Source organism: Malaclemys terrapin, chromosome 4 (assembly GCF_027887155.1).
Source record: "Malaclemys terrapin pileata isolate rMalTer1 chromosome 4, rMalTer1.hap1, whole genome shotgun sequence".
In the NCBI taxonomy this organism is placed as follows: Eukaryota; Metazoa; Chordata; order Testudines; family Emydidae; genus Malaclemys; species Malaclemys terrapin.
Genome location: NC_071508.1, coordinates 14608532 through 14730427, shown reverse-complemented (window position 1 = coordinate 14730427; position 121896 = coordinate 14608532). Strand labels below are relative to the sequence as shown.

At 48.1% G+C, this 121896-nt stretch overlaps 3 protein-coding genes across 6 annotated transcripts in view; all 3 read right to left on the bottom strand.

The window, feature by feature from the left end:
• Positions 1-3309: 3309 nt before the first annotated feature.
• Positions 3310-21306, bottom strand: PM20D1 (peptidase M20 domain containing 1). Its single transcript, XM_054025730.1, has 13 exons — positions 21085-21306; positions 17846-17932; positions 16939-17171; positions 16008-16094; positions 15050-15183; positions 13004-13123; positions 12043-12118; positions 11683-11744; positions 11295-11373; positions 8363-8434; positions 6733-6901; positions 5893-5992; positions 3310-5024 (listed from the first exon to the last, which is right to left on the bottom strand). The coding sequence occupies exons 1-13, from the start codon at positions 21290-21292 to the stop codon at positions 4895-4897; spliced, it is 1557 nt and encodes a 518-aa protein (XP_053881705.1). The 5' UTR covers positions 21293-21306; the 3' UTR covers positions 3310-4894.
• Positions 21307-24007: 2701 nt separating this feature from the next.
• On the bottom strand, positions 24008-71085 carry SLC26A9 (solute carrier family 26 member 9). 2 transcript variants are annotated; one of them, XM_054024707.1, is made up of 20 exons: positions 70991-71085; positions 55124-55263; positions 54402-54512; positions 53906-54081; positions 51851-52015; positions 50169-50321; positions 48757-48839; positions 46576-46723; positions 42898-43011; positions 41594-41671; positions 40242-40337; positions 37486-37592; positions 36766-36835; positions 35851-35943; positions 34539-34658; positions 33246-33563; positions 32798-32852; positions 31404-31549; positions 28619-28696; positions 24008-27596 (listed from the first exon to the last, which is right to left on the bottom strand). In XM_054024707.1, exons 3-20 carry the CDS (start codon positions 54508-54510, stop codon positions 27549-27551), a joined length of 2157 nt encoding a protein of 718 aa, XP_053880682.1. In that variant the 5' UTR covers positions 54511-54512; positions 55124-55263; positions 70991-71085; the 3' UTR covers positions 24008-27548. The 2 variants fall into 2 exon arrangements, with proteins under 2 accessions (XP_053880682.1, XP_053880681.1); XM_054024706.1 differs by lacking the exon at positions 70991-71085 and adding an exon at positions 57742-57867.
• Positions 71086-102751: 31666 nt separating this feature from the next.
• The window catches only part of RAB7B (RAB7B, member RAS oncogene family), a 21170-nt gene continuing 2025 nt past the window's right edge, over positions 102752-121896 (bottom strand). Inside the window, exons 1-9 of one of the 3 annotated variants that reach the window (XM_054026863.1) lie at positions 121394-121896; positions 118940-119087; positions 118366-118491; positions 113713-113818; positions 110997-111058; positions 110287-110413; positions 109137-109352; positions 107921-108046; positions 102752-106082 (exon numbers count right to left, since the gene is read on the bottom strand). The exon at positions 121394-121896 is cut by the window's right edge and continues 2025 nt beyond it. In XM_054026863.1, coding sequence (XP_053882838.1) covers positions 106002-106082; positions 107921-108046; positions 109137-109352; positions 110287-110413; positions 110997-111058; positions 113713-113730 — 630 coding nt within the window. In that variant the 5' untranslated portion in view covers positions 113731-113818; positions 118366-118491; positions 118940-119087; positions 121394-121896 and the 3' untranslated portion in view covers positions 102752-106001. Of the gene's footprint in view, positions 106083-107920; positions 108047-109136; positions 109353-110286; positions 110414-110996; positions 111059-113707; positions 113819-118365; positions 118631-118939; positions 119088-121393 lie in introns of those variants that run through there. The other 2 variants (XM_054026865.1, XM_054026864.1) reach the window with 2 other exon arrangements.

The following is a 121896-nucleotide window of genomic DNA, read 5'->3' as shown; positions in this document are numbered from 1 at the left end:
TTGTTGTTATAATGGGTGCAGGATTAACGACATTATAGTATGTGGACTGAAATTACATGGAGGACAGACGACTGGAGCGAGTTCCTGCCCAACCTTATATATTGCAGTATGTCATGCCACAGACGCAACTAACCTGGGGCACTTAAAAATGAGTTAATGTGACTAAATACAACAAATACTTTAATGTAATCGATACACCTCATTATGCCAGCTTTACTTAATTGTATCATCTTATAGTACAGGGCATTTACTTCTGCTGTGTGCTAGTGGGAAAGGAGAATTGGAACCAGTGTTTTCACATTGTTAGAGTACAGGACTGCTCCGCTTTCATTTCACCGTGTAACCTTAGGTGAGTCATTTAGGCCCTGATCCTGCAAAGCACTTGAGCACCTGCTCAAAGTATAGGAGAAATTGTACTGGCATCAGCAGGGATAGGGTTAGTCCACTGCCTAAGTGCTTTGTTGAACTGGAGTCTTAGTCTCTGTATCTAAATTGTCCCATCTGTACCCTGGGAAATAATTCCCCTTACCTAACTTTGAAAGAGGCGTTATGAGACTAAACTAGCTCTTTGTGACTCATCCGGAGATACTTAGTGGAAAGTATGGCCCCCGGGCTAGGCAATATATTATTTTTATCTCCATATACATGTGTAAAGCCCTTAGCATCAGTAACTAATGTTTATTATATTCATATTTATATTCTAAAGAATCATCTGTAAACTCTAGTACAGGGGTAGGAAACCTCTGGCACGCGTGCCGAAGGCAGCACGCAAGCTGATTTTCAGTGGCACTCACACTGCCCAGGTCCTGCCCACCACTCCAGGGGGCTCTGCACTTTAATTTAATTTTAAATGAAGCTTCTTAAATATTTTGAAACCTTATTTACTTTACAACAATAGTTTAATTATATATTATAGGCTTTTATAAAGAGACCTTCTAAAAAGGTTAAAATGTATTACTGGCACGCGAAAACTTAAATCAGAGTGAATAAATGAAGACTCAGCACACTACTTCTGAAAGGTTGCTGACCCATGCTCTAGTACTTATACTCCTACATTTAATGGTTGCACAGCTCCCAAACCATCATTAAAGAGAGACAGAAGGATCAAGGGGTAGAGCAGGACATTGTCAAGTTGCACTCCAAATACATGATCAGCTTGAAGGATTTTTTGTCAATCCATAACCCACCTAATTCTTAAGGTAAGAGTTACCCTAGGCAGGCCTCTGCACATCTCTCCCTTGCTGTTTCCCTGTCAAATGGGATGACACTTACCCTATCTCACTGCAGATGGGTACTTGTGAGAATCAGAGGACTTGATCCAAAGGCCATTGACGTCAGTGCATCTCCATTGACTTCAGCAGACATTGGATTGAGCAAACTAGCTACTATTTGTTGAAGGGATATGAGCGGGACAAGATTGCATTTGTCAAGGCTGCAGAGAATGAGGGGGGGCGGGAGATCAGGCTGGAGCAGGGAAGAGGAACTGGCAGGAACTAACGAAAGCCCTGATCCCACCACAGAACTAAGCCCAGAGGCTGAGGTCTGCTCACCCACAGCTCACTGCAGGATTGCAGCCTATGTAGTGTTAACAAAATGAAGATAAAACATGCTCTATTAAGTGCTAAGTCTTATTAGAAGTCTGGCTGGGAGCTGCTCTTTAATTTACATTAGCCTGATTAAGGTAATTATGTGCTATGTGGAATGTTACTTTGTTTCATGCCCACTGCAAACAAGGCCGAATCCCGGGAGAGTTGAAGGTACTCTACCACTTCAGAAACCGTGAGGGGTCCACACAAAGCTGTGCAGGCAGGGGAGAAACAAAAGGCTACTTAGCAAACTCCCCCACCACTAAAGACTATGGTCTGGTCTATACTACCCGCCTGAATCGGCGGGTAGAAATCGACCTCTCGGGGATCGATTTATCGCGTCCCGTCAGGACGCGACAATCGATCCCCAAATCGGCGCTCTAACTCCACCAGCAGAGGTGGTAGTAAGCGCCGCCGACAAAAAGCGGCAGAAGTCGATTTTGCCACCGTCCTCACAACGGGGTAAGTCGGCTGCAATACGTCGAATTCAGCTACGCTATTCACGTAGCTGAATTTGCGTATCTTAAATCGACTCCCCGCTGTAGTGTAGATGTACCCTTAGAGAAAATGTTGAGGTTTCATTATTCCTTTCTAAACAAATCAGTGGGAACATTCTGTTGGTCTTGGCTTAAGGCGGAATGCTGTGAAAGTGGTGATTATGGTTTCTACACTTCTTAATCTTCTCCTTTGAAACATGACAGCTCCTGTACAGTTAAATGGTACTGCAACTTGGTGTGTCTGAATCACTAAGGGAGGTGGTCTGCCTCCATCTCCAAGGCCTTGCCTACCTGCGATTGCAGACATTGTTGCAACTGCATTGGTGCAAACCCCTAGTGTAAATAAGCAAAATGTCAATCAGCCACAGTGCATTGGTGCAGCTCACTCTCTGCTTGAAACCACATCAACCTGCATTGGTGCAAATGGCAGCTTTGCCCAGAACTTAGTGTGTTAACCACTAGGTTCCCCCACACAAAGGTGCTTCCAACACCACCTAAACTATGAGATCACCATTTGGATTAGACGTCCATGTGGGTCTTCAATGTGCTGATCTCTGCTGCTGAAGGATGAGGGCGGATAGGAATCACTGGTGTAACAGATACAACAGTCCTACTGTTGAGGGCTCCTGGCTGGTTCAATTACCAATGGTTCGTCTCTATTTTAGATTCAGCCTGATACTTCAAGAGACAAGGGTTTCAGGGGAAAAGCTATGTCATTGCAGCTTTCTAAAGCCACACAGGTAGCTTGTGAAAGTTGACTTTGGGGTGGTAGTCTCCCTACTCGAGAGCTGCCTTTCCAAGCACAACAGGTTTCTTCTCAAAGCCAGCCACGTGGTAGCACAAAGGAGAGATGCACTTCATTAAAGGCTTCTTGCTACCTAGCTCAGTGGGGGTGGGGAGTGTCAGGTTCAAGGGGAACCTCCTGTCACGGAAGTGGCAAATCCTGCTGGATATTTAGGCAGACCCCTAAACAGTTTATGGAAGGAAATAGACAAAGTTAATTGACACAGGCTTCGTACAGAAAGGAGGGCACCAGGGAGGGGAGATGAGGGCTGGTTGGAAAAATGTGGGTTTTTTCCTGTTTTGGCAAAAATTTGTTTTGATGGAAATTTTTTGACTAGCTCTAGTGAGGACCCAGGTGTGGAAATGACTGATGGCAGGGAAGAGATGAACCTCTTCCCAGCATTTATACATTCATGTTAGAATATTAAATAAAGACCGGGAAAAAATCTGCAATCCCATTTTTATTAGTTTCAAAACAAGAGCAGGTTTTATTTTTTATCAGTAATTTAATTTTAGTACATCTGTTGCAAAAAAACAACAACAATGTGCACATAAACAGTTTGGTAAGAAGGAAAGTACAAGAATCAGTTTAATTATTTAGTTTTTTCCAAGATGACATTTCATTGTACCGTTCCTTATTCCTATACATTCTTCACCAAGAATAGAGAGAGCACCTTCCATTCCAATGTATAACTTGATAGACATCTATGGAACAGTGCAGCTGAAAGAGGTTTTAGCTTGTTTCCAGCATTGCATTGCCTGTGTTAGTAGTACATGAAGTGGCTTTCGCCCTATTTGCACTTGGGGATAGCATCTGGATCAGATGCCCCTTCTTGGCAACTGTTTGTTTAATAACGGCAACTTTAGTGAAAGGGAACATTTTTGCAATAGCCTAAAAGAAGGATACTTAATCCTGGTCTACATTAGCACTTTCTGGGAAATCTCCCTCTGGTGCAAACCCCTGGGTGGTAACAATGATGAGTGCACTAGTGCAAAGCATGTGGGGTTAGATGACATGGTGGTAAAAATGCCAATGGCCTGTCTACACTTAGGCTGCCATCATTATTAGGGCAACGGGTGGGTGATTTCCTGAAAAGTGCTAGTGTAGACACAGCTTTAGCGTGCTAGGGACCTTTCCAGTAAAGTGCAGAGTGTTCTCGGCTCCACCTGACTGGAAGGGAACTGGAGTCATTCTGCTCCATACACAAACAAGCTAGGAACGGAAAACTAAAGATGAAAAGAGAAGAATCACACCTTTTCTTAAGATTTACTTTTTCTTAAAGCTGCAATTCATCATTCTGGTGCCACGATCACATAGTGCCTCATGGAGCTTACCAAAGAGAGCTTCCATTGACCTCAGCTCAGCACCTTGCAGATCGGTGCTTGAGTGTTTTGGGAATACATATAACGATCCATTTGGATGAAATTCGCCCATGTAGAGGGCTGGGACAAGGTGTAGGCACCACTTAAATCCTAATTAAATTCCTACTTTAGTGGGACTTAAGCCCTCCAGATAGGACTTGGGTGGTGCCTAAGCCTTGCACTGACTCTTTCCACTGGGGTGAATTTCGTGGTACAGTAAAGGAGTGGGGTTATGAAAGGAGATGGATTTTTCCAGAAAATAAATCTTTATTTTCTGGCCATTTCCACAGTTTTTCCATGTTGTGCTTGTTCTGTGTCTCCTTAACATTCCCTCCCCCAAGCTCCATCCCATAGCATTTCCCTTTAATATTAGCATGTATCTAATGGCTGCAGGTGAAGGTAGGGAGATGAGGTGGTGTGAAGATCAGAGGCTTTTTCCATTGCTCCAATTCTCTTCTGCCATTTCAAGTTTCCCTTTACTTTTTGGCAGGCTTTGTATCTGCTGACAGCAGCCTCATTGCTTTTCATCTCTATGCAAATTACCATCCACAATAACCTAGTTCCAGAACACAGTGCAATGTCAATAAGTAGCTGCTTTGTATACCCCAAGTCACTGCCATCCCATGAGTCACCTCAATAGCTGCTCCTCTCCCCATTTCTTTTGTCTCACAGCTCATGGGAGTTTGCATGAGGCTCTGGGAGCTTGTTGATATCAGAGTTCTGAATCAGCTGGTAGAGAAACTCCACTTGTTTCTCATAGCCCTCAATTGAGATCCTCTCATTCAAGCCATGGACTCTGTTAAAGTGAGAAGAATATTTTTCATTACAATATGCATGAGCCACCTACATGGGAACAGCAAACCCAGTCCAGACTGCTGATTCCCCAGTTCTCTTTATAAAGGCTCGGGAATGTCAGGACTTAAGTAGGAAACAGTGTGAGACAAATAAAAAATCTACAGAACAATGCACTCCAAGCAAGATCTTTTCCTGAGGGCAGCACAAGTGGCTTACTGATTCTAAGGCCAGAGCACAGTGGGTAAGACCATGGAGTGGGTAGACAGGGCAGGAAAGTGGAAGTATAGCAGGCACTGTCGGTCCCTGCATTAGCATACCACAGGCCCTTTAGGTCAGAGTGCAGAACAGGTACCTGAACACTCTGCTCCTATTTCAGTTCCACTCGCATGGAAGATAAAATTGATGCGCTAGCAAGTGAACCAACTCCTAGCATGGTTAATACTTTTGTATTCACATAACTCCCAGCTTTAAAGGGTTAATCAACTGGCAGTATCATGTTTGTGCCGGCATGTGGACATGCATATTAAATAAGGGCTTCACACTAGAACCAAACCTTTCAGAACCCAGAATTGTATTTGTGATCCAGCCAACCCTGCAAGTTCAGCTGTCCCACTGGAAGGAATGTTTGAACCAGGTCCTGTCTACATTGTAAACAGAGAAGAACCAGGGCTAACTCTCTCCCATAGCAGTTCTCACCCATTATGTATGCAGCGGGACTCCGCAGGAAATGGGTGGCTTTTGTGATTCTGAGGCACCCATACTGCCACACCACGGTATACAAAGTTGGGTTTCATTCTCTAGGCCAGCACATGCTAATTTGCTTTGACAATAGTCCCTAGAGCATTCCCCACACAAGCAGAATATAATACCTGGCTAAATCGTCCGGTTTAAATACTAGTGGGTTAAATCGATAAATGGCATCTGTGAGATTAGTGAAGTGCCGGCTGTCTGTGTTTCCAATACAAATACCTGGAAAACAAACCCACAGGTCAGGTTGTCTCAGCACAAGTGAAACCAATTAGCCTTCAAGGAAAAAGGCTCGGCTGATGTTGCATTTCTACACTTTGAAAACAAACTCCTTTTGAAAACAAATTATTGTTCCCACATCAGCACAGGAAATAAAGAATGCGGGAACTCTTTCAGCAACGAGAGGAGCTGAGCACCACACCTCGTTGGTTTCAATGGGAGCATCTGTCAGGATCAGGCTCTTATTTTTCTATGTGTCAATATCAAGCTTAAGTCCCTATCCCATAAACTGTGTAGCGTGGAACAGCTGGCATGATAAGGGCTTTAGATAGTCAGGTACAGCACAGATGAAGAAAGAGGGTTTTGTCAGTCATGGAAGTGCAAACTGAAGAGCTAAAACGAGAAGACCTCCCCTGCCACTCCTTACATCCCTGAAGAGATTCCCTGGTATGTTTTGCAGGGAGACTCAATTCGAAGTTCATTGTTTCTGCCAGTTTCCTGTTTGCTTTTTTCTATTTCCACCATAACCACCCACCCACCCACTCGCTCGCTCTCGCGCTCTCTTTTACTTTAAAGCAGAGAGATGGAACCTAACAGAAGAGGGAACAACAGCAGTTTCCAGTCGTTAACAGCTGGGGTGGAGGGATACACAGAAATGGAAACAAAGCAACTGGGGGGCAGGGGGAGGGACAGGAATGTGGAAGTATAAGAGGAAACAATCATCATCATGTGTTTGCTCTTACCTGGAGCTACGTTGCTGACATCGGGGAAAACATCCCGTAGGGTTCTTTGGATAATCTGTACTCCAAAGACATGATTATCCCAGGGGCTGACAGGGAGTGGGTCAAAGGCTTCCTGTAGATGTATCTTTACTCTGTCATCAGCAATAGTGTTTTTGACTATCTCTAGCACCTATGAACACAGCCAGAGGAACAAATAAGCAAAGGGAATGAGAGTTTTCCTTGTGGATGTCTGTGCAGGTGCCAGTTTCAAGGCTTGCCTTGTAAATCAATTGCCAGGTATGGCTCCAAATGAAGACATACAATCAGGACAGGGGCCATGTAGTGGCCTCATGGTGGAAGTCTGTTTTCCTCTTACACAATGCGCTCCTGGCATTAAAGGTCGAAGTACTTCCAAGGCAATCATTTATGGGTCAGTGCCTCAAAAGGCCTTCCTTAACCCCTTCAGTACAAAAGGACACCACTGTGTAGCTGGATCAGTCAAGTGAATGGAATACAAAAAACGCTTTCAGCATGATTGTCCAGAGAGAGGGGTTTGATAATGGGCTATGTCAGACCTACTCAAGTGTGAGAGATCAGGTCACCGTCTAGTGGCTGCAACTGACAGAAGATAAGCCTTAATACTATTACATAAGCATGTATGGTCCATGGCAAGATTCCCAAACCATGGATCACCACTGGTAGCATGTGAGCTCGATGTTTCATCAATTCACTTCACAATTTTTTTAAGGCGGGGGTATGTGAACCAATGAAGTGTGGGAGCCACTTGTCTATGGGTTATTCTGAAGAAGAATGACCCCCAAAGGCTGCTTAACATAGCTGCAAGTCTATATTTCATAGAGGGTGTCCCTCAAAATCCGTGCTGTCTCCTGTTCTCCTCCATATTTAGAAGGTAGTGTTTAGTATCCAAAGTGAGTCTTCAAAAAGAGTCCTGTAAAACAAGCCACTGAGGGTCTCTCTCATTTATACTGCATTCATCACTGTGATATCTGGCACATATAACAAACATTAAAGCAACCAACAGGCCCAAAGGGACAATCTCCCCTGGTTACAGGCCCAAATAAAGAAAAAGACACAGTGGACACGTGCATCTTATGCTATCTGCTCAAAAGGAAAAAAACCTTGGATAAATTTGGCTCTGGCAGACTGCAAGTTGCAGAACACTCCCTTCCCCTAGGCTCTAAACTTGGGGACAGCCAATGAGAGCTTTCTGATGGAAAAGACCTGCTGCAACGGGGGATAAGGTATTCTCAGCTGGCCAGATGCCATTACACTCAGAGATTTTCAGAAGACAACCAATAGCTTGACTTGCACCTGGAAGCATAAAGGAAGCCAGCACAGAGCACAGATATTACATGCTCACATCTGTCATCTGCAAAATGCAGGCAAGCAATTTTGCACTATATGAAGCTGCTGAGGGGTCATCTATGGGAACCCTAGGTAGAGTGTATTACAACTGCGCAGTCTGGAGATGGCAGAGGCAAGATCCACAATACAGAGGAAAGCTTGCAATTTCCAGACCAGTCAACAACTGTCTATTTCAAAGGTACAGGAAAGTTAAGTAAATGACATGTCAGGGACAAATGTCATGATGAAAAAAAATAGGTGACCAAATGTAACATGCAGACATTACCTCTTCAACCTTTTGTGATGGGTGGATCCGAAAATTCACAGTGGCTTTTGCGGAAGGTGGGATGACATTGGACTAGGGGAAAAAAGAGTCTCAAACAATACAGAGAAAGCCATAAGCAGAGTCAAAGGCCAATCACAGAACTGCCACTGTAATATTACATCATCCTGATATGCACTGCTATCAAAAAGTTTTAACTACTGCTCATGCAATTCCAGGGCTCAGGATATAAGGCCCCAACCAGCTCCCATTGAAATAAATGCCCAAACCTTCCACCATTTGATCTCTGTAAACATTAGTCATTTACAACACAGGTAGTTACATAAGGATTAGGCACTTTTCATTTAGAATTTTTTCTCTATGTGAGGAAGGGTTTGGCACGTTTTTTTTTTTTTTAAATAATAACTTCATTTTATCTGATGTCACTCTTCCAAAAAATCCTCCTTTATAGCTGAGTCCATTTCCCCAAAGGACACCAGGCACGACCCATGTACGTCACTTAACAGCATAAGTACAGATATGGAATTCCTGTTTTCTACAAAATATATTTTATACTTTGTTAAGTATGCAAGTTACACAGTCTTTGAACAAGTTTCAGAGTAACAGCCGTGTTAGTCTGTATCCGCAAAAAGAAGAACAGGAGTACTTGTGGCACCTTAGAGACTAACAAATTTATTAGAGCATAAGCTTTCGTGGACTACAGCCCATATGCATCCGAAGAAGTGGGCTGTAGTCCACGAAAGCTTATGCTCTAATAAATTTGTTAGTCTCTAAGGTGCCACAAGTCTTTGAACACACAGTAAAAAAGCAAGCAACATGTTATTTCTCTTCTCACCACTCAGTGTCACTGTTTACCTATTACATCTTGTTTTCTAGACAAGTGATCCTTTTCAGTAAAGATTTCCTTTGAGGAATGCAGGAAGTAGGCCCAAACTATTAATTGCTCTCATAGACATAGACTTAAGGTCAGAAGGGACCATTATGGTCATCTAGTCTGACCTCCTGCATAACGCAGGCCACAGAATCTCACCCACCCACTCCTGTAACAAACCCCTAACCTATGTCTGAATTATTGAATTCCTCTAATCGTGGTTTAAAGACCTTAAGGTGCAGAGAATCCTTCAGCAAGTGACCCGTGCCCCACTCTGCAGAGGAAGGCGAAAAACCTCCAGGGCCTCTGCCAATCTTCCCTGGAGGAAAATTCCTTCCCAACCCCAAATATGGCAATCAGCTAAACCCTGAGCATGTGGGCAAGACTCACCAGCCAGCACCCAGGAAAGAATTCTCTGTAGCAACTCAGATCCCACCCCATCTAACATCCCATCACAGACCATTGGGCATATTTACCGCTAATAATCAAAGATCAATTAATTGCCAGAATTAGGCTATCCCATCATACCATCCCCTCCATAAACTTATCAAGCTTAGTCTTGAAGCCAGATATATCTTTTGCCCCCACTACTCCACTTGGAATGCTGTTCCAGAACTTCACTCCTCTAATAGTTAGAAACCTTCATCTAATTTCAAGTCTAAACTTCCTAGTGTCCAGTTTATATCCATTTGTTCTTGTGTCCACATTGGTACTAAGCTTAAATAATTCCTCTCCCTCCCTGATATTTATCCCTCTGATATATTTATAGAGAGCAATCATATCTCCCCTCAGCCTTCTTTTGGTAGACTGAACAAGCCAAGCTCTTTCAGTCTCCTTTCATAAGACAGGTTTTCCATTCCTCGGATCATTCTAGTAGCCCTTCTCTGTACCTGTTCCAGTTTGAAATCATCCTTCTTAAACATGGGAGACCAGAACTGCACACAGTATTCCAGATGAGGTCTCACCAGTGCCTTGTATAATGGTACTAACATCTCCTTATCTTTACTGGAAATACCTCGCCTAAAACCTTATTAGCTTTTTTAACAGCCATATCACATTGGCAGCTCATAGTCATCCTGTGATCAACCAATACTCCAAGGTCCTTCTCCTCCTCTGTTACTTCCAACTGATATGTCCCCAATTTATAACCAAAATTCTTGTTATTAATCCCCAAATGCATGACCTTGCACTTTTCACTATTAAATTTCATCCTATTACTATTACTCCAGTTTACAAGGTCATCCAGATCTTCCTGTATGATATCCTGGTCCTTCTCTGTATTGGCAATACCTCCCAGCTTTGTGTCATCTGCAAACTTTATTAGCACATTCCCACTTTTTGTGCCAAGGTCAGTAATAAAAAGATTAAATAAGATTGGTCCCAAAACCGATCCCTGAGGAACTCCACTAGTAACCTCCTTCCAGCCTGACAGTTCACCTTTCAGTATGACCCGTTGTAGTCTCCCCTTTAACCAGTTCCTTATCCACCTTTCAATTTTCTCATTGGTGTTCCAGAGCTGCAATTCTCAACCGTGCAGTTTATCAGGTTAAGACCTTGACTGTACCAGTCAAAACCTGCTGCCTCTCACTCTGCTGTGCTTGCTCTAACCCATTGTGGATTTAGGGATATCAGTCTTGTGACCATGGGACAAAGGTCCCAGCTATAGTAGGAAGTTGTCCTGTTGCTGACAATGGGTGGTCCAAAGTCTCAATCACACTCTGTGTAACAGGGTTGAAAATGTTTTTTATCCTGTCTACATTAGCACTTAAACCATTTTCAGCACCAATTTAGAAAGAACTGGATAACAAATATTGTCATCAGTGAAACAATTTTCTATTGTAAACCCTAAGGTGTGAACTGGGCTATACTTTCAGATGGAGTGAGGTTGGCAAAGCATGAAGGCCCAGTATAGAGGCTGAGTTTAAACTTAAGTGTAGGAGGAGACTAGAAAACCAACCATTCATAGTGGTACATCTAGTAGTATGTGGGAACCACCATTCTAAATAATACAAGCGTTCTCCTCATGCTACGTAGAGGAAAAATCAAATGCACACATGAAGCTACCTTGATTCCTGCATTAAACATGGTGATTGCTGTGGTGGTCCGAATCAAGGCATTAGTGGAGGGCTTCTGCTCGAAAATTCTGCATGAAAATAAGTTTTTAAAAGGAGTTTTGTATTTATAAAAGATATAAATGACAAAAGTGAGAATTAAATTGATTAGACCAACCTATGCATTAGCAGAGCAGCTACAGTATGTTTCAATTATTAATTAAAGCAAGGTAAATGCTTTATAGTCTGATAAACTGAGAAATAGGATGGCTGATTTCCAGGGAAGATCAGGCTTATTGGCAAGAAAGCTAGAGAGGACTAAAGTTTCTAAATGGACATTGGTTCCCATATTTCATGGGGGCAGAGGCTGGGAGTGTGAAGAGGGGATGTGTTCCCTTTACCTGCTGACGATGGGCGAGAACAGCCACAGGTTGGTCATGACGAGATTGAGAGGAAAACGGAACTAAGTGGTAAGAGAAAACAAAGATACACCAATTATCAAAATTCCAGCTTTGGAGACTGAAGTGATGTCATGACTCAGTGCAGAACACAGGGCTAAGGGATCCATCTATGTACAGTATGAGAGGGATGCTGCAGAGGGAGAACTATTGCACTTAAGCTTTGAATTCTCCTTTCTGAGTTAATTTTGATTTTAACAGAGATTAGGAAACCCCCCTAGGTAATTTACATCTGGGGCTACTTTTAATTTATTAATATCAATGATGTGAAACTTGAGAATGAAGCTACAGTTGAATACTTACCTCTGAAGCCAAGTGCTCAAGAATCATGATTTCTGGTCCATGGCCAAACAGATTGGGCATGGGATTCTGCTCCAACCTACAACAAGCAAATGAGCATTTGAAAAAAAACTCCTCATTCTACATTATTGCAGAAAACAGGTTGCATTTTGATTCATAGATTTGACCAAGAGCTTGAAATGTAGCCATCTCTCTCTCAGTTCACAAATCAAGGAGAACAACTTCACCACGGATTTCAGAGCATTCCTGTCTCATCCAAAGATGATATTTTGGGGAGGATGAAGGGATAGCCAAGGCTGGCTCCCAATGGGAAGGAAGGGACAGTAAGGGAGATGTGGAAATCTATAAAAATGGTAGGCCAAAACGATAGCAAGTCTCTCTTTATTTCAGGCACTTCTATAAAACAACACCCTTGCCCCCATCAATCTATTCTTTATCCATTGGGATAGGGAGACTGAGAAGCAGGAGCACTACCTTGTACCACAGCCTACAGGATATAACATTTTGATACCACATCATGTTTATTTGCTTGCATAGGTTCACCTGTAGGCAGCAAATACAGTCACAAAAGATTCTTGGAGAGAAATTCTGGCAACAGACAAAAGGACGGAACAAAAAATAGATTCCTGTCACCTTTGCGGATATCCAAATTCTAGGGCTGCTGAGTGACATTTAGGCCCCTGGCGTAAGTCTGAATAGCCCTGATGATGATCTAATTTATGCCTGGCTTTTTAGGGTTCCTAGGGACCATTCCAGGAAGTGTGAATAGCTGGAGTACAGAGGTGCTCCAGCCATGCCCTCTTCCCCTGACCACAACCCCTCTGCCAGGGGTTGCATATCTGCACACTTATATGAGCCATAAGCTTCAGTTTTAAACATACACAGAGAGGTACAATATATAGTCTGTTTAAGGAGATTTTGCATGACAAGCTTAGGTCTGTTACACAGCCAGGTAAACTCTCACCTGGACAATGCCGCTGCAAGAATACCGATACTCGTCTCCTTAGGAGGGACAGAGGAATGACCTTGCTCTTTTTCCACACTGAAGTTCGCTGTAATTGAACCCTTCTCTGTGATAGCTATTCTGATGAACAAGAAATAACTTCATCAAGCCAATTCCAAATATTACATAACCGGAGTTCTTCAGCCTCTACAGACTGTAGACAGAGGGAGCGGATATGCTTATTTTTTAAAACCAAATAAAAATACTCTAACAGCAGCAGCAGCAACAAAAAGCATTTAAAGCCACACCTGAGTGGTAGGAGCACTGAGGTCTTAGCTCTTTCTCCAGATTTCACATCACACAACTAACACACTTGCTCTGGTACAGCTGCAGTACCCTGCTTGTGACAGCACTGCTCAGAGATTGAAAGTAAGTGCAGTCGGAAGGCTCTTTGCTTACATTTTGCACCACGGCTGCAGTATTGTTGACAGACCAAGTGTCTTAAAAACAAATGTAATTTAAGTATAACAAGAGCGTTTCATGGTAATTAAAATGAATGAATGATTACAAACACCTCTGTGGAGGTTGACAATAGGAAATACTTATCCTATGCAGTGTTTTTAAAAGCTTAAATGAGAGCATTTTAATTCTTGTTTGATGTCAAGAGCCAATTGCTGTCTTATTAAAGCTAAACTGCATTCATATTTCAATATATAGGTGTTATATTTTCCACAGGGAGACTGGCCCATGCACTTGTCCATTTTATATGCTCCCACAGCCAACACGAAGATTATGGGGGTCTCTTTTTCTCTACAGTTCTGCATGAAAACCAGAATGCTCCCCACAAAGACTAAATTGCAGCTTTGAAGAAGGAAATAGATTGTAAAACTGAAACACCTATACGCAGTCAGATCTGACCCTTCTACCAACAGTGTCTGATAGTGCCCATACTTATCACATTTGTTTTGTCACCAAGTTCTTTATATCACAATTCCAAATCCCATTAACGCCTGGTTGTCTTTTCCCTGCTTTTTAGAACAACAGATAAATGAGACTGACTCATCACAGGGCTTCCTAAATTAACCACCAGGTCTTCAGAGGATTGTCTACCACAGAGGGAAAGGGACAGAATTCATAACTCAACAGATAGCCCATTTCCTCATTCTTTCCTACTCAAGATAAAGGGTCACCTTTGCATTCCCTCAGAAAAGGTATGAATCAAGCTTACAAGCTGCATGCCAAAGACAAACTTTTGTTACATAAACACTTCACAGGTAAATCAGGGTTGCTATCTAAGCTTTCCAAAGAGAAATAGCATTGATTGCATGCCCCATCCTGCCGTGTACACAACCAGCAAATAGCAGTCAGGAGGCTGACACACTGATTGCCACAATGGTGAACCAGCCTCAGGTTCTGTTGTCAAACCCTCAACTACACATCAAAGTTACTAAATTTTTATCTAAAGAAAAAAAAACATAAAATCCCTGGGGAGCTATAAATGACAGCCTAGGAGACAGCTACGTATAAATATGGGCATCTCCGTCCTTAGCACTGTGACTCAGCTGTAACCTAGCCAAACTCACCTACTCAAGTTAACAAAGAGGTATAACAAGAGGGTGATACAGTGACTGGTGGGATGAAAACCTAAGGGTGGGTTTCCCAGCCAAGTGCTCTATGCATTAGCTAAGGATGCCTAATCTTTGCAACACTGAGGGCTGCAATGAAAATCTGACAGGAGCTTAAGAGCCACACACAAATGTAAGTATGTAAATGTACTTAATTATTAAATATGCACACAACCCAAACATTCGCTTGTATTTATATTTTCACTGAGATGAACAGAAACTGCAATCAAGTCACCAGCAATAAAACCTTGTAGTTCATCGGCTGTGTCTCCACCAAGGAAGAAAAGAGCAGCTGCAGGCCACATTTTAAGACGCCATAGAGGGCCTTTATGTTGTATTATGGACACCGCTGCATTAGTCCAAATTAGCAGAGTCTCTTATACTTACCCATAAAGCCAGGGATCAAGCCCATTGTGTTAAATTCTCTTCTTTCCTTACTTACACTGCTACTGGATTCTTTATTCCCACCAAGAACCCATCTAAGATAACGCTTCCCTCATCTAGCAGGAACGAAAGCTTCACTCCTCTAGTTTTCAGCAGAGCTGCAATCTTCATTGCTCCCTTATGACCAGATACCTACGAGAGTCCAAATCAGAGGAATTGCCATATTGAATCGCACAAGCATCCATCTAGTACAGTATCCTGACTCTGACAGTGACCAGTGCTACATGAGAAAGGTGCAAGAAACCACAGAGTGAGCAATTATGAAATAACCTGTCCATGGGATGAAGCTTCTTTCTAACCCCTGTCAATTAGTGGTTGCTTATGTTCTGAAGCAAGAGAGTTTACATCCAGTCTAATATAATTGAAGATGTTCTCATTATTCATGAGAAGCCTCAATGCTACCCCACAGCAATGAGCTCTACAGCTTAATTAGGCATTGTTTAAAAAGGTATTTAATTTGATCATTTCTTATCTTTCAATTTCACTGAATGCCCTTCTTGTCTTTATGAGAATGGGCAATTCTGCTACCCTATCATTCTCTACTTCTAGCTCTATGTCATTAATGAAGACTCTGTTAGATAACTGTTCACCTGGAACAATCAAATACATCTTAACCTGGATTTTCACATTTCACTCATGCACTGTACTTTTTACGTCTGACAGCCATAGAAAAGCCATACCAAAGAATAGTACAGATTTACCCTTTTCCTCTCTCTCCACTGAGTAAAACCCTGATGCCCAGGTCACTGAGAGCTGAACTGTCAATATATATCTATGACTGCAATGCTCTAAAGAGTGATTTGTCAATGCAACAGTGATCATCAGGGGGTTTCACGGTAAATAATCCTTAGAAAGTTGATTTAGTCAAGTATAAGGACAATGCAGGCAACTGGCTATCCAAGAATCAAGCTGCTCTTATAGGAGGAAACGAGAGAGAGACAGACTGAGAGAAATACCTCTTCATCATGTCCAATGCCAATATAGAAAGATCTGCGAGGTCTGTAGTCTCTTCTCAGCAGGAATTCTAGAGCTTGCAGAATACCCTGTGGAATAGAGGCAGCATGTTAGTCACTGTGTCCTTTTGCTCGCTGAGGTTGCAAAGAAGAGCTACTTCATATGGCAAAGAACATGAAGATGTAAAGGAAATCCAGTACTTTCACAGTCCTCAAGCAGGCTTCATTCTTTTAACTATTTCAGGGTTTCTTTTCACTCCACCTAGTTGATGATAATCATATTCTTTTGCAAACACAATCCAAGAGACTTAAGAATCCTCAAGATTCAGTGTGTCACATAATATCAGAATAAATATATAAAATAGTATAGGCTTGATCCTACTCCTACTGGAGGCCAAGGCAAACTCCAACTGACTTCAAAGGGAGCATGATCGGGGTCTCTATGCCTGAAAAACCCCCACTTAATTGAGCCTTTTTATTGCATCTAGACTGCCTATGGTATGGCTCTCGCTAGTTGTAGCAAACCCATTACTTTAATGAGGATTAACTTTTTATACAAAAACATTACTAAGGAAGAACAAAGAAAAATAAGAACAGTGGGGATGAATTTTGTAATCTGTTAACACTGGTGTTTTTCCAGTTTCATCTATTTTTTTTTTCTTCCTAAACTGTGGTCATTGTCTGATCAGCAGTGGTTAGTTTGTATTTCTGCTGTCTTGCCGCATCCATTTTGCCTCATACATTGCAATGGTTAATTTTGATTTAGTTGTTTATGGGATTATTACCGCCATTCTCAATAGCTAACTAGTTCCAAAACAGAAGTTCTCAAATCACAAAACTATGGGACTGTTAATTATTTACCCATCAGACTCTGAACAAAAACATTCCTTAGAGTTTTTCATCGCTCTGAAATGAGGTGACGGAGAAGACATACTATAGCAGAATTTTTGTTGTCCACTGTTCCTCGTCCATAGATGAAACCATCAAGTTCCTTAGCCAAGAAAGGAGGGACATGCCACCCCTCTTGGGAAGCTGGGACTACATCCATGTGAGCAAGCAGCATGTAGGGCATGAGCTGGGGGTCAGAACCCTGGACAGTGAAGAGATGGCTGTATCCCCCGATGATCTCATGTTGAATGAACTTGGTAGAAAATACAGCAGGAAAAACTGTTTAAAAATAAATTCAAAAGAAGAGAGAAATATACAAAGGAGAAAAATCAGCAAGATCTTTTCTATTCCACCACCAAAATTATTGGGAATATGACACGAACCTGTTAGCGGAATTTTGCCACGGACTTTAAGGGAAGCAGAGTCTATAGTGAATTTTAACACGCGTGGCAATAAGACTACAAAGCTTGATACGTTGCAGGCAGCAAATGTGCAAGCTTCTCTCAAACAGCTTTACCAAACTGTCCCAATCTGCAATGGAAACTATCACTAGAGCCTTGTCTTCCTTGGCAAAAACAGGATCTGTAATTCACCACCACTGCAGCTGTATTGGACGATGGAACCTACAGACAGGGCTCAGACAGGTTTAGGCTTTTTTATCACAAGGTTGTCTAACTGTCTTCAGAGCAGGGTTATGACATGGAAGTAAAAAAAAACACCTATGCCCTGTCTATGCTCAGTTTCTACCATCAGTGGAAATACACCACAGTTGAACTGCAGGTCCCATTTTGGCCCTTATGGTAATCCAGTCCCCTTTTGAGAAAAATCAAGATAAAAAGTGCTACACCAAATACAGTACTATTCCATTATATTCAGAATCTAAACCTTCTTCTCAACTTGTTGCCAACCTCCTGCCCTTTTATTAAAAATATGTAGGAATGTAAATTCTGTACCTTTTTTAATATAATTCCCAAATTCTGCCAAGGCTGTTGTATTTTGGTCCTCTGGAGAGAAGGAAACTGTTTGGATTTTGATGGCACCTTAAATGAAAATATGAAGTAGAGGATTTTTGGCAATGATGACAATCGGTCTGACAGTCCTTTTAACTGTAATTTGAATAGGTAGGAAAACTAAGATCCTGAGTATTTTGTAGATTTTACAGATCCCAAGACAGAAGGGTAGAGGTAGTATTATCCTCAAAGAACTGACCACATTTTAACCTCATTAAGTACATTCTGGCTACCCTATTAATGCCTGTGCAGTTTCATATAGAATGTTGTTTATTACTTGTTCTAAATTGTTGTGTCTTGTTGCTGTGCATTGTTAAAAATGCTACTGCTTTCCACTCTGGAAGCAGCTGCATTTCACTGGATTTGATTCCTTGTCAACATAACATTTTAGGATTAAATGCAACTATATTACTAGATGGGAATTGAAATATAATTGCACCATCTTTTTCAATAAGCTTCCTAATGAAAAACATTACTTTGGGCTCAAGCCTGAGTACACTCAACTCTCACTAAATGCTTAGCACCTCACAGGATCTTGCTGAGTGGAAAATGTGAGTTGCCTCATCAGACTTATATGGGAAAAGTGGTGTTAACTGAATCATCCTTTACCTCAGACGCTGCTGCTCCATGATGGCTCATTATGCCCCACTATGGACCTGCTCCTGCTCCCATCTACTTCATCAAAGGTCTCTCTAAAGAGGATTTTTTTGGTTTCTAATTAAAAAAAACATTTCCACCTGCTAGGTAATAATTCCATCAACTAAATACAGAAGAGCTTTTCCTCTATTTTAATCGTTGTAACTATTGTTTGATGCCTCTGTCTGGTTTTCTACTAGCTGCCACTCCTAATGTAATCCATATACCCCACTAGCTGTATGACAGGATGTCTGCAAGGCAGAGGTACAAGATTTGAGCGAGAAAGGAAGAGGGGGCACTAATTTATTTAGTGTGGCAAAGGGACATCTGAAGATGTACAATTGCAGAATGCAGACAAACTGTGTTTTGTATGTAAGAGGGATGAGGTATTGGAGAAGACTGTCAGTGGGAGGAAACAAAGGCTGCAGGTGTGTGAAATTCTGGTTCCAGTTAAGACAAGAATATCTGCTGTGGGAAAGCATAATAATTCATTTATTGCCTGGTTTCACCTTTGCAGTACAATCATTTGGCAGATTCTAAAACATTTATACAGCTTTCTGGACAAGTTTTTCCCTGCCATCCACTGCAAATATGGTGCAGCCTCATGGATTCACCTACTTTTTATCATCCCTCTTCTATAGACTTAATATTATGTTTATGAACAAGGGATGAGGAATGGGCCAACCAACAACAACACTAGCACCTTGCATTTACAGATCATCTTTCATCGAAAGTGCTTTATAAACTAAAACAGCTATACCACTCTGAGACATCCAGGCCCCTGGTTGTGAAATCCCTCAATATCCTCTCTTCCTTTTTCATTAATATCTACATTGGACCACTCAGCAAGATTGTCAGAGTCAGGTGTTACCAATACACAGATGAGACTCAGGTGTATGTGTCCTCCACTATCTCCAAGACACATCTCCAGGTTTTGCTTAGGATATCTAGTGGGGTCAAAGTATATGGCTGCAAATGTAAATATACCAGGTATTTTGAGACAGCCATTGCATCATGCAGTGCTAAACAATCTTAACTGATAACAAGCAATGACTTATACAGAGGAGCTATTAAAACAATATTATTCCCTTCTTTCATTTGTCAGCAGAAGAAATAAATCCTCTTTTTTTTTTTAAAGACATGATTTTCAATCTTTTTCTTCTGCAGTTTTTCTTTCTTCCCTATCACCCATAGCATGTACTTTCTGCAGTGTCATGGGAGCAGGATAGGGAAGGATGTAATACACAAGTGAAGTGCCTTATGGGGATAAAGGGAGGTTGTCAGTTTCAGGGTGGTGTCAGCTGCCTCAGTTGCTGGAGGGCAGTCAGTGGAGGGGTGTCAGAGCTTGAGGATGGGTTAGCTGTTTCCTTGGGCATGTGCCAGTGTCTGAGAAGTGGTGCTGGGAGGGGAGCAGGCCAATGTGTAAGCAAGCAATAAGGGGCTGAATAGATGCTTAAAAGTAAAGTGACACAATGGGAAGAAGACACTGGGGGGGGGGGGGGGAGATAGTGTCAGTTGAGGGAGCGCTAATGCTCAAGCAGTTTCTGTCTGTGCCTGAGGGTGCATGGTACACATGGGAGAGAAGTGCCCACTGAGGAAATTCTGCCAGGGACACCAGACTAGAGAGGTCAGTGCCCTGGGGGTTTCGGTAAATGGATGGCATTAGTAGCTGATGAGGAGACATCAGTACTTAAGGGATTTCTGGGGGCTCAGTGTCTTCAGGGCAGGCTCAGGCCCTGGAGAATTCAGGTGGAGGATGAGTCCTGAGTGGAGGGGGGTTTCAGAGCACTCAATCTCAAGAGGGCCCTAGGATGTTGTCTTAGCCCCAGAGGAAATGGGGGGAGGCAGCCTAGTAGAAGTTGCTTGGGGGAAGAGTCATGATGGAGTTTTGGTGGCCAAAGGTGGGGCAGTTAAGGAATGTAACTTTAGGGATCCAAGGGGGTGCACTCCTCAGCAGAGATGGCATGCTGGTCCGGGCGGGAGACTTAGCCACGAAGGGGCAGGCGCTGAAAAAGGTCCGTCATCAGGGCGGATCAATCAGGGATGGGGGGAGGGGGGTATTTGGGATGGGATTACAGGGTCCAGGATTTGTCGAGGGGTGGAGTTGGTTCTGCCGGTGGGAGCCTGCCGGGAATGGGGGTTTGGCCCCAGGGGGTTAGCCTGGTTGGGGTGTGTGTGTGTGGGGGGGGGGGGGGGGGGTCTGTGGAAAGATTTAGTCTGGCAGCAGGAGTTCTCGGGAGCAGTGTTGGTTTGGGGAATCCCTGGTGGGGGTGGTGGGGGGCTAATCGGGGGGTGAGGGGTTGTTTGGTGGGAGAATTACTCTGGGGGTGGGGATCCCCGGGGGGTTTAGTCGGGGGCAGTTCCCCTGGAGATCAGAAGGGCAGTCTGAGGGGACTGGGGAGTCCCGGGGGGTTGGCTGGGGGTCCCCCCGGGGTGGAAGTTAGCCGGGGGCCGGGAGTCCCAGGGGCGGGGGGTGGCCTGGAGGGTGCCTGGGGGCCGGGGGGCTCCCCCGGGGATGGGGCTCTGAGGGGTCCCGGCCCCTTCACCTCTCAGCGCCTCCTTCAGCTCCTGTCTGTCGCGGGCGCTGAGCTCGAAGCCCAGCGCGGCTCGCCGCCCCCAGAGCCGCGGGCCGGGCGGGGGGCGGAGGACGTAGGCCCGCACCAGCAGCACGGCCAGCAGGGCCAGCGCCGCCCCGCAGAGCCCCAGGCAGGCGGCCCCGGCCTCCCCACGCAGCCGACACCACCGCTTCGCCATGCCGCTCCGCGGGCCTCGCGCGCCGCCCGCCAATCACCAGCCGCCAACTCACAGACACTGGCCAATAGGCGGCTTCGTTCGGCCTTCGCGGCAAAGCCTGCTGGGAGTTGGAGTTCCCTGGCCCTGACAGCTGTCTCCGGAAGCTGGACAGCTCACGTGCCGTGCCCAGAGCAGGGGGCTGGAGCCAGGGCTCTTGGGGCCTGTTCCCAGCCCCGGGCAGAGTGTGGGTCCCACCTAGGGTTACCATACGTGCGGATTTTCCCGGACATGTCCGGCTTTTGGGGGCTCAAATCCCCGTCCGGGGGGAAATCCCCAAAACCCGGGCATGTCCGGGAAAATCGGGAGGGAGGGCTGGGCCGGGGTCGCGGGGCGGGCCGGGGTCCAGGTGCGCAGTGCCGGGCCGGGAGCCGGGCCGGGGCCGCGGGGTCGGGCCGCCGAGGGGGTGCGCTGGGCCGCGGGGCCGGGAGCCGGGGGGTCGGGCCGGGAGCCGGGCCGCCGGGGGGGTGCGCGGGGCCAGGGGGGTGCGCGGGGCCGGGCCGAGGCCGCGGGGCCGGGCCGCCGGGGGGGTGCGCTGGGCCGCGGGGCCGGGAGCCGGGGGGTCGGGCCGGGAGCCGGGCCGCCGGGGGGGTGCGCGGGGCCGGGGGGGTGCGCGGGGCCAGGGGGGTGCGCTGGGCCGCGGGGCCGGGCCGAGGCCGCGGGGCCGGGCCGCCGGGTGGGTTGCGCTGGGCCGGGCCGCCGGGGGGGTGCGCGGGGCCAGGGGGGTGCGCTGGGCCCCGGGGCCGGGCCGCCGGGGGGGTGCGCGGGGCCGGGGGGGTGCGCGGGGCCAGGGGGGTGCGCGGGGCCGGGCCGAGGCCGCGGGGCCGGGCCGCCGGGGGGGTGCGCTGGGCCGGGAGCCGGGGGGTCGGGCCGGGAGCCGGGCCGCCGGGGGGGTGCGCGGGGCCGGGGGGGTGCGCTGGGCCGCGGGGCCGGGCCGCCGGGTGGGTTGCGCTGGGCCGCGGGGCCGGGGGGGTGCGCTGGGCCGCGGGGCCGGGGGGGTGCGCGGGGCCAGGGGGGTGCGCTGGGCCGCGGGGCCGGGCCGCCGGGGGGGTGCGCTGGGCCGCGGGGCCGGGAGCCGGGGGGTCGGGCCGGGAGCCGGGCCGCCGGGGGGGTGCGCGAGGCCAGGGGGGTGCGCGGGGCCGGGCCGCCGGGGGGGGTGCGCTGGGCCGCAGGGCCAGGAGCCGGGGGGTCGGGCCGGGAGCCGGGCCGCCGGGGGGGTGCGCGGGGCCGGGGGGGTGCGCGGGGCCAGGGGGGTGCGCTGGGCCGCGGGGCCGGGCCGAGGCCGCGGGGCCGGGCCGCCGGGGGGGTGCGCGGGGCCGGGAGGTCGGGCTGGGAGCCGGGCCGCCGGGGGGGGGTGCGTTGGGCCGCGGGGCCGGGAGCCGGGGGGTCGGGCCGGGAGCCGGGCCGCCGGGGGGGTGCGCGGGGCCGGGGGCTCGGGCCGCCGGGGGGGTGCGCTGGGCCGCCGGGGCCGGGATCCGGGGGGTGCGCTGGGCCGCCGGGGGCCGGCCGGCAGTGCTGGGCGGGCCGGGGGTGGTCGGCCGGCACCCCAGGGCCCGAGCCGACCCAGGCTGGAGCCTTTTGGAGCCTTATGGTAACCCTAGTCCCACCTAGGGTGACCAGACAGCAAACGTGAAAAATCGGGACGGGGGTGTGGGGTAATAGGAGCCTATATAAGAAAAAGACCCAAAAAGGCGCTGGTGAGACCTCATTTGGAGTACTGTGTGCAGTTCTGGTCTCCAATGTTTAAAATCTACCCTGGAATTTTCCTCCAGGGTAGATTGGCTGAGCCTCTGGAGGTTTTTCGCCTTCCTCCGCAGCATGGGGCAGGGATCGCTAGCAGGAGGGTATCAGCCGATTGAAGTCACTAAAACACAGGATTGGGGACTTCAACAGCAGAGTCCAGGGAAGGGTCTTGCGGCCTGCAGCATGCAGGGGGTCAGACCAGATGATCATAATGGTCCCTTCTGACCGTAAAGTCTATGAGTCTATGAGTCTATAAATCAGGACTGTCCCTATAAAATCGGGACATCTGGTCACCCTAGTCCCACCCTAGGGGCTGGGGTCTGCTGCTGCTGACTCCCTTTGTGACCTTAGGCAAATCACTTCACCTGAGTATCCCCATGTGTAAAATGGTAATCGTACCTACTGGCTAGGGATGTTTTGAAGCTTAATTAATCACACAGTTTAACACACAACGGAATCTGCAAGTGAACACCACCATAGAAGCGTATAATTCTGTATGCCTAAGTCATGTTACATGTGTTGTGTTTGTTGCTGCCGTTAGCAGCAGGAGGGCAAGATCTGTTCTCTAACATAACTCAGTTCACGCTCATCTAAGTGCAATTTCAGTGTACCTCTTGTTGGGGCCAGCAGACTAGGAAATCCAGCTATGGCATTAACAATATTTCTAAAATGAGAGAACTCTTGAGAAAAAGGAGCACCCTTTACTGATAAATAACCATGTGATTTATATAGGAGAGTTGTGTAGCATGGATTCTATAAAAGTAATTAATTCTGCAAAGGCGTAGAAGCATACAGAAACTCTATAGCACAGGTAAAATAAATTAACTGTAGGCATACTACCACCATACTACCAAGTAGAATTGGCATACGGGTTCTGGGAAAGTGTACTCCCAAATCAGTAGATAAAGCATATGATCAGTCACATATTGTTTATTATCAAAAAAAGAAGAACCAAACCAATATTAAATTAAATAAATTACACAAACATTTTGAGCTGGTTATGCATCATGCAAGTATCAAATAAGGCTTCAAAGTAATTACATATTAATATCACTAGACTTTCAGAGACATAAAAGGTCATTGGAAGTTTAGAATTTTCCACCCCAATGGACTCTCTTTCTGAGTTTCTCTAGTTCCCTGGTCAAGATACCCTGGAAATGAAGCTTTCTGAGCTGGCCACATAGAACCTTTGAAAGAGAAATGCAAGTCATGCTAACTTGTCATTCTGTTTTGTTCAGATTGGTGAATGTTGCCTTTGAAACTAATGTTCGGGGACCCATAGGCTTGTCAGGGTTCTACATCTAAAACATTTGTGCTACTCAGTAGCAAAATGGTGACAGGAGTTATGCTTTCAAAAATACCATCAGTCAGCTGCCGAGGGCTGCATTTGTCACCAGAATTGGCACTGGGCTACAGAAACCAAGTATCCCTCTACTCGAGACTTCAAGGTGGCAGAGTATGTAATTATTGCCACTACTTTCATGGCATCATTCGTGACATCCCATCCATCATGCTGCTGGGAACTGCAAAGGAAACAATACATCCTTTGCACAGGGATCTGTCGCTCTGAGGTTTCCTGTATTTGAACTGATACTTTGGCTACCGGGACTGTGAACTGAATCTTTAGCAGACACACTCTGATTCCTGAATTACAATTAGGAATATCACTAATTCAAAGTGAGGTCACCACAGAGCTTTTCTCATAATGAAAAAGTCCCTTATTCCATTGCACCAAGCTGTTGGTTTATTCAAAACAGCAAGAAGGAGGAATGTTCATGCAGCAGAGAAGTAGACCAAGAGTAATTAATTATGGTGCATTAGCCTCAAGGATAATTTGAAAGAATTAATGTTCTGATCTTAGCTTGTAGGACATGACAGTCCCAGCAAAATTATGATTGTCTCACTAAGGTCAGAATGAGCAGTAACCTTTTTTTAGTGTGTTGTTCTTCTCCCATCGAAAGAAAACTGTACTTCTGTTTGTTTAATAATTTTCTCCTGCACCATGTAATCAGAGACTGAGGTAAAGCAGTGGTGACTTAATTAATGAGGTGCCACACAAAACCCAGGCAGCTCTGATGTTATAACATGGAATGTTTGCATAGCCTGGATGAGTCATGCAGCTCTATTTTCATTGCAAGTGGGGCATCATTTATCTGGGAGCCACAGTACAGCTGCATTTTCTTTCCCTGATAATGTTATCTCAAAGACCCTTTTATCAGGGTGGTTTAAGACTGTTTTATGAATTAAACAGATTTAAAACCATATAGTAAAACACAAAAGTGTTATTAACATCTTAGGTTATTAGAACAGAAATAACTTTTTAAAAGCAAATTTTCTTTATATTTATTAAGGCCATTATTTATTTTTGCATTCCCAAAAAACAGACTAGTCAGTTTCACATTTGCTTCTAAGCAGTTTCATTTTCTGGCCCTTATGCTTTATCCCAAGGCTGGAAACACCACGTTTAAAATCCCGACAAAAAACTGTTTTCATCAGAACTTTAAAAATATCATAGACAAAATTCTGCTAATCTTAATTTTTGGAGAATTGTTTTTCACAAAACCTGAATTTGAGGCCTAAATGTATTAATAAGTGTCCCTTTAATCCTCAACATACTGTATTTTTCAGCATTTACATATACTTTAAATGCATTTCCTCTAGTCATAAGCTTCAGAGAATCAATATGGGGATGAAAGGAAGGAACTATAACAGAAAACTAAAATAGCAATAGTTATTAGCATCACTCACACTTTTATATATAAAAGTATTAGGATTTAAAAAAAATTTAAAAAGATCTCATCTGTCTATGGGTTATCGAGTCAGGCTTGTTTGCCCGAGAGGTAGATTGTCCTGGTAGCATCAGTTTGTGGTGATTTTTATTCAAATTCATATAGCGCATGAGGGACCAGACACCATAGCAGACCCAGCAGATGAGCTTTCTCTTGTCACTTAGGTGATTACCTAAAATCTCTTCACCTTGAAGCTCCAAGTTTGGAGAGGTTAGTGCTGGGTATCACAAGAGCTGCTGACTCCTGGCATACCCAAAATATGCTCAAACTTTAATTATACTTCTCCTGAGTTATAGCATCATCAAAAAGCATTGGATGTATGCACTGAGCTGTCCCTGAATTTGCTAGGGATGGGCAAACTGGTTAGGATAACCCACTCACCCTGAAACACTTACCTATTTCTAGAGCTGAATCTAAACTGAACTTTTTAGTAATGTCCAGATACTGAGAATAGGAAAAGGAAGCATCAAAATACCACAGGAATAGCTGCTCTCGTGATATTCCCAGACTAAAGGCCTGACCCAAATCCTGTTAAAGTAAAAGGCAAGATTCTCCTTGACTTCAATGGGCTTTGAATCAGGCCCTAATTCTGCCGGTATTTTGAATAAGCTTTATTTTAACTCAGGGCCGCCCCGGGGGTGTGTGTGTGTGTGTGTGGAAGTGGGCCAATTTGCCCCGGGCCCCGCAGGGGCCCCCACGAGAATATAGTATTCTATAGTATTGCAACTTTTTTTTTATGGAAGGGGCCCCCAAAATTGCTTTGCCCCAGACCCCCTGAATCCTCTGGGCGGCCCTGTTTTAACTACCCAAACTATTGGGAAGGCCAGTGTGTGCATATAACACCCACTAGAGCTGGTAGGAGCTCTTGGTCATGTGAACTAAGGGTGCCTGATACCCAAAAATAGTCTGAGCATGTAATACAGAATGCAGCATTACTCCCATGCAGTGGTACCAAGGATTTTAGGGTAACAAAAATAGAGCACTGGCTCAGTAAATCGTACCTGTAATAGACAGGACAGCGCAGGGGGGCCTTTAGGGTAATAGAGAATACAGAGGTGGTTTTGGGCGGCAACCCCAAGAAATTCACAGTGTGCAGATTCCCAAAAAGTCAGTGCACATTTTAAAATATTATCACCATGCAAACCTGCGTCACTGCATCTTGAGAGGGTTATTTGTGGTTGTGAATTAAAGCCAGGAAAGGCTTGTAAATTTCCTTATATTTCACCTCATTGGAAAAAGGAAGGAAAATAAAGGTGATGCCTAGGTTATGCAATCCATATGACTGGGTATGTGAGTGGGTTCTGGAGGAGGAGAGACAGAGATAGGGTTGACAACGATGACGAATATTAATAATCCTTCTGCCTGGAGGCACTTGCCATTAAATGAAGTTGCTGCTCTTCTACACCTAGATGAAAGTTATTTCCTGAGTTCCTGCTTCTGTTGTGTTCTGCTACCTGCTCCAAGAGTCTGTTGCTCTGAATTCCACACACAGAGGGAAGGAGAAGAGAGGATGTCAGGAGGAGAGGTGTGACTGCCCCTTGCCTCGCAAACTCACTGCTACCCCAGGTTGGAAGCACAGAAAGGCTGCTCTGCGCACCACTCAGACAGGGGAAGCATCTTCATAAAGGAATATGTGAGAATAGTCAGTTCCGGAGGCTTTGCCGGCACTTTAACATTCCCCCAGACACTCACAGCGCTGTCTGGGCCTCCGAACGGAACATGGTTCCAAACATCTCCTAAAGGGACAAGAAGATGGGTTTGGTTAGAACGGTACCAGCGATTTACACATGTTGGTGTCCAACCACACAGCTACTACACTTGATCTCCACATCTCTACCCAGCATTACACCTTCTTCATTTCCTTTTGAGGGGTAAAGCTCAGGAAGGTTATTGGCATTGTGACTGCCTGGTTTCTAGGGTTTTCTTTGCATTGTTCCTTAATAGGCTGAAAGGGTCAATTTTCCAATGACTGTCTTTCTTGAGCTAGACTCTCAGCGGATAGAAACAGTGTAGCCCCCATAAAAGTCAATGGAGCTACACTGATCTATACCAGCTGAGTGCTTGGACCAAGATCTAGTGATAGGCCTCATGCTCCACACTCTCCAATCTTTGGAGGCCTTCAGGACCTAAACTTTGTGGCACAGGCCCATCTCTAATATGAACCCAGGAGTTCCTCTACTGGAATCGACCAACAGCCCATCTAACCCGGTATCCTGTGACACTGGCCAGTGGCCGATGTTTCAGAGGAAGACATAAACCATCCACCACAGTGTGTAATACCATACCACGGAGGGTGAGGGTTTCTTCCGGTCCTCACCCCACCCACCAAGCTTCTGCATTTAAGCACGAGGACTGATAGCCCACCAGCCTCCAGGCACATGACAGATAAAAGGCAGCAGACACAGCAGCAAAAGATGAATGAGTCTCTCATGAGAGGAAGGACGGTCTTATAGTTAAGGCACTAGACTGGGAGTCAGGAGATGCGGGCTCAGTTCCTGCTGCTGCCACAGACTGACCTCTCTGTGTGACCTCGGGCCACTCACTTCCTCACTCTGTGCCTCAGCCTCCCATCTGCAAACTGCATAACACCTCCCCCTCTCACCCACCCTTGGTCCATCTCATCTATTGTGGTTCTAAGCTCTACAGGGCAGGGGCTTATTATGTATACGTACAGCTCCCAGCATAATGAGGCATCAGTCTTAGTTGGGGCGGCTGGGTGCTACCACAATACAAAGTGATTCCTGGTCCTATTACTCACCTCCTCCAAGTTCTTGAATTCTGAACTGCTTTCATCCACAGATTCATCATAGATGGAGAGCTCCGTCTGACTTGGTCTCTGCATGGGAAGAAGTCAAAATCAATTATTAGCAGGCACAGGACCAAAAGGGATAAAACTGTAGCTAACCCATGAACAGCCTATGAAGTTGCCCTATATAGTTTGGAAGCACAAATTATTCTTCGACATAGGCCTGGACCAAAACATCAGACCCAAAACCAGTAAAGTGGATACAGAAAATGAGTGGGCAAGTGCATTGGTGCTGATTTGCATTTACACTAGGGCTGAACTACACCACTCTGGCATTACATTTACCTTCACAGCCACTTTGTGGCCCCTTTTGGCTGTGAAAGTGATATAAAGTGGCAACGCAAATGAGAATCAGACCTATTGCCTTTTGGATCTTCTTTGTAAAAAAAAAAGAAAAACCAATATATTTGTTTCAGTGTGAAACTACCTCTTTAAAGTACAGTAACTGGAATCTGGGGCCCAACTGAGTTAACAGTGACCCTGAAAGACACTCACCGCCCGCCCAAACATTTAGATTCAACAAACAAAACTAAAAAAGAGTCAGTTGTTTCCTTGTCCTAAATCTCAGTGGTAGCCAGGCGGTTTCACCTTCAGCAAATCTCTTAAAAAGCAAATAATTGCTGTGCGGCAGTGATAAGGTCTTTCCTAGTATCAGCCCAAGGTTGGGGCTGTAGAAGTTTTATCAGGTGTAGCAATGCAAATAAGTGGGCTGGGAGCAGCCCATGGCTGTGAGCAGCTAGTTACAGTGTAGGCAAGGGAGAGGTCAGACCACAGTTCACTTGTTCAGGGAATAGTGAACTGCAAGACTGGTGTTCAGAAGCGGTCACTTAAAGCTGTGCGCGTCACGCTGTCTGTGTTGGTTCACATACAAGCGTTCATCACTATGGTGTCTGATTGCCTCTCCTTCACCAGGAGAAGAACAAAACAAATGATTGCACAGCTCTGTGTCTATCTGTGATGCCCTCATCCGCACTGCAGATGTTATACTTAAAATTCCAGCTGCCCCGTGGTTCCCTGGGATATTTCCCCAAGCTGCTTGCCCCAAGCCCTCCCTGACCCTCGCACGAGGCTGTCGCTGCATAAGTCTGTCATTGCTTGCTCAAGCCCTGCCTCCCAATCTGCGCAAGGCTGGCATCGCCCCTTGCCCCCCCCCCCCCCCCGCACATTCCTTCACACCCCACTTTTTTGACAAAAGTGGGCCTTTGTCCTGTTTGCTCTTGCCAACTGATCAAGTCAGCAAGAGCAAATGGGACAAATTCCTCCTTTTGGAAAAAAAAAGTCAGGACGACTGGGACAGGGCTTAAAAAAGGAACTGTCCCGGCCAAAACTGGACGTATGGTCACCCTATAAGACTGTCCAACCCCCACTCTCTTGAACGTACCCCATCCTATTGGTTGCTTTTCCTGCTACTCCCCTTGGGGTGAAAGGTGCACATATTGTGTGCACCCACTGAATGCCTCATTAGTGCACGGGCCAGGAGTCAGTTGCGTACGTTGTTTTAGGAAGGTTTTGCCCTTGTGCTGGGAGCTAAAAAAGCACACCATTTTTGTGTTTTTCGGGAGACAGCATAAACTAGTGGATAGTGCACTAGACTGGGATTCAGGAGGCCTGAGTTCTCTTTCTGCCATGTTGCCGTGCCCATATCACTTCATCTCTCTCTGTGCCTTTGTTTCCCCTCCAACCCTGTGTCTGCCTGTCTATTTAGGTTGCTAGCTCTTTGGGGCAGAGACTGTCTCTTCGTATGTGTGTATACGGCACCTAGGTCTCTAACAGCTACTGCAATGTAAATAATAGGTGGGTGATCAGAAAGGGAGTATGTGGTGATTGACAGTGAGAGGACAGTGAGAGGGTAATCATAATAATTCTTCTTCCTTCCAGGCTGCCATGGAGTCCTACAGTGCCACTGCTGCTCTTTAGAAATGCTGTCTCACCCACTCCCCCCGCAACCCTCCAGTGGCAGTAGCCTGTTTCCCCTGGCTGAGCTGCTGTTTGCGCACACGCATAGTGGCAAGTCTGGATGTTTTAACACGTTATCATGAGATAAACTCGGCAGCCCGGCCATTGTTTCCATTCGAGTTACTATGCAATAACCAGCTGGTATCTTACTGAATAACCTATGTCACCCCTGTATTTACAGCACGTGCCACATTGCTGCATGTCACTTTCCTTGCCCCTCCCACTGGTAGTCTCATCCAGTAGAGAGGGATGTGTCCTGCCTCTAGTTTCTATGGACTGATCTCTGCCCTTGTTTGCATCTATGGCTCCCCCTTGGTAATCAAATTATGAGCAAAATCCTGCTCCCAGTTACACCTGTGCAATGCTTTTGACTTCAACAGGGTTGGACAGTGACCCCCATCTGGATGTCTGGTCTATACACTTGGGCCTCTGCCACTTGAGCTAATGCAGGGGTTCTCAAACTAGGGGTCAGGACCCCTCAGGGGGATGCGAAGTTATTACACGGGGGGTCGCGAGCTGTCAGCATCCACCCCAAACCCCATTTTGCCTCCAGCATTTATAATGGTGTTAAATATATTTAAGAGTGTTTTTAATTTATAAGGTGGGTCGCACTCAGAAGCTTGCAATGTGAAAGGGGTCACCAGTACAAAAGTTTGAGAACCACTGAGCTAATGGAATAACAGTAGTAGGTTCTTATCTTCTCATGGGTAGTACATGTGTGTAGCTGAGGGCAGAATGCAGCCCTGCGGTTCTGCAACCTGGTGGAAAGCCCGAGGCGTACCTCTTCTAAACCAGGAGGACGGAAGACTCCTTTGGCATTTGCCATTGCAAACAGAACAGCATCATGGATGGTCAAGAAGATGTGACTTGGGTCTAGGCCCCCTTCTTCGAAGACTCCGCCTGTGCTAATATCATGGTACACCTGGGCTGCAGAAGGGGAAAAGACGTTATGAGCAAAGAGAAAGCGACTGAAGGAGGAGCTGTTTGAAAGTAAATGGGGCTGATGGAGAGTTCCTGAACCTGTAGCAATCCCGGTGGGCAGACGCTTACCAGATCAGAAAGGAAATGGTTGGGAATTCTCCCGTACGCAGAGCAGAGTGCCTGTGCATTACTGGCGTCTCATTTAAAGCCGGAGGGCCCACTGCTGTTGATGCGCTTGCAGGTGTGTAAATGAGGGCAGAATTTTGTCCTACGTTCTGTGCTATGGTTGGTTTCTGAGGCTGTGACTGAAATAAGATGGTTTGTTGGGCTGAGCAGGAGGAGGTGATTGTACTGGCATCCCAGGGAGGGTTTTCAGTGGTTCATGGGGGCAGCAGTGGAGAAGGATCTGACTTGGACAGGCAGTTTTCCATGATTTGGGGATGGGGAGGATTCTGGCAGAATTTTGGTCCTGGGGTGAGGCAGGTCAATAGTGCAGGCAGGGTGGTTGGAAGAGAGAAAGGAAGGGTGAGGAGAGACAGATTTACTGCATATATATGTATTCTTATAGGTGCAAACTATGGTACTACAGCTATATCCAATCCCAGAGAGGATGCTTACATTTATACACACCAAGCGCAGACTTTTTCCAGTCTACATTCCCCCTCCTTTCTTCCGTCCCATCTGTTCTGATTTGCTCTGACATGTCAATTACACATTATTATGGAGAACAATGAAGCCCAGGAAAGTCTAAGTATAATCCTGTCCTATGGTGGGCCGATAAACTTGCATGTTTATAACCATTAGCCACAGCCGTTAAGCTCCAAAGAGAACACAACGGGGCCTGGAATAAATGTTTTCAAGCGGAAAACATATCCATTATCACAAAGAAAACCATCCCCCTTTTCATTTTGCCTTTGTGTAATGAAATAGCTCTGTAAACCCTTTCTTCTTGCTACAAGCTTGCTTTATTCTCAATGGCCCTGAGCTATGAAATCCCGCTTCCTAAAATAATCAGCATGGAATGGCATGTGACGGAAACTTAGGAGATTTCATAGTAGCACTGGGGAATATACTGTAGGTAACAATCCTGCATTAGTCACAGAAGAGGACTAGATACCTGAAAACTTCTCAGGTTCTCTGCAGTTTCCTCCCACCCTTTCCATTGATTCAATATAAGAAATATATCACCACTATGCCTGTGTCTGAGAAATGAGGGAAAGAGCACAAAGAAATATGCTATGCTTGGATGCTTACCATGCACGTTTGCCAGGAAGACTTTAATCCCAATCTTCTGGTAGCTGGAACACAGCTGGACGGGAAGATGGAGAAAGAGGATAATAAGAAACGATAATAATATTTAGAGATGCTTTGGACTTATATAAGGCCTTAAATCCAAGGATCTGAACCCACTTTGCAGATGCTAATTCATACACCCTCACAAGCTGCAAGTGAGGAAGAGAAGAGGAAGTTACTGACCTGTAACTGGAGATTCTTCAGGATGTGTGGTCCCTATCTGTATTCCACTGTATTCCTTCTCACTGGCTCCGGGCGCATGGTGCACCCGTGTAAACCCACAGTGGAATACAGTAGGGACCATCACTTGAAGAAGTATCTTTATCCCCATTGCATGGAAGGGAAACAGAGTTGCAAAAAAGTGATTTGTCCAAGGATTCACATGCTGAATTAGTGGCAGAGAACTGACCTTCCCCAGAGCTTTTGTGCCCATCAGATCCACGAAGCACACTCCACTCATGTCCAGGATAATGGTGTGGAAGCTGACATAGGGCGGTGCTGTGATCATCAGGTCAACGTTGGCAGCTGGGATAACACTGCAAGTGCTGCCCCGATGGCTCGAGATGCTGCCCTGTTCACTTGAGGTATTGACCTGCCCGGCATTGTTTGCGGGGGGGTGGAACGTGATGTAGGAGATGCTGGTGCCGTTGGCAGGCGTTTGATTATTGTTGGTGTCCGTCGGAGAGGTGCTTTCAAAATCTTTCTGGAGCTCTTGCACTGACAAGGTCTGCAGTCAAACAAAGGCAACCAGGTCAGGATGCGATTATCAGTGCTCTTGACCTACCTCATGAGGCCAGCATCCAGCCCAAATTTTGCAGGTGAGCTACCGCATGTATTTTAGAAAGACATTCATCAGGCCAGTTTCATCGCTGGCATTACTCTGTACAGTTCAGTGGCGTTACAGCAGGCACGAGCTGCTTTTTGCCTGCGCCCAAAGGATCAGCCAGTTTGTCAAACATCGTCAACGTCTCAAACTGCAAGCTGCATTCTGGCCACCAAGCACCCCCCCCCATCGGCCCATTCGTTACCCTTGGCTGGGCATTTAAGGTACCCAGCGGGCAACAGGACATTCGACAGCCTCCCTGACCATGAAAAGAGCAGCCAAGGGGCGAGATGGAGAAAGCCCTCAGCATCCAGTCAGGAGGAGAACAATGTGGAGGCACAGCCAGGGCTGACACAGCCTCTGCTTCCTGGATCCTCTAAGTTGTCTTCCCAGGTACCAATTACCTTGGCCAGCTGTGTTCAAACACGGGAGGCCACTTCGACAACTTGCCAAAAAATTCCTCGGGGCTAGACCTACTTTGCATATATATTCACATACATTTTAATAATCAAGACTGGATACATTGTGCCCATATTCGCCCCCTTCCATCACAGATGTCATTTTGGATTCACTAGCCACAACATGAAGAGGAGACCAGATCACTAATGGGTGATCTTTCCTTGCAGCTACAAGCTATGGGCTCCCAGGCTGGTCATTCCTGAACTAGGCACTCTGGGCAAATTGAGCTGAATCCTGCTCCTACCGAACTCAATGGGATTTTTGCCCCTGAGTTTGGAGTGAGCGTGGTTTGGCCCTTTGTGTAGGTCACTGTAGCATGCGCTATAGGTAAGCGAGGGAAGGGGGAAGCACCCCGGGGAGGTTGAACACCTGGACGTATGTGGGGCTATACAGCAATCAAAGGAACCCAGAGTGAGTTACCTTCTTGTTCCCGAAGAACAATTTTTGCAGCTTCGTTGTTTTTTGTGATGCCGCCTTCTTCTCCTGGTGTTTCACGTATTTTTTCCTGGCTAAGTACACTTTGCTGGGGTCTACCCCAGTCTGCGGAGAAGGAGAGATAGTGAGTTGGGTTTGCTTATGTAGCTCATCTGTCAGTGACGTGAGCTCAAGAGCCTTGTACCCATATATGAGAAACAGAAACGGACCACTGCCCATGCTGGCCCATGGTCCAACAACACTTTCCTTCTCAGGAGCACAGAATATGAAGGCAGCAGGACTAGAGGGGCTGGAAGGGAAGCAATTGTGCTCCCAGCTTACATACTCCCCATTTCAGGGTGAATCTCTGCCTCAACTGCTATGTTCACACTGCTATTTTTAGCGTGCTAGCTTGAGTCCTGCGAGTGTGAGTCTGTCCAGCTGGGCTGGAAGGCTTGCTCCCAGCTGCAGTGTAGACATACCCTGAGCGGAGCTCTTGTAGCAAACTGCACAAAACTTGGATGGAGGAGCACAGGTTGCAGGAGGAGTGAAGAGTTTGGAGGAGGCACCGGGAAGTCAGTCTGTGTGCACATGGCTGGTATGCTATCAGCCATTGCAGCACCTCTGGCAATAGTTGTTTTAATAAAGAGCCGGTTTAGTTTAACATGTAATCATCTCATGTTATTACCCAGCATGTGGTACATGAGATGCGATAGTAACAGTGGGATTACATTGCAGCTGGCACACTGTGTCTGAGTCAGGTGACTAAAAGTCACATGACAGCAGCCAGGAGGGTGCATCAGAGGAGGACAGTAGAGAGACCCACTGACCAGGGAGGAAAAGGACTACGCCCTGGAAGGGTAGAAGGGATTATTTATGAAACCCTGCTGATTGGGAAAGGAACTGCTGGTACCTGAGAAGGCAAATGAATTGCTTATGTTATGGAATCCCAAGGACTTAATAAAGCAGGCCCATGCAGGGGAAACATTAATTAAAACTCCTGGGTGTTTGTGACATGATTGGACAGCTAAGCTGGAAAATGGAGGCCATGTTGCTATGCTGGGAGGTGGTCTGCTGTCGACCGCACTTTGCAATGCTCCTTATCAGCAGAGGCCTCAGCAGAGCTCCCTTCCTAGCTAAGGTGAGTGACATGAGAAATGATCTCTGCCCTCAGAAACTGAACACACAGTCTCCCACGATGCTCCCAGGCCGTGCTGGCTTTGGGCAGTCAGATCGGAGGCTGAGAGCCACATACTTTTGAAACCAATTAGTGCTTTCCATCATCTCTGCAAACAGAAGCTGGCTAAGGTTTTCTTACCTTCGCTATAACCTTCTCCCTGAATATCTCTGAGTTGGCAAAGTACAATGGGGAGCAGTAGGTCACAATTTTAATCCCATCAAGTTCCTGGACCTGCAACAGACATCAGAGTTCAGACTATGCACAACAGCTCAAGCCTTTGCATGGGCTTGTGGGGTTTGGGGTTTTTGCAACAAGAGAAAATACAGGTGGGGTGAATAGATCTGGCAAAGAAATCTCAGGTAACCTTCAATAAGTGCTTATCTGTGGGGAACACAACTAGAGCTGGGCGAAAATTTTTGCCTGAAACTTTTTTTGGTGATAAATCCAGATTCGGCGACACCAAAACGTTTCACAAATTCATGTCCGTTTTGCCAAATTGTTTTGGCTGGAAAAAAAAAATCAGAAAAAAATAAAAACATTCCATGTTGACATTTTTGAAACAAAATGTTTTAATTTTTTTGACTCCAAATGACTTTTTGTTTCAAAATTTCTTTAAGTTTTTATTACAAATCAAAAACGGACAAAATAGAAAGGAAACGTTTTGCTCGACCCAAAGCAATTATTTCTGGGAATTGCCAGTGAACTGAAACATCAGTTATTTGCACAACTCTAGACACACTGTCAGCTCCCTCCGCTTTACCATGGAGTAATAATGTAACCAATGAACCAGCCCTGCAGGTGGGGCAGACGGGTGGAAAATCTGGGGGCCTTCTTCTTAAAATGAGACTGACAGGTAGTAAATGATCACAAAGGCCTCCACCAGAAGGAGCAGGTCTACTGTTATGGCTTCTGAAAATAACAAGTTGAGCTGAATCAGGAGAGACAGTAACACAGCCTACAGCCCCTTTGAATCACTTATTGGTCAGGTCATGAAGGAATGAGAAACAGGGGGGCTTGCATTTTTGGTTGGGAGATTTTAGCTTCCACACTTACCTTATTGTAGGTTTTGGGGTTCTTGTAAATGTCGGTGGAAGTTACCTGACCCAGGGCAGAGCCGTTACGACTAGGGGGAAAAAATACAACAGATAGATTCAATTTAAGACGGGGAAGAAAAATGCTGCTTCTCTTGCTGCCATGCAAGTGTGCAGCATACGAGGATTATTGTTTATTTATATTATGGTAACACCTAGAGGCACACGCAAGACTGGGTGCCTCAATGTGTTTGGTGCTGGTGAGAGCAAGATTAATTCACAAGACTGCTCTGTTCTTTGGCTGAAATTCACCCCTGTGCAGAGGGCCAGCTGGACGCCTATGCGCCAGTTAAGGCCTATGCTGAGGGGAGTAAGTAGCACGTAGGCTTTGTGCCAGGCTCTGCACAGGGTGGATTTCATCCTTTATGAGCAGTGGATTCCTTAGGGAAGGACACATGGAGCTGGTGTTTTTCTGGGCAGGGTAAATAGCAGCGGGTAAATACACCTGAGTTACTGTGCACAGGAATAGAAACCAGGTAGTAATTAACAACTGACATTCCTGTTTGCACATTGAGATGGGAGGGTTTAGAGCCTCCATTTTCCCAGGGCCTCCTGTCAGATCCTCCTTTGAAAATCTAGCTCGAAGGCCATTGATACAAAGAACCCCCAGGTTGTTTTGTAACTGGAAAATGTTCTGCAGTTGCGTGCCCATATTGCAGCTTGGCACCGAGATGCTACTTACAACTGAGTGTGGAAAACCACCACCAACACAGAAAATCCCACTCCGACAGCGAGTCCGAACGGCAGGCCCAAGAAGAAAGCCGACAGGAAACTCACCACCCAGACCAACTGTGGAAAGACGAGAATGGCAGGTCACTTCTCTGTGCCATAGGCAGTGGGCACTCTGATGAAGCGTTGGCAAGGACAGATGGACCAGAACCAAAATACCTATGGCTTGGGGATTAAAAAAACCTAAATCTAAATTTTGCAGCTTAGACCTTTTTCTACTTGTAAATTGCTGTTTGGTGCACAAGAAAAGTTTTCATGCGCAGTGTCTGTTCTTGGGACACTGAGGCACAAGTGCCATAAACTCAAGTTCCTCAGCTTTAGCAAGGTGTCAGTACAGTTGTACAATACTTCAGATACCCCTCAATACCCAGACTAGCTCACTCAGTTTCACTAGTCAAGACAGGATTTTTGCTGCTAAGTCACGCTTTTCTGAAAGCCCCTGCTGCGGCTAAGTCTTTTAGTAGAGATGTGCATCTACTTGAAAACATTTTTTAACAGCTGGTATAAAAGACCTAGATATGTATCTGATGCAGAAGCAATGCCCTTTGAGAAGCGTTTTAGAATCCTCATCCCACCCACAACAGGAGTAATTGGCCTGATTCTGGTTTCATTCACACCAGGGGGTAACGCCACTGAATTCAAATCCCAGATTTACTCTGTTATAAGAGAGAAGCAGAACCAAACCCTTTCATTTGATCAGTGACTTCCCCCTCCTCATAAGCCCTTTATAAACTATGTGATACCTGAAGAGTGATCCATGCAGCCAGCTCTGAGGTGAAGCATTACAGCCATCTGATATCACATAGCAATGTCATGACAACAGTTTAGGACAGGAAGTGGAGCAGGTCACTGTATCCAATTGAAATTCCAGGGAAAATTTAGGTCAGCAGAATGCAATTAACCTAACTGAAATTTGGCCAGGATACTGGGATCAACATCCTTTGTGTTACAAAAAAGGGTAGTGCCATTTTTCTTGACCACAGGTGACCAGAGAGCCCTGCTTTATTATCTGATCCAAAAGACGGCACAGCTTGGACTTATGTCAGTAAGATGGATCTGAATTCAAAAATTGGATCCAAGCCTCTTGAACTTTATGGAAGAACACAGATGGATCCAAACTTTGGGTCTGTCTGGACAGGTGTTTTAAAAATTGGGTTAGGGAATAGGACTCAAGTTTGTCTTGACTAGGAAAAGTGGTCTGGTGTAGATTGAGTTCAGTGAACAAGTTGTCTAAGCCCAACCTAAACTCAAATACTTTTAGTAGTCAAGACAAATCTTTAGGCTCTCCTCTAGGCTACAACAAAACCAGCTGGCACCATTTTAAAAGAGTTAAACTGTGTCTAAACTAGCTACTAAAGTGGTGTTTCAAGTCAGGTGAGTTCACTTAGTTTAGAAACGTACCTTTTTGACTAGTCAAGACAGAGAGTTTGGGTTTGTCTATGCTTAAAGGTTTTGTTGTTTTAACTATGCCATAGTGTGGATGCAATTATACCAGTATAAAAAAGTGCTTATACACGTATAGCTTATTTCAGTTCAGGCATTTAAATAAGCCATACAGGTATAATGCACCTTTATGCCAATAGACCTGCATCCAGACTAGGGCTTTTACTGGAATAACTATGAATATATCTACGCTACAAGTGCCGCAGTGGCACAGATGCAGCACCATAGTGTAGACAGTTACTACCATGATGGAAGGGGTTTTTCCCTCACTGCAGTAAATCCACTTGAGAGGTGGTAGCTAGATTGACAAAAGAATTCTACAGCTGCACCACAGACCTGAGCCATGTGGCTAGGTCGAACTAACTGTTAGGCACACTCCTAACCCATAGGTATTCTGGGACTGCTTTTAAATATAGATCAGCCCTTTGTAGCTCAGAGTCTTTGCTAGTGTGTTGTTATGTGGTGCATTCATGTGATGGATTGAACTATTCACACAGCTTTAAAAGACCCTGCCTGGAATCATTACCCATCTCCTCTCCAGCACCTGTTTGAACAGTATTTTAGGAAAGCTCAAGTGAGTCCTTTTGGATTCCTTGTTTCTCTGATAAAGCAGCTTCCTTGGGATTTGGCAGGCTATTCTGGCCCAGTTTGCACAGATACCACCCACCAGCATAAGTCCTGTTCAAACAAAATCTTTAAATGTCAGACATTTCCAAATTCCTTTCTGTCTCCCCCATGCTCTCAGATTGGGTTTATATGTCAACCAGTGCCTGGGATCCTTATCTTTCATGATGGCCTCTCCTTCCCCTGGAGGGCTATTGGCTGAGTTTTTAAGTCATGACTCGGAGATATTGAGTAGGGCCGGTTTGGCTTGTTCTTGACAAACAGGCTCTTAAGGTTGATTGGCATTTAAATAGGGCAAGTAATAGTTCAGCTCTCTGCATTACATGCATGAAGTGCGACAGGGCTCGACTAGACCAGACAAATTCGACATTGCACCTTACTTGTGATCATCAAGCTAAACGCCGACTAGCACTGAGTCGGAGGTGTTATTGTGCTTATAGGGTGAAACTCACCCTTCTGCATGCGGCCAGCATGAGGCCTATGAACTATTTGAGTCCTATCTAAGCCCTGCTTTGAGGACTCAAGTGGTGGTGCCTATGTCTTGGGCTGCCCCACCACGCAGGGGTGAGTTTCACTCCTATTGAAAAACGTCATCAGATTCTGCTCCTTTCTCCCCCAGGACTCTCGCGGTGGGGGACTCACACAATCCAGCTTGCTTTTCTTCCACAGGTAGAAGGGATCAGCCAGCTGCTTGAGGGAGTTTTTCAGGTTCACTGCTATCAGGGCTCCCAGCACAGCCTGCCAAGGAGACGGTATCAAATTAGACTCCAAGACAGGAATCGTGAAAGTGTTATTGCTCAAGGGGAAACGGCTTGTTGCAAATATTGCCTGCTCTCAGGTCTGGCTGCCAAGAGGGATTAGCAATGGGTGATGAAGCTAACGAAGATCATACTTGAATCTGGATCCAAAATCATTTGTTTTATCCCCACCAGTTCCCTTTCGTCTGCCAGAGAATCAGTGTGGACGTGGCCCCTTCACACTATGAAACTATGCTATGGGGTGGCTCGGTTTACCTGGGCTTCATGCAGAGGCCAGGAACCATCTTTTTGTTCTGTGTTTGTACAGCGCCTAGCACAGGGGAATCCCAGTACATGATTAGGGCTGGTAGGTGCTATTGTAGTACAGCTAATCATAAATAATTAACACCAGCTAAGTGTCATTATTAGAGACAGGTCTGAACCAAATACCTGGTTCTGAACACACCCAACACTACAGCAGCTTGGCTTCAGTCTAAATAAATGGACCAAACCAACACCTTGAATCCAAAACCCCAGGGAACTTTGGGCCAGATTTCACAGCCCATACTTAGTTACTAAATAATCACATAATTACAATAGTAAATAATTTATTCATAGGGCATCCCCCACCTGGACGTACATAATTAAAGTCAAAATGACGGGAAGAAAAAGGCAGCATGGTCTAATACTTCCCTGAACTCAATGCTTCATTTGTAATGAAAGAGGTGCTAGGGCTCAAGCAATTAGGTGCCGGGACTCGAACAATTTTTTTACATTCATAACTGATGCAGCGAGCCCAGAGGCACCGGGCCTCTGACCTGCCAAGCCCTGGCACAAATTAAGCACTGTCCCAATCCCATCACTTTGCTCCCTCTGGGTTTCAAGTTTTAATAAACCCAATTTCTAAACTCCAAGTTCACGCCAAGCCTTTCACTAGTTTTTGTGCTGAAACCAGGAATTAGCTCAGGTTCTCTTGACACTTGATCCAGATTCACTCAGTGGACCTGGTTTTGAGAAAACCCCAGATCAAGTGAGTTTCGTGGGATGGGGATGAGGAGTGGGGAGGGGAGCGTTGTTTATTAGAGCTACGTGCAGCTTCATCTGGTGGCTCTTTGATTTACAAACAGCAAGGAAGGCTGACCTGGTTTGGCTGGACATAGATGACACAGGAAATGGAGCAGGTTAGTTATACCCCGTGGTGTCCCTACTTACATTCCCTCCGCCCTCCATGGCCCTCCTGGTTGCATGTGGTTTTACCTTTGGAAGGGGGTCGAGGTAGATTCCCAAAGCCAGCATGGTTATCATAACCACCAGCGCTACAAAGAAACTTGCCATCTGAGGAAACAAAAAGAATAATTACAGTGGTAACCTGGCATTTTTAAACCTTATGTCATTCCTTAAACTGGGGACCAATTAAATTGGGGCAACTACGAAGCTAATGGATTGAGCAGCAGAATGGGGCGCAGGATTCTGGGGTTTTATCTTAGTCCTGCCACTGATTTGCAGTGAGGGCTGGGGCGTGATACCTAATCTCTCTGGCCCTCAGTTCACTTGAGCTCTGTGCTTTTGCCCAAGACTTGTCCCTGTGACAGGCCCCCATTAAAAGTCACTGCTGTTGGTGCCAGATGAAACGAAAACAGCTAAATAGTGAAGAAGGGTCTGGCATCACATGACCAGTGCCCACCTGAAGATCATAAGGAGCAGGGAATTCTTCTCGGGGGACACAGTGGAATGACCAGCATGTTAGACACAGGAGTGCCTGCTGGCATGGAGAAGAAGAGCTTTCACACTGAATGCATTTAGTATTAGTGAAATCTCCTGGATTAGCAGCAATGGAGAACAAAGCGCTTCCCTTAGGCCTGATCCTGGGAGGTGCTGAGCACCCACAATGCCCAGTGCAGTCCCAGGGAGCTGCCTCCACTGAACAACCTTAAAGATCAACAGGTGCTTACTCCACAGCATGGGCAGCAAAAGTGCCAGTGCTAATGTGCCCCAACCCTGACGAGGAGGAACCCCGCTCTGTGGGAGAGAGGGCAGTTCGGTCTTGGTGGCCCATGTGTCCTTGACCTCTCTGCTGAGTCTGTCAGCACGACAGCCAGTCAGGAGCATGGTTTTGGTGATGTAGACCCTTGCTCAGTGGAAAATGGATTGAGATTCACCAAACCCATCCCATACAGAGGCCATTGGAGACATCCATCAGATGGTAACAACTTCTAGCCAGATAGAGACCCAGTCTGGATTCCAGCTGGCACTCTGGGGAGTAACAGCTCTATGATCATCATTAATCGTGTGAGCCAGCTAGCCCCTCAGAAAAACAGCCTTCAGGTTCAAATTCTGCTCTCAGTGACAATGGTGTCAATCTGGAGTGACTTCGCTAAAGTCAGTGGAGTTACTCTGGATTAGCAACAGTGGAGTCTGAATCTCTGGCTCTGAATTTTAGCAGAGAATGGCTCCACGGGACACATTCAGGTGCCCCTCTGTGGCCGTCTATACACTAATCGTGGAGGTGTCATCACGGTTGCTAGTGTGAAACTGGGCGCCGGGAAGAAGAAAGTAATAACCTGAGATTTTCCTCCAGCCCCGTCCACAGCTAGGGTTACAGACAGAGCACAGCAGATCACATGGATTTTGAAAAAGGATCCGAAGAAGTTACTGCAGCCCAGGGCAAGCATTTCCTGTGGAGAGAAGAGGAAGGTGTTTGTCAGAGGAGGAAGGAAGCACCTAAGTTTCCTCTAGCAGCAATTAAAGGGAGGTGAGAGAAGTGGGTCACTGGGATTCCCCTCCTCTGCTTGGTGAGCGGCACTGTCTTTGCAAAGCCTCTGCCCTGCACACAGCAGTCATTCCTGCCCCTCCTCCTCACCCAGGGAATTGCTCCTTCTCCTCCCAGAGGCATTGCTGGATTCCCTAAGTTATGCCCATGATGACACATCAACTCCAGCCAGTGCCTGGCAACAAGAGACCCGCTGGATTTCTCTATAAAAACTAGGTCTTTAAGAAGTTTTAACAAGTTGGCAAATCCTTGCCATGCAAACATCAGAAACAAAACAATCATCACAGCCGTTAGCTTTTGTTTAAAGAGACATTATTCAGGAATATAGTCATCAGATCTTTCTGTCTCACAGGGTGTTACCATATTACAGAGTGAGCATCATTACAACACCTATGCTATGTCGTCTCTAGCGACTTTATAAATACTCCCCAAAACTGGACCGGTGCTAGAGTGTTTTTTTGCAGGTGGATGTACTTTGTCTGAGTATTGAATAAAAGGTAACCAAATATCTAAGTATCTATCTGTCCTCTGCCTATTTCCTAGGTACGTAATTGGTGTGTTTCCCTAACCACAACCTCCCATTGTTGAAGGCCTCAGCAGCCAAGCAACTATTAGCAGAGCAGATGAGAGATTAATTCTTCATTTCCTCTTGTCTGACCATTTCTGCTGGGAAGCCCCAGGAGGATTACCAAAGGTTCATTTGGTAACAGAGAGCCAACGATTTGTGATATTTGGTTACAGCCAGGGCCGGCTCCAGGCACCAGCCCACCAAGCATGTGCTTGGGGCGGCACCTGGAGGGGGGCGGCGCGGCGCTCCGGCCTGAGAGTGGGGCTGCGACTGGGCTCGCCACCCTCCCCACGGCGCTCCAGCCACCGGGAGAGCGGAGCCGCAGCGGGCTCGCCGCCCTCCCCCGGTGTTCTGGCCGCCAGGGAGAGCAGAGCCCTGGCCGGGCTCTCCGCCCTCCTCCCGGTGCTCTGGCCGCCGGGGAGAGCGGAGCCCCGGCCAGGCTCTCCGCCCTCCTCCCGGCACTCCGGCCAGTCAGGGAGAGCGAGGCCCCGGCCGGGCTCTCCGCCCTCCTCCCGGCGCTCCGGCCGCCAGCGGAGCCGCAGTGGGCTCACCGCTTTCCCCCCGGCGCTCCGGCCAGTCGGGGAGAGCGGGCCCGTGGCCAGGCTCGGTGCCCTCCCCAGCTGCGCTTCCTGCCGGGGGCGGGGGGGGGGGGCGGCGGGAGGCTTTTTTGCATCAGGCAGCAAAAAAGCCAGAGCCGGCCCTGGTTACAGCTTGCATCCAGCACTCTCTGATGACTGGACATGTGCACCGTATATACATAAAAACTCCTCTTTCACTGCAGTTTCTCCAACATTTATCCCTATTCAATCGCTATGTATTTTTTAGCCTGATGGGTTTGAGATACCATTGAAACAGTATCTTAAAGACATTTTCTTTTATTGTGCTACAGACGGTGCTTGCTAGTCCTCCTTTCCAGATCAAACCCCATTCCTCTGGTGTCATTTGTCTGTCTAGGTCAGGGGTTCTCAAACTGGGGGTCAGGACCCCTCAGGGGGTCATGAGGTTATTACGTGGGGGGGGGGTCGCAAACTGTCAGCCTCCTCCCCAAACCCTGCTTCACCTCCAGCATTTATAATAGTGTTAAATATAAAAAAAGTGTTTTTAATTTATAATGGGGGGTCGTACTCAGAGACTTGCTGTATGAAAGGGGTCACCAGTACAAAAGTTTGAGAACCACTGGTCTAGGTCCTTTCCCCAGCTGTTTCACCACTTCTGGATGATTCAGTGTTGCAGTGAGGCTGATAGCTGGACCCAGTTCCCAAATATCCTGCCTTAATTTGCATCTGCGACCAGCTGCAGAGGCATTTTAAAAAGGAGGGAAAATGAGGAATAACAAACGTTTGGAATCCCAAATGAATCTAACATCTTTACAAGGGTGCGTTCTGCGTGAGTCAGACAGGCAATAGTCTTCCCCTCCTTCGCACTCTGCCTGAAACACATGGCCGGAACAAGAGAGCCGTGTGCTGATCAGGGGTGTGCCTTCTGTCGCACGTGCAACTGTTTCCTTGTATAGGTCTCGAGCAGATCAGGGAGCCCTGATATTAGGGTGCCTGGGAAAGGAGGCCTCCTGATGCGGTCAGTTGGGCAGAAGGAGAGAGAGAGGTGGGACTGTCGTGGAGGGAAAGCAAAGCCGGGGGATCACACCCCAAACTCCCCCCAATCCTGTACAATCTCCCTCTAGCCCACAGACAATCTGCATACAACAACAAACCAGTGCACTTAGCCCCGGATTCATGAGCAACCCTACCACTATGCAAGTCTGAGCGCAGGAGAGAGAGACACAAATTTCAAAGAAACAGAGTATGTTTAAAAGCTCCCAACTTATTAAATAGGCTTCCATTTTCACATCCATTATACCCAGCAGCATCTTGACCAGAGGTGGGCAAACTACGGCCTTTGAGCTCCCGGCCGGGGAGGCTAGCCCCTGGCCCCTCCCCTGCTGTTCCCGCTCCCCCGCAGCCTCACCTCGCCACGCCGCCAGCACTCTGGCCCACCACTCCTGCCAGGCAACGCAGCGGTGTGTCTGGCTCCTGCTGGGCGGTGGGGCTGTGAGCTCCTGCTGCTATGAGCAGCGTGGTAAGGGGCAGGGAGCGGGGCAGGGGGTTGGATAAGGGGCAGGCGTTCCCGGGGGGCAGTCAGGGGACAGGGAGCAGGGGGTGGTTGGATGGAGTGGAGGTTCAGGGGGGGCAGTCAGGGTACGGGGAACAGGGGGGTTGGATAGGCATGGGAGTCCCGGGGGCACAGCCGCCCGGGGGGGGGCAAGTGGGGCAATTTGCCCCAGGCCCTGCAGGGGTCCCACGAGCCCTGGCCAAGAATCCCTGCTAGAGGTGTCTTTTTAATTTTTACTCACCTGGCAGCGTTCCAGGTCTTTGGCGGCATTTCGGCAGCGGGGGGCCCTTCAGTTGCTCCGGATCTTCGGCGGCATTTTGGCGGCGGGTCCTTCAGTGCTGCCGAAGACGTGGAGCGAGTGAAGGACCTGCCGCCGCCGCCGCAGACTCGGAGTGCCACCCAGTGAGTATGTCCGCTCCCCCGTTTTGTCCCAGCCCCCCTGAATCCTCTGGGCGGCCCTGCCTGGGGGGGCCTGTCAGGGGGCAGGGGTGTGGATAGGAGTCGGGGCAGTCAGGGGACAGGGAGCAGTGGGGGTTGGATAGGCGGTGGAGTCCTGGGGGGGCTGTCAGGGGACAAGGACCAGGGGGAGTTGGATGGGTCAGGGGTTCTGAGGGGGGCAGTCAGGGAGCGGGAAGTGGGAGGGGGTGGATAAAGAGTGGGGGCCAGGCTGTTTGGGGAGGCACAGCCTTCCCTACCCGGCCCTCCATACGGTTTCGCAACCCCGATGTGGCCCTTGGGCCAAAAAGTTTGCCCACCCCTGATCTTGACTATATCCCTTTAAATAAATGTTACCTGGTTGGGGTCTACGTCATAGCCATGTTTGGTTCCTAGGGTTCGTCCCATGGCCAGGTTGATCACGTAGCCCACAATGGCAAGTGAAAAAGCTGTGCCAACCATATCTTTCCACTTGCTCACCAGTGGGAGTGTGGGGACTGGGAAGCTGCAGCCAAAGAATAGAGGAGAAAGCTGTCAGGACATAGGTGTTTAGAGATGGAGCCAGTGGACCAGGATTTGACTTTATATATACAGGATTCACTTCACCCACTACTAAAATGCAGTCACCTCTGGGAGGAACACAGCAGCTATTTAACAGTGCACAGCAGCACTGCGCAACTGTTCAGGAAAATGAGTGAAGAATGACCCATCCAAATGAAACTGCGGGGGAAATTTAGGTCAGTGGACTCCAGCTGGGATTTGGTCAGGATGCTGGGGCTTTTGCAAAAAGTGCCAGAGGATTTTAAATGATCCCAAGTGACCACATCTTTTGTTCTCTCTTTAATCTGAAAGACTGCACCTCCAAGCAACACAGCCCCCTCTAGTGCCATGCAGAGCCATTGGCTCAGAACCGACCAAGAGAGGAGTGCCAGGAACTGCATCACCAACACCAAAGAATGAGAGCGTCTCAAAAATTTTCCAGTGGAAGAGTCAGAAAATTTGACTAAATCGAAACATTTCACAGGAATGAGACAATGTCGATGAAATTTCATTTTGAAAAAAGATCAAAACGATTCATTTTGATAAGGTTGAAACCGTGTTTTGACTTTCTCATTTTGAAACAACTTTTTCATTTTGACTTTTATTGTACATGATATAGTATAATATGCAGTGTCGTTGTAGCTGTGTTGGTCCCCGGATATTAGAGAGACCAGGTGGGAGGTAATATTTTTTCTTGGCCCAACTTCCGTTGGGGAGAGAGACAAGCCTTTAAGCTTACACAGAGCTCTGCTTCAGGACTGAAGAAAAAAGAGCGGAGTGCCTCAAAAGCGTGTCTCTTCCACCAACAGAAGTTGGGCCAAGAAAAGATATTACCTCCCACCTTGTCTCTCTGATAGAATAATTGAAACACAACATTCCAATTGAACCTAAATGGAATATATCTCTACAAAGAATACCAACGTGATCCCCAGACTTACAGAACTTACCGTGCTTTGCACATGCTGAATAATATCCTAGACACAATCCCAACTCTAGCCTTGTTTATTATTTCAACACAGGACTGGTGCTGTGTGTCCCTTGTAATTATAAGATTGTGCAGCGCAGTATTGTATGCTTTGCACAATTATAGCTTGGTAATTATATGCTGCCCTTTATAATCCACTAATGCATTGACTCAGGTAAGGAAAGAAGGATTAGGAGACATTTTCCACTCCAACCTGGCCTAGATTCTGTTCTATTTTGGTTTTTATGCCTCACCCTGCACAATGGTATCTGAGTGCAGTGCTGCAGGGCTATTGCTACCACCTGGGGTTAGTCCTTATCCTAGGATATTGTAGGATGATTTACGAATGCTCAGGCAAATTAGTGCCCTCTTTGGATACCAATCACAAAAGACAGTCGCTCCCTGCTGTAGTTATTATTACTTGTTACAAGTAACTTGTATTGTGGTAGCGCCTAGCGGCCCCAGCAGAAACTGTTGCCCCATAGTGCTGGGTGCTGCACAGACACAAAGTATAAGACAGACAAAGGAAGGGAGGATTTTACATTTCCCAGATGGGAAACCAAGGCCTGGAAAGATAAAATGACTTGCCCAATGTCACTCAGGGAGGCTGTGGTAGAGCTGGGACGCAAACCCAGGTCTCCTGCAGTCACTGTACACACCCCACTGGAGACAAAGGTCACATTCAGCTCCTGCCTTGTGCAGAACCTGAACCAGGGTGGAACCCCTCTCTACCCCCTCGTAGTGCCCAGTGGTGCCTTTCTGCATGAGGCTGTTTGTTAGGGGCATAGATTTCGCTGAGGACAAGGCAATCACTCAGGGAGAGCTACGGAGGAACCTCAGTAAACGGGGCGAAGGTCAGTAATAAAATGGTGTCCCTTTCACTGAGTTCTCTATTTCGGCAGGCAGTGTCCTTCGTTATCCCTCACTTCTGTGGGGGTTGTATCCCAGATTGCAGCACGGGCTGGTAGGGGACTATCCCTGGTCCAGAAGGAATCAGCCCTTGGAAATGGATTCAGGCCTGCAGGCGCACTTACCCCATCTTAATCTTCCCAACGATTGGCATGTTGTATTTCTCAGGCATGTTCAAGCAGCCGGAGACCGCGGTAGCTACTATGACCTGAAATCACAGAGAGTAAAGGAGCTATAAGGGGAAGCAGCATTGTCAGATCCTTACGCAGCGTTGCACGGACTTAGCTGTGCGGGATGGTGAGATAGTGGCTAATGCCTACTACAGACGAGAACGATACCTGTAAAGCCAAATTCAGCCCTGGATCAAGTGGGAGAAACATCCATCCGCTTCAATGGGTGTTATGTCCGTTTATGTCACGGATTAGTTTACCCCCATAGACATTAAAGGAGTGTGTTGGCAATCCAAAATATGAGGAAGAAACAATGCGGGGGAGGTTTTCTCCTCCTCTTGAGGATATAATAATACTTGGGCTTCCCTATCCCCTTTCATCACAGGATATCCAAGCACTTGATGAGTATTACTGGAGCCACACAAGACTAGGTTGATCAGTCACGTCATTGGAGAACTGAGACAGAGCCCTGAAATAGCAGCGAGCTGGGATAGTGAGGAATAGAACCCAAAGTTCCTGACCCCTGGTTTCCTGTCCTAAAATCTCGGTAACACTCCCTCCCCCATGGAAGCTTGTGACCATTCTACACATGCTCTGAGGGGAGACTTAGCCCGTATATGGTTGAGAGAGAGCTCACAGCAGGAATGTGGCTGGCAAGGCCTCTGCAGATATGAACCTAACCCGCTGTGGCTCTGTGGGGGCTGGGGAGATGTATAGTTTGTCATGGTTTCACTTAGAGGTGAACCACAACAGGGTGACTGAATCCGTCACACACCCACCTGGGATTTGGGAGTCCCTGAGCCAAATGTTCTGACTCAGGCAGGCCCAAACCTCGTTCTGACATGAAATTCAGTGGGGTCAGCAGCTTCTCTCGGAGGTTCTGGATCTGCTGAATTTCTGAAACTGCAGCCAAACTCAGGGGCCCCAATGTCCCGTCGCCCTTGAATTGTGCACCCGGTCAGTGCAGGGTGTAAAAGTCAGAGCAGGGTGTAAAAGGCAACCAAATCAGAAGTGTAGTGCTCTACACCCACTTTGTCCTGGTGTAAATGACCATGTGAAGCAGGCACTGTGCACTGGGCTCAGCGGTGCGACCCCCCTGAACCGAAACCAAAAAATCTAATTAGAATGACACTGCCGGTGCCTCCTGCTTCCCCAAGCATCCAAGCCATGCAGGTGTCCTGAGTCCGACATCATGCCTCACCAGGTGTCAAAGTAAGGGTGCTTTGAAATCTAGGCCCTTTCCCTGCCTGTCCTAGAGAGGCACCTTCCTGCAAAAGCTGGGAAGAGATGAGGGGAAAAGGCTCTTTCAGAGAAAGGTTGTTTCCTCTCTAATGGACAGAGGATGACAGAGCTCGGGTGTCACTTACTATGACAATCTCCATGGGGATGGGCACCCGGATCTTCTTCATGTATTTCATGTTGAGCTCTTTCACAATAATCAGGAGCACAGTGCTGATCAGGGCGAAGATCAAGGAGGCCACGTTGGTCTTGGGGAGATTTTTGCAAATATCAATAAATGTCTAGAGGGGGGAGAAGGGACAGCCGTCAGCAAAATGTTGAGAAGGGCTACTTGGAATTCCAGTGGGCAAAGCAGCGAACACCCCACCAGCCCACTCTGGCCTCCCCATGGACATCTCTGAGCCACAGGTGCTGGAACTAGGGGTGCTGGAGGTGCTGCTGCACCCTCTGGCTTGAAGTGATTTCCATCATATCCAGGGTTTACAGTTTGGTTCAATGGCTCTCAGCCATTCCGTTCCAGCCCCCCTGCTCTGAGCATATGAAACAGGCACTGGGGAATGAAACAAGCACCAGAAATCCCAAGACAGCCTGCTTCTGTGTCTGGCTACTTCAGTTACGCAGCCAAACTTCCAGGTGCATAGGACTCGCGGAAGTCAATGGAAAGGACTATGGATCGGCCCCAGAGAGGGGCGGGGCCATCTCCTCAAGTTCGCGTAAAGCACATCTCCACTGACTTCAGTGCAGCTACCCCATTCATAGCCGTTGAGGATCTGGGCCTATATATTTAAAAACATTCAGTGCCCTTACCCATGCCCCTAATGACATCTTTGATTATTGAAACTCAAAGCATTTGAAAAAAAAAAACGCTCATTTATGTTCCATCGTTAGTGCTGATTGCATCCTTTTTTGTGTTATTTCGTTCATCTGGGACAGTGAAAATAGATTCACCAGGGCCTGATTCCCCTCTCATACCAGTCTTATGCCACGGTCACTCCATTGCCATATATCAGTCAGAGGCGGATGAAATGTGGATCAGCCCCATATGGGTCTCTTTTTTTATTTCCCAGTCCCTAATTCTCATCCACTTCCCCAGTGCTGCAGCACCTGACTGGCAAAGAATGCTGGGAAATGTTTAAATCCAGACGGAATACCTGCGTTCATTGGAATACTAAAAATCATGGAGGTGTCGCTAGGGATTGTAGGTTTGGATTTTCCTGCATCGGCCCCAGGGACGCTCTGACATGCCCGACTCTCTGCTGACTCATCTGATTCTGTGATTCCAAACCTAAACAGGCTAAGGTCAATCCAGCAGTGTCGCCTCAGAGGAACTGCCAGGCTGGACCAGACCAGGAGACCATTTAGTTCAGTGTCCCATCTCTGACAGTGGCCAGCACCAGATGGATCAGAGGAAGGCGCAAGAGGTCATATTTATGGGATAACCTGCAGCCACGGGTAGTTTCCCCTGACCCCTAATAGCTAGAGGCTGGCTCGTGCCCTGAAGCAGGAGGGCTAATATTCCTTCCAAGACTCCCTCAAGACCCATCAATGGTAATAATTAAAAACGATCAGGGCTCAGGTCTGATTGTGGTTTTATTTATGACAGTAGCGGCACAAGGGACCCTGGGTACAAGCTGAGAGTGCTGGGAATGGAGCGGACTGCCATGTGCTTGCACCCTCTCAGCCCTCTGCTCATTTGATTTAGGATTCATTAAGTAACGTCCCCATGTATTTGCTGATGCAGTGTCTGCAGCGTGCTAGCCCCTGGGCCGAGGTGTGGAGAGAAGGTCCCTACCCCAGCGAGCTCACTTACATAGACAATGGCCAAGGGCCCAGTGTAGGCCGGGATCGTCAAGCCAAAGACATATTTGAGCACCGAGATGAGGATCTGGAGCCCTGCTGCAGTCATGAAGCCCCGGATGAAGGATTCCGAGAGGTAGATGGCAACGAAGCCAAACTGCACGAATCCCAGACAGATCTAAGGATGGACGGACACACGCATCACAGTGAAAACGTACTGGAAACAGCCCAGACCCCGTCCCCAGGGGCCATCACAGAGATCATTAACGGAGAGCTGCTGCACGCGACAGGCTGGCCCCTGCAGTGTGAGGCAGCCACTTGGCGCTGGGGCGGTCTGGAGACAGAGCCAGCGTAACTACCCCAGGGAGAGTCATGCCAGGCTGGGAGCATGCTCAGGTGGCAAAGAGCCAATACAGAGGCTAGGGGAGTGTGGCTGGGAAGCCGTTTTGTTCCCTTGGGGCCACTAGTGTTGCCCGGCGAGTGCTCTAATGACTATCTCTGCTCACAGGATTGGGAGAGTGCACAGGGTGAACTTTGCACCATCTTGGCAACTGCAGCCTCCCCCCAGCCCTGCACCATGAGCCAGACGCCCGCTCTGAACACAGGCAGTGGAAATACAGACTATGTCCAGGGCCGGTGCAACCACCAGGGCGCCAAGTGGTTGGGGGCGCCAAAAAGCGGTGCCCTGGCTCGGCAGGGAGGAGCCGCCTTCCGGAGGCACCGGAGAGCCAGAGCGTCGGCTTGCGGGGGCGGCGAGCCCCAGCCATGGAGGAGCCGGCGTGGCGCAGGGGGGCAGCAGCCCTGCAAAGGCGGCGGCACCGCTAGCTGGGTCTAGCCGGGCCCCCAGCTCCGCCTGCCCAGGCTGTGGCCTGGCGCCCCCCCACCCCCAGGGGCTCCTGCAAGCTGCAGCAGATGCATGTGGGTGCCAGCCCCTGTGCACTCCCCAGGTCCCCCCTAGTCCCGCTCGGGCTCTGCGGCTCCCAGGCATGTGAGTTGCCATCACTGCTGCCCCTCCCGGAGCTCCCCGCTCCCGCTGCCTCAGCACTCTGCAGGGGAGGGGCTGTGCATGCGGTGTTTTGCCTCCACGTGGAGCCAGCGTCTGACCAGCATGGGCATGGTTAGGGGAGTCACGGGGGGGCAGTCAGGGAGCAGGGGGAGGGTTGGATGGGTCAGGAGTTCTGCGGGGGAGGTTGTCAGGGGGTGGGGGTGTGGAGAGGGATTGGAGCAGTCAGGGGATAGGGAGCAGGGGGGGTTAGGTTGGGAGTTCTGGGGGTCCTGTCAGGGGGTGGGGAGTGGTTGGATGGGGCTGTGCACCCTCCAGGGGAGTTCGGGGGGGGGAGGGTGGAACCTGGGCTGGGGAGCAGCCCCTGGGCATGGCTGGCTTCTGGGGTCTATAAAGGCTCATTGGGATTTGCCCCTCAATGAACCGATGTGTGTGGGTGTGGGTGTGGGTGTGGGTGGGGGGGGCGGCACAAGGTGGAAGTTTTGCCTAGGGCGCAAAATATCCTTTCACCGGCTCTGACTATGTCTCTAGCACACTCCCTGCCTAGCACACACCATGTCTAGCACACGCCATGTCTAGCATACGCCATGCCTCCTATGGGCATTGCCACGTGCTTCATTTTCTACCACCCCATGTGCTCCCATGCAAAGTGTCTTTGGAGTAAAAATACACCTGCAATTGCTATGAGCCGCTGATCATGGAAGAACAGAGACCCCAATGTGCCTCTTTTTGGTTCAGAAACTTTAATATAGGATGGGTCCATCTATCCAGATCCCTATTATAGTTTAGGAATCACGATAGTGTCTGAGGTCCAATGTTTCTGAAGTCAGGGCCAGGACCACAGGACCCTTCCAAACCCTTTGTCTCCAGGTATCACCTACTTGGAAACAGTCTCAATTGTTGCACCTGCTGGCACTGCCATCCCCTTCCTCAAGGGTGTAGAAATGACAAAATCCCACCGCAGTTGTCCTGCGTAACCAGTCACGGTTCAACTTCATACAAGGGGAAGGGTTAGGCTTAGCTCAGGCAGTGGACACTGTAGCTTTAGTGCTGAGATGTCCTTACTTGTATGATGGCTGTCAGACAAGCTAATGTGGCGGAGATCTCCAATCTGGCTGCCTCCATGGCTGTGTTGTTGATGTTTATCTCATTGGTGGTATGGTTAAAGTACTGGAAATCGGATTCAGGAGCCAGATCATGGCAGACGCTCCCAACGATAATGCTGATGACAGCAAAGGTGCCTGCAAGACAAAACAGTAACAGGTGACTTACATGTATGCAAAGCATCCCATCCTGAAAAGTATTCATGTAGATTGGGAATCACCCACCACTGCAATGCAGCCAGTTCTGTAGCAGAACATGGCAGTGGTTTATCAGTTCATGGTGCAATGCTATACAGCCGGCACCAGGGATCTAGGACTTTGATTAATGCACCAGAGAACGGGCTTGGTAAAACAGTGCCCTATCAGGAGATATGGTACAGCTGGAGGAGGTGCTCGGGCAATGAACGTAATTGGAATGTACAGACATTCAAATCTCAGAACTAGAAAGGGGAACTTACCTGGGACCATCTGGTGGATGCCACCTAGGATGAAGTAGGGTATCAAAGGGAAGAAGGAGGAGTAGAGTCCATTGATGGGAGGCAGATTGGCAAGCAGCGCAAAGGCCATCCCTGAAAAATGCAAGTGAAATTGACTTCAGATCTTCCATCTCAGTTACAGCTGTGGTCCCTGAGAATTCCCTTACTGGCACGGAACCGTGGCCCAGCAAGTTCTGCAGCCTGTCTTTGACAATGTACTAAATGCTTTAGGGGAAGATGCAAGAAAGCCCATCATGGACATTTACGGAGTGGGCTACTGTCCCAAGGCAGCAGGATCTACCAGGGATGCAGGACTCTCCTAGTAGTGACTCATCCTGTTAGCGGAAGTTAAAAATCTGCACAAAGCTGCTGCGTCAGTTCTGCTGGGTCTTTGTGGCAAATGCAGCTTGTTAACTCTCCCAGGCTATGAGATGTGACCCTCTGGTGAGAGGGAACTAGGGGCAGAGCCAGGATAGCCCTGCAGGGAAACCCAGGACGAGCCAGCTTTAAGGAGAAAGCTTTGGCTGAGGTTGTATGTTCTCTTGTTACTAATAAAGCCAACCCCAGGAAGGGGATACAATCAGCCATCGACAGCACGTCCGGACTTTAATTGGAGCAAGGTGGGAATGTTCTCTCCTCACAGCTGCTCAAGGAGGGGAAAGTGACTTCCTAACCCCCACTAGGGAAAGGAAACCTGGTCTCACCTTGTGGCACTTGTATTGTCCCCGCACTGATTCCCCCGAGGATATCGGGCACAATGTAGTCTTTAATTTTATATTTGGGGAGCCAAACGAGTATTGGAAACAGACTGTAGATGATGACTTTGAACCTGGATGATGAACATCTAGAGAGGAAATGAACACAAGTAAGGAAGGAGGGTCCTGATAAGAAGCATTTCCCCTCTCTACGAGGTTTCCTATGCAAAGGACAACGGTCCTGATTTTCATTGCCTCTTGCCTTAGGAAGTCATTTACACAAGACCGGAGTAGATACGAAGCCAACCTGGGTATGAAGCATCACCAGTCTGATGTGGCAGCGTTCTGCACACGCTTCACGCTGGCACAGGTGTTGACACAAGGAGCAGCACAAAGATGAACCAGGCCTTTTACTCTTAGCTGCTATATTGCTGTGACCCAGGTAGGGATGGGTCAGAACCATTTATCCAACCCATCCTCAAACTTTGGAGCAAATACTACCTGGATCAAAACTGTGTTCAATTCTGCTTCACACAGCAATACACCAAAACGGGAATCATAATCCAGATCTGCCCCTCTCCAAAGCTTTGGAGGTTCAGATAACATGGGATCTGGATCTGCCCCACTTTCTGACTGCAGTTCTCACCTTGCAAAATCCAAACCCAACCAGTGAGGTTTAGCATAATCTAAACTACCTCTGGTTTGCCCCAGCTCTGATCCTGGATTATCAGAAGCCTTGGACCAATACATTTTAAGACTCAGTCTAAAAACAAAGAATTTGCAGCTTTGCTGATCACATCCAGCAGACATAAAACTAACAAACAAACAAGTATTGGAAACAGACTGTAGAAGTCACATAAACTAATTAAATATTCCCGAATAAACCATTTGAGCAAACACAGATTCTTGTGAAAAAACAGGGACGGACAGACATTCCTCAGAAGCTGCCCCGATTATTAGCACAGGCTGAATGTCACACGTGTTGGAAAAGGAAAGTGGGTCTCTAGGATTTGTATATTACCCTAGAATGCATGGTTGGACAGGGTTTCTATTTTAGAAAGAGCAGGTGAAGTTTCCAAAACAATTATAGGGATTTAGACACATATCTGCTATTTAAATTAGAGTAAGATCTTAGATCTACATCCCCTGAACTGTTCAAGGATCTCAGGCAGTATTTTTCTTCAGTGGTTAGAACATAGGACTTTCAGGGTTTCTCTAGGTTCTGTTCTCCTTTCTGCCACTGATTCATTATAAGGCTTTAAGCATGTCAGTGAACCTCAGCTTACCTATCAGTCCTATGGATTTAACAATACATGTACAGCCTTCCTCAGTTAATGTCTGCAAAGCCCATTGAGATACTTGGATGAAAGATGCTTTCTATATAAATGCAAAGCAAAAGCATTCTTCTGAGCACAGCCAGGCTGCCTTCATTTCTGGTGTCATGGCACACTGCACACTGATTCATTTGAAGTGAAAACCATAAACTTCATTTACCTTTCAATTACACTGCAAACCCAATCAAATATATATTCATTACTCAGCTCTGGTTATTCCAGATGGATTAATCACCAGCGGCTGTGATTGCATTTTCTCCCTGGGGTGGTGCTGTTCCGTACTTCAGCAAAGTGAGATAGAGAGCAGATATTCCAGGGGCTTATTGAAAAACTCCCTCCACTTAAAAAGCACCTGGATGCCACCCAAATCTAAAGTCAACATGGGAACAGCCACAGCCTCTGAGGCATCAATGTGTCGAGTTTAACAAAGGCTCGCTAGCCTATGGCTTTGCCTATCCAAAGCCCAGAGAGCACCTCAAACAGCCGCCCATCTTGATTTCAGAGTACAGAAATCTTTCCACTCCAAATATCTGTGCTCAGTTAGCTATTAGCTTGCATGGCCTGACTCTCTGTTACTCCATTGCTGTCCTGGGGGCAGAGCCAGGACTCTATACACGTTGGAGGAGTGTTAAAGTGGCTTTAAGCCAATTTTGCACTCCCTGTATTCTGAGGCAGGGCCCTGCGCCCAATGTAAGTGAAAGCAGCTGGCCTACGCTAGACCCCGGGAAGCAAGGACTAGCCATAATGCAGTGCACTCCAGCCTTGCCCCCGATTCACTCCCTATGCTGGGAGCTGATAACAGGGCAGATGCAGAGCCCTTACACTAGGTCTATGCCAGTTGAGGAGTCCCTAGACACGTGGGGGTATTTTCAAGGGGCCATTTCTGATTATTTCAAGGTCCTTTTATGCAGCTAGAGCTGCATGACAGAGCCTTTGTGTGTGTGTGAATCAAACTCCAGGGTCGTGGGCTAGTTCACTGGCAGCTGGTTGCCTACCGCCCTTTGTGCCTTTGAAAAAAACTCTCTACTAATTGTGAAATTGATTAGAAAATTACTAACAGGTTGTCATTGCTTCCCCTATGCTGCAATGCCTGGTTGTAAAATGCCACAGGAGACTATTTATTTGCTTAAAAACATGTTTCCCCTGGAATTTTTTTTAATGGAAATGTTGTATTGCTCTTAGGGTTCGCATTCTCTCCTCCCCTTCTCTCCACGCCCCCGAACACCGCACTGCTGAGCCAAATCTGACCTGGCAACATGCTCCGAAGAAGACTCAGTAGCATTTCCACATTACCTGAAAAGGTTCTTGACTTTTTCCCCCAGCGGGTAACTTCTCTTTTTCTTCTCAAACTCTTCATCAAAGAAGTTGACAGAATACGCAGCCCGGTCGACGACATAGCGAGGTCGGGCTTGGCTCATCTCGGTGAACCCTTCAAATCCTTCCGAGATAAGACAAAGGAGAAGAAAGGAATCAATGTGAGCAGAGCTGGCCACCAAGTGAAGTTATAGGAGAAGAAGAAGAGAGACTTGGTCTAGCCTCCTTCCTCCAGGCATTTAGGATTTCCTCTGGCGTATTCTGTCTCCTAAATGTCTTCTTTCCCCTTCACAAGCAGGCTTCTGGAGCAAAGGATTGTCTGTTTCCAAGCTGGGTCACCACCTCTGGGACAAAATGGATTTTTGTCACCTGCTTTATAGTGAAACTCATAAGCGAGGCAATGTGGTCTAAAGGAATGTGCACAGGACTAGGTGTCAGGAAGTACAGTTCTAATCTTGGCTCTGCCAATGACTTACTGTTTGGGCTTGGGAAAGTCACCTGATCTTTCCATGCCTCAGTTTCACCATGCATAAAATGGGGTTAGTGATACATCATAGCACTGCTGAGAGGATTAATTAGCATGTCTGTGAAGCACTGTGCAGTGGGATATATTAACATTACGAGTACAGAGCAGCTTTCGTCCAAGAGGTTCCAGCTATAGCGCCTCATTAATTCATCTACAAACATAACATCCTTAGTGTTTCATATTTGCATTTAGAGACGCTATTCTGTCCTGCTCAGAGCTGTGGGCTAATATCCGATTCCTGTCAGAAGCTGGGAACAATTTTCTCCCACACAGAGACGTAACAGTTGCTGACCTATTTGTATGATAATGATGCCGAACAGTCCTGTTTGACCAGTCCTATGCAATATCTAGGTGTCGGCAGGGGAAGATAATAAACTCCCCATGGCTCACTTTAGTGTAAACAAAGCCATCAGAGGAGAGGGGAGAACCATTATGAGCTGATGAGTCTGAGGGTGGGGAGGGGGAATGCATAAATTTGAAACAAGGATGTGGATAATTATTTTTGTCTGGCATTTATTTAAGTATGTCATTGCCCATCGCACACGCCGAGGATGGGAAAGAAGCTGGGATTTCAGGGAATAGTTATCAAGAAATGAAATGTCCATTGCTGAAAGATGTGAATTCGGATTCGCAGGACCAGCTCCAGGCCCTCAAGCAAGTGCTTGGGGCGGCCGTTCCGGAGAGGGGCGGCACGTCCAGGTATTCGGCGGCAATTCGGCGGACGGTCCCTCACTCTGCCTGGGAGTGAAGGACCTCCCGCCGAATTGCCGCCGCAGATCGCAATCGCGGCTTTTTTTTTTTTTTTATTATTATTATTTTTTTGTTTTGGCTGTTTGGGGCAGCCAAAACCCTGGAGCCGGCCTTGGCAGAATCTTGTCTATAGCTCCATTCATGTCAATGGAGCTATGTAGATTTACGCCTGGACCATTGTTTCAAGAGACTGGGCACAATAGGGTCAGGTTTTGATTGTGCAAAACCTTGTCAGTGGATATTTGGGCCTTACCGAACCAAAACCAGAGTAGGTTTTTATCCAGATCCTGTTTTACCAGAACTCTAAATTTTAGAGGAAATCAAATAGAAGGTTCTGGAGTTGACCCATCTGTGTAACAGCTAAATCCAAAGTGGTTTTGGGTATTGCATTGGCTGCGTTTTAGTTTAGAACCAGGTGCCATTTTACATCCAAAATTCTGGGAGTACTTGAATAACAAATTCTCCTTACGTCTGTCTCGAAATTGTTTTCGACTGGGCCCAGGAATATCCAGATCATCCAGTGTAGGATTAAGGCCTTGTTTGCAGGGGGAAATTGAACAGAAGTCTACAGTGGAATAAACTATTCCAGAATAGCTCCCTATAAGAACACTCGGTTCCAGAATAAAAATCACTCAATTCCAGAATAGTGCAATGATAGAAATAGCTCTGGGGTTCTCGTACTGTGGGTCGTGACACCTAGTGGGGTCATGCAACCAACGGATGTAGTCACGGCTATCCTGAGTGTGTGGAGGACACCATTTTGCTCTGCACAGCATAACCTCACACAGACGGTACGTGCAAGATCACGCTGCCCGGAGGATGCCATTTTTCGCTCCAGAATGGCATCTTCCATGCTGTCGGGGGTGGCAGGAAGCAAAGCGTCTGGAAATAGGGTCATGCAGGCAATAAGGAACTGTTGCAATAGCTCTTCCAGTCAATTTCCCCGTGTAGAGAAAAGCCTACATGACATTGAGCCCATCCTCTGAGAAAGCCTGAGGGAAGGGGGTGGTCAGAGAGAAGGAATAAAGGTTTCCAGAGGAAAAGCTATGTGCTGGCTGCATCGAGTATATTGTCAACCCCGCAATCTGAGGCGTGATCGCAGCTTGGTTAGACATACCTGCTCTAGCTTTAACTAAATTAGCAGGGTAGATATGGCAGCGTGGGCTGTACAAATATGCTGGGCAACCGGGGCATGCGTTCCCATTGCTAGCCTGCTCTGAATCTCGTGCCGCCACATCTACGCTTCTAACTTTCAGCCACGCCAGTGCAGATACAGCTAGCTCTGGTATGTCTATTGAGCTGCAATCGTACCTTGAATTGCAGTGTAGACAGACCCTCGGTCTGGGAGTGATGCCATTAATGTTAAATGTTTTGGGCCCAATTCATCCCCGGGGCAGCCCACTGAAGTCAGTGGATGAATTTGGCTATTTGTACTTTCTGTGTATTTTCTGCACTGTAGCCCAGTCCGAGTTCAGAACGGAACTAGATTATCTCACGTGACTGCCAAAAGGAAACCATTTGCGTGAATGAGGGCGGTAGGACTGGGCTTGCTGTCTGGCATGCCAGGAGAAAAATCTCTCTGTCTGGGCATGTCTTGAGGTGGATAAAAACAATGTGACATCCAACCACAGATCTGGAGAGACGCTGCTCCTAAAATACCTGAACACAAGGCACATGGCCTGGGGCAAAAGCTAGTCAGGAAAAGGGAATCATTATAGCCTGCAAGGCGCTTTAGAGGCTGTGTATGAGGATTGCACCATGCACCACTGAAATGTAGGGCAGAAGATGGCACCTGTTCAGGAGAGCACATCAGCACTACACCGCAGTTTGAGATGGGAAGCAGAGGATACTATATCCAACTGAACACATGGGATGATTTTAGGGAGGCAGAATGTTAATTAACACCCTCAAAATGTGGACAGAGCACAACCAGCAACACCCCATCTCTTGTGAACTAGGGCCTTGTCTACACTAGAAAGGGTTTGCTGGTACAGCTATATCAGTATTGCTATCCTGGCAAATCTTCCCAGTGTAGACACAGTTTATACCAGAAAAGAGCTCTTCTGCCTGTATAACTTATAACAGTTGTCAAATGAAATCAGCTATACTGGCAACTGCATCTACACCAGGGCGTTTGCTGGTATCAGAATGTCATAAAAGAAATCACGCCCCATCTGCTATTACTACGAGCAAACATGTCTAGCATAGACTGGGCCTACGTGAGGCTAGGACTGTGGTCTTCCATTATTCGAAAGATGGAATCCCAGCAGCATAGCCCCATTCCCAGGCCCTGGCTCAGTAGTGACTCAGGGGAAAGAGTGGTTTCCCTTTAGCGTGTGTGTCTACCCTGTAATCAGAGGCGAGATTGCAGCATGTGGAGACATACCCAAGAAAGCTTTGATCTAGCTAGCTGGAATAACTATGGTAGGAAAGCCATGGCAACGTGGAAGTGAAGCCCTCCCAGTTTAGGCTAGGAGAGCCTACATATGTGCTTAAGCATCTAACTTAGATGCTTGAGCACATAGGCAGGCTTCCTAGTCTAAACGGGGAGGGTTTCACTGCTAGTGGTACCCGAACTAGCTAGTTTAAAGCTAGCTCAGGGTAGGACTCCACAGATCCAGAACCTAGGCCCTATAGAACTACTAGGCAGCAGACAGCAGCAGGCTGCATCCCAGTAGCAGCTGTAATTAGCTTGCACTCCATTGCCCATGACCTGCTATGGACACAGCCCATGGAAAGTCCTGCATCAAGGGGTCTGACCGGCAGCAGCCCCAGGACTCATCATTGGCTCCCCACTCGATATAAACCCAAAGGACATTTGTGGCTGCCATGACCATCTTTTCTCCCTGTGCAAATCCTGGCTTTGACCTTGGTTCGATTTTCACTTTGCCTTCTGACTTGGACTCTGATCCTTGGTATCTGCCCTGGCCTGGAACCTGACTATGAAAGTCCTCTGCTACTTCCAGCCTCAGGTTTGATCCTACTCTGATCCTTGGCCTGACTGCCCTTGTTGGGATCCTGACACTCAGGTATGTCTCCATGTGCTGCAATCACACCTCTGATTGCAGCATAGATATATCTTTAGAGGTCTCCAAGTCCAACCAAAGAAGAGCAACAAGAATGATTAAAGGTCTTGAGAACATGACCCATGAAGGAAGGCTGAAAGAATTGGGTTTGTTTAGTTTGGAAAAGAGAAGACTGAGAGGGGACATGATAGCAGTTTTCAGGTATCTAAAAGGGTGTCATAAGGAGGAGGGAGAGAACTTGTTCACCTTAGCCTCTAAGGATAGAACCAGAAACAATGGGTTTAAACTGCAGCAAGGGAGGTCTAGGTTGGACATTAGGAAAAAGTTCCTAACTGTCAGGGTGGTTAAACACTGGAACAAATTGCCTAGGGAGGTTGTGGAATCTCCGTCTCTGGAGATATTTAAGAGTAGGTTAGATAAATGTCTATCAGGGATGGTCTAGACAGTATTTGGTCCTGCCATGCGGGCAGGGGACTGGACTCGATGACCTCTCGAGGTCCCTTCCAGGCCTATAATCTATGAATCTATGAATAAACCCTGAGAGCTGATGAGATCTTAGCCCAAGGTCATATGGCTGCAGGCTATCACTTTGTACAGAGCAGTCACACACCCCTATGGGAGTCTGCTGTCCCAGCCTCCTAAACTGTGCTTTCCTTCCAGGCTTTCTCCAAAGACAAAGGTTCACGCTCATAAGAACAGAGCTGGAGGTGCAGATGGGACTAGACAATCTCAGTCAGACAGCGGCTTCCAGGCAGCCCACCTTTCACTCCAGGCAGGAAGATTATTGAGTGCAGTTGGGGATTTTTGCAATGGTTTAACTCTTTCTTTCTCTGGACACTTCTGCCCCTACCCATATGGACTATTGTGGAACAAGCACTTGGTAAAACCAGGAGCCTAACAGATTGCCTGGAATGAGTAGAGACCATGGGTTGCTCCCATCTATACTAGCTCCCAAAGCATTTTCCATTCTAATAGAGAGGGACGTTAATGGAGACCAATGGCTGACACCACAGCAACAGGGCTACTTTGTGCAGATGCGCCTTCTACATACCTGTCTAGTCAAGCCCAAAAATATCATGCCAAGTGTGTTACACACCAGAGGACTGAGCCAGAGAGGTGCCAAGCATGCTCAGCACCTATAACCTTTGCCCCTCAGGCTCGACACTGCTCAGGATCAGGTCCTAAACATACTGGGTGAAATCCTGGCCCTGTTGGAGCCAGGATTACACCCATAAGTGTATGCCCAGAGGAATGATGACACTGTTAGCTGAGAGGTAGCCACCTCTGGGGTGGAGTCTGGAAGATTTGAACAACGTGCAGTAACATAGCACTGAAGTTTGGGGCAGGAAGCAAAGGATAATGCAGGCAGCTGAAATGGCTGGGAGAATATAGGTCAGCAGTATGATGGTGCTAATGGAAATTTGGCCAGGAACCCGAGGTTGACAACCCTCATACGGTGACATGTGCTACAAAAACTCTAATGATCACATGGAGCCAGACCTAGGTTGCACCCATCATCCAAAATACAGCACCTCCAACAGCGCTGGGCTCTCTAATACCAGTCTTGGGCGTGGGTCAGTGCTGACTCAGAGGAGTGTCACTTACTGCATGACCAAGACCATTTCCCCCTGTCACTAGGTAGGTTTCTATCCATACTGACCCTGCCTGGCTTATATGACCGGGAAAGGAGTGAGGCAGCCGTGGTCTGACCATGTGCAAGGAGACCTTCCCTTCCTGCATCATTGGTCACTGGGTTCAGAACCCTCCAGGTGTCAGCACTTCAACTGGCATCCCCTTTCTTGTTTTTTCCATTATGAAGACAGGGTCATTTGAGACTTGGCTCAGGCTCACCCTAAACACACCCTCGGGCTGGACCCAGATTTCAAGTTCATTCCCTCCAGGCTCATTCTAGATTCTTTAATCCCCGCACTCCTGGGCTTGCTCCAGATTCCCAGCTCCCCATAGCTCATTCTGGAAGCCCAGTCACTCCAGACTCACTTGAGATTCTCAGTCACTCCCCGCTGGACTTGGTCCAGATTGCCAGCTCACCTAGGCTCACCCCAGGAGCCCCATCCCTCCAGATTTCCAGTTCTCCCTCCCACCCCACGTTCACTCCAAAATTCTCAGTCCCCTACAGCTTGTTCTGGATACAGAGTTACTCCTGGCTTCACTCCAGATTCTATAAGTCACCCCCACCCGGGCTTACTCCAGCTTCTCAGTCCCCCATGTCTCATTCTAAAACCCAAATCAAGTCTCAGCAAAAGATCACAAACTCCAGTGACCCTGGCCTAAGTTTCAGGTGTGTGAAGCTTTATTTCTCAATCCCGTTGCTCTCTGAGCAGTGTGCCTGCCATGCCATCAGAGGGACTGAAGTCTCGCCGCTGAGCAAAAGTGCTGGTAAATGTGAAAAAAATAATAAACATAGCAAGTGTGGAGGGGAGGGAAATATTCTCATGATTAAATTCATCTTGAACAAACAGGCTGATGATGTCAGCCTCTCGGAGAGAGTCAAGTTCTTGAGTTGGCTTATCAATGGCCTTGCCCTAGATCAAACAGCAGGCTAAACCTTTGAGATTTCAGAAATAAAGAGCAGGAGTCACCTGATTGTGCAGTGAACGAAAGGGTAAGCCAGCTGTCGTGGTGGTGAAGGAGTAACACGGAGGTGAGCAGGTGGAGACATACCCAAGATAGCGTTTTGCCTTCGTCACAGCAGCAAAATGCTGACCAGGGACAATGCAAGTTATCTACGGGGATGGGATCCCAAAGCCAGTAAAATGCTGTGCTGCCAACCATCATTTTGTTAACTAGGGGCCAGATTCTCTGGAGAACTCAGTTTCTGTTTAGGGTTACCATACGTCCGGATTTTCCCGGACATGTCCGGCTTTTTGGGCTCCAAATCCCCGTCCGGGGGGAAATCCCAAAAAGCCGGACATGTCCGGGAAAATCGGGACATGCGGGGCTGGCGGTGCTGCGCTGGGGGCCGGGCCGGCGGTGCCGAGCCGGGGGCTCGGGGGCCGGCGGTGCCGAGCCAGGGGCTCGGGGACCGGGCCGGCGGTGCGATGCCGAGCCGGGGGCCGGGCCGGCAGTGCAGTGCTGGGGGCTGGGCTGGGGACCGGCAGTGCTGGGCGGGCCGGGGGTGCTCGGCCGGGGGCCTGGGGGCCGGGCTGGGGACCGGCAGTGCTGGGCGGGCCGGGGGTGCTCGGCCGGGGGCTGGGCCCTTACCTGCTTCAGGCGTCCCGTGAATCAAATGTTTGCGGGAAGCAGGGGAGGGGGCGGAGTTGGGGCAGGGACTTTGGGGAAGGGGCGGAGTTGGAGCGGGGCCGGGGCCCCGTGGAGTGTCCTCCTTTTGGAGGCTCAAAATATGGTAACCCTAAAAGTTTAGGCACCAAAACAAGTGGCCAGATTTTCAGGAATCTCTGCATGGTGGAAACACCTTGAGTGCGGAGCTGTTTTGAGAAGCTAGGCCCATCAGTGTTTCAGTGGGCATTGTAGGGTGCTAAGTGCAGTGCAGTGGGAAATATGGCCTTGATTATAAGTGACGAGCACATGGTAATCTGGGCCTAGAGAGTGAAAAGTAAAGGAATGCTCCAAATCCTTAAACCAGGGCATACAATTCTGGGCACACACAGAATTGAGGCAGAACTGTTTCACAGCAAGGATATGGAACAGGCAAAATAAATTGTTCCATAAGGTCAGACAAGCACAAAGTATCAGCTGAGTTGCAACGTTGCATGGTGCCCTGTGAGCTCCTGACCAGTTAACTCATGTCCTGCCAGTTTCAAACCACTCCAGGTGTGCCAAGCACAGGTTTTTCTCCTAGCACCCGCCTCGCTGCCACGAATGGCAACCCCTTATCGCTTGTCCCAGCACTGTTGATAGCTGTGTCTGGGGAGAGAAAGTCACATTGAAGTTTCTGCTCAGTGTTGATAGGATCCGACAGCACAAAACAACTGTTTGGTGCTGACAGAGTTGGAGCAAGAGGGGAACTTCAGATCCAGGGTGCATGAGTTAAAACTAGCAAAACTGGGTGGGAACTTGACTTTCTCTGAGAGCAGTTGGACTGTATCTTGTTTAAAATAGGGCCAAATTCACCCCTGGAGTAAGTGAAGGGTCTTCAGTGGAGCACCACAAAGGAGGAATTTGGCCCATTATGTTTAGGGAGAAAATGCAAATCATTTATATGTGACTTTTTTTACACATGATGTGTCTCACTCCCGCCTCCTGTGGTTTTCTCCCTGATTTCTTAATGTCTCAATAGGTTCAGGGTCTCCAAACCTTAGATTAAGCTTCATTAAAAATGTCTTTTGCCTCTGGGTCTACACTAGATGAGGAAGTTTTACAACAAACCATTGCACATTCAAGGCTGTCCAAGCAATGTCTGCAAAACCTCATGTACCCATAAAATGCCCACCACAGGTGTAAAGCTTTGGGTGCAATACCCAGAATTGGGCCTATTGGTTTAGTCCACGTGAACCAGTGCTGTCTAACCATGTTGGTTCCCAATGCACATGGGAAACCACAAGCACTGCAACTGCACTAGCTCCCGGGAGCCTTCTCTGTCCCACCTTGCAGTGCTGCCTCTAGCCGTTCTGGTCACTCCTACATAGATACCTCAAGGGGCCCAGCAAGCAATGCTACAAACACAGCCGCAAGTGAAGTGTGGGAGTGGATGAGCCTCAATGCCTCTGTCAGAGCCAGCAGCGCTGTAGGGATGCCCTGGAGGGGCAAGGGAACCAACCATGTCACGCAGTTGGGATCCCTGTGATGTTTTCTCAACATGCTGTGGGTGTGACTCGGGAGAGGGGAATGTGACTGTGGCTGAAGAAACTTTAAACAAACCAAACCTGCTAAAATCATGTCGGGTCACTTCCTGCTGTCCCCCTGTGGAAATTAAATAGAAACCATTGAAGCGGCAGGGAATTTTTTGAGACGATTAAGGGCCAGATCCTCAGCTGGTGTAAACTGGTGCAGCTCCACGGAAGTCAACAGGGTTATGTAGGTTTACCGAAGCTGAGGATTCAATGCTAAGTGTATTTCTATGACACTCCCATAGTGGCAAGTTCACTTCATTTAGCCTCTCCTCTGGTTAGCCGATCACACAGGATCCAGGAGAAAAAAGGTTTTTTCTAAACCAATGCAAGTTGTTTCAGAATGTCATGTAGTTCACTCCCGCCAAGGAATGCTGCTCAAACTCACTCCACCTTCCTGCTCGTGCTGGTGTTCACTATCTGCATTCTAGTACCACCTAGAGGACTCAGTCAAGATGAGGGCCCCATGATGCTAGGGGCTGTACATACATATTGTGAAAAGTCCCTGCCTCAGAAAACTTTTTCTATTTCTACTGCACTCATCTTTGTATCCCAGCATCCCCTACCATGACCACTTCCCCAGCCTCTCCTGATCATGTCCTCCCAACCCCAATGAGTTTACCTAGGAAATGTCCTAAAATCCACAGGTTTGTCCATTTCCATCTCCAGTCCAGTGTGAAACCCAGAGATTTCAGTGCTTAGGCACTTAAAAGTTTTGCTGCTTTTATTATGCCAGCATGGTCAAAGCAGAACCACAACCCCCATCTCCACCCCCCCAAGTGCAGACATAGTCTTACCAGTATAAAAGTGCTTATAACAATAGAGCTGATTTTGATTTGGCGATGCAAAATCAGTCATCCCAGGATACAGCACCTTATACTGGTAAAACTGCACCTCTGCTAGGACTTTTACTGGAATAGCTATACTGGTAAAAAACAAAATCCACACCCTTAACTAACATAATTCTGCTGGGAAAACTTCTTACATGTAGACCAGAACTGAGACATGAGTGGCCACTTTTTAAAGTGCCCAGTGGGAGTGGTTGGGGGCTGCTAGATGTCCTGGTATTAGGGGCTTTGTTTTATGGTATACTACTAGCCCTACACACACACACACACACACACACACATACACACACACACATCTGGCCATATAATAAGTGCTGTAAGGAAGAATAAAAAACCCAAAGCTTGATCCCAAGCAAGAGATTTGACCCCCCCAAAAAGAAGAGGTGCCAGACACTCCCTGAAGTCCCTGGGTTTTATTTTCTGTGGCGGTGGGTACAAAACCCTACGGTGATTAGGTCGCTGTGGCAGAGGTGGAGCATCTATGCCCTGTTCCACACCTCACCCTTCCATAGCCCGTATTTTCTCACATTCTTACTCTCAGCCCCTACAGTCCAAAGTGAGGAGTCCAGTGGCCATCGTCTGGCCCCTTTGCTTCACAGCAGCTAGGTTTTGAAACAATGGTTTCTTTTGGTTTAAATATTTGGGAGTGTTAATAGATGATTTCCATAGACAGATGGTCCTTGTGGGGGGGGGGGGGGAAGGTAGGAACAAACCTGAGCAGTACCGGGCAGGAGCTCAGGCTCTGCACTCTCGCTGCTACCGTTGGGCCAGTGCCAATATTTGTTGTACCACTTCACAGGCGTTTCAAACCAAACTAGCTGTGCACTTGGTAACCATCATAATAAGAGCTGCAGACATCTGCCAGTTACTGCAGGTGAAGCCAAAGCATTTGGTTGAAAAGGGGGTTTATGAAAGAAAATGCTTCCACTCCCTGGGCCACATTCTGGTCTCTGGTGTAAATCTGGAGTAACTCCTTTAGAGTCTGTGGAGTTACTCTGGATTGACTATCTTATAAATGAGACCAGAATTTAGCCCAGTCTTTCTGTGATTTGTTTAAATAACCCACTTGCTCTCAGCCCTGCCCCAACGTTTCATATGCACAACTTTTCAGCTGCATCTAGTCCCAGTTTAATTATGGGAAGAAGGGGAGGCTGGTAGGCATGTTACGAAGGAACAGATTTGGGGGTGCAAGGAGGCTTGGAGCCACGTGCTTGCCAAGCAGGAGTAGACATCAGGGTAGCAAGTGTGGGAGGGACCCACTCCTTGCACTAGTCTCATGGAATAAAAAATGAGCAGCTCTGTCTGCTCCAATGCAGCGCTGCTCCAGTGCAGAAGAACAATACACTTCTTGCGTCAGAACAATTCAGTGCAGGTGCCAGGGTGACAGTGCTGGAGACTGACACCCTCTGTCCATGGGCACCACACAGATGCAGCAGAATGCTGCTTTCCCCATCCCACAGGGCGTCAGTCCTGATCCCCCAGGAGGCATCTCTAGGGCTTGGAGAGGAGCTGAGTTTCCAGGTCCTCTACAATCCTTAGCCTCTCTGCTGAGACTGCCAGCCAGGGGGTCAGTAACAGTGGTGAGGCTGATACGTCTCCAGTGGGAAGCCCATGCACTCCTTCCTCCAGACCACCAAAAATAACACCACCAGCAGCAGCAGCAGCCTGGCTTCCAAGGGCCAGGCCAGTCCATTGACTTAGTGCAGTCAGAGCTGATCTGGAGCAAGGTCAGCAGCCCCTTGGCAGGCTACAGGGTTTAAAAGCCATAAGAACCCCTGGGGGCCTCTCTTCTCTCAAGTGCTGTCAGGTGGGTGGCTGCTGGATTCTACAAAATCACCCAGTTTAGGAACAGTCTTAGGGGCAAATCCCAGTGTTGCTGGAGTCAATGGGAGTCTTGCCCCTGATCTCAATAACATCAGCGTTTGGCCCTTGGAAAGTTTTCCATCACAGCTCCCTGTCTCCTTATGGAGACAGCATCTCCACAGCTCTGCGGGAAAGGACTGAGAACTGACTTAAAGAGACTAGATGGGTAAGGGAAGAAATCTGCCCCCCAATAGATCCCTCTGGCTAGGTGTTCCCGGAGCACTGAGACTGCTACTGCCCTGTGAAGAGCACATGGGCAATGGAAAGTCTCAGGAATTAGGAAGTTTGCAGACTGCAGCATTCCTGCAGCACCTGAGAACACTCTTATCCAAGTTGCCTGCTTAGTGCTCTCTCATGTACACAGACACACTCCCTCCCCCAGGGAATCTGATCTAAGAGAAGGAAAAACACCGTGTGGGTCACCTAGTCCATCGTCCCCAACAGTAAGGGCACTTTCTGCTGACCAGCAAATAACAATGTAGGTAAGAGCCTCTTCAGGGATCGTGCCAGGGGAGAACCTGTCCCAAGGTTCTCAGCTTATGCACAAGGCAGAAGTGGATGGATTTTAGCAGCACACAGAGAGAGAATCACCACAACATAGTTCCACTGATCAGAGTATAGAGAATTGGAACCCTAATTAGGGTCCATGTTGGGCAGGACTGTTTCTTATCATACCGATCCTAAGACTTGGTCTAGGCTAGATTTAAAACTCCCAAACAATGGAAATCCCACTGCTTCCCTTTGGACACTGTCCCTACATCTCTGATAGGAAGCACCTTCAGATTTCTAGCCTAGAATTTCTTCTTAATTTCATCCCACCTTAAATAATTCCCCCCTCCTCCTTGGTATATTAGGCTGGGATAGACTTTTATATCCCTCCCCCCCCAAGCTCCTGCTATTTATTCCTTAGCCAAACTATGCAAACGCCACCTTGCAAACTGTGGGGGGAGAAGAGGGGAGCATCGCAAAGTCTGATTTTGGTTGCAAACTCCTTGGGGCAGGGACTTGCCTGCAAAGCACCATGGATTGAATGGGTGCAGCACAAACCCGAGTAATAGACCAGACCCACAGGCTCTGTAATTACTAGTAATTCTCCATGCTCAGGCAAATTGCCACCAATCTCAGCGGGAGTTTGTGTGAGTAAGGACTGCAGGGTTTGATCCCATAATAATTAATTCCCATATTTGGCTCTTGTAGCCTTCCTTCATAACTCAGGCCCCTTGATCTTTGCTGTTGCTAATTCCTTGGCATATCTGCTGCTGCAAATCCCCTTTGGGGGAAAAAAAAAATCATTCAACAACCAGGTCTCCAAATATTGAAATTCACACCCTGTGGCTGTGCAACCACAGTGCGAATCCCCCACGCCCACCCAGACAAAGAGCACCATTGTTGGGAGCAGGGACTTACCTTCACCTTTGCTGGAGGGAAGAAAGGGCTAATTCTGCCAGGTGAGCTGCAAATGTGTCAAGAAAGCCCAGGCAGAGAGTTGCTCCCCAGGTAGAGGTGTGCAGAGGACTGTGCTCAAATATAAACCAGTGAGTCATTTATAAATCACCTCAGTCAAGGGGACTGAGGGCTGTGCTTGGCTCCTGATTGGTTTGCTGGGCTTGTTACGAAGTGATTGCAAGCAAGTACACCCAGGCTAAGCCCAGGAGATAGGAAGAGAGATAAGGAGAGATCTGAAGAAGGACAGCTTTTTTAGCCCCCCCCTTTCAGAATTAGGCTGTTTGATCCCATTGTACAATTCCCTCAATACACCCAGGACCTCGGAGACAATAGACGATATTGAGTGTCCCCACAGGTCCCCCCAGCATTCGGACTCCCATTGTGGGGAGAAGATGCTTTTGTTGACTTGGGCTACGGTTTCCTGGTGCATTGGACAGTGACTCCAGCCTGTCTTTGTGTTCTGGCTGCCTCTCAGCATCGGACAAGGACAATGGAGTGCATTGTGCCAGGTCCTGGACTCCCAGAGGTTGGGCTTTGAACTGAGGATTGGCAAGGGAAAGCAGTTGCTTTCTTATTTCCACATTCAAAGGGATGAGAGGGGTGGAAAGGACAGAGGAAGCCACGGTTGGTCTGTTAGGCGGCAAGCACTGAGATTCCCCACACCGATGGGGCTCTGCCTGGAGAAGAGATTGAGAGACTGTCGTGTGAATAAGAATCACATCGGCAGTGATGTTATAGTGAGAGTAAATTTGGCCAGGGCCATCAATCCTCATTGCCTCAGCGCATGATCTCCAGGGAGGGTCAGAAGGGAATGTTCAGCCACTCTCCCATTGTACAGAACTGCACATGCGAGTGCAAAAGGAGAGTTTTACAACATTCTCAAGTGCACCCACCATGGGATACTGATGGAGAGTAGTGATCAAGCTGTAATCCATTGGTCTCTTTCCATATGGTCCAGAGGTTGGGTCCAATCTTGTAAGGTGCTGAGCACCCAAGTCTCTTTGAAGGTGACCAGCACCTCAGAAGATCCAGCCCTTAAGATTTTAAAAATATGTATTATTATTATTTATTACTTATTTATATTATCGTAGCACCTAGGCCCTCAGTCCTGGCCCAGGAGCCCATCGTGCTAGCCGCTGTAGAAACACAGAACACCGAGGCAGTCTGCCTCCAGGAGCATAAAATCTAAGTATAAGACAAGAGGCAACATACGGGCATAGTCAGATGCCGGAGCACAAGGAAGCAATGGTCATCATGACAGGCAGTGGTCTCTGTACATCTGCAGCCGAGTTGTTGTCAAGTTTGAAAAGCCAGAAGAAAGATACCAGTGTGGAGTGTGTGTTGCTGGGGAGGACTCCAGCTAGGATTGGGGCATGTTCATGGAGTTCTCTTCTCCAGACGAGATACGTGGTTGCAATTCCCTTGCCTTTCAGCCTCTGCACTTCCTCAGGATGGGTTGCGGGACGAGTGGATGAGGAGCATTATTATTTCTTTGTATTACGATAGCCCCTGGCAACACCCAGTCCAAGCTCAGGCCCCGTTATGTGAGGTACTGTACAGACAAGTACCAGATCCTCCCCCAGCAACAAGGAGAGCAGAGATTGTGCTGGCCCCAGCCCTGTTCGGCCCCAGGGACACCAGCCTGTCCAGGCCAAGGGAGGGAGCAGCAGGAGGTGCCTTTGTGGGGACATCTCAGTGTCTCTGAGGCTAAAGGAATTGATAGACTTGTTCCAGTGGAGATGGGGTGCCCATCTCCCCCCCACTCCTGATGGCAAATGGAGATTCTCCTGGGGAGAGGGGAGGGAGGGGCAATAGTGGTTGTTGGCATAGAAACGAGGCCCTGTAGGCTCAGGCATTTGGGCACCAAGAGGAGAGACATTCCCTCCCCTCTGTGGATTATTTATTCAAAATGAACATCTGAGACAAGGCTGCTGGTGGGGGGGCATGACAGGGAAGTGTTTTGGTGGTGGGACGAAGGAGGGACATAAGCAAGCCCTTCTCCCTTTGTGAATGAAAAACGGGGACAGCCCACAGTACAGGGCAGGGTGGGAAGATGTTTAAAATCCAGACGGGATGTTTTTCTAAATGCTCTGCTCTAGGAATTATTGTGGGGCAGGTCTCTGGCCTCTGTTACACAGGAGGTCAGACTAGATGATCACAATGATCCCTTCTGGTGTCAGGCAGGACGTGACAGGTTGATGAAAGAGACGGATGGGCTGGGGAGGGTCGGAGGGTGAGGTAACCAAATGAACAGAGTTAAGCAGGAAAATAGACATTCTGGCTGGCCATCTGCCTCACCAGTGCCCAAGGCCTGTAGGCATCATGGCTGAGGAAGGTTTCAAGGTGGGGTTCAGCCTCACTAGTGTTCTTAAAACCCACTCTCAGGATGAGGGCTTGAGGGGCTTTTCAAGAAATAACTCTGGCGCAGTCAATGCCCAGCTTTTTGGTGCTTGGCCACACCCAGCTCTCTGCATGTGTGACCCACAGAGCACGGACACTCGGTGCCAGAAGATGGGGAGGGACCGAGCATTGCCATTCCGACATGTGCTGCCCACTTGTGAGCTCAATAGCGCTCAAGACTCATGTTTCCCCAGGTGCTCACAGAGAACTGGTAAGGGGGCAAATTGAGAGTGAGAGGAAAGAGAGGGGGGCAGAGGGGGCAAGGAGGATGGGGGGGGGATGGAAAGAGCTGGGTTGGGGTGACAGAGGGCAGAGAGAGGGATGGGGATGGGTAGACAAGGCAGAGATATGACACTTTATGCCAAGTTCCCAGCAATTAACTTGCCCTGAGATTCCCTGGGGAAAGAACTCTGATGCCCTGTTTATTCCAAATCACAGGCCCCATAGACACCATCAATTTCTCACCATTAACCATCATTAATTCAGGAAGCTAATCACAGTGTCCAAAGTGAGCAAAAGAAATGTCCTGCCAGTCCAGCCGATAAGTGGGAGCCGGGGGTTGATTCATTGCCTTCTGAGAGACAGAGGCAATAATTGCCCAGTGGTTCTGTAAATATCATTAATTACCTGTATCACTTTCTTGTAAAAGGACAGCTTGATATTAATGATCATAGGGCACCCTCAGAAACAGGAACCCCGTGAGGGCCATGGGCAAAACCATTCCAGGCTCAACAGCTCAATGTGGTTCTAGCCCAGCTCCCTTCAGCAGCAGGGATGGTGATTTGACTCCTGACCTCCATTATTAGTATCATTTGCGTGACGGTGGCACCTAAAGATCCCCACTGAGACTGTGCTTGGCTCTGTACAGACAGTCGCTGCCCTGGAGAACTTGCCATCTAGACAGACAAAAGAGTGGGAGGGGAACCGGAGGCTCAGAGAGGGGCAATGACTTGCCCAAGGTCAGTGACCAAGTTGGAAATAGGACCCAGGAGTCCTGGCCGTCCCATGCCTCCCTTCTAATCATGATTTTGTAAACCTTTTAGCCACAGCATTCGCAGAGTAGGTCTACTAGAGGTGTGACTGCAGCATGTGGAGACCTACCTGAGCAAGCTTGGATCTAGCCAGCTCCTATAACAATGGCAGTGAAGCCATCCATGGCAGCATGGGTTAGCCACTCAGGTATATAGCCAGTGTCCCAGGCAGGTCTGTACAACCCATGCTGCTGTTCTACCAGGTTTTCATTGCTATCGTCACTGGAGCTAGCGCGATCGGCGCTAGCTCAGCTACGTCTACACGCGATGCAGTGCAGCCACACCGACAGTTGGCAAAACTGGATGCATTAGGGTTGCCAACCCTCCAGGATTGTCCTGGAGTCTCCCGGAATGAAAGATTAATCTTTAATTAAAGAGCATGTCATGGGCTGACACCTCCAGGAATACATCCAACCAAAGCAGGCAACCCTAGGATGCTCTCTCTGCCCTGTAAAGCCCCTGCTACTCCCCCAGCAGGGAATGGGGCACCATGGATCCCCCTGAATGCACTGAGCAGTGTGTGTGCCACAGCAGAGTATAGGCGTCATGCATGGGGCCAACCCAGACACTGAGCTCAGGGAGGAGTCCCTGCCCTTGGTTTAGACTTGGTAAAAAAATCCAACTGGTTTGCAACGTACCCAAAAAGTGGAACCCGATAGCCAGTGTCGGCTCATTGCAAAATTGAGGGCACAGCCGCAGTCTAAAGCAATGGCAGCAGCAAGTGAAACATAATCGATTCCAGACAAGGAATCTGCCGTCACTTCTGCCCCTTTGCACGGTGTGCTATTTGTGTCAGGCCGTGGTGCCGCGTAAGCTCGTACGGGCTCCCGGCAGGCACGGGACGGTGGGCCCAGAGGCCTATTTGCTGAGCTCTGGCAGATGGAATAAGAGTTTTTAAAGATTAATTATATTCAGATCCAAAATCTGAACCGTTTTAGTGACCCCTCAGCAAAGCTACCAGGCTCTGAGCTATTGGCACATGTGCAGATCCAACCCCTCTAGCCGCCTGTTATCCTGCCTCCAACAATGACCAGTCCTACGTACCTTGGAGGAAGATATAAGGAACCTTGTAGCAGACAAGTATGGAATAACCTGCCCCTAGGGGAAGTTTTCCAGTGACACCCTCAGCCCTATGCTACCTGTGTAACTTCCTAGAGAGCCACTAGTTCAGGGGTCCCGTATGCACAGAGCCACAATCCCCTCGGCCTCGTTCTGGGTGCAGAACAACCTGAATGAGGACAGCACACAGGATACGGGATGCAAAGCCCTGTAAAACCTACCCATGGCTGCTCCTGGTGCTAGGTGCTTTGCAGGACACCAGCTTTGGGGGCAATCTCAGATGTGCTCTGTAGATAGAACATTTGCTTCCTCCAAGATCTCCCCAGCAGGGTGTGGAATAGAGCAGCCTCTCTAAACAGAGGCAAGTCACTAGCCTTTGTGGCATGAGAGTGGTGGTGTCAAGGACAAAACCCAGGTTATTGAGAGAATGAGTAGAAAGCTGCAAACTGGGGCTTAGCCTCCACAGAAAGAACCCAGGAGGCAATAGCTAGTGGAGATCCCAGCTCAAAGGGAGGCAATCCAAAGGCAGAGGCAATCCTCCAAGCGATTGGAACTTCTGTTCCGGAAGTATGGCAGTTTCCCCCTGCACGAGGCATTACACCGAATTCCTGGTGGGCGTGATCCTGTGAGGTGCTCAGCCCCCTAGCTCAGCCCCCTACTGGATCAGGCCCCATAGGGCTATTGAAGATCTTTTGCCAATTCTTGCAAGAGTCGGCACCACACTGCCGACCTCTGGCTCAAGTAACTATGATTCTGCCTTCAGTTCCCCGTCTCCCCAGCTCCAGCTGGAGGCTGCATTTGCTTGTACTTCCTGTCCTAAACTGCAGGGCTGTGAAACAGCTGCCATATTCCACCCCATTCCGTGCTGGCTGGGATGGAGTGAGAGGGTGTGCGCACGTGTGTGTGTACGTGAGAGACAGAGAGAGCAATCAGTGTGCAGGAAGCTTTGCGAGGTGTCAGTGAACACTGAAAAGATGGGAAAGAGGAAATGGGGCTGCTCTGGCTCGAACCTCACGACCCTGATTGTGCATGCCGTGCAGCTCTTTATCGCCTGCCGTGATAACAATACCAAGCAGGGGCTGTATGGGTTTGTTTACAAGTGATTAATATTAGTGGATGGATTGCACTCTCTGCAGTAATAATTCAGTACTAATTTATTGCTAAGAACCCTGGGAAACCTGCCCTGGAGTTCATGGCTATGACTTACAGGAGGGAGGGAGACCGGCTGCCTTGGGATGGAGGGGACAGGAGCACACAGGGATGCATGGTGGGGTTACTCATATGGAGTTGCTGATCCTGGCAGGTGTCCTGCAGTCTCCAGGGATCCTAGTTGCTTCCCCTTTCTGCGGCTCTAGTTTTGCTTCTGGGGTTTCATTTCGGTTTGTTGTGCAGAGATGAGTCCTCCAGGCAAAACGAACATCTGGATTCCAAACATGCCAAAGCTCATGAGCGTTGGGATTTGGGTGTGGGTCAGACCCATTACAAAGCAAAATTCAATCCATGCCTGGAGGGGGTAGTTGACACCCCAAATAGCAGGGGTGCTCCGATCAAAGATTATAATAATCCACCCCGTTATAAAGAGAAGGGGGCAAACTGGGTTCCATACCGGGTTTCTGAAACTTGCACGGCGAGGGGTCCAGTCCTGGGAATCAGTTCAGACCCAACCCTTGTCCTGAATTATAAGTAGAATATCACTTCATACCATCAATGATGAGCCTATGACAGCTTGTCCTGAGGATGCTCCTAATTTATTGACTGGTCCCTCATTGTCCTGCTGGAGGATGATGGGGGAGAGACCTCTAGAAGCTCAGAACCTCTTCTGTGTGTGCAGCTCTGATTACATTCAGTTGTTGTTTTTTCCTAACCTGCCTCTGGACTCTGTAACTCTTATTCCAAACACCCCTGGGCTTATATACGATTCAGTAAACAACATTCCTTTTGCTCAAAATGGTACAGAAAAGTTATCTGATGCCCTGTAGTCCAGGCTACCATTAGCCTGATAACTCTCCCTCCCGCAATCCATGCTACAATCAGCATCAACATTTTGCCCCCTCCCTCCTTGCATTTCCTTCCTTTCTGCTCCCCCTTTGCTGCCAGTGGCATAAAATAAACTAAAAGGGTTAAGAAGAAACAAAACAACATTTTCTAGCCTCAGAGCTGAGTTTCCTCTTTTCCTTTTTCTGTTTCTATTTCTTCTTCCCGTTCACGTGTCCTTTCCATCTCTTCTTCCACCATTTCCTGAGATTGGAAGCTCCTCGGGGCAGGGACCGTATTTTTGCTCTGTGTTTGTGCTGCACCTAGCACAATGGGCTCCTGTTCCGGGACTGGGGCCCCTAGGCACTGATGATCATTTTCATTATCAGACCATTTTCTCTTTTTCATCCTGTGGTTGTTTCTCCCCATGGGTCACGGCAGCCTCCCCACTCTCTGTCTATGTGGGTTGGGCGTGAACAAGCCAGAAGGGCCAAGGATTTTCCAGTGGAATAGGTGAAAATGTAAGATGGTGACTGGAGGCTAACTAGCTTCTCCTAGCCACTGCCCACCTGATGTTCTGAGCCACCCTGCAGTGAGCCACCTGCTTACCATAGTCTCCTTTTAACCCAGGAGTGTACTTCTTGGACAGGAACCAGGAAAACAAAGTGACCCCAAAGTGTTTGTGAAAACTCTTTTCTTAGCAAAGCTGCTCCCTTTCAAAGTATCTGCTATTATCTCCTTCATGCAGCAGGGGCTCTGGGATCTGACGTGCTCTACACAAACGCACAAAGGCATTTTGATGCTTCAGCATTAACATTGGTAAGTCTGAAGATGGGGTGATTTCATGCCGGTGATTAGGAGACATTCCAGTCAAGGCCCCACACCCTGGACATTGATGGGTTTGGGAGGAGGGGGTACATTTGAGCACTGGTTATAGACACTGCCGTAGGTGTAACTAGGTGGGTGAATTTTCAGCTCCTGGTCACATTGCATGTGCCCATGCAGACCTTTGCAGAGAAAAGAAAAGAGGGATGAACCTGCCAATGACGCCTTCATGAAACAGGACTGAACACATTGGGCCAGAAACTCAGCATCGCTCCATAGGCTTCAGTGGAACTCCCCTGATTGACACTGGCTGAGAATGTGACCCGTTTAGGCCTTGCCTCCAATTGCAAACAAACCACGTTTGTCCCCCGCGTAGCTGCATTTGTTGCCGACGCCCGTGGACAATTTGTACGTGACGTGTTCTCGTGCAGAGAAGAGTTAAGCAGCTAGCACTGTATTCTCTCTCCCCACACCTGCAGGGCAGGGGCATGTGGCCATACTCTGCCTCCTATAAAACAACTGGCCTGCCTGTGACTCGATTACATGAGACCTCCCAAGAGCGTGGCTGAAGGTTCCAGATCTCCACAGAAGACCCATTGTTTCAGGGAAAGTCCTTTCTTTCTTTTATTTCTCTTATCCTTTTATTTCATTTAATCCTTCCTGATCCTCTAGCCGTTTTCCCGCTTTGACCATCTTGGTTTGAAAAACAACAGCCAAATACCCCTATCCGCCATCCCCCCATCCCTCACCTTGGGAACCCATCCTACACCTTTGCATCATCACATACGCCAGAGCAATGAGACGGCCATTCTGATCTGGTAGCTTTGAGGTGCATTGGCCATTCACTTCACAGTCGAGTAAATGATGGCACAAGGATGGAGGGAACTGGAGAATCAAGCCCTTTCTCTCTTCCCCAGCAAACAAAGAACCCCAAATCTTTAAGCTGAAGGTGGCCTAGATAACCTTGTCTTCACTGCAATGCTGCGAGGTCTGGTTTCGCAAACTGGCACAAGGGTCAAAAGCTTTACCCATGTAGGAATGAGGAACGGAAAGTCCTGGGAGGAAACAGCTGGATTATTTACAGCACCCGAATAAAGGACAGCATGCAAAGAGGCTCCCAGCTTTCCAGTTTCATGCAGCTCCAGCAGGACTCTTGATGCAAAATTACTTAAGGGACTGGATTTAGTGCTGGTGAAAGGCATTCCTTGTATAGGGAGCCCTCTGTTTATCTACAGGGTAGGTTTCCCAGTTCCCACACACATACTGTCAGCCTGGCTCAGCCCTGATGCATAGGGGCACTTTCTCTGTTGTTGACAAGGGCAGTTCCCGGCCTGTTCACTGAGTCTGTCAATTAATGCAAAGCGTGGTGGTGAGACCTGCCAAACTCATCACATCAGTGCCACCAAACATTTAGTAGATGGGAACAACTTTTAAGCCCTAATGAGCTAGGCTGGATGCATACAGGTGCGAGGGTCTGCTGCTCCTTAACAATGTCCCGAGGCATCTAGCTTCACCAACGATACCCTTTGGAGAATGAGCCTTGCTTTCTGGAAAGGTATGTTTATTAAATCAAGCTCTGACCTCTTTGGAGCTTACAGGCAGGGTCTGCCACTCTCTGCATACACAGGCAAAATTTCCCACACGTCTCCTTCAGACAAACCCTATAATTACTGGTGCTCCACCCTGCTCTTTAAAGGGACAGCTCCCCAAACTAAAACACTAAAAATACAACAATCAGACTGCTATGAACACATCCTCCACATGTGCCTCCAAATACATTGTTTTGCAATATAAAATAATTTCATCCATTATTGCAGGGTCGTCATGTTATCCTATGTATACATCTCCCGCACAGGTCAGCGGCAGCATTCGAACGCAGGACTTTGGTCCCAGAGGATAGTCCTCATCCGCTTCAGCTGGGGGGGGGGCAATTGGTGGGAACACACGCCATTATGCTCCATGAGGGTCGACAGGACACGCAGGCTTCCAGTGTCTTACCCAACTATTTGCAAACTCACATTAGCATTCTGGGGCTCAGGATTCCTGGGTTCTTTTCCTGGGTCTGGGAGCAGAGTGTGGGCTTGCGGTTAGAGACACCATTGCCAAATATAGTTTGCTCCTTGTGGGGAATGTCTGCAGGGAGAGGATGTGGGATGTCTGGATCTAAAACCATCAGTCTCTATGGCTATGTCGGCAGAACTTATGTCGCTCAGGGGTGTGAATATTCCACCTCCCTGAGCGACATAAATTACACCGACATAAGTGTTCGTGTGCACAGCGCTATGTCGGCAGGAGAAGCTTATGCTTATGCTGCTCGCAGAGGTGGGTTTTTATGCCAAGGAGAGACCTCTCTCACATCGGCATGGATCGTTTTCACCAGACGCGCGGCAGTGGCCCAGCTTGATTGGTACAGCCGTGGCACTGCAGCGCTGTACGCACAGACATGGTCTAACACTTCAGCTAAAGGACCACGCCCATTATTACAGGATCCTCCCCGTCGTAGGGTCCCAGAGCTCGGGCTGCAGCCCAAGCCCAAATGTCTCCACGGTTTACTGCCCCACAGCTCAAGCCTTGTGAGCCCGAGTCAGCTGACCCCTGCCAGCCCCGGATGTTTAAATGCAGTGTAGATGTCCTCAAAGATCCTCACCATGTTAGCACGGGTTATACAAGTGCAAAATTTGGGCTGTCTGTTCCAAAAGGCAACGTTGCAAAGTGGACGGGACCTGAATTTGTTGTATTAGTGACCAATGTTCTATTCCCAGCTGCCCCTGAATTGACCTTGTGCATTCTCTCAGTTATCTTATCTGTAAAATAGGTGCAGGATAATTGCCTCCCCTAAGGTAGCAGTGTGTGAATGCTGAATAAGGCTTGTGAAGGCACAGAAATATTAACAGCACTCAGCCGTAGAGTTGGGATTGGAAGTCATGCGAGCCAGGCTTGTAGCTTAGTACACTGTCCTCGAGGGGGCTAGGTTATAGCGTGGGGTAAGGCTGCTGTCTCTCTCAAAGAAAATGCATTACATTTAGTGAGTTCGTCAGCAGGAATGAATGATAGCTCGGAAGAATAGAATCATAGAATATCAGGGTTGGAAGGGACCTCAGGAGGTCATCTAGTCCAACCCCCTGCTCAAAGCAGGCCCAATCCCCAACTAAATCATCCCAGCCAGGGATATGGCAACCTTTCAAATAAAAGCACCATGAAGTGGCTACAGACACTAAAATTGAATATGTGAAAACATTAATTTCTTCTGTCATAGTTAGAGCATTACTTTCTTAGTTATTCCTGGTTTAATCATTGCATTATGATCCCTGGGGCGTACTGGCTGGCTTAAGGGACTCTTATTGGGATACGTGGTTCATTTTACTTTTGTGCAACAGATTCCAATCTAGGCTAGGTCAGTGTGGTCTGGATGCAGTTACCAGATGACAATCTAACACCTGTTCAATGACCAATGAGGTGGTCTATCTTCAATTCCTAGAGGACAGGTGTGCACATAACCAGCAGCATAACTACATTTGGCACCATACTACCCTTATCTCCAGAGTTGGTCCCCATAAATCAGAGTCACTGGCAGCGGGTGCTGCATGAGTGAAGCCTGTCTTGTCATTGCAAGAACGATCCCCATTCTGGGGATAGACGGAGGACTTTAGTTTAAAGAACTGCCAATATGGCACCTTTCGCAAACATTAATTTCACTCAAATATTGATTTAACACACCCCTTACCCCAGTTATACGAGCCTCCTCAATGGGCAACCATAAATCCTCTTGCAGAAAGGATACTTGTAGGATACTGTTGCTCTCACAGGAAGCTGGGAAGGGGGTGTCCCCCAACACAAGGAGTCTGTTTTTGAAATTAACACAACCAGAAATTAGAGATCTAATTAAAGTGTTCATATGGCAGAATACCAACCCCTTGAAGAAGTCCTGTTTGCTTAGCTTTTCTGACTGCACCAACTGATATAGTAACTGGCCCATGTGATCCCTGGTGATCTGACTCCTCTTGAGAGTCGACTCCACTCCGACTCGCAGCAGACTCTGTGCATGCAATTCCTCCACACATTGCATTACATGAGCGTCACACAAGATGAGTGTCACCTGGCAGGTCTGGAGGTTGCAGAAGTTTGGGAAAAGGGGCTTACCTGGAATCTTTGCTTTGCAGCTGAGCCAACTTCAGATTTTCTTTGATTTTCCTGAACGTTCACCATGGTTCATTTCTCTTCCCTTGAAGATCTCTTTCCAGCCCCTTCCCCTCCTACTTTCCTAACTGCGAAAGGCTGACAGGCTTAAGAACTCTGGACCTGAAAATACCCTTGCCTGACAGTGAACATAAACAGAGAGATATCGTTGAAGCCAATAGAGGTGGAACCTTCAATGAATCGACACACATTGCATTGCTGTGGACATCGGGCAAGAAACACTGAGAGAATCTCAGCAGCTCACTAAGCTCCGTCTAGTCCTGTCGATGGTTCTGAGAGCTATTGCATAGCCTGACATGCTATCTGGTCAGCCTACTTTCAAGTAAGTGTCAAAAATCGGGACAGGAGGTGGGGGGTAATAAGTGCCTATGTGAGAGAAAGACCCAAAAATCAGGACTGTCCTTATAAAATGGGGACATCTGGTCACCCTACTTGAAAGTGGAGGAGATAGAAAGAGAGGAGAGTCTGGAATAAGGAAAGAAGAACTTGCAGCCTGGGTAGGCCAATAACTGAGTGTGGTTATAGCAGCGCTACATGAGTCTGGCTTTTTGTATTCTACTCCTGACTACTGCCCTACTGCTTGGGGAGGTCATTAAAGCCAAAATGTTCAAACCTGAGTGACTGATGTTAGGCACCTAACTAAACAGCCTGAGCTCCCACCACGGCAGATGTGTCCTGGAGTAACTGAGAGCAGAATCCAGCCCACTATCACTCGTAAATAAAGAACTGAGAGCCTGATTCTGTTCTCACTTATACCAGTTCTAGGCAGGCTCTGACTCCATTGTAGTGAATGGCGTTACTTCTTGTTTATACCAATGTAAGTATGCCCAAAATCAGGCCCTGGGTATATGTTATTTACCCTAGAAAGAGTTTGCAGGCAACATGAGTTTAGAGCTCAGTAAAACCCACTAGACAAGCACAGTATATTTTCTAGCTGGGAAATCTGGCCCTTTTGTCATGCCAGGGCCTACAAATCTTGAACGGCTGCACGCCTGTGCCTCATCTGCAGTTCTAAAGAAAATATTGACGAGTTTAGGGCTGGCCTATGCAGACTTTTTATTGGTACCAATATAATTATATCAGTTTAGTTAAATTGGTGCAACCCACTACTCTAGTGTGGACACGGCTACACTGGTATAAAGCTGTAAGTAAAGTTACACTGGCATGAATACTTTCATATGGGTGTAAATGCATGGACACCAGGCGATATAATTATGGGTACAAAGACTGTGTGTAGATCAACCCTTAAAAGGCCTGTTGGCATTTAACATAGAAGTCACAAGGAGGGATTTTCATACCTATTTTTCAGCAGCGGTGTAGCTGACCTGGTACTGCCAACAGGCTATGAGACATTAAGCTTTACCTTTGTGATCATTTTATCTGTAGAACAGCTGTCCCTGGCACAGGACTGAATCTTGTCTGTCCTGGGTCAAAGGCAGGAGAATTTTGGGGAGTAAAATTCTACATGTTGAAAATAATTCTGCATCTGAAAGTAGATACATCCCCATGGCGAGGAGAAAGTGCTCATAGGGTTGGAATGTTAGAATAAGATCCACTGGAACAGAGTTGGTGGGTAGAGGGTGGGTGAACTGGTTAAAGGTGCACAATAAATTAATTCATAATATGGCATGGCACCTCATCACATGGTTCTGCAACTGATCACATGGCTCTCACCTCCACATATACATATACATGCATCTACATGAGTTGTATAATGTGTATATATGTGTATCCCTGTGCATATCTAAGCAGGCCCAGATAACTTGCATCCAAAATTTTAAAAAAGCTGGTTGAGGAGCTCACTGGACCATTAATGTTGCTTTTCAATAAGTCTTAGAACACAGAGGAAGTTCCAGAAGGCTGGAAGAAATCTAATGGTGGGCCAATTTTTTAAAAAGATAAATGGGATGACCCAAGTAGTTATAGGCCAGTCAGCCAGACATTGATCCCAGGCAAAAGAATGAAGTGGCTAATAGGGGACTCGATTAATAAAGAATGAAAGGAGTGTAAAGGAATTCATGCAAATCAACATGGCTTTATGGAAAATACATCCTGCCACACAAACCTGATATATTTGTTTGCTGAGATGACAAGTTTGATTGGTAAAGGTAATAGTGTTGATATAATATGCTTAGACTTCTGTAAGGCATTTGACTGGATATGCCTGCCATTTTGATTTAAAAAATTAGAACAATATAAAATTAACACGGCACACATTAAATGGATTAAAAACTGGCTAACTGATAGGTCTCCAAATGTAACTGTAAACGGGCAGGTGTTTCCAATGGCATCCCGCAGGAATTGGTTCTTGGCCCTTACACTATTTAACATTTTTATCAGTGACCTGGAAGAAAATACAGAATCATCACTGAATAAGTTTGCAGATGACACAAAAATTGGGGAGTAGTAAATAATGAAGAGGACAGGTCACTGATACAGAGCCATCTGGATTGCTTGGCAAGCTGAGCGCAAGCAAGCAATATGCGTTTTAATACTGATAAATATCAATATCAAAGAATGTAGGCCATACTTATAGGATGTGGGACTCTATTGTCGGAACCAGAGACTGAAAAAGATTTGGGGGTTGTGGTGGATAAGCACCTGTACATGAGCTCCCAGTATTACGCTGTGGCCAAAAGAGCCAATGTGATTCTGGGATGCATAAACATGGGAATCTCAAGTAAGAGTAGAGCACTTATTTTACCTCACTATTTGGCACTTGTGCGACCGCTGCTGGAATACTGTGTCCAGTTCTGGTGCCCACAATTTAAGGAGGATATTGACAAATTGGAGAGGGTTCAAAAAAGGGCTATGAGAATGTTAAAGGATTAGATAACATGCCTTATAGTAATAGACTTAGGGCATGTCTACACTTACCTCCGGAGCGATCGATCCAGCGGGGGTCGATTTATCGCATCTAGTGAAGACGCGATAAATCGACCGCCGAGCGCTCTCCCGTCAACTCAGGTACTCCACTGGAGCGAGGATCATAGGCGGAGTCGACGGGGGAGCATCAGCAGTCAACCTACCGCAGTGAAGACACTGCGGTAAGTAGCTCTAAGTATGTCGACTTTAGCTACGCTATTTTCGTAGCTGAAGTTGCGTAATTTAGACCGATTTACCTCCCCCCCATTCCCAGTATAGACCAGGCCTTAAAGGGCTCAATCTATTTAGTTTACCAATGAGAAGGTTACAGGGGTGACTTGATTACAGTCTGTAAGTGTCTATATAGGGAATAAATATTTGACAATGGGCTCTTCAATCTAGCAGAGAAAGCTAGAACATGATCCTATGGCTGGAAGTTGAAACTAGCCAAATTCAGTCTGGAAATAAGGTGTAAATGTTTAACGATGGGAGTGATTAACCATTGGAATGATTTACCAAAGCTCATGGCGAATTTTCGATCATTGACAATTTTTAAGTCAAAATTGGATATTTTCCAAACAGTTCTGCGCTAGGAATTACGGTGAGGAAGTTCTGCGGCCTGGGCTCTACAGGAGATCAGACTAGATCAGTGGTTCTCTGCCGCTTGTGTAGGGAAAGCCCCTGGCGGGCCAGGCTGGTTTGTTTACCTGCCGCGTCCGCAGGTTCGGCAGATCGCAGTTCCCACTGCCCCACGGTTCGCTGCTCCAGGCCAATGGGGACTGCGGGAAGTGGCAGCCAGCACATTCCTCGGCCCGCGCCGCTTCCCACTGCCCCCATTGGCCTGGAGCGGCGAACCGCGGCCAGTGGGAGCCACGATCGGCCGAACCTGCGGACGCGGCAGGTAAACAAACCGGCCCAGCCCTCCAGGGGCTTTCCCTGAACAAGTGGGGCGGACTGGCTTTGAGAACCACTGGACTAGATGATCCCTTCTGGCCTTGGAATCTGTGAATCTATTTCACCCACTACTGAAATGCAGTCATCTGGGGAGCTACTTCCCAGCATGGATGCTTGTTTGATTAAGTTGGTAACATACAGGAACAGGATTGTTGGAGTTACAACATTTGAGTTGCATATTTTAGACTCTGAATTTAAAGTATTCTCTCCAGGAAGTGAATGCAACTGGTGAGGGGGTGGAGGTGCGGGGGCTTAGTCCTAACACTGAATGTGAACTAGAGGACACTTCTCGAGGCCTTAATTCACAATTATTTGTAGCAGAGTTTGTGAAGTGAGTTTCCCTGGTTTATTTTGGTCCTAGGATATTTAATGATATAATTATATAGCACAGGAGATATTTGATGATGTCACTTTTACAAGCCATTGCTAGCTACCTTTTTTGTAGGGTGTAGATTAAAATGCACTTGAGATAAGATAAGGATTATTTGAATGAAAACAGACCCGATACTGCAGAGGTGAGGAAATCTCCTGAAACTGGGTTGTGGAGCAGGTAGTTTCAGAAATCCTTTTCTCACACATGACTATTATATTACAGGATAAAACCTTTCTTACATATGGCCCCGTACCAAAAGACAGGCCCAGAGAAAGAATGCAAGAGAGAGGTCCAAATGCAATAATAATTGTGGAACTGAAGTTCCTTCTGAGGCAAAGCTCACTGGGTGAAATGCCCCCCTGTGCCAAGGACCAGAGTAATTTGAATGTGCGACATGTTCCCATCTGTGACTGATCCAGCCTGAGTCAGTTACAGCCACACCTAGGGAGCTACGGCGTGGTAGCAGCTCATGCTTTTAGCTCTGGACAACCCTATTCAATCCCTGGTGTGCTGGCGAAGCTGGCAACCATCACATATGCACAAGGGTGAATTTCACCCTAGCCGAAGCTAGTCCGGACTCTGTTCTGCCTCAGGGCTTGTCTGCACAGAGCAGCAGCGCATGCCGGAAGGGTGTTAATGTATCCTTAGGATGATGCTAACTCGAACTAGGTACCTTTTAGAGTGGGCCGGCAGGGTCTACACTGGACAGTTAGAGCACAACACATTAGAGCGCCTTACAAATCACCCATCTCTGGTCAGGGGTGGCTCTATGTTTTTTGCCGCCCCAAGCATGGCAGTCAGGCAGCCTTCGGCGGCGCGCCTGCGGGCGGTCCGTGGTCACGCGGATTCGGTGGCGTGTCTGCGGGTGATCTGCCGGTCCGGCACCTTTGGTGTGCCCGCCGCCGAATTGGTGCTGAAGCCGCAGGACCAGCGGACCTCCCACGGGCATGCCGCCGAACGCAGCCAGACTGCCGCCCTCACAGCAACCGGCAGGCCGCCCCTCACGGCTTGCCGCCCCAGGCACACGCTTGCTGCGCTGGTGCCTGGAGCCGCCCCTGCCTCTAGTGCACTTTGCCAGTGCTGTGAGGATGAGCCCTCAGACTGCCTGGATATGTCTATGCTGCATTAAAAACCTGCGGCTGGCCCCTTGCCAGCTGACTCAGACTCGTGGGGCTTGGGCTCAGGGACTGTTTAATTGCAGTGTAGACATTCAGTACTCAGGCTGGAGCCCAGGCTAGGTGGGAGGGTCCCAGAGATAGATGGAGGTGTATGTTCAGCCTGAGCCCGAATGTCTACACCGCAATTAAACAGCCCTTTAGTCCAAGCCCCGCGAGCCCCAGTCATCTGGCACAGGCCAGCTGCGGGCATTAATTGCAATATAGCATTCCTATGACTCCGTTAGCCTCAGTTTTGAGGACAAAGCACTCCACGATTCAGCCGTGCAATAATACTTAGCATTTAGGCTTTGCAAATGGGAGTTGACTGGAGAAGGGTAGACGACACTCACATCCACACATGTAGGGCTGCGTACTGCCCTGGCCAGGGCTGCAAGGGGGAGCAGAGACGCTGCCCAATTCATCTTGTGCAGAAGACTCTGGTTGACCAGAACCTGGTTCCAGGAGGACAGGTAGGCAACTAGTTGAAGAGAGCACTTTGCTGCTTCTCTGAGCAGCAAGGAAGTGTGCCGGAGGCCAGCACTTACTGCTGACTTCAACATATATTTTAGCTGGCTAGGGGGACTGCCCACAACCCCAATCCTCAATACGTGCTGACTTGCAGATGTGGTGTGTAAAGTGCTGTGTAAGTGCAGCCCAGTTGTTTGCACTTTCCTTGGCTACAGAGAGGTCAAGCCCTATTGCTTGGAGAGAGAGCGAAAGAGCCCTCTGCCCTCTTGCCCCATAGCACACCACCTGAGCAAAGCTCATCTATACTCTGCACAGATATCTCCTTTCTCCCCTCTCCATAGGGGAAAGGGCTTTGTCTGCCCAACGTGCCCAGGGGATTGAGTGCACTGGTGAAAGGAACAGTCAGGCTACAGAGGTGTTTCCTGCTCAAACAACAATAGTATCTTCACTCCACCAAAGGGAAAAAGAAAACCCCACTGCATAAATAGATAAACCAAAAACAAGAAGGAGTCCAGTGGCACCTTAAAGACTAACAGATTTATTTGGGTATAAACTTTCGTGGGTAAAAAACCTCACTTCTTCAGATGCATGGAGTGAAAGTTTGTGCCCAAATAAATCTGTTAGTCTTTAAGGTGCCACCGGACTCCTTGTTGTTTTTGTGGATACAGACTAACACACCTACCCCCTGGTACTAGATAAACCAACAGGCATTTAGGCAAGTGCCCTTTGGGAGAACATAGTCAAGCCAAAATGATATAGTTTTCTCCTGGAGGAGGGGGGACACATCTCCAGCCCTTGGCACTTTATTAGCTCTTAAAGTTTGGCAAACAATCTGAGTCATTTTTCTGTCCATCTTTTCCTGCTCATGAATTATCTGCCTGTTTGGGTCAGGAACTATCCTTGCTGTGTGTTTGTGCAGGGCCTAGCACAAACTAGTGGTTCTCTGATCTGAGCTGACATCTAGAGCTGGTCAGAAATTTTCCACCTCAACATTTTTTCTTGGGAAAATGCTGATTCGTCGAAACCAAACCTGTTTCAGGGAAAGGGTTGGTTCTGACAAATCTCCCGATTTAGGGGAAAAACTGTGAAAAAAGAAGTTTGGGAATTGTCAAAATGTCCTAATTCAACATTTTCTAAAGGAAAAATTTCATTTTTCAGTTCAAAATGACTTTTTGTTTTGAAATTTTTAATTTATACTAAAAACGGTCAAAAAATGTAAAAGATCAAAATCAAAACAAAATGTCTCAAACTTACGAAACACAAAACAAAAAAATGTTTTGATTGACCCAATCCAAAGTTGTTTTCAGATTATCAGGTTCCCCCAGATTTTCAAGATTTCAACTTTTCATCACAATTTGAGATTGGAACATTTTTTGAAGTCGCAAAAATTCTTCTGGTACAGGAAAACCATTTCCTACCCTGCTCTCTGCTAAATATCACTACAATAATACCAATACCAATGGTAATACCATTTCTAATACTAAAGTGTAGTATTCATAAATATATTTGTTATCACAATTATTTGTGCATTTCTTTGGCATGTAATATGATGTAGAGCCAGCACTGGGAGAAATATCTATCCATCCATCCATCTATTCATCCATCCTGTTTTCATCCAACCCCATATGCCTCTATCTGCTTTTCTAGGACACCCATCATCATAGAGTCTGGGTGCCACATGGGGGGTCTGATCCTCCTCTCATTCACACTGAGGTAAATCCAGAGTGATTCCTTTAAAATGAACGGAGATACACTGGTATCAAACTGATCTGAGAGGCGAGTCAGGGCCATTGATTTTGCATAGGCCCTCTAGGTAAACATTGCCATCCCTGTTTTAAAAGAAAACCAAAAGCCATCCCATTTTCCCATGGCTCTGAGATACAGACCCTAATGCTGAGACCTTTGTGCTCACCCCACCACTTTGTTGTAGCCACCTCTTGGCTCATCATCATATACAATTGTAAGCCATTTGGGGACGGGACTGTCCTTTCATTGACTGTGCGTATCACACCTCGGACAATGAAACTCAATCCCTGACTGGGGTCTCTAGGTGATATAAGAATAAAAAAATAATTAATAGAATTCCTGAGGCTTCCAGGAGCCTCGATGGATTTCCTGTGTGGTGAAAGGTAAAACATGGCTCTGAAGTATTTTCTCTTCATGCTTAGCCTCTGCTTATTCGAAATCAATGACCTGCTGTGCCCTGGTAATTTACAGTACATGGGCTGTAACCCATTCATTCTCCATTAATCTTCCAGGTGGTGAGATCATTACCCTCAAGCTAAGGACAAGCCAGGCCTAATAAGGCAGGATAGTCGTCATGTCAGCTGAGTGCTCAGATAAAAAATAATATAAAAGCCATTGCGGTGAATGGTGAAGAGGGAACATAAATAGTTACTGTAAATAGGAGGACAAATAAAGTTGAGGACCTGTGTATAGTCTTGGCTGTGCTCTGAACTGTATTCCAAAGAAGGGCTAATTCTGTATCTCCAGACAGTCTCTAGGGAGGATGCTGGAGTGGAGTGACACAAACTCCCATTAATGCCCTGGGCAACCAACTTTATTGATGGCCAGTTGGGGTGGAATAATAGAGCAGTGGCTGAGTAAAGAACGGTAACACAAACAATAATACCAACAATACTGACTGTGACACTCCACCTGGTGAAGTGGGAGCACCTGTTTGGAGGTGCAGATAAGCAGCAGGACCCTCTCTGAAACTCATCCTCCTTCTGCTCAGACTCTTCACAGCAAAATCAAACAGCTCTAATTAAAGACCTCATTGTGTCCATGCGCTTCACTATTGTGTTTCCATTGTGGCTCCCTTGATACTGCATAGAAGCATCTGTTGGAGTGTGTTTGCTGTGTATATTGTAATGATGCCATCCCTGAATGGGGCAAAAGGATGAACTAATCTCTCTATAAATATTACTTTTATCTAATCTGGGAGCACGGACACTCAAACCTTTAACTCCTAATTTTATGGCTATTGCTTGATGTCACTAAAGGGCAGAGTTGAGGTGGTTTGGGGGCCGCAACTGTATATTTCCATATCTTAACAGGCTTGGATTTCTTCAAAGTTTAAACTTAATGTTGAATTTTCTGGGTTTAGAATGTTTGTTTTTAGGTTAATGACAACATTCTTATAATGTTTTATACCATGGATAAACTGATATGTGCTCTCAACTATAAATTCAGTTTAACACAGCTGTCTTGGAATATAAATAATGAAAATGTTGGGTTTTTTTAAAACCTATACCTTGGGTTTAAGCTACCAGATAGGGTTCCTTTAACGTATCTTATGTAAGTTAATTTAGTGCCAGTTGTACAATTTATATTAAATCAAACCTAAAACCCTACCAAGACAAGAGACTTCACTGCAGATGCTTCTCTCCCTGAGAAGAGGACAAGAGACCAAACAACACATGACAGATATTCGTCATATTGCTTAATGGAAAGACAAGGTGTGGGAGAGAATATCTTTTATTGGACCAACTTCTGTTGGTGAGAGAGACGAGTTTTCGAGCTTACACAGAGCTCTGCTTCAGGTCACCAACAGAAGTTGGTCTAATAAAAAATATTATCTCACCCATCTTGTCTCTCTAATATCTTGGGACCAGCATGGCTGTAACAATACTGCATATTCCTTAATGGACTGCTGGAAGGCGCTCAGATACTCTGGTGATAAGTACCCTGAGTGCTGGGTTTGAATGACATTCCCATGGCTGTACATTAAACTCCTAAAGGATTCCTGGGATTGTTTGAAGGACGTGTTTACAGCCAAACAATTAAAGATAAACCACAATCTGTGTGACATTCAAAAAGGCAATTTGCAATGCAAAGCAGTGGCGCCACCTAGATTGATAAACCTGGAACCAGTCAAATCTGAACCAGTCCAGTAAGATGGGTGCATCTGTGTGAGATAAAACTTGATGCACTTGGCATTAGAGTGCTTCAAGGTACTAGAGGGAAAGAGGGGTGTTAAGGAATTAAGACTCAGGTGCATTGGAAAGAGATTGCAGCAGTGAGTTAAAAGTTTGGGTTTTTTTTCAGTGTCAGGATTATAGACATTAATCAGCATGTCTAGAGTTGACCCTTAGTCACAATTTTTGGCCATGAATCTACATTTAGGCCTGAACGTCCCCAATTATTATCATAATATGGTGGCCCACAGAGGCCCCAAATGAGACCCCCCCATGGGTATGGATGCTGTATACACACATAACAGGAAACACTCCCTGCCCCAAAGTGCTTACTGTCTATACAGAGAGCGTGACTATTCCAAGGTCACACAGCAGGGAGGTCTCCTGATTGCCACTCCAGTGCCCTAGTGAACTGCTGAACTGAACTTCTTCCCAGGCTCACCCAACGTTCTCACGTGTTAGTTCAGGGTCCATTGCTAAAAGACTCCTGTCCCAAATGGCCTCTATTTCTGCAAGTACCGGAGGTGTATTTAAGAGGTCTTGCTAGTTTCAGCAATGTAGTAAGGAATAAACGAATATTTCCTGGGACTTTATTTCACCTAAACTGCTAAACCAATATCCAGGACTAGACAGACCATCACCTAGACACATCTAGACTCAAAATGTATGTAAGAAAGAAAGAAAGAAATTCTCCTAATATTGATAGAAATGTTTTCGTGGATTTGGTGTTATGTGGTGTTTAGGCAGTGTGTTTGTTTGTTTGTTTTTTGTAATTTTAATTCATATTAATTCAACCCACACAATGCCGCATGCATTAGCTAGTGAACAAGAACCTGATGTTAATCTGATCAGGCTAATTCCACTGTCCAAGCCGAATGAAAAGAACTAACATCAGTACTGAAGAACACATTCGAATTTTAAAACATATCAATCTCGGGGGATAACACAGGGAGTGGATTGTTTATTTTGTTTTTAAATATCTAGATGGGACAGATCTTCAACCGGGTGAAGCAGCACAGATCCACTGATTTCAAGGGAGCTGCATTGTTTTACACCCACTGAGCATCTTTCCATGATTTTCAACCCACGGGTATCCTTTCGATGGACGGAACCGACAGCTGACTGTGTTAATCTTATATGCAGTGGTGTTGTAGCCGTGGATATTAGAGAAGCAAGGTGAGTGATACTACCTCACTCACTTGTCACTCTTGTTAATCTTGGGCATTTCAAGACTCTTGCCTCGTCCTCTAGTACATTTCAGTTTAGGACCCTCTTGGCCTGATATGCCAGCATCCTACTTGGCACAATGTCTGCCTTAGCTTAGAGTCCGTGTCTTCCTGGAGAGACCCTTTCCTGGGGTGATAGTGGCGGACAGGTAGAATTGATCGAGCCAGAACAGAGTTAATAAACTAGCAGGGAACCACACAGACGTTTGTTTCTTGTTTGAAAATACATGAACAGGGCCAAGAATGAATGAAGGAAAATGTCAGAGATGGTCTGAGTATCCAAAGCAGGCGCTGGAGGTGGGAGGGAGTGTGGACACCTGGAGAGAGAGACCTGGACACCTGGCCTAGCAATGTTACCAGCAAACTTACATCCCGGTGTGCAATATAGTAGGGCCAGATCTGCAGCTGGTGTAAACCATTTCAGCACCATTGACTTCAGTTAGCACGTGTGGTGGAGGCTTGTGTTTTGGGAGCAGTGGGCTGCTGTGTGAGACAGGTTGAGTTTAGCTGGAGACTGGAGCAGTGCGGGCTGATGTTAGTGTTCGAGTGAACCCTGGCCGTAAGGAACCAAGTCAGGGGAAGAATGTGCCGGCCCCTGGACAGAGGGGCTGTGTGAGGCCCAGGAGCCGGAGGTGTGGGGAAAGACTATAGTGGTGAGGAAGACTTGGCCTGCCCAGCTGGGGCTGAAGACTCAGTTGACTTATGGATTTCTGTTGGGCTTTGATAAAGGACTCTCTGGTTCTGCATATTGGTCTGGCTGGAGGACCAGGACATTCTCATGGCCAAAGGACAGTGGGGGAAACTGAGGCAAGGGTACTGTAATGCCACTGCCAGCCAGGTGGGGGTGGGAGTGTGTGTACTGAGGCAGCAACTTTGCCATACCGTGGTTTTACACAAAACCCACAGCATGTAGGGACAGGCCAGCTGGGGAATGTGTACTGTGTCCCCCACAGATATTCGTCTGGGCCCGATGCATTGACTAAAGCTGCCTTAATGGTAAATCACAGATGCTAATTCTGCATTGCTCTGCACCAGGCCTAATCACTTACACCAGGGCAAAGTGGGTATAAAACCCTCCCATTCTGCCCAGGCAGCGTTTTACACATGCTTTGGTAAGCATTTTACTGGTGCAATGGAGAGTCTGATCCATTGGGCCTGAGTCTCTTTTACACTTAGCCGCACTTTATACCAGCACTGTGGCAGCATAAAGGAGCCTTCAAGTGGACATAAACTCTCCAAGGCCTGTTACGTTGCCGAAGTGATTTTAAATGGCCTTGCTCTAAAAGAAAATCAGGCCAGTTGTTTATTAATTGAAGGCTCCCCCTCAGGTAGGACACAATAGTGTGAACTCGTGAAAAGCCGTGTTTTCCACTCTGCTTTCTCACTTAACAGTGCACATAGCTACTGCAGCGTACCTGGGTCTAGAGCTCGGGTCTAGAGCTCCTCCCTGAAATTCACGGTGCACTTGAAAAGAACGGCGTTTCCTACGGACAAAGACTCTCAGAGAGTCCTGTTAGCAACAGCTCACCTCGCTGGGCAAACAGTGCCACAGCTCAGAGCGATCGTGAAGCCCTGGCTCAACAAATTCTGCAACAGAGTCAAATACTTCTCCTTAAGATTGGCTTCGCTGGCCAAACAGCGACTAAGCAAGTTTATGATAAACATCTTCAGCTATTGGAAGGGAAAGGTAAGTAGCAAGGAAGGTGGTCCAAGTGGATGGAACTAGGGGTGATGGGATGAAATGAAAGAAAGAGGAATCTGGGCTGAATAGCAGGGAAGTGTGGATGAACGGGAAGAGCAGATCGACTAGGGAATAGTTTCCCAAGGGAAGAGGTAGGAGGCTGGTCACTTGAGTCATTTGAAATTGGACTGCACAAAACTCTGCAGAATTAACGTAGGAACACGGGACATGTCAGGTTGGATCACGGCAGGGGTCCATCTATTCCTGGCTCCAGTGATAAATAGACTAGATTTGACTCTACCGGTCACCTTTGACTCTAATGTAATGATTCTGTATTAGACCATCCTGAATTGTTTGGAGTTATTTTGTGTTTATTCCCCTCCCGCACACATACTGGCCCCCAATATCTTTCTGCAAATCAGGCACCTGGTCACTAAAAGCCAATTCCTGCTCCTGTCAAACTAATATAGGCATTTTGCCCATTGTGGGATCAGGAGTTGGTCCTGGGACTCTCTGTGGGCCAGATCTTCATCCGGTGTTAGTTGGCCTAGCTTCACTCCAGTCAATGGACCTGCCCCAAGTTACACTAGCTGCGGATCTGCCCCATTGTTTCTTCCATTTAACAGCAGCAGCAGCAAGGCATTGCTTCTGTCTGCCTGTTGCCCTGGGTCAACGATTTGTTTGCAGCCGTTTTTCTCTACTTCTAGGTGCATGACTCTAGACGAGATCCCTCTAGGGCACGGGCGAGGCACTCTGGTAGGATGGGGCAGTGTGGAGGAAAATCTTGCCCATGCCATACCCATCCTGTACAGAAACAGAGGACTCTAGTCTCCAGGGGTGTTGGGCTGGTGCCTACCACCAGCAGGAAATTCACATGGAATAAAGCAAAAGAGGAACAACACCAAACAAACAACTAACCCAGGTTCCCTTCTTGGGAAATCCAGAATTCCTTTCCTCATTCCCATCTCCTGCTCCTCCGGGTCTCAGGAGTCCAGTTGGGGGTGGGGACAGGGAGGGAGAAGAATTTTAAGCACAAAACAAAGAACATCACGGAGACAGCTAGAAAGCCTCTGTGGATTTAAATGAGAAAATGGTCATTCAGAACCTCCTCCCACAAACCAGGGTGAGCTCAATTCCAACCCCGTGCTGGGAGATTTGCCGTGGAAAAGCTGGTGTGATCTGCCCAGCCCTAGTGTTAAAGTGATAAGATGCTACTTATGTTTCTCCAGCCCGAGAACTTACTACGCAAGGCAAGGAGAGTCAGATTCATCCCTGGCATAAACCCATTGATTTAAAGGGACCTACATCATGGATGAATTTGGACCATTATGTGTACTCTAGCCTTTGCTTCTCACAGGAACTGAGGATCTGAGGTCAGTCTAGTACAGTATCCTCTCTGTCAGTGGCCAGCACTAACTGCTTCAGAGGAAGGGCAAGAAATCCCACATTTATAGATGTTCTTTCTTTCTGTCTTTCTGTCTTTCTTTCTGAGTCAGTTACGAATTGGCAACCAATGCATTCTGCACACACAAATTAGTCCTCATCAGCACACAAGGGCTCTAGATTCTATATGCTCTGCTCAGTTTTGATTCTGGCTGCTTCAATCAGTCTGGCTGAGAAAGCAGCCACTTTTGAGGGCCATCAGGTGGCAAGACACATTCCTCAGAATGCCCGTTCCCGTTGGGAAAGGATTGATCCAGATTCTGAGCCAGAGCCAAGTTTACGGCTCGGGCTGGTCTCTAATCATGGCATCTAATCGGGGTTTGTTCTCTTGTGAGATCTAGGTGTGGCCAGCAGTTTTCACTGAAGCACAGAAGGAAGCAAGGAGTGGCCGTTTAATTGGTTTGGTTTGTTTGATTTGGTACGGTTTTTAGTGTCCAAATGACAGCTAGTCGGCACAAACCAGATCGGGTTCCCATCCGCTGCCTGCATTAGGAACAGCCAGCGCAGAGGTGCAGTTCGACACAATATTGACACTCGCAGCAGCACTTAACCTCCATGCTGTAAACTTGCCAACCCTAATGCACTGGAGTGATATATTTAGAAACACGGTGACTTGGCTGTATCATACCATGCAGCCTATCGCAGGGTTATTATAAGGAGGAGATAACTGGCCTAGGTGCAACTTGCAATGAACTAAGGGAGAGATTGTAGCCTCTGGCCCCATTACGTGAAGCCCTGCCTCCCGTTAGCCATGTAGGGTTGAGGTGACACACAGGCTGCTCGGAAACAGCTGGACAGGTGCCATTCACTGTCCCTGCGGTTTTAGGACAGAGGGAAAAGGTAAAATCAGAGCTCAGAGAAGAAATATTAGCCAAAATGGGCTTCCCCTCTCATCTGCCTGCAACTCCTCTCGCTGGCTCAGCCCCCTAGTAAACAGGCTGAGTTCAAGCACAGTTGTCAGGGGTGGGAATCCTCCCCACACAGGCCCGGGTGTGGCAGCTGCTATGTCCGTCTGGAGAATCATGAACACACCGTCCACACTCCTGCTGCCTAGGGGTCAGTATGCACTCAGCCCACCGCTTGTATGACACCTTGCCCCCTCCATCTGCTTCCTCAAACGATACCCGCCCAAGCCTTTCCTCCCATCAGCCCATGCAGCAATGGGAGAGCACGTTGGAGTCTATTTTGGTTATGTGTCACCAACAGAACTGAAGCTGGGGTGGTGCGGGGCAGGGAGGGAAGCAGGAGCAGTGCAGAGGTACAGGGTCTTCACACTGTGCATCCATCCCACCTGATCTCAGGGTATCCACCAGCCCTGGGGGCAGAATCCCCAAGATGATCTGCAGGAAGCAAGTCCCTGCACCTACTTCCTCACCCCTCGCTATTCTGGGGGAAGCGCCAGGCCCCCCCTGTGAGTTTTTCCATAGTAGGAGGCAATTCCCACTCTCCCTCCATTTGGCTTGTAAGCTGAGCCCATAAAATCTGCAGTTGTCACAGAGAGAGGCCAGCCATTGATCCCACCAGGGGATTTTTACAGAGTTGTGACTCTAGTTGTCCTATAAGCCAGAACTCTGGCAACACCCTGGCCCAAGTGCTCTGTGAGCGTTTCACAGCCAGGGTAACACTAGGAAAGAGCTAGTGGACACTGTCAGGCAGCATACCATTGCCTGGGGGGAACTGTTTGGAAGCCATGCCTCCGGGGGAACTGTCTGAGAAGCCATGAGGCCGAAAAAGCCATGTAGGCAGCCACACCAAAGCTGGAATTTGTTAATTAACCCTGTGTCAGAGTGAGATGTTACATGTCAGAAGAGCCAGACACAATGAAGCATAAAACGTGGTAATAATCAAGTCCTAGAGAGCAGTTGAGACCGTTCAGAGCTGCACTGCAGCAAGCAGAATGCGTCTGTGAGTGCACAGCTTGTTTGCAAGACAAGGCTGATAACAGAAAAATGGAGGGGCTGAAGCCTTCAGGGACATTAAACCTGGAAGCTAAGAAGTTAGCACAGGCCTGGAAGAGTTGGAAAGAGGAATTTAACCTCTGTGTAGAGCGGCTATGGCAGATAAAGTGGATGCTGTGAAAATAAAACTCCTTTGTCACCTGATTGGAGAAAAGAGATAAGTAAGACCCTGTGCGCAGAAATTCCCCAAGCTCAATGCACTTTAGAAGCAATAATGGTCTGTTTTGATACTCACTGTAATCCCAGGAAGACAGAAATGGTGGAACGATATAATTTCTTTACTTGGGATCAAGCAGCCGGGGAGGATGTAGATGAGGACAGCATTTAAAAGTGCTACCAGTCAGTTGCAATTTTGGAAATATTAAAGATTCACTGATAAGAGACCAGATAGTGTATGGGACACGAGACTCGCAAGTGAGAGCGGTTGCAGAGGGAAGTTGACTTAACTTTGGGGAAAAGTTTGGTGATAGTCAGGGCGTCGGAGCTATCCAAAGAGAGGATCAGAACCCTGGCAGGGCAGTCAGCAGACTGTAAGAAAGAGAAATCAAAACCAGATACATCAGTAGATGACAATGGTATAGACACATGCAAATACTGTGGGAGAAAACATGTAAGTCAGAAAGAAAAGTATCTGGAATATGGGGGGGAAAGGCCAGATCTGTGACAAATTTAATCATTTTGCAGCCAAGTGTTTGTCCAGAGAGAGAAAAACAAATCCAAGGTACACACAGTAACTGAAGAGAGCAACAGTGGGTAGAAGGACTTTATGCAAGTGACCAAACAGATGGTAAACCCAGAGCAAGGAGACCCTAGGGCTGGAGCACCCACAGAAAAAAATTAGTGGCTACTTAGTACTCACCAGCCACCAGCTCCCCCTCTCTCACCCAGCACCTCCTTCCCGCCAAGGTACTTTTGGGGGAGGGGGCAGAACTGGGCGGGAAGAGGCAGGGTGGGATGGAGTGGGGGCAGGAAGAAGCACTGTGGGGGTGGAGCCTGGGGCAGAGCGGGGGGTTGAGAACCCCTGGGGCCCAGAGGAAGCCGGCGCCTGTGACTACAGCCACTGAAAAGTGAACTGCAGAATCATGGAATTATACAACCTGTAGAGAAGAGCTCAGACTGAATGAACTGTCTTGTGGTGGTAAAAAAGCTGTCCGGAAAACTGAGACTATGCATAGATTCAAAGCCTTTAGAGCAGGGGTGGGCAAACTTTTTGGCCCTAGGGTCACATCGGGTACAGAAATTGTATGGAGGGCCGGGTAGGAAAGGCTGGGGGAGGCTATGCCTCCCCAAACAGCGAGGCGTGGCCTGGCCCGCGCCCCCACCTAGCCCCCCAGAACCTTCACCCCCATCCAACCCCCCCCGCTCCCCACCCCTGACTGCCCCCCGTGACTCCCGCATCCTATCCAAACACCTCTGCTCTCTTCCCCATGACGATCCCCCGGGGACTCCCGCCCCATCCAATCTCCCCTGCTCCCCACCCTCTGACCGCCCCCTGGGGCCCCCGCCCCCTATCCAACCCTCCCTGCTTTCCCTGCCCCATGCTATCTATGGGGTGGGGGAAAGAGGGCTCAGTCCTTTCCCTGTGCGTTTCCCCTGCTTGTTTGGCTGCTTTCCCTGGCAGTCAGGTAGGGCTCGCTCCCTGTCTGGGCTCGGCTGCTGGGGACAGGGGCCAAGCATGCTGGGGGTGGAGGGGGGCCCTGGCTTGCTCTTCCCCTGTCCCCAGCAGCATGGCCCAGGCCTCTTGACCACCCCCCTGCAATCGCCCCGGAACTCTCCCAGATCCCCACCCCCTGACCGCACCGCCCTGGAGCACCAGGTCTGGTGGCATTATAGCGTGCCGCCTGGCCGGAGTTGCAGCCACACTGCCCAGGCGCTGTGACAGCGAGGGAGGCGGGTGGGGGGGGCAGGGGCTAGCCTCTGCCCCACTCACCGTGCTGCCGGGGAGTTAGGCTGGCTCCTCCGCAAGCCTGTCCTGACCCCATTCCCTGGCAGGAGCTTGGGGACCAGAGGGAAGGTCCTGCGGGCTGGATGTGGCCTGCGGGCGGTAGTTTGCCCCCCTCTGCTTTAGAGAAAGCTTTGAAATGGAACCATTTCCCTCTGCCTACAATTGAGGACATATTACCAGATCTGTCTAAAGCAAGAGTCATTACAGTGTTCAATAGAAAAAATTAATTCTGGCTTGTCGGATTGGATGAAGATTCCAGTTACTTGACAGCCATCACGACTCCACTTGGGAGATACTGATGAGTAAGGATGCAGTGGGAATCAGTCTGGAATCAGAGCTATTCCAGAGCCGATTGACCAAGCGTTGAAGGGCCTGACGGGAATGCAGACAATAGCAGATGATGTGCTGATAGTGTGAGAGGGTGATAAAACAGAACAAGCACAACAAGATCGTGACTACAAATTACTACAGTTTTTTCAGAGATGCAGAAAGAAGAATATTAAATTGAACTTAGACAAGCTCAGGTTGAAAGTAACCAAGGTGCCATACGGTGGATATATGTTGATCTCCAAAGGACTGAAAGTAGATCCAGAGAAAGTGAGGACAGAGAAATGCCAAGACCCAGTGACGTTAAAGGAGTCCAGATATTCATGGGAACGATCAATTATTTAGCACAGTTTTGCAACAATCTGTCTGAGAAATGAGAGATCTTGAGACAGCTGATACATCGAGACATCTTATGGGCGTGGAAGGACCAACATGAGCAAACATTCAGGAAAGTAAAAGAGATGACTGGGAAGGCTCCTATTTTGAAATATTGCAACACAGAGGAGCTTCTAATACTGCAATGCGATATAGCTGATTAGGGCCTGGGGGCTACCATGTTGCAAGGGGGATTACCTGTTTCATTTGCAAGCAAAGGATTGTTCGTGACAGAGAAGGGCCATGTTCAAATTGAAAAAGAGGTATTAGCAATACTCTTTGGAATGGAAAAAATTCACCAATCCAGCTATGGTCTCACCATGGACATACAATCTAACCCTAAACCTCTCAAAGGCATTTGGAGAAAGCCATTACTCAGTGCACCAAAGCACTTACAGCAGATGATGATCTGACTGCAGAGGTACACCGTATAGATCAAGTATTGCCCAGGGAAAGATTAGGTGTTGGTGGACATCTTAAGCCGTGGATACCTGCCAGAACCCAACAAGGAAGGGCCAGAGATGGAGACAATAAATATGGTACAGGACTTACCTATCTCAGAAGAAAGGCTGAGAGAAATACAGAGAGGTACAGAGCAAGACAGAATGCTGTAGACATTGAAATGCATAATTCTACAACGATGGCCAGTGACAAAATACCAATTACCTAACAAGATAACACCATTATTTCAGAAAAGAGACAGTTTGTGTGTACAGAATGGCATTATATTTCAGGGAGAAAGAGCAGTTATTCAGGCAGGTTTTAGGAATGAGATTATGCACAGAGTTCCTTTGTCACAATTCTGGGAATTGAAGGTTGCTTAAGGTGAGCCAAAGAGAGTATGTATTGGGTAGGAATGAATTTGCAATTAAGGACGTTTATGAAAAAGTATAAGGTATGAAGGTCCTGGGAAGTTGTGGAATCTCTATCATTAGAACAGGGGTGGCCAACCTATGGCTCCGGAGCCACGTGCAGCTCTTCAGAAGTTAATATGCGGCTCCTTGTATAGGCACCGACTCTGGGGCTGGAGCTACAGGCACCAACTTTCCAATGTGCCGGGAGGTGCTCACTGCTCAACCCCTGGCTCTGCCACAGGCCCTGCCCCCACTCCACCCCTTCCCGCCCCTCCCCTGAGCCTGCCATGCCCTCGGTCCTCCCCCTCCCCCAGAGCCTCCTGCATGCCACGAAACAGCTGATTAGGAGGTGTGGGCAGGGAGGGGGAGGTGCTGATCGGCGGGGCTGCCAGTGGGTAGGGGAGCTGATGGGGGGCTGCTGACGTATTACTGTGGCTCTTTGGCAATGTACATTGATAAATTCTGGCTCCTTCTCAGGCTCAGGTTGGCCACCTCTGCATTAGAAGTTTTTAAGAACAGGTTGCACAAACACATGTCTGGGACAGTCTAGGGCAGGGGTAGGCAACCTATGGCACGCGTGCCAAAGGCAGCACGTGAGCTGATTTTCAGTGGCACTCACACTGCCCGGGTCCTGGCCACCGGTCCGAGGGCCTCTACATTTTAATTTAATTTTAAATGAAGCTTCTTAAACAGTTTTAAAACCTTATTTACTTTACATACAACAATAGTTTAGTTATATATGTAAGACATAGAAAGAGACCTTCTAAAAATGTTAACATGTATTACTGGCACGCGAAACCTTAAATCAGAATGAATAAATGAAGACTCGGCGCGCCACTTCTGAAAGGTTGCGGATCCCTGGTCTAGGGAATACTTAGCCCTGCTCAGTGCAGGACAATGGTAGATGGCCTGTCGAGGTCCTTTCCAGTCCTACATTTCTGTGATTCTACGAAGCTTGTATGAAGGCTATACAATAGAAGTTTTCTTCACACTGTACTGACGACCTCTTGTGCCCAAAGGCAGAATGACAGGCCCATATACAGATCTTTCATACATTTTAAGATTTCAAGCTATAGAGATTCCACCATTTACTCTAGTTCAAACTAGCAAGTGACCCATGCCTCAGGCTGCAGATGACCGGGAGGAGGAGGAGCGGGGGGGGACGACCCTGGATCTCTGGCTGACAATCTGACCTGAGGGAAAATTCCTTCCTGACCCCAAATATGGTGATCAATTATCAGTTACGTCCATTCTACACTCCTTCCATCCCCATTTGTTGTTGTCTGTGCTTTGCAAAACTGGTGTTTGGTCAAAGAAATTTCTGCTGGGAAAATAGCGATGGTCCCAGAGAAAAATCCTGGAATTTCTCAGGAATGTCATTGTGATCTGCAGAAGGGGCTCAGAACTCATTTAGATCATAAGCTTTCCAGTGCAGGGACTCTGTTAGATGTTTGTACAGCACCTGGCACAGCGCCTTCTGGGACCTGGTCTCTAGGGGCTGCTGCAATACAAATAATAACAACAATAGGATTGTGCATCACAGTGGCCTGAGATAGCCCGAGACTGGACTCCAGGACCCAGGAGGTTCTTCCAGTCCTATGGCTTATGTGACTCCCGGCTCAGAGAGAGAGGCAGGAGCTAGACACGTTTGAAATGTGAAACCAAAAGAAGTTCTGCAGCAAAGATTGAGGGGCTTCAGAAATGGATCCTTGCAGCTCCTGGGGGTGGAAGAAGGGGATTCCCCACCCCTCCAGTAGGATCTACTTCTCCACCAACACTGACACTTCAGAGCTGGACTAAATGCTCCAAGGAAGTCCCAGTCCAGCTTGCCTTATTCCCCTGCACAGGACCACTGTGAAATTTGCTTCTCCCAGGGAACCGACCCAGGACATCCTCTTATTTAGAGCCACACACAAAAAAGATGCACACGCCCAGCATTTCAGAGTAAATTTTTTACTTTTGCTGGGAATGATTTTAAATTAACAGGGGTTTTGTGGTCATCTCTGAACCCAGAAACATTTCTCTAAAGTAGCTTTGAGCACACTGGGCCAATGACCTTCAGCAGCGCGACCCATGTCAGGGTGTTTGCAAAGGGATCGCGGCCCATGCCAGGGTGTACGTGAAGGGATCCTGGCCCATGGCTCTGCCCATATCCGGGTGTATGCGAAGAGATCACAGCCCACGGCAGGGTGTACAGGAAGGGGTCCACCGCTCCTCTGGACTTCATGGCTGGATGAGATTTCCACAGTCAAAGCCAAACTGCATGGAAACAGCATTGATACACCGCTGTGCCCTCTGGCCCCAGCCTGCGGCTTGGCTTCCAGTGAGCCTCACTGCTGTGTTAACCCAGGTTTCACCAATTCCGCAAGCGTTGGCCAAGTTCCACGTGGCAGCTGCTTCTGCTGCTCACAGCCACCAACTAAAAGTGCCACGAACCACCTTCGAGAGGTAGGAATGTGCTGCTTTCCCTCCCACTACTCCTGTCCTGGGATCACTGAAAATCCTAAATTCATGTGTCAGTTTCACATTACGGGCTTAGTCCAGCCCTTGTGTCTTTAACACCCAAAGATTAATCCGAACCCCACAGGGCAATAAAAGCAGAAAATTGGGCATCATTCTCAGGTGGAGATAGAAATCCAGGCACTTGAGCAGGGAGACCCTTCAGGACAGTCACAGATCTGCACAGATCCCAAAATTTCGCTTTCTGTCACTTTCCCTTTTCGAGTTCTGCTCAATCTCCTTGCTTGTGTCAAAATCTGATCCATGCCTCCCCTTTTTAAGTGATTAATAAAATAGTAATCATGCCTAAATCTTATCTAGCACGTTTCATCATTATCCCCATTTTACAGATGGGGCTACTGCAGCACGGGGAGGTGAAGTGACTTACCAAAGGTCACCCAGCAGACTAGCAGATGAGCTGGAAATAGGACCCAGGTCTCCTGTGACCCAGTCTAGTGCTCTAGCCAGTAGGCCCCACTGCCTCCCTTTAAAAGTATTCCTTTAAAAAACACCCTGCCAATAAAACAACACAGCCCAGCTCATTGTCAAAGTGCTTTACAAACAACCTCATCGCTGGGTGAGAGAGAGTTATCACGCTCCCCTACCATTTTACAGGTGGGGAGAAACTAAGGCACAGAAAGGTTATGCCTAGGGCAATGTGTGTCAGTGCTGGGATTCGAATGTAGACGCTCCTGGCTCTCAGGCCTGTGCTTTGACCACTAGACCATCCACCCTTCCCTCCCTTGGGGATAAGTAGCTTACGCCTGTTTAATATCAAGTGCAGACTGTGAGGGTGTTAGTTTAAACACTGGGTATCTGGCGAACAAATGTCTCTGTTTTGCGTTCAAACAGCGGCGACTGAGATTACATTCTCTAGTGAGGCCCAGCCTGCAGGGGAGTGACAGCACAGCCCTGCCTTGCCTAGCACTGTCAATTCAGGTGTGTGTTGGGAATGCCTGGTCAAGTGCCAGAGGGTGAGCCACTAATCCACTGTGACCTGCCTGAGTGTCAACAGGTGTAACTAGAGCAGAGAGATAGCAGGTGAGTGAGGTCACTGAGCCAGCCACAGCCCTGGGAAGGTAGCTGGGCCACCTGGACTCAGCACTGACTGCACAGAGCCAGGTTTAGAAGGCCAGTGCAAGGCTTTGAAATGGGTGGTTAGAAGGTTAATGAAGCTGTAAGGGTCCCGATGCATAGGAGCAGCCAGGTGTGGTCTGGCTGGGTTAGTCCAATCTAGGCATGTAGAGAAAAGGCTGGTCTCTTCTCTGCACTCGGTAAATGTCACGAGATTTGTCAGCTTGGCTGTGCAATGTGGAACCGGATCACTGTGGTCATCTCCTGCGGCTGAACACAAAACCGGAAGTGAATGGAGTCGGTTCAGCGATTTCGGTGCCGAGCGAGGACTCAGAGACATGATGTCAGGTGTCTCCAAATGTCTCATTCAGCAGCATTTCTTCTTGGGCTGGTCGTCAGGAGTGAGCTTGATGGAGTCTGTTAAATAGTTCTCGAGCATCTCTTGGTACTGGAAAAAAGACAAGAGGACATAAAAGTGGCTTGGGTTTGCTTTTAAAAAAGGACTTGCTTTACTACAATCCCTGAATCCTAAACTTCCCCGAGGGAAATCACCCGATTTCAGGTTTCTTACCAACCTGAGTTTCCCTGAGGTTCACAAACTTTTTGAAGCGCTGGGGATAAATCTCCAGGAACCTGGGACTGAGTTTTGAGCTGAAATTTGAGTGATCTCAGACTGATTCACGATTTGGGATGAAAATTAGGCAAAAAGAAAGAACCACACGCAACAGATGCTAGTCAGGCTGCTTAATGCTTTCAGGCACCACAGTGATGGGCAAGGTATAGGATTCTGAACAGAACAGAATTGCAGAAAGCCTGGCAGCTTCATCTGAGATTCAGTCTGAGTTACAATATTGGTTCACTAAGAATATGGGACCAAAATCACAAAGACGTTTGCACGACCCCATGCGGAATGAAAACACTCTCATTTACATCACTCTACTGAACCTTCTGCACAGATGGGACAGTGACCCTTGTGGTTAGGGAGACTAATATGCTCTACCTATCGTAGTATTGTACATACACCCACAGGCAATAGACTCCACACCTTTCCAATGGAGATGACTTAGCAACATTTCACTGCAAATGTTGCAGGTTTAAGTTAACTCCATTTTAAGACTGTAGAGTTTAGTTTGATACCAGTCCTCTCTTCTGAGCAGACCATTTACTTTAATCATGACTCCTCCCCTTATTTAAATACTAATTCCGACCTAGGAAAAGGGCCATATTTTGAAAGGGCCCATCACATTTTTTGCCTGCAGTTTTGTAGATTTAAATAAATTCAGGCACAATGTGTGCCATTTTCATGTTGAACTGTTTGATTTCTGGGCACCGTCTGGGTACTCTGGTTAAACATGTAACTGACCTCAGTTGTACCAACAAATACTTGCAGATGCAAAATTGCTGTCTTAAAATGGAGGACGGCTTCTAAATGACTGGCCTTCAAGCCCAATGCTTTCCCTACCCTATTGATTTCATTGAGATGACCAGTAGAGGGCACAGTTTACATAGCTATACTGGCTACACTTTCTGGAATCACTTATGATTGGTCAAAAAATTAAAACAACACTTTGGCAAAGAATTTTCAAAACAGCAAAATATTTCTTGTTTCATTAGCTTTTAGAATTATTTTTATCAATGTTATTTATGAAAACATTTATCTCCTTGTTTATTGCCCAATATTTTTTTACATGAGAAATATTCAACACTGAATTTTTTCAGCCGAGTGGTTTAAGATGGATTTTTAAAACATTATTTAAAATTAAAATTAAGTGCTGAAAATAATTAAAATTAAGTCCTGAAAATATTTCAGAAATAAATGATGAATGATAAATTTGCATTTTTGACTAAAATTATTGGAAAAGATAAAAAAAAAAATCATGAGAACTGGTCAACGTCCAGTCTGAATCCTCACTTAGGTATAAGGTGAAGTTTAGGATCTAAATCCAAGGGCAAATTCAGGCCAAGGTTTGGGTTTTAGCTTAAATGGCACCAGATTTTCACCAGCTGTTTCCATGAGACTTCTGGCCCAAATGATGAAAATAATAATAATCATTCTAGCTCCTAAATGGTACTTTTCATCAGTGAATCTCAAAGCACTTTACAAAGGAAACCAGTATCATTATCTTCATTTTACAGGTGGGGAAACAGAGGCACGGGGCAGGGACATGACTTGCTCAAGGTCACCCGGCAGACTAGCAGCAGAGCCAGGAACAGAACCCAGGTCTCTCAAGTCCCACATCAGGGCTCTAAAGCTCACAAGGGCACACGGCCAGCACCGCTACTCACCCTCGACAGGGCCTGCCTTGCGAGCGTCTCAAAGGCCTGCACTACGTTGATATCGTTCTTGGCACTGACTTCAAAATACGGGATGTCCTTTTCTTTGCACCAGAATGAAGCTGTCTCCTTGGACACCTGGGAGAAGAGAAGGGGATGTGGTCATGTTATTCATTTGCAGCCCTTAAGGAGGTGACCAAGTCCAGTGCGTGGGGTATTCGCTGGTCCTGATGGTAGCCATATGCTCAGAGACCCCTGGGCTTCTCCTTGGGCTTTTCATTCTACAGCCACTGAGAGCAAATGTTGGGATGGTGTGGAGCGCACTCAATGCCCATTAAAGCCAATGGGAGCCTCCAGCGTGGTTTCAGAATGAAGCTCTCAGTGCATGCTGGCAACTCAGCATGGTCTCTTGACTACAGGGCCAAGTGCTGGCAGGTGCGGAGCATTGTACCGTCAGGCACACAATGCTCGGTAGCAGAACGTTTGGCTCATTGCTCTTCGAGGACACTGATCTTCTTAAAGAGCCTGGGCTGGAGCATGTCCTTCCTTCAGCAAGGTCACAGGAGGGCTTGGTGGGGCGTTAAGTGAAGGAGATTTCTTTCAGCCTTCTGGGGAGGGAATCTTCTGGAATCTAACTGTTGAGCTACCGCTGAGGGGTTTTATTAATTATTAATAATGATTTCCCTTCCCTCGCTTCCAGACAGGAATTTCTGGTTTGTTGGTGAATTGTAAACCCGGCCTGTGCCAGACTAAATACTCCAGCTATAGTAAGAAAACCGTATAGCTTCTAAAGGGAACCACTTGTTCCAGGTGCCTTAATTTTGGGAAGCCCAACCAGAAACACACAGAAGGGGCCTGATTTTCAGAGGGTGGGAGCTCAGCCCTTTTTGGAGATCAGACTCCTTTAAGGCATCTACAGTTGGGCACCCAAAAGCATTAGCCACTTCTGGGAATTTAGGCTTCAAGTGGGGCTTGTGGTGGGTTATAAATTTTTAATTGAATTTGGTGATGGTGAAAGGTGTGTGATTGACAGGAGGCTGGAGTCCTGTGTCATTCCCAGAAGCTGGACAGGCAGAAGGAGGGCGAGTTTCCCCAGTGTGCTCCAACCCTGACCCGGAGGCACCACCAGAACGCTATGAAATTTAGTCATAGAAATCTAGCCCTACCCCTCCCACCCTCCATGGCTGATTCTTCTGAGCCCTTAACTGGGACCAAGCTCCCTCCTTACCTGCCGTTCATTTAAGTCGATTTTATTTCCCAGCACCACCATGGGGAAGCCCTGCTCTGTGGGGATTATCTTCTCCAGGAAGTCCTCTCTCCAATCATCCAAGGACTCGAAGGACTCCAGATCTGTAACGTCGAAGGCCAGCATACAGCCATCTGAGCCCTTATAGAACGTCGACACCATGGACCGGAACCGCTCCTGACCCCCGGTGTCCCAGATCTAATGGGGCAGAAGGGCAGGAACGCACAACATTAATGACTGTTAGGGGGTGACTGGCCCTTTAAAGGGGGATGGGCTTCAGCCCCACCTGTGACACAGCCAACTCTCCTCCCCAGGTGGGAGAAATGAAGCAGGTCATGTGACTCAATCAGGCTTCTACCTTATTTACCTCAGAGGCCTGAGGAGAAAAGGGAAGTGCAGATGGCTGCAGAAAGGCTGCAAGGAGCTAGAGCATAAGATAGGCAGAGGCCTGGAAAGATTCCAGGCAGGAAGGACTGGGGGTGCCTGTCTGGGGAAGAGCAGCGTGGGGACGAGATGGAAAGGAGCCTGGGAAGGGCTGAAAAGGGGTGGGCAGAAGAATGAGAGGGGAGAAGACCAATCCCTTGGGAAAGAAAGGCTGGGCCCAGTTTAAGATTAGGGTAAAGACTTTGTGTTCTGTTTGTTTTTAAGTTCTGTTTCCCCAGAAGGGGTGGGCTTTTGTGAAGGGCCAAGACACTGCAGCGGCCAAACCAGGCTGTGGCATTTACTGAGGAGTCCTGAGAAGGGGAAACTGAGGCAGGGCTGCTGCAGAGCCCTTCCCCCCATCCCCCGGAGGTGGTGACCTGCTGACTGTGACCTTAGACTATCTGCTGCTCTGTACACCATTTAGCTATCAAGGGCCTGGTTTCCACAGGTGCTGAGCGCCTGCAGCTCCTCTTGACTTCAGCAGAATCCACGGGTGCTCAGGACCACTGAACATCAGGCACAAGCCTGCAACAGTTAAAATGTTACCGTTGATTTCAAAGGGAGCAGGAGCAGGTCCTGAATGATCCCTTATTTGGGCACCGACCTCTGTTAAATGGACGTCACCTGGCGCTGTGCACACACACCAGGTCAAAAGACAGGCTTCTTCTGAGTGGATAGATGCCAGAGACCAAACGGGGAAGTGCCTCACCTGCAGTTTTAGGGGGGTGTTGTCCACCATGATGTGCTTAGATAGGATACTGGCTCCCAGAGTAGTCCGATAATCTTCATGGAATGTCTTGTGCACAAACTGGTGCAGGAGGGAAGTTTTCCCCACCCTGGGACAAAGGAAGAGGCACACAAAGGGACATGCATTAGCCTCAGGACTTCTGAGTTGCACTATAGAATCAGGTGCACAGAATAAGACTGGAGAGTCACAGATTCCCACACCCTGTTATTAATGGGATAATGACTCCATGATGGGAACCAAACTCCAACCACTCAGCCTTGCCATTTTCATCTGTCTTGGTCTTGAATGCATCTTAGATGTGTGAAACCTATATGTAGCCAGGCTTCAAACTGATCTGTGAACTAGTTTGTTTTGTGGGTGGGTGCCATACTGTAAGTACAGGAAGATTGGAGTTTGAACCTCTCCATTTAAGGGCTTAATGTTTTAATGGATTATTTTTAATGCTGTTAATTTCCCCTGTATTTCACAGCAGCTTAGAGATGATTATAAATACATGAAAAGTAAATAGGAGAACCTTAGCCGTTGAAGATAAAGTCCCACTATCTTACTTACATTAAGGCCAACTGACATCATTTTAGCAGTGTAAAGGGGACTTGGAGTGGGACTCATTTAGCCTTCATGAGAACAAACCTTCAGGACGGTTGGACTCCAGTAGGAAGGATTCTGCTTACCCCAGTGCGCCTATGATAATTATCTTCAAATCCACGTTCTTGCTGGAATTCATGAAGGGGGCCTAGAGGATGGAACGAGAGACAATGACTAGACTAGACTTCACATCCCAGCTACCACGAGACACATGCAGAGGAGGGAAATTCACCACCAGCCCTCGGCGCCACTTAAGCCAAGGCCGTATGGTAACCAGCCCTATTGCTGCGTGTCACTGAGAGTGCTGTGGTTACAGAGCCGCCTCCAGGATGGAAATTTTCAAAAGAGGTCAGCGCCCACAGTGGGGGCCAGAGTCTATCTGTGACTATCTGGCCTTTATTTAGACACCTGACTGGGAAGTGATGTATTTTTGGAAATCACATCTGGTAGCCTGTTGTGCATACCACATGCTCAAAGGCAGGCAGAGCAGGTGCTCCAAGCGCTGGGCTGGCCAGGCTTCAGCCCTTGGTGGGGCCCTGTAGCACTCATACACCTTGAATAATAGCACATTCTTTTCCAGGGCTGCTTAAAGGTGCAAATACCCTCACCACAATTACTTTAACAATTACAATAAAAGATCAACCCAGCAATTCCTAACTCAGCCCCTAGGGGCCAGTTCAGGGCCGGGTCACTGCATCCCATGGGGCTCTCATGCCAGGGATATTCCACCCACCCCTCTCCCAGGGGCCAGGAACCCTATCCTGCAGACTGCCCCCAGCCTGAAGCCTTTTGTCTATGATCTCAGTGGGGCATATTTGCACTGCCTTCCTGCTGTCACATGTCACTCGCTGTGCTGTATCCGGCTACAGCGGCCACTGGCCAGCATCCAGCAACTCTGGGCACTCTGGCTGGATACTGACCCGGGAATGACAGTGCCCTCCACTGCCTGAATCCTTTTCTGCCAGCACATCCAGGATGGCGGGAAGGTACCCCGTAATGTTGTGCATAGGCGTGATTTTGGGGGGCAGCACTAGTCAGGCCAACGAAGGGGGGGGAAATTCAATGCCTGCCTGCGGTTTGGGGGAAGGGGCACAACACCCCCCTGTTGCGCCCCTTCCCCCCCGCAACTATGCCCATGATGTTGTGGCATGTTTATTACAATTGGTCTGCCCGGTGCAACCAACTCCCCCGCCCTTCGGGAACTGCTTCTTGCTCAGATAACAAGTGAGACTCTCTGTGACAGCTGCTTTGCATAAATGGCAGCTAAGGCCTTGTGCTGGGCCTCGGCACGGAGCTGAATTTTGCCCGTTGGGAAATCTCCCCATTGCTATCCCTACCTGCGCCAGATTCAGCTTCTCCTCAGAGGCTGCCTGGTGTGTCAGGAGAGCTTGGAATGGGGCTTTGCATTTGTTATGGGTGCTCACAGGGCCGGCTCCAGGCACCAGCCCACCAAGCATGTGCTTGGGGCGGCGCCTGGAGGGGGGTGGCGCGGCGGGGCGCTCCGGCCCAAGAGCGGGGCTGCGACTGGGCTCGCCGTCCTCCCCGCGGTGCTCCGGCCGGTCGGGGAGAGCGGGGCCGCGGCGGGCTCGCCGCCCTCCCCCACGCGCTCTGGTCTCCGGGGAGAGTGGAGAGCCCCGGCCGGGCTCGCCGCCCTTCCCTCGGCGCTCCGGCCAGTCGGGGATTGCGGGCCTGTGGCCGGGCTCGGCGCCCTCCCCTGCCACGCTGGGCAGGCAAAAAAGCCAGAGCCGGCCCTGGGTGCTCAGGAACCTTAGAGCTTTAACCATCACTGTTTGTAGCTTCGTTAAATGGGCTCCACTTCTAGGCCCCTGAAACGCTGAGCGTCTGCATTTGTCTCTTGTCCCCCTCACTAACAACCCCCCCCCCCCATTGTGCTGTGCTTTCCACTGCAACAAAAGGAGAAGGGGCTGGAGGCAGGCAGCGCACAAGCCCTCACAGACTGACAGTGCCTGCCACAAGGAGCCTATTGTGAGTGGGCCCGGCATCCAACAAACCTGTCAGTGTTTGTGCTGTGTGCAGGAGCCAGCGTTACTCAGCTAGTGTTTCCCTCACTGACTTTATCGCTGCCACTGTCCAAACTGCGCTTCTGTTTCCACATCGCAAATGGGTGTTGCCTGGAGCTCTGGGTGCTATTTTATCCTTATGGCGCTGGTGATGTCAGGTGCAATTTAGACTGATCCTATAAAGAGAGGCCTCTGAGGCCAAGGCTGAGGGACTGTTTTACACCTGATGTCACAGCCTGGAGACTGACACCACTGAGACCACCGCGACTACACCCTATCTTCGCTGCTACCTTGTTACCTCGCCCTCTTCTGACCTCTACCCCTTCTCTCTTGTCTGCTCATTCTTCTGCTGAATATTGTCTAATGCTAGAGCGTGAGTTGTCAAGGGCCGGGACTGTCTTACTGTTTGCTTGTACAGCACCTCGCGCAATGAGGCCCTGCTCCCTGTGTGAGGTCCTTAGGTTCTACTCCAATAGTAGTTTAATAATCATCATAATAAAATGGCTGTAAGAAACTTACATGAAACTTCCCTGGCTGTGGCTTTCATTACCACCCTGAAACCTGGGTCCCTCCCACACAGCTAAGCCAAACATCAGAGGAGGCTGGGCCACAAAGTATTTGTTAAAAGGGCACGTATCACTGCTAGCTAATCTTTCCTGGCTGATTTTCAACTGAGACTGCATGAAGCACTGACTTGGGAGACCAGCCCTAAGTTCCATTTGAGACTCCTGCTATTCCTGAGAGCAAGTCAGCGGTAGAGAACCCAGTCCACAAACCTAACCGTGCGGTGATTCATCATTCTTCCATTCCGGGGTGACTCATTCTAATCTTGGCCAGCAGAAGGATTCACCATTACACAATGCAGAGAAGGGCATCAGGGAGCAGTACTGAAGCGGAGAAAAACATTGTTTGAGAAACATCTCCGTTCACACTTCCGTTAGCAGAGCTAGATACCAAAGTATTACTGCCACGCAGACCTGGGCTCTGGTTCAGCTTTCACCTTCTCCAAAGCACAAGAGTTCTCAGACACAGGATTCAGCCTGTTTCAGAGATAGGGGCTATCTGCACATTTTGGATTGGGTTTCACATTCCAAACCTTCAGAGTTGAAGGGTTCTGATAGGTCCTTGGTCAGGCCCATCTCCTGTGCCAAGTGTTTGGAATGATGCACCTTAATATCTTCACTCTACAGCTACTGCTGCAAAACTACGAACTTACTAGCCCAGTCCCCTAGAAGCAACTTCTGCCCTCGTTCTGCATTAGGGTTGCCGATTTTGGTTGGCTGTGTTCCTGGAGGCTTCATAACATGACAATCTGTCATTAAAGATTAATCTTTAATTCCTGGAGACTCCAGGAAATCATGGGAGGGCTGGCAACCCTATTCTGCACTGCTCTGCAATAGCTTGGGACAAGCAACAAACCAGGCAGCTTGGAAAGGAAAGGAGAGGCTTGGGAGTGAAGCTATACAAAGGAGAGTTAGAGCTTGAGCCAAGTATAAGAAAGGCATATGTAGATACCTGTGACTGATCAGACTGGGACACACGGATGGTCTAGCATCTTTTGCTACATCGGGCACTAGTTTGTTTTTGTTTTGCCTTCCCATTGAAGGCTAATCTCCCCTCACCCATTTCCTGGTATTGCACAGTTGACCAGGTGCATAAGAGGGGGTGAGGGGGTGGGGATTTTCTCCTCGACAGCTGATAATTGGTTTTGGGCCAGGAAGTGTGAGAGTAAGGCAGAGATTAATTCCTGGATAACAGGCATCTGGGAAAGGATCAGCACGGATCTTGGAGAGAGACAGCTGAGCTGGCTTGGATAAAAATAAGACCTGATGAAAATCACTGCCCAGCAGCCTGGACTAACCCTTATTAGGAAGTGTGGCGGATGGGTATAAAACTTTTGAACTGCTGATCTCACTACCCCTGAAAGAGTCTGCCATCACCAGTACAAACCCAGTCCCAGTACAATACACTCAGCCATCCCGGTGTGAGAAAGTGAAATCACTCAAAGTCTTGCTGCTAGCATCCCTATCAAGTTATGGCCATCAGTGACAGAGTCCCTGTGGGTAGGTTACAGCTTTCAGACAGCACGGTTCTGGCATCTGCAAATAACCTGTGTATCTGATAGGATGTCCTCTTGCACTAGCATGGTTTTATTTGGCTTTGTTGACTCTAAATGCACCCGCTAAACTAACCACTCCCCAAACCTGTTGTGTATTGGATCAAGGGGTGGCTAGAGTGGAGCGTGTGTAAAATGAACAGGTAGATCACATCAGGTATCTTCTGGTGGTGGCATGTTTCCAGCTGGCATAATGGCACCATCAAAGATTTAGGGCTTCTTGAAAGTTATTTTGGATTTAACTTGTAATGGCACCATCAAAGATTTAGGGTTTCTTGAAAGTTATTTTGGATTTAACTTGGTGTTTTCTGATAAACTGCCTTGCATCCATACACAAGGGGTTTTTTTTGTTTTTTTTTTGACAAATTATCTGGCATCTCATTCTGCATCAACTAATTCGCTTTGGAAGCAGATCAACTCAAAATCAGAATGAGGTATTTTATAATAAGGTAGGTGTGGATGCATCCCCAGACTCCCCTCCCCTGCAGCTAAAGGTTGGGCAATCCACTCTCGGGTTTCAGCTTAGTGTGATGTTGCTGGCCCACTCCAGCCTTCCAAAGAGTCCTCCAGCAAAAAACAGGGACCTGATAGTAACTAATGTCATGAAAATCTAATCAGAAAAAATAACTCGTTGGAGAAAGTATAAATACACGTGATGACGGCCTTGTGCATCCCAAAGTAGCAGGAATGAACACTCCGCATTTTCCCCTCCTCTCATTAGCAGTTTCCCTTTGGGGTTTAATGTTCAGAGGGGCCTGTACCTTGCCTCCTTTGATCAGATTTTCAAGCGTGCTCAGGACCCGGAAGGGAGCTGCTGGGCGCAGAGCATTTCTGATAATCTAGTGTGTCTGTGGGGAGGAACACACTGGTGCACACTCTTCAGCACTAATCCCCCAATGTTATCACTTCCACAGGCAGGTGATAGGGTTTCCTGTTGGGCTGATGGGTGTCTGTTTGGGAGCACGCAGAACTGCCTGGGCACAAATCAAGGCCATGCTTTGTAAAGGAGGCCCTTTATGTTTTCCATGGAGAGGCTCAGGCCAGTGGCGCTGGAACAGTTTTTGGAGTGGAGGGGCTGAGCTGCACCCCCTCCCCCCCTTTGCCCTGTCCACACCCCTCACCTTCCCCTAGGGCTGGGGCTGGCAGCCGGGACCCCACATGCGGACCCAGTGGCTGGGATTCTGGGCCCGGCAGCTGGCCAGGATACCCTGGGCAGCGGGGGCCTGGGGCCAGTGTCAGGTACCCTGGGCAGCGGGGGCCTGGGGCCAGTGTCAGGTACCCTGGGCAGCGGGGGCCTGGGGCCAGTGTCAGGTACCCTGGGCAGCGGGGGCCTGGGGCCAGTGTCAGGTACCCTGGGCAGCGGGGGCCTGGGGCCAGTGTCAGGTACCCTGGGCAGCGGGGGCCTGGGGCCAGTGTCAGGTACCCTGGGCAGCGGGAGCCTGGGGCCAGTGTCAGGTACCCTGGGCAGCGGGGGCATGGGGCCAGTGTCAGGTACCCTGGGCAGCGGGGACATGGGGCCAGCGGCCGGGATGCCGGGCACAAAACCTGGGGGTGCTGCAGCACCCCCAGTACCGCTGTTTCCTGCGCCTATGGCTCAGGCTGGCTAGGGGAATGGCTGGGCTCACAAACAGTCCCAGAGCTGCACTAGTCTGCATGCGCTAGGTAGCACCACAAATAAGTCTGAGATGAGCAATGTTCAGTCCACGGCAGCTGCACTTACACAAGGGAGCAGCAGGATTCATGCAGCACAGCTGCCATATGAATGAGTCTTTCAGAAATCGAGGTCTCCATTAACCCTTCGGATGGCTACAAGCCCAGACTGCGGAGGTCTCCTATCTGATCTTGGGTTCACCTCTGTGTAACACCAGTGACCTTATTGGAGCTACTCCTGTTGACACTTGCTGGACTGAGAAGCAGAATCAGGTCCCCTGATTTAACTGGGATTAACTAGGATTGCTCTGATCCCGATCCGGACATGTCATTCCCTCCTCCTGTCTCCAACCCAGCCTACCTCTACACTTGCAAACTGCTGTAGTGCTCTTACTCGTGTTGAGAGCTCAGATCAGAGTCCAGGGCGGGGTAAGCTACCGAAGGAGGCTTTCACCCCTCTCTCTAGTCTGAGATAGGTCAAAGATGGAGCTAGCCTCCTACCCCTGTCCCTAAGACCTGTCTCAATGTATTAGCTCAATTGAGTTAGCCTAACAGGCTTGAAGAGATGCAAGCCAGCATGTCTGAAAGACTTGTGAGCTGGCCATGCTGTAGCCTACAGGGAAACGAGGCTTCAACATGGCCAACTAATATGGCTAGGAACATGCTACTCCTTTTTTGCCCATTGAGACAGGGCTCTAGTGAGGGAGCCTCATCCAGGACTGCCTTCCTTAAGCAATGCCTGAGGTAATTAGGAGCATGCCCAGCTTCCATGCTGTGAGGCAGCCACAATCTTTTGCTCCGCACAAGGGTTAGGACACATTGCGAAAGATCCCGCAGCACCAAGCACCTGCCACCAATGAAAGTCTGTCTGAGCTATCCTTTGCCCAGATCACTTCCCATCTCTCCACCCTGCCTCCGCTGGGCTTCCCCTCTATTCTCCTCATTCCTTGCTCGAGCGAGCCTCTTGTCCTCTAGCCAGCTGGCAGTCCACTCTCTGGACTGTGGATTCCTTCTGACTGACTGGCCTCTTCTTGCAGCCACACTCCTCCCACAGTCCGGGTGCTGCCCTGAAAGGCAGTGCCTAATTAGGTAGCCACCTCTGTGTCTGATGCCAAGAATTGCCCCTGGGTCAGCCAAGTCCATTTCTCGATATGGGACAAACTAGTTGCCCGGAGACATTACCATCTGTTTCTCAGGCTGTGCAGTGCTTAAGGTTTAATGACAGCGTCCAACCCATACTTTCTTTTTCCGTGATGTGTTGTCTAAAGCTGCTCTACTTTACAGATTTCTGAAAAGGGCATAGGTTTGACTCTACCCAGACCCCTTTATACAGTGTAGCCTGACCTCTATGCAGGGATCTGAGCCTTCTGTCGAGAGAGCCACTATCTCTCAATCTCTCTAATCATTCAGGGAGCACCCACCCATCACTGCAGTCTCTTGGTGCTGGCCCGTGTCTAGAAATCCAAAAGTCACCAGTTGTTTTGCCATATCTGGAGACCTTTGTTTGTCTATTAACTCAAAAAGGAGTTTGCAAAACCTGATTTGCCTGTTCAAGAGAGCAGGCTGTTACTTATCAGATCCCACCGGCTTTCCTACAAGTTCAATCCAAACCACCACTTGTGGGAATTTCACAACAGCAAACAAAGGGGGCAAACAAAAGACACTTACCGACTGTGGCATTCATCCTGTGATCTCCTCCTCCAGCCTGAAAGGATTCTAGTGGCAACCGGAGGCCATCGGCTCTAGCCCTCGGTGCTTGCACAAGCTCTTGCTTTCTTCCCTTTACTTAGCTTCCTGAGGAGGAAAGAGTCAAGTGAGAGGAGTCTCCGAGAACTCTCAGATTGTCTGAGCGTATATTTCTCTTTCCCTTTCTCTCCCCTGCTTTTTTTGCCAGCAGTCAGAGTCAGGGGGAAGGTTGCTAAAGAGGCAGTCCAGAAATGACATCAGCGAAAAGGGGTTGAGATAATCAGATTTTGTGCCTCTGAAGGAATTTCCTGCACGCAGAGATTTGAACAGGGTACATCTGCGTGAAGGAGGAACTAAAAGTTTAAAGTGAATTGCCTGGCCACTGAAAGAGTTAGGAAGCAATTAACTGTCCAGCACTTTACAGCCCTGGATGAATCCCTGCTACCGTATCTGCAGACAAACCTCCTATTTTAGCTCCACTTTGACGGGTACTTCATTTTTAAAACCTTGCTGTCTTTGTGGACGCAAACCCTCTCCCCATTGCCTTTGTACTCACGGGGCATGGTGCTCTGAACACTGGGAGTTTGATGGAGGAAATAAGGTTGGACTTTTCCTAATTGTTTTCTAACTCATCCTGCTGCTCAGGGGCACCCAGCGCATCATCTCTGCTGCCCTTGCCAGGTTTGTTGTGAGATTATTCAGTGCTGAAAACAAAACAAAACATCAGATTACGTTGCCATTGTCACCTGAGTCCTGCAGAGTCAACTCCCTGGCCTGGGCTTCACCTGTACCGATAAGGCCAAGTGAGCCAGCCCAGGTGGTAAGAGAGCTGTTATCAGGTGAGTCTAAGGCTACATCTACACTAGGAACATTTTGCTGGTAGAGCTGTACTGATCTATTACACCAGCAAAGCACTCCTAGTGTTGATGCAGCTCATACCAGCAAAACTGCACTTTCGCTGGTATAACCCCATCTATAGTAGTGACCCTTGTCGGCACACCTGTGTCGGTCAGAGGCAGGGCCGGCGCTTCCACTAGGCGACCCTAGGCAGTCAGCTAGGGTGGCAGGATTTGGGGGGCGGCATTTTGCCTCCCTCGGTGGAAATTCGGCGGCGGGGGGTCCTTCTGCTCTGGGTCTTCGGTGGAAATTCGGCAGCGGGTCCTTCACTCGCTCCGGGACCTGCCGCCGAAGTGCCCCGAAGACGCGGAGCGGAAGGACCCCCACCGCCGAATGCTCAGAGGAGGAGCACTGCCGCCTAAGGCAGCAAAAACCCTGGCGCTGCTCCTGGTCAGAGGTCACACTGCGACGTGACATAGCTATTCTGGCAGAAGTTTGTAGTGTGGACCTGGCCTCAGTCCATTTCCTGGTGCACTGCTGTCTACCTCACTCTTTCCACCTCTTTCCACCCTGCTGGCAACCTCAGCAGAGAGGCCAAGGGTTGAACAGGTGCAGAAACTGCACTGCTCTTCAGAGCAGGTTTGAGGCATATTGGTAAGTCAAGGTGTAGGGCTGTCTGTGCTGTGCTGTCCCGGCTCTCTGGATCGCAAAGCACCCTGCATTATCTCCTTTTTGCAGATGGGGAAATTGAGGCACAGAGAAGGGAAGTCACACAGCAGGGAATAGAACTCAGCTCTCCGGACTCCACATCCAGTACTCCTGTCCACTAGAAATCCTGCCTCCAATAGAGGAGTCAGTCACTAGGGATGTCAGGCTATTTACATTGGCACAAAGGGTTAAAAAGGAGAGAATTCAGCCTCCAATTGTGTGATACTTCCAGTAACCTGAACTATAGTCACGTCCAGAGGAAAATATGAGTATCCCATCGGCATGACTTCTGATGTCGGCAAACAGGAGCCGTTATGGTGGAACAGACCAATGATCTATCTAGTTCAGTATCTCCTGGCTAAAGAATGATGCTTCCCAGAGATGCAAGTCCCTTCCCTCTTGGGGCACCTAACTGTATGCCACACTGCTGCATGGGTGGAATCTCTCCCTGAGCCCAGCTACAATTCGAGTGTGCATAAGAACGGACGGTGATTCTGATCTGAACTACAAGTGGCTGCTCCTGGAGAACGCCTTGCTGGGTGAGCTGTACACTAGAGAACTTCTTCAGGGCATGTCTGATCCAATCTGAGAGCAAACACTGAGGTGGCCAACACAGGCTCCACCAAGAGATGGGTGTTTCCTGGAGGAGGGAGTGCCTAAGGCATGTAATACTAAAGGTGTTTGTTCTTTATCATTCTGCTTGCTGGGACAAGCCTGTGGCATTTGCCAGGTGTGTCAGACAGGGTACTGGGCTATGGGGAGTCCTGTCTCTGAGCAACTACCTATCCCAACCTCCCACATCCAGGAAGATGAACCTAGGGAAACCACTCTCCCCAGGTCTCCCTTATGCCCTACCTGGCTGGCAATTGATCGCTTATGTCCCTTAAGGACCAGCATTTCCCCACATGGTCTAGCTTTGCTACTGAGGTCTGCCTATGGGCCCTCCCATCTGAATTCATGCAGGGGCCCTGTAACCTGGAGCCACTTCTGTACATACTGCCTTTTTCTATTTCTGCTGACTCTTGACACTTCCTTGTTGAAACCAGTGTTTGGATTTGGTTTTCTAGCCGTCTTGTGCTATGTGGGCGGGTGTGGGAGCTGTCTCCTGGCTATAGCAGCAGCACAATGAGTCATGCACAGGCCGGGGGAGGGCACCCTATACTCTTTGTTAAATTTGGGGAAAGCACAGGTGTGTGGCAGGAGAAGTTCACTGATTGCAAGTGACTCTTGCAGATACTTTGGGCATTCCTAGACTGGATCAGGCCTGTGGCCCATCTAGTCCAATGTTGTGCCTCTGACAGTGGATTGAGCAACCTGCATGGAACCTGGAGGGAAGAGTTACCAGGAAGCCAGTCTGTGTGCACATGGCTGGAATGCTAGCCGTAGTTGCACCACCTCTGTAACTCATTCTCTTAACGAAGAGCCAGTTTAGTTTTAGAAACCTGGATTGCTCTCATGTTATTACCCAGCATGTAGCCAGCCCCCGGTGCTTCAAAGGAAGAGACAGGCTCCTCGTGAAGGGTTTTCCCGCCTCAAAAAGCACAGTTTTGGGGCCTGTCTGACTGGAAATCCTTCTCTTCATCCTGAGGAATGGAGTCAAGGTTGGGGCAGACAGCACAGCGATAAAACACCGGATCTTGCCTGTTCTACCGCTCCCAGAAGTGGGGAATTACCGGTCCAGTTTTTCCTAGCCTAGCACTGGCCTAACCATGCTGCAAACCAAGCTGAAAGTCTCTTTTACAAGCACAGACTCTACCGAAAAGCACCGTGCTCTGCTTTTTTACACACACAGATCAGTTCTCCATAAAGGGGTACTACTACTTGGCCCAGGCAGTGCAGCAATTTCACAGCCAGCGTGACTGTCGTATGACTCAACAGAAAAAAAGAAACAGGCTCAGATAGGTGATTTTTTCCCCCCCTCGAACAACAAGAAATCGAAAAGAGTTAAAATAAGCCAAGAAGGACTGA

Bases quoted from the DNA above. Each gene is read 5' to 3' on its own strand.
- PM20D1 (XM_054025730.1), bottom strand. From the start codon at position 21,292: ATGGCGAAGCGGTGGTGTCGGCTGCGTGGGGAGGCCGGGGCCGCCTGC. The intron at 16,095-16,938 runs GTATGTCTTCTC...TCTATTCCACAG, and splicing joins ACAACAAAAATTCTGCTATA to GGTATTCTGCAAGCTCTAGA. The intron at 5,025-5,892 runs GTATTATATTCT...TCACTTTAACAG, and splicing joins AAACCGGACGATTTAGCCAG to AGTCCATGGCTTGAATGAGA.
- SLC26A9 (XM_054024706.1), bottom strand. From the start codon at position 57,866: ATGAGCCAAGCCCGACCTCGCTATGTCGTCGACCGGGCTGCGTATTCT. The intron at 50,322-51,850 runs GTAAGTGAGCTC...TCCCCCCTCTAG, and splicing joins GGCCCTTGGCCATTGTCTAT to ACATTTATTGATATTTGCAA. The intron at 32,853-33,245 runs GTCAGTTCTCTG...CTTCCCGTCCAG, and splicing joins GCACAAAAGCTCTGGGGAAG to CTGTGTTCCAGCTACCAGAA.